This window comes from Stylophora pistillata, chromosome 1, assembly GCF_964205215.1.
Source record: "Stylophora pistillata chromosome 1, jaStyPist1.2, whole genome shotgun sequence".
Classification (NCBI taxonomy): domain Eukaryota; kingdom Metazoa; phylum Cnidaria; class Anthozoa; order Scleractinia; family Pocilloporidae; genus Stylophora; species Stylophora pistillata.
The window spans coordinates 4,249,573-4,393,395 of NC_142519.1; the positions used below are offsets into that span (position 1 = coordinate 4,249,573).

The 143,823-nt window shown below is 38.3% G+C and overlaps 6 protein-coding genes, 1 long non-coding RNA gene and 3 pseudogenes across 19 annotated transcripts in view; 6 read left to right on the forward strand and 4 right to left on the reverse strand.

Annotated features, from left to right (window-relative positions):
- The first annotated feature begins 6,023 nt into the window (after positions 1-6,023).
- LOC148740913 (protein amalgam-like) lies at positions 6,024-20,066 on the forward strand. Of its 6 annotated transcripts, none has more exons than XM_088754471.1 (9): positions 6,946-8,083; positions 12,658-12,787; positions 13,532-13,692; positions 15,123-15,446; positions 16,334-16,624; positions 16,824-17,120; positions 17,586-17,885; positions 18,220-18,296; positions 19,932-20,066. In XM_088754471.1, the coding sequence occupies exons 3-9, from the start codon at positions 13,572-13,574 to the stop codon at positions 19,968-19,970; spliced, it is 1,449 nt and encodes a 482-aa protein (XP_088610597.1). In that variant the 5' UTR covers positions 6,946-8,083; positions 12,658-12,787; positions 13,532-13,571; the 3' UTR covers positions 19,971-20,066. The 6 variants fall into 6 exon arrangements, with proteins under 6 accessions (XP_088610589.1, XP_088610597.1, XP_088610595.1 ...); XM_088754469.1 differs by lacking the exon at positions 19,932-20,066 and adding an exon at positions 18,979-19,596 and having other exon boundaries at positions 7,437-8,083; positions 15,204-15,446; positions 18,220-18,377; XM_088754460.1 differs by lacking the exon at positions 19,932-20,066 and adding an exon at positions 18,979-19,596 and having other exon boundaries at positions 7,438-8,083; positions 18,220-18,377.
- A 28-nt stretch (positions 20,067-20,094) lies between these two features.
- Positions 20,095-61,394, forward strand: LOC148740914 (tyrosine-protein kinase receptor Tie-1-like). 2 transcript variants are annotated; one of them, XM_088754849.1, is made up of 4 exons: positions 20,095-20,228; positions 20,870-20,969; positions 21,358-21,457; positions 61,303-61,394. In XM_088754849.1, the coding sequence occupies exons 1-4, from the start codon at positions 20,198-20,200 to the stop codon at positions 61,345-61,347; spliced, it is 276 nt and encodes a 91-aa protein (XP_088610975.1). In that variant the 5' UTR covers positions 20,095-20,197; the 3' UTR covers positions 61,348-61,394. The 2 variants fall into 2 exon arrangements, with proteins under 2 accessions (XP_088610975.1, XP_088610970.1); XM_088754844.1 differs by lacking the exon at positions 61,303-61,394 and adding an exon at positions 21,854-23,581.
- LOC148740915 (fibroblast growth factor receptor 4-like) lies at positions 32,676-60,948 on the forward strand. The gene is made up of 14 exons (XM_088731252.1): positions 32,676-32,859; positions 45,643-45,803; positions 47,397-47,729; positions 47,979-48,272; positions 48,620-48,810; positions 54,415-54,871; positions 55,131-55,238; positions 55,594-55,775; positions 56,000-56,122; positions 56,529-56,599; positions 57,089-57,129; positions 57,465-57,564; positions 58,285-58,990; positions 60,934-60,948. The coding sequence occupies exons 1-14, from the start codon at positions 32,855-32,857 to the stop codon at positions 60,946-60,948; spliced, it is 2,787 nt and encodes a 928-aa protein (XP_088587378.1). The 5' UTR covers positions 32,676-32,854.
- Positions 35,993-37,806, forward strand: LOC148740916 (uncharacterized; annotated as a pseudogene). The gene is made up of 3 exons (XR_015999233.1): positions 35,993-36,315; positions 36,613-36,711; positions 37,224-37,806. The product of XR_015999233.1 is annotated as an uncharacterized LOC148740916 (transcript).
- Positions 37,434-41,663, reverse strand: LOC148740917 (uncharacterized). 2 transcript variants are annotated; one of them, XM_088754336.1, is made up of 2 exons: positions 39,640-41,663; positions 37,434-39,100 (listed from the first exon to the last, which is right to left on the reverse strand). In XM_088754336.1, the coding sequence occupies exons 1-2, from the start codon at positions 41,523-41,525 to the stop codon at positions 38,455-38,457; spliced, it is 2,532 nt and encodes an 843-aa protein (XP_088610462.1). In that variant the 5' UTR covers positions 41,526-41,663; the 3' UTR covers positions 37,434-38,454. The 2 variants fall into 2 exon arrangements, with proteins under 2 accessions (XP_088610462.1, XP_088610467.1); XM_088754341.1 differs by having other exon boundaries at positions 38,694-38,840.
- Positions 61,395-69,763: 8,369 nt separating the features above from the next.
- On the forward strand, positions 69,764-84,894 carry LOC148740918 (fibroblast growth factor receptor 4-like; annotated as a pseudogene). Its single transcript, XR_015999213.1, has 15 exons — positions 69,764-69,920; positions 71,902-72,225; positions 73,104-73,400; positions 75,711-75,728; positions 77,339-77,635; positions 77,960-78,117; positions 78,699-79,155; positions 79,412-79,519; positions 80,799-80,980; positions 81,203-81,325; positions 81,732-81,802; positions 82,292-82,332; positions 82,647-82,746; positions 83,135-83,234; positions 83,628-84,894. The product of XR_015999213.1 is annotated as a fibroblast growth factor receptor 4-like (transcript).
- Positions 74,708-75,533, reverse strand: LOC148740919 (uncharacterized; annotated as a pseudogene).
- Positions 84,895-86,825: 1,931 nt separating the features above from the next.
- On the reverse strand, positions 86,826-100,492 carry LOC148740920 (uncharacterized). Its single transcript, XM_088759516.1, has 18 exons — positions 100,309-100,492; positions 99,661-99,688; positions 97,510-98,804; positions 97,052-97,100; positions 95,119-95,576; positions 94,792-94,845; positions 94,257-94,307; positions 94,047-94,140; positions 93,602-93,780; positions 93,254-93,295; positions 92,968-93,030; positions 92,531-92,584; positions 92,079-92,150; positions 90,594-90,635; positions 89,838-90,068; positions 88,695-88,814; positions 88,294-88,413; positions 86,826-87,701 (listed from the first exon to the last, which is right to left on the reverse strand). The coding sequence occupies exons 4-18, from the start codon at positions 97,077-97,079 to the stop codon at positions 87,642-87,644; spliced, it is 1,668 nt and encodes a 555-aa protein (XP_088615642.1). The 5' UTR covers positions 97,080-97,100; positions 97,510-98,804; positions 99,661-99,688; positions 100,309-100,492; the 3' UTR covers positions 86,826-87,641.
- A 26,778-nt stretch (positions 100,493-127,270) lies between these two features.
- LOC148740921 (fibroblast growth factor receptor 1-like) lies at positions 127,271-141,334 on the forward strand. 4 transcript variants are annotated; one of them, XM_088754080.1, is made up of 12 exons: positions 127,271-127,570; positions 128,176-128,472; positions 128,807-128,958; positions 129,507-129,966; positions 130,228-130,335; positions 130,711-130,892; positions 131,436-131,558; positions 131,962-132,032; positions 138,855-138,895; positions 139,284-139,383; positions 139,775-139,874; positions 140,513-141,334. In XM_088754080.1, exons 1-12 carry the CDS (start codon positions 127,489-127,491, stop codon positions 140,555-140,557), a joined length of 1,761 nt encoding a protein of 586 aa, XP_088610206.1. In that variant the 5' UTR covers positions 127,271-127,488; the 3' UTR covers positions 140,558-141,334. The 4 variants fall into 4 exon arrangements, 2 of the variants coding, with proteins under 2 accessions (XP_088610206.1, XP_088610201.1); XM_088754075.1 differs by having other exon boundaries at positions 127,276-127,570; positions 128,810-128,958; XR_015998944.1 differs by lacking the exons at positions 127,271-127,570; positions 128,176-128,472; positions 128,807-128,958; ... (5 more) ...; positions 139,775-139,874; positions 140,513-141,334 and adding an exon at positions 132,125-133,135 and having other exon boundaries at positions 133,182-138,895; positions 139,284-139,381.
- A 1,312-nt stretch (positions 141,335-142,646) lies between these two features.
- Positions 142,647-143,823, reverse strand: part of LOC148740922 (uncharacterized) — a 178,860-nt gene continuing 177,683 nt past the window's right edge. Inside the window, exon 2 of the long non-coding RNA XR_015999205.1 lies at positions 142,647-142,770. This is a non-coding gene — a long non-coding RNA (uncharacterized LOC148740922). The remainder of the gene's footprint in view (positions 142,771-143,823) is intronic.

Genomic DNA, 143,823 nt, shown 5'->3' on the forward strand with positions numbered 1-143,823 from the left:
CAAAGCTTCGTCGCACAGCCCAAACAAACATAGCGAGCGACTGAGCTTCTTATATATGTCCGTGCTAAAACACACGAAAGGACTCTCAAGCACACTTCACTGTAGGCTGATAGTTTCTAAAGAAACTTTTTGGGGCTGCGTCGGTGGGGGTAACGAAATAATTTGGACATATCAACAAAGTTGAAATGGTAAATTGGCCACCGTAACGATTACAAAAGCTGACGTTTCGAGCGTTAACCCTTCGTCGGAGCGAATAGAGGAATTGTGGGTCGTGTGTGCTTTTAAAGGCAGAAAATGGAGCTACGTTATTGGTGGGAACATGGCAACGAGAAAAACACGAATAAATTTGTGGAATGAAAAGCGTTCGTTGATCCCTGTGGGATTTAGACTGCCGGTTTGAAAGATGAGCTTTTGTTCAAGAGTTCACACTTGACTCTGATTAAGCAGAGAAACTCAAAGATTTTCTGGCACCAATCAGATGCCAAAACGACTGCAACCGTTTGGAACTACTCTTGTATGACAATGTCCCCGGGGCTCTTCCGCCCTAACTTGAAATCGACTCACACCCCCTGGGTCTCCGAGGATGTGGCACATGTTGCTTCTTCCTCTATGTCAGTACTCGCGATACAAGCAACACTGGAAAATGAGCTTTCGAAAACACTCAGTTTCTGCATTGTCTGCAAATGCCTGGCGGAACAAACAAAACAATTGTCACCTTTAAACCAAATTCGTCCCGAAACGTGAAAACCAATGTTTTATTCAAATTAAAATGGAAATCTGTGAAAAGAATAACAGAGTCGGGGGAAAATAATGATTAAATTAGATGACCCATATAAAACAAACGGTTCCTAGAAGGACCCAGAAAAAAGTGAAAATTCCAGAGTCTTGAGACAAGAAACGATATATCGTTGAAAAAAATCAAATGACCGCTTACTGAACTGTTGAGTAGAAGGGGAGGTGGAATTTGTGAGTTGAGGGATTTTTGTAGGATGGGGGCAGGGGTATAATCGGTTACCACCGTAATCCTTTAAAAACCTAATTTACAACTTTTTTTTTAAGCAACAATTCGGACTAGGGACGTCTTCTACAAAGAGTGAACAAAAATAACCTCTACATCAACCCGGGAATGTCTGGTCCTATTAAAGTTTCGTTTACAAGAAAGCTGGCCTCAATCTGCTTCAAGGTCACCAAAACCTGAAATTTTACAAGCCCTTATCTCCCTAAACTGTTTTTACTTACAAAAAAGCCAGGAAAACAAAGAAGTACGCATACTTGTGCAGAAATGTAAACCCGGGTTGGCACTTCGCCTCTTTTTATATGAAAATTGTCAACCTATCTATACTCGGGTCAACCCAGCTCTCAAAAAGGGTTACCCAGCAAAAATGGGTTGACCCGGGTTGAGGCCTTTCTGTATAACTAGTTGCTGTTATATATTGATACTATTTAACAGAAACCAAAAAATGAAGCGCAGCCAGGATGAGACATTAAAATACAGTGAAAACGTTCTCTGGCCAAAAGTTTTAGAAACATAAGCTTTCGGTTGTCGATCTACAGCTTTCCACTAATTTACATTTCGTGTCATTGGCAGAAATTTGGGTCAAAATACCGGACGCACGTGAGTATTGAGAAGTTAATGGTGACGAAATCGTGTAAGGAAATGTATGGGATTTCCACAAAAACCCAAACTACCACAAATACGAGTAAGATTGTTCCTTAGCTCTGACTCGAAACATGTTCACTAGAGATTAAGCTGTACTTCTAACATACAAATAATTCAAAAGCTGTTTGTCTACTTACTTCCAGCAAAGTCAGCAATGTTCGATATTCGAGGCTAGCCATTACCTCCAGTCTGTTTCAAATATAGCGTAATCCATGGCTAAAGATCGCCGATTTGAGGAGCAACCCTCCAGGGAGTCAACTAGCTCCGACTCGCATTAAATAAAGGGAAGTTCGAAGTAAGCATATCTTCCATAAAAAGAGACATTTCTTGACAATGAGATACTTCCAAAAGAGCTTGAAAATTGCTATTTTTGCTCTGTGGAGTCTGTAATCTGAGACCATCCTTGAAGACGCACCAGAAGGGAAAGCGTTAAAAGAAAAACCCTCCGCGAAACCTTCAAACTGTCGCCATATTTGTTTTTCTAATTCAGCAATGTTTGACTCAATCCAGACCCCCTCATACTAAAGTAGAGCCTTGAATAAAAATTTTCTCGCGCGAAAATTAAGAAGCAGATCAGAGAGATCTGTACTAATACGTTCCTTGAACTGTGTTTTCAACTGGGAGAAAAAGCCCTTTTCAAGAACGATTTGCCTAGATCTTCCCATTATTAATGCAAGTAGTTTAAGCTACAATTTCCAAAATGTCTGACGATTACAAAAAAAGCCAGTTTGAGGGGACATTGAAGCTTAGTACAGAGTGTCCCTTGCATTACATCAGACAGCAAATTGCTATAAGTCGCTCTGCCTTAAAAATACAATGGAATCAGTTCAAAGTTGTTTTTATTTTGCTTTTTTCTCCATAAAGAAGGTCCACAGAAATTAGATCGTTCAATTTATTACTTGGAATTTGTTTTAACCGCCATCTTTGTTTTCATCCGACTGCAATCCGCTGACCAATGAATGCGCGAGCGAAATTTCCTCGATTTCTGGCAAGGTTTATCCGTGGAAGGCTGTAGATCGACAGCCGAAAGCTTATGTTTCTAAAACTTTTTGCTAGAGAACGTTTTCACTGTATTTTAATAAACCAAGAAATAAGACGCATACTCAAGTCGAAATTTCTTTCCTCGAGAAATAAATGACCTGTCTGTCAAAGCCCTCGCCAACGTCCTTTGAAATAGACAACCAGTTTCAGTTCTAACATAATTTTAATTCACTTAGCGTGTTTTGCCGACTTGCGTGTTACCTTTTGCTTCTAGAATTTTCTCCAGCCCTCCTAAAACACTATTCAGTTCTGAACACGGTAATCTTTAATCTGAACATAGCTTACCGAATCCAACTGGGACAAACCTCCCCGTCGTCTTAAAGATGTGCTGCGATACCATTTCCGAAAATCCTCGATCCGCTTTTCTATTTGTTCCATGTTGGGCTAAGACTTGTGGCACGAAGCACTTGGAAGAGTTTCGCCGCCAGCCAAGTCCGAGTTCACGCCCGTGGTGTGGGCAGATTGTGTCTGAACCCTGCGTCTCGTCCTCGCGGAAAACACCCACTCTAGCAAGTATATAAGTTCACTTTCCATTTTCACTCCAGAAAATGACCAGTGAGAACAATGATTCGAAATATCCTCTGAGTAATTGCGTAAAGTAACAATTTGAAGCAACCATAACAACAACGAGAAATTGTTCATTTGAAGGTTTTAAACAAAACGTTGCATAGCCCCTAGTGATCATTGATGAAATCTTGATTCTTTTGACTATAGATTATTTCCAGTTGACGGCTGTTCTAAAAATAGAATTGGTATCAATTTATGAACTCTTGTACCGGTAAAACAGCATCATTCACCTGGAAAATACTGTAAATCTGATGCATAATTATGCACTGTTCACTTAAAAATATCATACAAATTAGTGATAAAACAAGCATTCCATTAGCCTCTGTATTTTCACCAAAAAAAACGAAAAAAACAAAAAAAACCAAACAAAACAAAACAAAACAAAACTCCGCAACAACAAGAAGATATATTTTAATTGAGTTTGGGACTTTGGGATGCAATTATAGAGCTGTCTGTCACGGTCGGTCACGTAATCTCTTGTTTGATTTCCTGAAAAATTGCAATTTTTGTGGACACGCGCTCTTATGAGCCACTGACCGTAAATATCGAGAATCCGCCGAGAGTTGCAAAAGTTCGTAATTCGTTTTATTTTTTTTAAAGGGCCCTTTTTTTCTAAAGGGCCCCAATAGAACTTTTTTCGAAAATTATATCAAAAAGTTCTATTGCGTTTTTTTTCTCCGAAAAATTCAAAATACGCCTAAATGGCTGTTCCAGGAGATAAAAGAACTATCTGCTGGTACACAAAATTTAAAAGCGGGATTGTATCGCGTTGTAACATACGATGTTTCCGAAGTTGCATAATTTTGCATGCTTTACGGGGGGGGGGGGGGGGGGGAAGGGGACAACGGCCATTCAGGTGTATTTTGAACTTTTCGATTTTTCAGAAAAAAAATCGAAATAGAACTTTTTGATATAATTTTCGAAAAAAGTACATTAAAAAGGTCCTTTATAAAAAAATAAAATGAAATACGAAATTTGGCAACTGTCGGCAGATTCTCGATATTTACAGTCAGTGGCTTTTAATTGGCTGTCAGGTGACTCGTTCCAGCGCCGCTGCTGACATGCCCTACGTGTGGTGAGACTGGGGTAAAGGTAGTAAGGATAAGTCGTCTGGGTCCAACTTGTATACTTGTGAAGGATCGAGGCGAAAGATATCCGGTCATCTCGCCACCATAACAAATTTGCCACCCCAAAATTAGCCACTAGTCAATGATCATATCGCCGCTGGTAGCGATCTGACTCAAACGTTATGAGTAGCCTCTCGTGTCAAACTTAAAGGGGAAGGGACTAAGAAGTTGTGTGTAGTGTCTCAACTATGAAATTTCAAACGAAATAAAACATGTTTTAGTCACGAAGGTTATGATCAGTTCGCGAGTAGCGAGACCAGAGTGATGGTCGCCGAGTGATTTTCTTCAAGTGATTTTTGCCAAAGGATTTTCGCCGTGATTTTCTCCAAGTGATTTCCGCTGATATTAATGAATCGTACGAAAGTTACATCAAATAAGCCACATCAAATGTCAACTGTGGCCAATGTTTAGCAAAACAGTAAGCCATTTAGCAAAATATTCCCTCCACTTGTGGGTTGGTATTTATTTCTGACTAATCATTCATATTGTGGGGCTACCTGTTGGGCCTGATTTTGCTAGTGTTCAGGCTGACCGCGTCGTAACGAACTTTTGACTGCACAGGTTTTGACGGACGCGCATTCTAACGGCGTTGAAATGGCGGTCAATTTGAGATTTTCGCTGGGCTGGTTGCTCGACAACCCAACTTCTATGGGATTTGTTTTGATGAACTTAAAGGGCAACTATTTGGCTTCCGTGCTGCCAAGTTTCGATTCTAGGGTAAGTATTTAGTGTGTTTTTCGAGCGATTTTGGCGAACGTGTGTGAGACAAAGGTTTCCTACCTTCTCTTTTACTTGGTAGTGTTAGGACGTTGCGCTGAAACACAGCAAAACGGCCTGAAATCGCGAAAAGAACAGCACAGACTACTCTGTATGAAGGTAAGACTTTATTTCTTTTATTATTTCACACAACTTTATATTTACGGAGCTCAAAAGCAGGTCCAACTAAACCACTATACAAACTCTATAGTAATTCACCGTGAAAGAGCTTGTGATAGAGCCTGTGACAGAGCCTGGGCCGCCTGTGATTAATGGTGAAGTAATGCTCAACCATCTGCACTCATATCGCATGAATTCATATGATCACATAACAAATGAATTATGGTTGTCCTGTTTGTATTGGGCGCTCACGAAAATCTCCTAACATTGAAAAAATATACTGTTTTTCTTTCAAATTCTGTGTTTTCTCTTAGAATGCGTGAGAGGTATCGACTTCAAACGAAAAAAGGCCTCAATCTCGTAAATTCTAGAGGACTTGTCTATCACAAAGGCGATAGACGGAGGAACGTGAGTGGGCTATGAACTCAATAACAAGTAAAAAAGGACTGTTTTTTTTTTTATCCCAGATATTGAATAAGATACTGAGAGAAACACAGATGGCCTAGTTGTTTACGATCATCCTACGCGCAGAGAGCTTTCCCCCGTACAAATCGTTCCTCGGCGTACGCGTGCATCTTCCTGTCTCTTTTTACTAGTCCACCAAACACTAATTTACAAATTGGACGATAGTGGCATTTTACAATTTGATGACAAACAGGCGCTGCGAACATAATCTTTGATCTAGTTAAACTGTTGGCTCACTGGGAGCTTTTCGCTCCAACTGTCATTTTCCTCATACAACATCTGCGTGCTGATTCATTTGCTATCAATAAAAAATGTGGTTTCGTATGACGGTTTATTTTTGACTCAGTAACGTGTGCATAATTTTATAGCAGACCTCGTTTTGTATGACAACCAATGATTAATTCCACTACCTTCCAATGAGTGGTAGGTTAAAAAGTCTCACAGTTAAACCGTAAGGTAAGTTTATGCATTTTTCACACAATTTCGTTTTCAAAAGACGATTTCTTTTGTAATTTTTCAGCCAAATAAAGTAACGTCTAAATAAATAAAGAAAAAAAAAATGAGAAGAACGTTTATTTCGATCGTAGTTTTGTGATCAGCGAAGGCAACAAAGTTAACTTTTCAAAAGGATTTGGGGGAACAGATTAAACAAAATCGTTTGATACAGTACCTTACAGTGTTGGATTTGATACTAGTATGTCATGCGTAATTGTGCAATTGCTTAGAGACAGCAACTGGTGAGATCGTCTCTTGTACGACCTTTGGTGACATGTGTTGGTGGCCATTTTTTTCCTTCAACACAATATTAAGACGTCTTGAATTTTCGCTGTTTATTCGTAATCGTTTCTTTAATCTACTAAGAACAGTCTTAAATGGAGCTAAAATTTAAGGCAATCCGTGGATCTGTATACCTTTATTACAAGCTAAATGTAAAATAGTTGTACGAAATATACACATGATGCAAAATGTGTCAATCAAATCTAAGGTTCCCAAATTACTTCATTCGTAAACAGGAAGATCAATCTCATCACTAGTTATGTCATGCGAAGTCCGCCAGAAGTGTGAATTTGAGCACGAACTTAAATATGATGCGTCTATTCTGTTCTCCTCCGGCTCATCATTAGGGTACATTTGATCGCTTGCATTGGGATGAATTATAGCTTAGTGACTAATGATTGAGGTTAAATGTTAAGACAGGACCTTTTTCAAAATAATTTGTCTCGAGGAGGAATAACACATATTTTCATGATATATCTTATTAATACAACTGAATAAAGGCTGATAGTTTCGAAAGAAACTGTTTGGGGCTGCGTCGGTGGGAGTAACGAAATAATTTGGATATATCAACAAAGTTGAAATGGTAAATTAGCCACCGTAACGATTAGAAAAGCTGACGTTTCGAGAGTTAGCCCTTCGTCGGAGCGAATAGAGGAATTGTGGGTCTTGTGTGCTTTTAAAGGCAGAAAATGGAGCTACGTTATTGGTGGGAACATGGCAACGAGAAAAATATGAATAAATTAGTGGAATGAAAAGCGTTCGTTGATCCCTGTGGGATTTAGACTGCCGGTTTGAAAGATGAGCTTTTTTTCAAGATTTTTATGGCTTTCCGTGCTACCAAACTGCAAGGAAAGACCGCAGATTGCCATATGTTGCTTAGAATGATTAGATAAATTGAAACGTCTAGCGACTGGTTTCGATGTGTCCTTGTCATTCCTTTCCACGCCTCGAAGGTGTTCTCGGAATCGGTCAGCTAGTCTTCGGTGATCGGTGATCTTAATGGATCGTTTAGGTCCCGATATTTTGTCAGTGTTGTAAATGAAAGGACACGTTTTGCATCGTGCACGAGCGCATTTAAAAGTGCCTGGTTGGTCATTAGTCTGAAAAGAACTTCCGACCAAAAAATTGCCTATGTTTTTGTCGCGTTTGAATGAAATGAGCGGAGGCTGCGAAAAGATAGTGCTTGTCTCTGTGTGACAGAGTCACTTAGGCTTATTTCCTACTTAAAACATGTTGTTCTGTTTATTTTATTTTCTGGAATTTTAGCGATTTGTCAGGAATGTTAGTAATGTGTTAATTGTGTTGGTAATGTGTTAACTGTATTAGAAATGTGTTAATTGTATTATTCCTTTATCTGCCGATTTCCCTTATGTAATTCCTGTTTAACTGCCCTTTCCCATTATGTAATTCCTGTTTAATTGACCACTCCTAGCCCAAATTTGGTTTTAAGTTATTTTTACCTTTTCCTGTATTTTACCATAAGTTACAACCGTTTGCTCGATGAGTTCAGTTGATTTGTTGCCTTCCTGAGAGTGTCTTTAAAGCGGATTCTAAGCTATACTAGCTTTTGGTATGTTTCAGTATTTTATGTTTGTTTGAGCCCTAAGCTTAGCATGTAGTTGTTTCCATTTGTATTTTTGTAGTGATTTTCTGGTTAGAATTTGCTTAGTTTAGCCACATACTCCTTTTATCTAAGTACTGTATCTTATTTATTTACTCTGACCTTTGTCACACAGCATGTAATTTCTCTGCTATATAAACTACAATTGTTTTCGTATTAGCAGCTGTAATATTTTGCTTACCTGCTTCCAGTTCATTGTTGCTATGATTCCTGTGTTTTCAGAACCAAATTATGGGTTCATTACACTAGTAATTTCATTTTCCCCTTTCACTGTTTTATACTGTATTAGCTCAAGTTGTAATTTTAAGCCTAGCTCGTAGTCTTTGTTGAATTCATGCCTGGTGTAGCAATCACTATTTTTGATAGTTTCTGTCACACAATTTCCTGTTTTCAAGTACTTTGTTTGTTTCCTTTCTTTTACTGAATTATTTCTGTCTTTAGGTTATCCTTTAGTGTTAAGTACTCTCTCCTAACTCATTTTAATCTTGTTACATCATTTAGCTAATTGGAGCTTTGTTTTCTTATTTATTGTTTAGTGTCACTCGTTCCCGTTTGCATTTATTTGCTGTGTAAATGCAACAGTATATTGTATATACCGTTGCATTTATTTGCTGTGTAATAAACTTGTAAATCTTCCCTCGGATCTTTTGTTCTTACGTCGACCGTTTTGGCCGTCTTATATCTGGATCGTTTTGGAGTAATTTAAAGTTTTTAAGAATGATGATTTAACTGAGTGGTTGTGAGGGTGAAACATGAGAGTGAATGGAATGCGGTCGGGATCTTCCTTATGCGACGTTTGTAGTGCTGAATGTCGATCAATAAGTTGAGCGCGGTGGTAACCCGCTTGAACGACAGAAACGGGGTAACCACGTTTATTGAAGAACTGGCGCATTGACTCTGATTTGTGGTGGAAGTCTGAGTCATCACTACATAAACGACGAAGTCTTAGAGAGTGAGAAAAAGGAATGGAATTCTTAACGTGAGATGGATGCGAAGACGAATATAACAAGTAATTATGCGAGTGATTTGTAATTATGCGAGTAATTATGCGAGTGATTTGTGATACATGCGCTAGGTTTGTGATACACACTAGTGCATAAACCGTTACCTTCAATTGAAAATTTGATGTCTAAAAAGGATAAAGAATTGTCAGAAATTTCCCAGGTATATTTTAGAGCCGGGTGAAAAGAATTGACTGCGGTTATGAATTGAGTGAGCTCCTCTCTTATAGAGGAGGTAGCGCCGATACAGTCGTCGATGTAGCGACCGTAGAGTTCAGGTTTGGACCCGTTGTATTGGCTGAAAAATTGATGTTCGACAAAACCTACAAAAACATTGGCATAGGTAGGTCCCATTTTGGTGCCCATGGCTACACCATTGGTTTGTTTGAAGAACTTGTTTCCGAATGAAAAACAATTGAGTGTGAGCACTAGTTCGGCTAAGCTTAGTAGTGTTTCAAATTTAGGTTCCTTAACAGTACGTTGATCAAAAAAATGTTTCAGGACCAGAAGGCCTTCGCCATTAGGAATGATAGTGTAAAGACAGTGTTAATACAACTACTGACTGGAGTCTTTCATGTTCACCGACCGAATTTGAAATGTCATATTTAGTTGCCGACATTCACATACCGAAAAAGAAAAAATATCAGAAGGGTAAATGAGGTAAGCTAGTGGCCTATTTCCAAGAAACAAATTCGATATTCTTGCTATCGATAAACTATTTGGAACATAGAACAATGACTGTATAGTCTCGCTGGAAGAACGCATATGGTGGATAGAAACTGGTGAGATCATGAAACATTTCGCTTTTAGAATAACAAACTCATAAACACTCTGAAGTTAACCGCCGTCGCTGCCGTCGTCTTAATCTCAATTTATTGACAGTGGAATCTTCGAGTTTCAGTGACTGGCGAGTATTCTTAATTTAACAAACATTTAAATGTTTTGTCTCACATTTATAAACGATAAGAGCTAAATCCTTTTTCGTAAAGTTCTTTGAATTTGAGGAGTTCAATATTCATTCGCCTCCAAATTAATGAATACGTGCAGTGAATCTTCCTCGAACCCCTTCTATGATGTATAAATTTCGGGAGGGTGTCAAAGAAAGCGGAAGACATTTAAACTATGATCGTTACTTTTGTCTCTCGGTAAATTTTAAACTAAAAATGGTCAGATAGAGGTTTCAAGTGAATCGTATCGCGATATAATTAATTCTACGTTAATTTGAAATTCTAAAGCTTGCCAAAAATAGCTAACCAGTACTTATTTCTGGTTCGATGGCCACTGAGGATAAAACTGCTGTCTCTAATGGTGAATGACACCTTGAAAACCGCAGACTAAGGCCCTGTTTACAAGCAGGTAGGGTAACCCTGGTGCTAGGGTTACCCTGGTAGGAGGGTTACCCTAACGCTCCCACATTTCTTCTTTTTTTGATCGACGTGTTTACAAGGCAGCAAGGGTTACCCTCGCACTAGGGTAACCCTAGCTTAGCGTTAGGGTAACCCTAGCTGCCTTGTAAACGCTCTGGTGGGGATAACTCGCCTACCCGGGACAACTTTTTACTTGTTTCCACACCCCTTGAACATTGATAACAATGCGTGCGGTTACCAGGCATAGGTAAGTTGTCCCGGGTGGTAGGGTAACCCTACCTGTGAAATTTTGTTTGTAAACCCGGGCTATCTTTTACCCGCCTGCTAGGGTAACCCTAGCACAAGGGTTACCCTCCTTGCTTGTAAACAGGGCCTAAGATAGAAGTCAAAACCCAGACGGAGCAGCTGGATTCACCCACTCGCATAATCTTGATTCTGCCGATACCTATTTGGACCTCATATTTAGCGATCTCGTTGGTTGAATGTTTGGATAAAAGCCGAAAAAAGAAGAAAAATTTAATATGAATACCGCCTTTATTCGATTAATCGCCAGCCCCGAAGAAACTCCGACCTCAAATAACCGGATTTTAGACCTGAAATAGGTAAACGCTTGATCTTGATGCGGCGTTTATTTATTCGAATTATAGACTCAAAAAGGTAAAAATGTCTTAAGATCATTGCATTCGAAGCTCAAAGGTATATAATCAAAACATCAGAAAAATATACGGTTCTTCAGTTTATTCAAGCTTTGCAAATTTGCCTTTATTGATCACAATGTTTTGCAGTTTGAAGTGAGGTATATATACTTCCGTGCTCTTTTACTACGCTCCCTCTCAAAAATTCTCCCAATGGACAGTTTAATTTCTTTGTGAAAGCGGAGTGCTTTACTAAGGGATTTCTCTTCCTCTCTGTGGTTCCTTGTGTTAGAAATTTATTTTCGGATCCGGAGTTTGCGTTCAGTAGGTTTTTAACAAGGGTGAGAGTTCTCTTAGCGCATGTTCCACAAGCCTTTTTTTTACTCTCAATTGTTTGTTTCCATCATTTTCCTTTTCCTCATCGCGCGTGTCATGCTAAACTGACTTGTACACATTATGTCCTCGAACGAAGGTATTAAAATTTACTTTGAAATAAATTTGTTTTAGCATACTACTTTTTGCAAGAAATAAATTTGATTTTAGACTAACGCCGATAGCCAAATTCGGAGTCTGAGCTAAAACTTGTAATAATACGCTGCTTAAAAACAATGCGCCTATACTTAATAAAACTAAAACGTAAACAATGTCTAAACTTGACCGATATTTGCATTTCCCATAGATAGACAGATAGATAGTTCATTGACTAAAAACATAGCAGCCATACGTCTAGCTTATATACGATCACTAATATAAGTAAATATATATACAAATAGGATAAGAAAACTATAAGAATCCTATAATAAAATATATCATTAAAAATATGAATACAATCAAATAAATGTCTAGAGTAAGGTATGATTCAGGAACGTTCAGTTGTACACTACTTTATCGTCAAACGAATCATTATCGCCCTCTCACCATCGACTATTGGTTGCCGTGATCTCGACGACAATCGAACGCATTAAGTTTCCATTTCATTTTTCAAAAAGGGACCTCGTATACACGCGACCACTTTCAGGGTCAGTTTTAGCGGCTGGATATCTATCCGTTAGCAAGGACATCTTTGCCAGTGAGGTGACATTTTTTCCATGAGCCGATTAACCCAACCTAAATGTCTCTTCCTTCAGATAAAGTCCTTGAGAGGCGCAAAAAATAAAAGAAAAATATGACCGAGTTCGTTTATCATAAGCATCTGCTAAATATAGGCAATAGGGACCTTAAGCGGTCAGCATGGCGACACTAAGGAAGACGTCGATTAAAAATTGAATTTCTACCTTTAATTAGCATTTCGAAAATGGCCGCAGGTGTTTACCATTTCTTACGGCGCCACACCTCAACCTCAGCATAACGTGTGGTAGCAGCGCTGCGTTCCAAATGGAAATTACAATAATTTGCCGTCGCTGTGTCCGTTCGCAGACGACGCGAACTTTAGGGACTTCACGTTGTTGTTTTGCAAAGGACGGCTAAAAAATGTACAAAGTTTTAAAACGCACGTTTTGAGCTATTGTTCTGCCCAATAGATCTTTTGTTTTGTCACGTCACCGTTGCTGACGCCGTCGTGGTTTGCTTAAAGTCCCTATTATTTGAATCGAGAGGGGGCGGATGGCAATGTCATTGTAAAATGTTGGAAGGGATTCACATTCCTTGACGGTAAGGACTCAGATGTGTAAATGTTAAACTGCAAAGAAATTTTGATTATTTCTAATTAACACTGGTGGGATGGTGCGTTGTTTTCATTTATTATAAGAGTACATCGTGTTTTTTGATAGGCTACCTAGCTTATTCAGGTTTACGACCCCGAAAAAGTACTTTTACGCGGACATGAAGAGTTCACTCGCCCGATAGAAAGTTCTTGTCAAGCCGAATAATCCCTTTTCTTTATGATAAGCACTGTTTGAAATAACTTTGCTTTCTTACTGCAGGAGGTCATTACAATACAAAAAATTAACTGTCTCTTCTTTTTTTTAAGTTCGTTGCATTTGCTTCCCACCGAAAAAGTAAATTATCAAAAGTTATATTAAATTTGCGAACAACCTCGTCGCTGTTCACTTTAGATTTTGTTTGTCTCTGTTGGCGATTTCGATAAAGGAGCTAAACAAAGGCTCAAGCTAATACGTTACTAAGTAATTGAGAGACGAAATTATAACCACATGTATTCGGTAGAATACAAGAGTTTGGAGATAAATGAAAGAACATTTTAATACAATTATACACCTTTTAGAAGGCTTTGCGCAAAATCGCCAGATTTGTGACTCACTTCCATTTTTCTTTTCGTAACTGCCTGAGTGAGTAAATTTAGATACATCAACTTTATGATGCCCTGGTTCGACTTATTGCCTTAGTAACCTTCTTCTTGGAAAAGAACGTATTTTAAATAAACAATTCCATCTACAGGTCATTCCAAACATCCACGCAACAAATTTGTCAAAGTGACATGATGAGGGGTTACTTTTGGCTTCAAGGAGCTTTGACGTGTTTAGTAATATTGACTGTTACCGGCGCTTTGTGGAATCTTCCATTTGTCAGAGGTGAAACGTGCGATCCCAGTATAGAAAGTAAGTAGTTAAACGTCCTTGTCAAAGAACAAGCAGATGCGAGTGCTTTTCTTGTGTGTATATGCATGAATGTGTAGATGTACAGGAAGAATAAAATGGGTACCATACAAACAGCTCTAAGAAAGAGGATGCAGAGGATGCAGGTATCTTCTTCAAAATGTTTTGCACGAGTAGAGAAGAAAAAAAGAAGATAAAGATTCAAATGATTCAGCGTTTGTACACAACGTTTCCTGCTTCGGCCTTTTTCAGGTGTAGAATTCAAAATAGAAATAAACAATAAAAATCTTCATTAAAACGGGGCCAAGAGTATATAAACTACGCTCACTTTGCATCATAAGATTGATTTATTATTCGCATCGCTAGATTGGGTAGAAAAAGATTGCGTATTATTAATTTTTCCATTATTATCATTTATTATCAATGTCTCTTGCCCATTAGAACCCGTTGTGGACATCTCTTCAAGTCCAAAAAGCAACCAAATTACCCCTTTTTGCCTCCACAAATCATAGGGGCAATTTTAAAAAGGAACGTAAAATAGCTGCTATCAAAATAACAAAAAGGTGTTGTTCCTTTGATGTGAAATATACAAGCATCATGCATTAACTTTTTTTAGTGAGAAAAGAAAAGGTACATTTTCTTAATACATGATTTGAAATTGAGACGTTTTTGTAAACGGGTGTGCATCTCTATATTATAGTAGGATACACGTATGTAGTACATCTATATATTAAACAAGTATTCCACGAGCACGCGTTGGATATGAGATGATAGATAGCTAACGAAGCGCGTAGCGCCGAGTTGGCTTTAATCATCTCATATCCAACAAGCGCGAGTGGAATAATTGTTTTATTAAAAACGCCCCCAAGATATAAGACAAATCTTACCACATCTTAAATATTTTAGCTCCCTTTCAATCTTAAGTTGACGCGTACGCATACCATGTTTGTAGATTATGGTATATTGGCTAATATACCATAATGGCTAAGCCAATAAGAAGTCTTGAATTGCATTATCCAATGATCCGGTTTTTAGTATATGTATATATATATATATATATATATATATATAGTTATATATATATATATATATAACTTATAGTTATATATATATATATATGCAGTTATATATATATATATATATATATATATATTGTGGGAGGAAAAAGACAAGTAAACTACAAGTAAACTACAAGTTTCCTGAAACAGGCTTGTAGGGATGAACTTGTAGTTTACTTGTCTTTTTCCTCCCACAATATATACTTCGCTCTACTTATATGTATTGAGCACTGTTCTACGAAAATCAAGTCACACTTAATATATATATATATATATAAGATAGATTTACTTATAATTTTTATCATGTCAGAGAGGCTAGAGAAAGAGAAAAATGTATTACCGGTTTTTTATTCATTATCAATCTCTCTAACACAGTTAGACCGGTTGTCAACATCTCTTCAAGTCCGCTAACAAAATGTTTACCCATTGGTGTTAACTTAACCCTAAATTGTACAGCGAAGCCCAGAGAAGCAGACTCAGTATATCTGGATAGATGGGTCGATTATATCGAGTGGCACGATCCACAGGGTAGACGCGTTAGAGCTAAATGCCGACAGCCTTCAGACGCCAATTCTCATAAACGGAAATTAAGCTGCCCATTGGTGCTTAAAAATTTGACTGTTGACAAACTTCGCAACTACACATGCCAAGCTGGTAATGGTTATAAAAAGCACTGCACAAGGAAATCAATATGGATAGGTAAGCAACCTCATCATACCTCTACATAAGAAATCTTGCGATCTATAATGCGAAGGTGGTCTTCGCGCTCCTGCACTTCCTCAGCCTTCTCGTCATCAAATTCCCTCTTTGAGATGATTTTTTCAGATGTCAAACAAGGCTTACCCCCCAACATCCAAAGGAACGGCCACAAAGGAGACAACTCATAGGGTCACATGCATCCAAATACCAAATTTTTGCATCAATTTGCAGATGCCTGAGGTCGTTGAAGGTCTAACGAACCAAAGCGTATTGATCGCTTCCGTTGCTACTTTTAGCTGCACTGCTAAAGGTCTTCAGCGACTAACCATCCATTGGATAAATGACATTATTATCCAACTGTACTCCATAGAGTACAAATAAAGCCCAAGACGAGTGTAAATATCACGCATTATATGCACTCCAGACTCCAGAGAACCGGTTAGACAGGTTTTCTCGCATCGCGCGAGCGACGAACTGGATTGAAGTTACAAAAAAAATTGTGAACAATTCAAATTTTTTTTCTGAAGACGAAGAGTCGGAATGGCTGGCAAATGCTGTTGATCTGTTGATTAGAGGAGTAGAGATGGAAGATGATGGAAAATATCAGTGCATTGCAAATAATATCTTCGAAAGAAACCAATCAGGGGTGGCTTTCTTAAACATAGGTTAGATTTTTTTTAATAAGAGGGAAAAAAACAAGGCTCTTTTAAAAACACGGTTACTGCAAGGAATTGACTTCTAGGAAAATTCGTGAGGACCTAGATTTGAAAATCCTGTTGCGTCTTCTTAACTTCTTCCTTCTTCTTCTGCTTCTTCGTCTTTTACTTTTTCACCCTGATTTTCATCATATTTCTATTATGAACTAATGTTTCGTTGTTATCTTGCAGAGGTCCAAAAACCTGAGATTATTGAAGGTCCGGAGAGCCAAAGTGTCTCGATCGGTTCCAATGCTACCTTTAGCTGCACTGCTAGGGGCTTCCTAACAATCCTTTGGATAAAGGACAATGCTTCATATCCCTTACAGTCCAACTCCAGAGCAAGTGTTATTCTAGACAACCGAACAAGTCGCAGTCAGCTTTTCATAACGAGAGTAGAGATGAAAGATAATGGCAAATATCAGTGCATTGCAACTAATAGCTGTGGAAGAAACCAATCAAGAGTGGCTTTCTTAAAGATAGGTTAGATACTTTTTGATAAAAGGAAAAAGTAAGGATCTTATAGGCGGTCGCTGCAAGGACTTGACTTCTAGAGAAAAATCGTAAGGGCTTTGATTTGAAAATCCTTTTGCATCTTCTCCTTGCTTCTTCTGCTTCTTTTTTTACACCTTAAATTCCATCATATTGCTATCATCAACTAGTATTCGTTGTTATCTTTTAGGGGTCCAAAAACCTGAGATTGTTGAAGGTCCAGAGAACCAAAGTGTCTCGATCGGTTCCAACGCTACCTTAAGCTGCACTGCTAGGGGCTCCCCGAGGCCAACGATCCTTTGGATAAAGGACAATGCTTCCTATCCTTTACGGCCCAATTCCAAAGCAAGTGTTGTTCAAGACAACCGGGAAATTCGCAGTCAGCTTTTCATAACGGGAGTAGAGAAGGAAGATTATGGAAAATATCAATGCATTGCATATAATACTCTTGGAAAAAGCCAACCCGGAGTGGCTTTCTTAAAGAAAGGTCAGATATTGCAGCTACGCTGCAACACGGTAAACGAAACACATGATTTCGGGTACGGTTTAGAGCGAAAAATTTCCCTTAACAACAACGGTTACACTACTTTTCTACTCGAACTAAAACCCTGCTTTGCTTTCAACCGCGTCTTCAGTCTTTTTTTTAAACTATCAAGGAAAAAACTAGACCCGAAGATTATGTAACAAGACTGAAATCTGAGGATTACGTAACGTACTGAATTGCGCGACTCGTGTCACTAGTCTTAAAAGGTCTCTTGTCCAGATATTTTTTGATAAAAGAAAAAAATTGAGGATTTTAAAGGCGGTTAATGCAAGAAATTGACCTCTACAAAAAAATCGCGAGGGCCGGGATTGGAAATCCTGTTTCATCTTCTGCTTCTTGGTCTTTTTTTTTTTATCTTAAGTTTCATATATTACTATTACCAACTAATGTTTCGTTGTTATCTTGCAGTGGCCCAAAAACCTGAGATCATTGAAGGTCCAGAGAACCAGAGTGTCTCGATCGGTTCCAACGCTACCTTTAGCTGCACTGCTAGGGGCTTCCCGAGGCCAACGATCCTTTGGATAAAGGACAATGCATCATATCCTTTACAGCGGTCCAACTCTAAAGCAAGTGCTATTCAAGACAACCAAACGAATCGCAGCCAGCTTTTCATAACGGGGGTAGAGATGGAAGATTATGGCAAATATCAGTGTATTGCAACTAACAGCGTTGGGAGAAGTCAATCAAGAGTAGCTGTATTAAGCAAAGGTGAGATTTTTTTGGAAAAAGAGGCAGAAAAAAGATCTTAACGAAGGCTAATGCAAGGAATTGACTTTTGGATCAAAATCTCAAAGGTTTAGAATTAAAATGCCTCTATCTCCTCTGCAATTCTTCCCTAGTCCTCTGCTTTGCCTTCATCTTTTTTTTTTTTCAGTCTTTCTGAATTCATAATTCTGATTTATTACACTATATCGCTACAGCTTTATTATTATTATCATTATTATATTGTTTTTTTTTTTGTTATTATTATCAGTACTCTTCTTATTTCACCGCTTAAATCTAAGACTATGGACTCGAGAGGAATTTATATTTTTTTTTATAGTTAATCCAGCACTTATTCCCACAACCTCCGAGAATGGAAAGCCAGAAAATTCAGCATCTCACATTACTACAATCGCTGTATCATGCACTTTGGTAGCTTTACTTATTTGTTTAGTCATTGGGTTTGTGTGGATTCGGCGTAGAAGTCGTGACAAAAAGGTAAATAATACGTTACATGACATCCCCGTCCATAATGAAAGGAAAAGAGTTCGATAACAATAATGCTAATAATAATAATAATAATAATAATAATAATAATAATGATAATAGTAATAATGAAAATAGTGATAATAACAATGATCAAAACTTTGCAAAGTTTTTCTAATCTCTATATCTCGCCTCACAAATTAACAAAGATCGATGACACGCGAAAAACGTACCTTCCGTGGAAACTGGTTCATGGCTGGTCAATCCTAACATTCCTTCGTGTGCCAGCATAAGTGAGGCTGTTTGTAATGATTGTCGTTAGTTCGGCTAAGGCTTAGAGTAAGGCTAAGTAAAACGCCCATTTCTGTCCCTACTTGTTCTTTCTCCTCCAAATTATCCTTTCCTCCACTTTGGTCTTATAAACAACTTATGCGGAAGGATTCAGGTGCCCGCGCTCGACCATGCATTTTCACTGAGTTTATGGAGCTGTTCAGCCTGAAAAAGGGCTGTATTTTTTACTTACATACCTTCAATTTGTCAAATTTGAGGGTCACCGTAATGAAAAATGCATTATCATAATTACCTTTTGTCTTCAATTATAATTCAATGACAGGACATAAAACGTGCAACAGAGGTGTATTTCGACAAAGGTAAGCGCTTGCCAAACGGGATAGAGGACCTTGAAAATGACTGGTCGCCCAATACCCAGACTATCAAGAACCTCGAGGAAAGGCGCTCTTTAGTGGGGGATGAAGTAAGGGAAAGAGGGTCTGTGACGCTTGCGACAAACGAGATCGAAGTCGAAGGGTGTCGCTAAAGCGTGTTAATGCTACGGGACTATCTTACAGGTCGTGTGCTTCAAGTACCAATAACCACGGAAAACCAAGGTTGACGGTTAACGGTGATTTAATGGTGATGAACAATTAGCGAACCACGATAGACAATCACGATCACGATCGTAAACTGAAATAACAGTGCAATTTAGTTAAAACGTTGCGTAACTCATGAATAAAACGCTTAGAGCAATTAACCTGCCTCCGTCGATAACGCGAGCAAAATTAACAACAATCAACAGGAATACTCGAAAATCATAATAAGCTACATCAAAATAGCTCGAGATCTAAATCGATTGTAAGATTAACGAAATGGGCGTTCTCAGCTTAGCGTCTCATTCTTTGATTCGCCCCCTTTAGATTGAGAACAATAAATTGTACTATTGTACGACTCTGAACGTTAGCGTGCTTCTACCCAAAACAAGAAAACTAATCAAAGGAGGAAACTAGCAAAATTACTCACATATCGGTCCCGCTTGTGCCAAAGGTTAAGAACCAAAAACGGCAAGTCGAACAGATAGAATGGACAAGGCGAAATACAATTATACACTGGCTAAAGGGACGCTAAACGAGGCTTTTATACGCGCGTGGGGACGCTAAAATATCTGATTACAAACCAATCGAGAATAGACAACAACGTAACCAGATCCATAACTAAAGTAATTGGTAACAAAAAATTCAAATTCTACTTAGACTGAATGAATCGTTTGAGTATCCTTAACAAGGTCTCCAGATGGAAGTGAGCAGGATGATACGGTGCAACAAGGTATAGAAGAAAGAGATCAAGAGAGATTAGATTCGGGTGAGAAGATTGGTACTGACATTTTCACAACTGATAAATGTGTTGACCTGGTTGTCGACGATCAGCGACAGATATCGTCTCCAGAGACCGAAGAAGGATGCGAAAACTTGGAAAATCTTGAAGTATTCGATGAAATACTCGGAGAAGACGAGTTTGGAATCGTCTGCAAAGGTCGCTATGGTGGGAAAGACGGAAACATGACAGATGTAGCTGTTAAAAAGCTAAAAGGTACGTATACGACATCAAAATGTCAAATTATTAATTCCTAAGTGCAGTGGTTTACCACTGAATTGATTTTTCGTCCTGGAAACTTTGCACCATCTTACTTTTTCGTCATTTTTCCCTTTGCAGAAAACACCCATTAATTCTGCTTCTGTTCTGAATGCCCTTGCCGCCTCGCTTTGTTTTCCATATCATTTGAATTACAATAGCCAAGAAATTTAAGAGGTCCCCTTGCTTTTTTCTCTATGCCACTGTAGACCTTAGTGCTATTGCCAAAGAAACCCTGCTTAATGAGATAAGGACCTTGAGACATGCTGGGAAACATCCTAATATTGTCACTTTGATTGGTAATATGTGTGACACCCTATGAACTGGAAGACACGTTCTCGCCTTCCAATCCATAAAGCAACCCAAAGTTAGGGAGGCTCCCCTGTTAAGCTAACTATATAGACACGAGCATCTTAATTTAGAAAAATGCGTATTGCCAGTCAGACGAAATGAAACTACATCTTTTTTGTCCCCGAGCTGCGCTTAAATTTGTATTTGTATTTTTTCCATAAAGTTTCTGCTGAAATACTCATTGTCTTAGATCCTTGTCTCTACAACCGAATTATTTAAATCATGATGATCTTCTTTCAACCAAAAAGGTGAGTTGCCATACCCTGACATCTCATCACCAATTGCCTTAGTGAGTCGATTGGCTACAGGATACCGGATGCCTCGTCCTGACCAATGCTCGGAAGAACTGTAAGCTTCAAAGTACTGCATAATGCCCATAGAAAATGAATTGAATGATTGATAATTCTGTAGTAGGCTTCAAACAATGAAACGTTAACTCACCCTATTTTAAAGAAAATTAAAAAGCGTTTTACTCTTCGAGGCAAGTCTTGCAAGATCCTTTGACACACACTTACTCTCGTTGAAAATCGAAACGATGCAGGGAATGAGTGGTCATGATTTAAAAATCGTTTGCATATCAAATGTCACACTCAGCAAATCAGTGATCTTTCCAATGATCATTGTCATGAGTTCAAAATCCCCCTTTCCAGCTCTTTCCACGTTTGATACGGTCGATCCAGATGTTGACAGTGTCAGCTTCACGAAAATGTTAACTAATACCGCATTAAATTTTTAGATATGAGCTAATGAGTTCTTGTTGGAAAGAAAATCCTATGATGAGACCAGCCTTTTCACAGATCGCCCAACAGCTGAAGAATTTTTTGCGAGAAGTGAAGGTAATTAATGGTTGCATTTACAGGATTTCCATTTCTTCCCTTCAGTATCGCCTTTCTTAAAACCTTATCTGTCCTCTTCTTCCTCCTTCAATTTTTTTTGATCGATGATTCAATATACCCTTTCATGAACTCCTCTGTCACCCTGTCAGTCCTTCAGGGAAATTTTCAACTCCCGCCATGAATACATTCATCCTTTTGGAAACACAGTCATCCATCCACTTGCTTGTCTGTCCGTCCTTCTGTCGACATCTGTAGGACTGTTCCTTCTCGTGCTTGTTCCTAACTTTATTCATTACTTCTGTTTGATTCATGTAAGGCCATTGTTTCTTTCCTTATTAATTTTTTTTGTGACGGAATTATCAATGGCTGACTCTTATTTCCAATGATTTATTTCAGAGGACATATACAAATATCACAGAGAAAAACGATGGAGAGGCTTGATGACGCCTTGATGCTAGAGCAAAACCCTCATTTTATTTGATTAGTAATAGGAAGAAAATCGCGATATATCGAATACGTGCATGCATATAGGTATAAGGCCTAACGTATAATAATAATAATAATAATAATAATAATAATAATAATAATAATGGTTTATTAACAGATCCATTAGATGGCTCTTCCCTGTTAAAATACATCAATTACAATTAAAATAAATCAAATTAAGTTATTCACAAATTACGCAGTATGCAATTAAAAGTAGAAGTAGAATTAACAGAATAGTAATTACAGTAAAACTAACTAATCACTCTGTACTCTATTACATAAAAAAATTCCTTGAAAGTCTTAAAAAGTTTCTGTAATCTTTACAGTTTCTAATAGATTCTGATAAATTGTTAAGTGCTGTTTTCGATTGGGACCACTAATCGTATTTGACCCAGGTGCCGACCAAAAAAGAATTAGATTCAATTTGTTTCCTTTTGAGAGAAGGTTCCACACGTTTTCTTCACAATAAGTAGTGGAAATCGCAGTAAAGAATAGACGGTCCACCCTGTTTTACTTTCGACGCTGAATTAGTAAAGAAAAAAAGTTGCTATCACGTAAATAGACTGGCTTAGCGTGGATTGGCTTTGCTAAGAAAAATCTAAGCACTCATCTAGCCTGGCTTTTTAGCAACTCCTCCTTAATAATTTTCTTCACTCGCACGAAAACTACACTTCTATCCTGCTCAAGCCGCTTCCTGCGTGCTTTATAACAGAAGAGAGTACAGTCCATGCTTCTTTATTTATTAAATAAAAGATAGAACTTTTGAAAGACCATGACTTGCAAATGAAACCTTGACTTCAAATCAGAGCTACAGAGAGTCAGAAGCGAGGAGACACAACCACTTACGAGAGAAGTGTGTGACGCTCGACAGAAGAAAGATATAATCTTCAGGATGTAACATCGTAACAAATATATTACTCTCAAAACTTTCCCAAGTGATGATTATCATATCAACACGTAAATGAAGCTAAGGGAAAAAAAAAAGAAAAACCATTTGATCATATTACAGCCAGAATAACAATAAAACTCAACTTTATTCGCGGTTGGCAAGTGTTTAAGTTTATTTACGTTATTCAAACGCCTATCTTCAAAATATTATTCATTAAATACAAGCTATTTACACGATCATAATTAGAGAATATCTGTCATATATTTATCATATGTGTATAAAAAAATAATGAAAGGACCCACAAAACGAGAGGATAAACGCAATAACTAACACTACAACTCAGGCATTTCTTTGGTCAACAGCCTGGGTGCCAGGCCCTCATGATTAGCGCTGTAGGAAGAGGTTTGCCGAGGGTCTGGCACTAATTGTGAGTGTGAGACCCTAGCAAACTTGTCACCGGCTCACGTTGCCCAGGTCTCCATATTTTCCCGAGGACGAAGAGACACTTGCACCGAAGCGCTTAGAATGAGGGCCAACTCACAAGTTAATTAGTCAAATCATTAACATGTCCCTGGGAAAGGCTTGCTGAGCCTCATCACTACGCAACAAAAGCATCAATCACTACGAAAATCATCAATCACTACAAGCTCGGATGGGCCATTATTGCGACAAACAAAAGAAACATAATTGTTTCATGTTGATGTTTTATGTCCTTTTCAATAAAATAGATAAAATGTTTTGTACGTGAATTGCACTGCCGTTTGTGACTTCCCAATTTTTTTCAATTCTTGTTGAATTTTGATCAAATACATAAGTTAAGTTAAATACCATAAGTTAAATTTTCTGAAACTGAACCCATCAACGTTTTTCTTTGGTGTCCAAATGCGATGAGTTTTGATTTTTTATCTTAGGAACACAACCTTCCGGCTTTGTTTGACCGGGTTCAAACAAAGCCGTCGCTGAAAGCTGTTGGGGCGCTCTACCGAGTCCTAAATATCTTTAAGAGGCTAGAAACCAAAGTTTCGGGCCAAGATTTGACGGTATGGGTTGATGGTTACCGAAATACTCCAAGTGGTCTTAGTGTCAAAAGCTGTTATTCAAGCTCATTACGGAATCGCGCCCATTGAGAATCGTCGCCCGGGAAAAGGGGGGGGGGGGGGTATCCATGCTTTGCAGGCGGAATGTCGTTGCAAAAGCTCACCGCCTGCTTCGGTCTCTTAAGATCTGAATTGACAAATTCCCTAAGGGGAGTTGTAAAATTTCGCTTTGCGTCCGTTCAGAGACAATGGAGATACAATTGAAGCAATTAGTATTGTTTGAAGGTGATGAAACGAAGTGTTGTTAAAGTGAAGCGGAGTTGGAACTGAGCGTGTACATACTTGGAGCAGAAATTTACAACGTATACTTAGGCTTTTCGAAAAGTAAATAGTCTTTCCCGAGGTGTTAAGTGAAACTGACAGCAATAACAGGCTAAAAAGGAATATTTCTGTAATGTTATTTTGCTTTGATGGCGAAATTGATGGTCGAACCTCGTAAATCTGCCGCATTTCCATCTTAACGTATTTATTCGTCTATGAGCCGAACTCAGCTGGAAGCCGAGACCCTAAAGATCAAGAGAACCTCTTTAATGGAGAGCTCAAGATGTCAGCGAAACGCACAACGATGGGCCGTTACACTCCGAAATATCCGCGATCCGCGGCTGGATGAGAGATTACTTGACTAGTTTACAGGGCAGGGAAGCTAAGGTAAGTTTTCTTGTTACCTGTCGCAGATTTCAACACCGCAATATACACACACTTTACACACACTTTATTTTTATTTTTCTTACAAAATAATTTAGATTATGTTGACCCGCAGATAGCAAATTTGCTATTCGAGGCGGGTCAATCATCAACAAACATTATTTACAATATATAAAGAAAATTAAAAACTAAATAATTAGATATTGTTAATTTATAAAAAGAAGCATAGCTGGCAAATACATCAATAGTTGTTCAATAAAGTATAGAAGCAAATACATTAGTACTATGTGACGAGTTTGTTTACCAATCGTTGGAACGGGCAATTCTGGTTGGTCCTTTTCGAAATTCTTAAAACACTTTCGCGAGATCTACACCTGCAGAATTTCTAACACTCTAGACGGCACTGGAGATGAAGCAATCTACTCGGAAGAAACAGCAGAACTAGCGGACGAGGAGGAGATGGACGACGAATTCGACGCCGACACCAAGGGCATATGGTATTTCGCGGACTGGACTGGACTGGACTGGACTGGACTGGACTGGACTGGACTGGACTGGACTGGACTGGCCTGGACTGGACTAGTAAAACGAGGACTAGTAAAGCGCGGACTAGTAAAGCGCGGACTAGAAAAGCGCGGACTAGTAAAGCGCGGACTAGTAAAGCGCGGACTAGTAAAAGGCGGACTAGTAAAACGCAGAGTAGTAAAGCGCGGACTAGTAAAACGCGGACTAGTAAAACGCGGACTAGTAAAACGCGAACTAGTAAAATACTGACTAGTAAAACGCGGACTAGTAAACGTAGACTAGTAAAACGCTGACTAGAAAAACGCGGACAAGTAAAACGCTGACTACTAAAACGCGGACTTAACAACAACAACAACAACAAAAAACAATTTCATACGAAGGCGATCACAAGACTTAATGGCGAGCCAATTCAGTGAGTGACAATCCCTGTTTGACCTTTAAGCTACAAATGGGTTTGACATGCGCCAGATGCAAACGATTTTATAAGTTTAGGCTAACAAAGAAAGAATTTTATTCAGCAGCAGTTCAAAATCTTAAAATACACTATCGTCGTAAATTTCTCATCTGGAAACTCGATTTTTCTCTTATATTAAAAATTGTTTATTTCGTCGTAAATTTCACGGCAGAAACGCAGGAATTCGATGAATAAAAGTCGCATTAAATCTCCTTGTGTCTAGGTAGAAAGAGTCTCATTGACTTCAGCTTTTTGGTGGAAGAAACACCAATTTACACACGCCCTTACAGAAAACAAACAAGCAGACTGACAACTCCAAAGCAGCTATTTGCATTCACCTACAATTTGACTTTCTGTGACATTTTAAAACGGAACAGAGGTAAATCTTCCAAGATTAATCGTTGTTGGAAATAAAAAAATACTTTCCGAAAGATCTCTTTTTTTCTCTTTACGAGAAAATCGTCGCATGATCAGTTAACTTGTGTGTATTTGTCACACCAGTACTGCTGTTTCTTCAAAAGCGTATGCTTCTTTCCTCTTTAATTGACAGGTGTCACATCGTGACAGTTACTTTTCAAAAAAATGTTTGAAAATTTGTTCGGAAGCCTTTTAACTACCTTTACAAATAAAAATGTTTCGGCGAAAGTTTTCTCTTTTTATGAAGAACCTGAATGATTTAGGGTTACAACTACGATTTTAATTACGGGAATATCCTCCTTGAACTTAACAACTTGATAGGGAGTGAGTTATAAAGAAAATAAATGTTGTTCAAATTAAAGAGAAAGCTTTCGCTGAAACATTTTTATTTGTAAAGGTAGTTAAAAGGCTTCCGAACAAATTTTCAAACATTTGACAGATATTCTCTAATTCTAACTATTTCCTGTACACAGCAGGAAATACTTACGCTTACGGACAAAGAAACTTGCATTTATTCATAGACAGTTGTTTCGGCGAGGCCCTTAGACTTGTGAGAACTAACTCCTCAGCTAAAATCCTTCAAAAGAGTTCTTCGAAAATTTCTATTTGATATATTAGAAAAGGAGGATGAGTATATTGAAATCCTCATGATTGTTAATAAAGTGGTTCATAAATATGTTACGTCTGTTTTTTTTTTTTCTCCTCCTTGCCTTTCTAGGAAATATCTCTGGGTACAGCTCTACAGTGTAGTTATTTTCACGGATATTGCGATCTTCAGGTAATTAGAGCAGACGTTGAAACATAAACTAAAGCTACACAACTACACCAACCGTGCTCAGTCAAGAGCGATCAAGCAATCCAGGTAGATTCTCGAAGCATTCTTGTTTTCTCTTTAATAACACCCTTGGGAATATAGCCGGCGACAAATTGAGGTGGAGTTATTAGTTATCAAGTGACAGATCGGTTTATTTTCAACAGGTTGTCGCCGGTTGAACCCGTCTGGTACAAAAGAGAATAAAGTCCCTCCTTTCGCTTGATTCGCTTCCGTGAAGGTAGGTAATTTAGGGTGGTCCATATGGGTAGTCCACCAAGGCAGTCCATATGGGTAGTCCATTTAGGTAGTCCATCGAGGGTAGTCCATGGACTGGCGGTCGGCGAAATGATACCCACCCGTTCTTAGGAGGCGTCGAGCTTCTCCTTTTACAAATCCCGTATTTACGCTCGGTGGAATAAGTTCGTCAATTACAAGGTCTCTGTCTCTCTAATATGCGTTTGCATGTCAAGGGTCAATTCACAGTTGAATAACTCGCGTCTACGAATATAATTACTGTCCCTCTTTTCGCTCGATTCGCTCCCGTGAAGGTAGGTAATTTAGGGTAATCCATATGGGTAGTCAATTTAGGTAGTCCATATGGGTAGTTCATCGAGGGTAGTCCATGGACTGGGGGTCAGCGAAATGTACCCACCCCCTAAGAACGAATGTCGCGCTCCACGTTTAGTAAAAGCGTGCATTGTTTCAAAATACCCTTCGAGAATAGTGGAAGCCTTTATGAGGGTTTTGAAAAACGTATCTCTGGAGTTATTACTGCAGGAGAGAAGTATACTCTGAAACAAAGAAAATAGCGCGCGTACAGAAGAAAATATTGCCTTTTCTAAACACAATCTCATCCGGCTTTGCCAAACCTCAAGAACATACAGATGGAGAATTATGACACCTCAAAACTGACCCGTATTACCACATCGCAAAGGAAAGTCATCAAAAGATATCCTAATAAGAGCTAAACTTTGAGGGTAGAAGATTTAAAAGCACTAGCGAATGGTAGGAGATGCACAGGGAGTGTTGCAAATCTGCGAGCCAGCGAGCCATGCGAGCCAAGGGGCGAGCCATGCGAGTCATGCGAGCCATGCGAGCCACAGTCAAAATGTTAAGAATTTTTATTTGTTACATTTATATTCGCATGAGAAGAAGAACAAGACCAACGGAACAAGATAACTCTGATTCACTAAAGAGCGAAGCTGTTAAAATTACGTGATTTACTCACCATTCTTGACGCCAATACACGGAGTTGTCCTGGAGGTACTGTTCTCTTTTCTCTTCAGTGATTTTCCACGTGGATATCAATGAATGACAGGAGTCAATGGATTACCAGTCAACGACCCATTCGAGTAGCGGAAGGGGATGGAGCCGTAAGTTTTCCTCAGAAAACTTTTTTACTTAAGTCTTGAACCTTAATCAATTTTTGTCGCATTGCTTTTATTTTTCGTGGATCCTGAGAGATTTGAATAGATAAAATTCTCTCTAAATAACAAAAATATGAAACGAAGAAAAAAATTCGTCCAACTCAGGACGGCCATTACTATGACGCAAGACTTGGCACGTCGCACAAATGTTCAGAGCATTTTTCATATTTGACGCACCAGCAATAGTTCTGGCAACCGAAGCGAGATTAGGATTTTTTCCGACGTGTTGCCTCACGCAAGGTAGAGGTTTTCATGGATCAAGTGACTCTTTTCATTGCTCTAATTAAACTGTCCTTCATTCGATGATCAAGATAGAAGATTTACCACAGAACACTGGCGATTATTTAATTTTCCTTCACTGAGGAAAGTAGGTTTACAACACGATTGATAAATGCCCTTGCACTAGTAACGCTATGTAACGCAACACATTAAACACATCAATGGGCCTTTTCGCTTCGTAAAAGGGTCTTAAACACTTTCACTTAAAATGCATAAAACATTAGTACCGTTAGAGTGCGTTTGAGCGCGTTTGGTCAGAGCTGTTGAAGAAGGATCAAAGTGGCCATACAAATCTTTGAAAGGCTTCAAACTACGACTTACAACGAATTTGACTTGCTCGAAAACCGGTCTCAAATTACATGCTAAAATACAATGCTTGCGTCTGTCCTTGAGAACGATATAATACTTGAGAAGTACGCACGAAAAATATTTCTACACGTTTAGAATATATCAAATTATATTTACCTATAGTGAGAGGAAAAAGAAATGGCCTAACTTTTACGGAATATTCAGTCAAACTCCACACATTTTTACCGCTTTTACCGCCATATTGAAAACAACGCTACCACAATGCAATGCAATCGGAGTGCGCACACCTCCTGGTAGTATACTGAGGAAAAGGGAAGGGACTCAGAAGTTGTGTAGCGTCTCAACTATGGAACTTCAAACGAAGTAAAACATGTTTATATCACGAAGATTATGATCAGTTCGCGAGTAGCGAAACCAGAGTGATATCGCCGACTGATTTCTTCAAGGGATTTTTGCCAAGTGTTTTCCACGGATATTAATGAAATCGTACGTACGGAACTTACCTCAAATAAAGCCACATCAAATAGCCGCCAAGCGTACTAATTAACGGTGAAGTAATGCTCGACAATCTCCACTCATATTGTATGAATTCAGATGATCACATAACAAATGAATTATGGTTGTCTTGGTTGTAATGGGCGCTCACGAAAATCTCCTAACATTTGTTTTTCTTTCAAATTCTGCGTTTTCTCTTCGAATGCCTGGGGGTATGGACTTTAAACCAATAAAGGCTCAATATCATAAATTCTAGAGGACTTGTCTATCACAAAGGCGATAGACAGAGGCACGTGAGTGGTCAATGCCTCAATATCATGTAAAAAAGGACTGTTTTTATCTTAGATATTGAATAAGATATTGAGAGAAACGCAGCTGGCCTAGTTGTTTACGATCATCTTACGCACAGAGAGCTTTCCCCCGCAAAAATCGCTCCTCGGCGTACACGCGCATCTTCCTGTCTAGTCCACCGGACACTAATTTACAAATTGGACGATAGCAGCACTATCTGCTTGAAAGCCATGATTGGCAGGAGGCTTTTTCTGTTACTGACTGTGATTTGAAATGTGATGGGTTAACCAATACCCTTTGGACCATGTTTAACGAGTGCTTCCCGCTGATTTCTGTTTGTATATCCTCAAGGGATCCTCCTTTCATTTCACCTTTGGTTAAACATTTTTTGAAATTTAGGAACAGGTTGCAAAAGAGATCTAAACCGCTCCCTGTTAGCCTTAAGGACAGAATTAACCATCTTATCAGGGAAAATCAACGACAAGCCGTCGAGCAGGATTCTCGTATGTCCGGTTGGGGTTCTCGTGCTTGGTGGTCCACTGTCAATACCTTTACTGGAAGAGACACTCAGCCACAGTTGATCAGCTCAGTTATTCATCCAGACATCATTAATAAATATTTTTGTAGCATAAACTCTGATCCTGAATATATAGCCCCTGCACCAATTGATATTCCTGACGATGCGAGGATACCTACAATACCTCTTCACGTTGTCCAACTCTTTCTTTATAAGCTTAAGAGGACTGCTTGTGGCCCGGATAAGCTCCCATAATGGCTTTTTAGAAAATTTGCCCATGATCTTGCCCCTGTTGTCACCGATGTGTTTAACAGCTCGCTGCAACAACATAAAGTACCATCCTCTTGGAAGATGGCAGACATCAAGCCTATACCTAAGGAGTTTCCATTGACTTGCGGCACCCAGCTTCGGCCAATTTCTATAACTGCTATTATCATGAGACTTTTTGAACGATTGGTCTATAGGTTTGAACTTTCCAGTATTTTCAATGATTATATTGATTTAGATCAGTTTGCCTATCGTGGTGGCCATAACTCTACTATGGCATTAATTAAATGTCAACACACGTGGTTAAAGTGGCTTGATGGTAACGCCGATTTTGTCAGAATTTTTTCCTTTGACTTTAGTAAGGCCAACGACTCTGTATCACACAATTCCCTCTGTAGTAAATTAAAGCAAGTTAACATTAACCCATATATTATTAATTGGCTTATTAGTTTTTTAAATCATAGAAAGCAGAGAGTTGTTGTCGATGGTCATAGTACTGAACATGTTTCTATAAATAGGGGTGTTCCTCAAGGTACAGTCCTGGGGCCGGTCTTATTTTCTATTTCTATTAACGATATCAAAGCTGTTAATACTAATAAGAATCTTCAAGTTAAATTTGCTGATGATATAACTATTAGTTTACCAATCGTGGCAAATGTAGGCTTAGATGAATCCGAAACGGAAGTCCTATCCTTTATTGAATGGTCCGAGAAGAACTGCATGAAAGTCAACTTGACGAAAACATGGGAACTTCTTTTACGAGGAAAGACTTCCAAGACGCCTCCTGAACCACTCGAGATCATAGTAAGGAAAGAAAAACTGAAACTATTGGGTGTTACCTTTGAGCAGGTGCCAGTTAATTGGGACACTCATATTGATTATCTACTTAGTAAGGCCAGCAATAGGTTGTATATTTTGAGAATATGTAAATATTATGGTTACCCTATTGAGAATTTGGACTTACTTTTTCAAAGTTTGATTCTTTCAGTTTTTACATATGCTATTGAGGTCTGGAGGTGTGCTTTTTATAGTGAATATTTAAGTAGAATTGATAAGCTCTTTGCCAGGTGTTATAAGCCGGGTTACTGCTTAAAGCAACACGGTATCTTGGATATCCGTTGTAATAGAGATAAGAAATTATGGCAAAGGATCTCTTCCACCAACACTGCGTTGAGCAATCTCTTACCCTCCCAGAGAACACGGCAGTTGAGAACTAGGTCGCATAATTATATTTTGCCTAAGGTTCAGACAAGCCGTTTTAAATCAGTTTTCATTAATAGATGTCTTTTCAATAGTAATTAATAACTTTTCTTTTTCCTTATTCATTCTATTCATGTTAATTGTTGCACGTCTGTATGCACAATAATTCTTCATAAAGACCTTTATTATTATTATTATTATTATTATTATTATTTTACAATTTGATAAGAAACAGGCATCGTGAACGTAATCTTTCATCTTGTTAAACTGTTGGCTCAACAGGAACTTTACATTCCAACCGTCATTTTCCTCATATTATATCTTTTGACTCATTTTCTATCAATAAAAAATGTGGTTTCGTATGACGTTTTATTTTTGGCCAAGTAAAGTGCGCATAATTTGCCATCGGAACTCGTTTTGTATGACAACCAATTAATGATTAATTCCACTACCTTCCAATGAGTGGTACGTTAACAAGTCTCACGGTTAAACCTAAGGTAAGTTTGAGCAGTTTTTACGCAATTTTGCTTTCAAAAGATGATTTCTTTTGCACTTTTTCAGCCAAACAAAGTGACGTTTAAATAAATAAAGGAAAAACAAATTAGAAAAATGTTTATTTCGATCGTGGTTTTGTGAGCAGCGAAGGCAACAAAGTTAATTTTTGAAAAGGATTTGGGGCAACAATTTATCATTAAACAAAATCGTTTAATACAATACCTTACAGTATTAGGACATGATTCTATCATGCGATGCGTAATATCACAATTGTTTTGAGACAACTGATGAGATCATCTTTTGCACTTGAATTTCGGTGACAAGTGTTAGGGGCTATTTTTTTCTTTTAACACATTTTTAAGACGTCTTGAATTTTGGCTGTTTATTCGTAATCGTTTCTTTAATCTACGATGAACAAAGTCTAAAATGGGGCTAAAATTTGAGTCAATCCATGGATTTGTATACCTTTATTACAAGCTAATGTAAAATAGTTGTATGAAATATACACATGATGTAAAACGTGTTCATTCAAATTTAAGGTTCCCAAATTACTCCATTCGTAAACAGGAAGATCGATCTCATTACTAGTTATGTCAAGCGAAGTCCGCAAGGATTGTGAATTTGAGCGTGAACTTAAATACGATGCGCCTATTCTGTTCTCCTCCGATCCGGCTCATCATTATTGTACATTTGATCGCTTGCATTAGGATGAATTTTAGTCTTTGAATTTATGTCAGTTTTAGTTGCCGTCATTCACATACCGAAAAAGAAAAAAAGATCAGAAGGGTAAATGAGGTAAGCCAGTGGCCTGTTCCCAATAAATAAATTGGCTTTTCTTTCTATCGATAAACTATTTGGAAAATGTAGAACAATGACTGTTTAATCTCGCTGGAAGAACGCATATGGTGTATAGAAACTGGTGAGGTCATGAAACATTTCACTTTTAGAATAAAAAACTCATAAACACTCTGAAATTAATCGCCATCGCTACCGCCGTCTTAATCTCAATTTATTGACAGTGGAATCTTCGAGTTTCAGTGACTGGCGGCTATTCTTAATTTAGAAAACATTTAAACGTTTTGTCTCACATTTATAAACGATAAGACCTAATTCCTTTTTCGTAAAGCTCTTTGAATTAGACGAGTTCAATATTCATTCGCCTCCAAATTAATGAATATTCATGCAGTGAATTTTCCTCGAACTCCTTCTATGATGCATAAATTTCGTAAAGGTGTCAAAGAAAGCGGAAGACATTTAGAAAATTATCGTGACTTTTGTCAATCGGTAAATTTTAAACTAAAATGGTCAGGTAGAGGTTTCAAGTGAATCGTATTGCGATATAATCAATTCTACATTAGATGCAATGAATATATGAAGTTCATATATTTTGAACTGCGGTATTAGATAAGTATGATGCACGATCCTCGCAGTAGATAGCGCTATTTATGCAATAGCGAAAATCAGACCTGAAAAAAATCAGGCCTGTACGGGACTCGAACCACTGACCTCTGCGATACTAGTGCAGTGCTCTACCAATTGAGCTAACGAGCCAACTGGGAGCAGGCTGTTAAGTTGATTCGTAATAAACCCATGAAAGTGATAAATGAGATACAATTAATATATGAAGTTCATATATTTTGAACTGCGGTATAAGATACGTATGATGCACGATCCTCGCAGTAGATAGCGCTATTTATGCAATAGCAAAAATCAGACCTGAAAAAAATCAGGCCTGTACGGGACTCGAACCACTGACCTCTGCGATACTAGTGCAGTGCTCTAGCAATTGAGCTAACAAGCCAGCTGGGAGCAGGCCGTTAAGTTGATTCTTAATAAACCCGTGAAAGTGATAATTGAGATACAATGAATATATGAAGTTCATATATTTTGAACTGCGGTATTAGATACGTATGATGCACGATCCTCGCAGTAGATAGCGCTATTTATGCAATAGCGACAATCAGACCTGAAAAAAATCAGGCCTGTACGGGACTCGAACCACTGACGTCTGCGATACTAGTGCAGCGCTCTACCAATTGAGCTAACAAGCCAACTGGGAGCAGGCCGTTAAGTTAATTCGTAATAAACCCGTGAAAGTGATAATTGAGATACAATGAATATATGAAGTTCATATATTTTGAACTGCGGTATTAGATACGTATGATGTACGATCCTCGCAGTAGATAGCGCTATCTACTGCGAGGATCGTACATCATACAATTCTACATTAATATGAAATTCTAAAGCTTGCCAAAAATATCTAAACGGCTTTTGAACTTAACAGTTATTTCTGATTCGATGGTCACTGAGAATAAAACTACTGTCTTTAATGGTGAATGACGCCTTGACAACCGCAGCCTAAGAGAGAAGTCAAAACTCAGACGGAGCAACTGAAATCACCCACTGGCGTAATCTTGATTCTGCCGATTCCTCTTTGGACCTCATATTTGGCGATTCCTTCGTTCAATGTTTGGATAAAAGCCGAAAAAAAAAATGAAAAAATTTATATTAATACCGTATTTATTCGATTGATCGCCAACCCCGAAGAAATTCCACCCTCAAATAACCGCTGTTTAGAGCTAAAATATGAATAAACGCTGCATTTATTCAAATTATAGATTAAAAGGGGTAAAATTGTTTTAAGATCATCGCATTCGAAGCTCAAGGGTATATAATCAGAACACGAGAATATACGGTAGTTCAGCTTATTCCAGCTTTGGAAATTTACCTTTTTTGATAACAATGTTTTTCAGTTTGAAGTATACTTCAGTGCTGTTTCACTATGCTCCCCTCTAAAATTCTCCCAATGCACAGTTTAATTTCTTTGTGAAAACGGAGTACTTCATTAGGGGGTCTCTCTTCCTCTTTCCAGTTCCCTGTGTTAACAATTTATTTTCGGAGTTTGCGTTCAGGAAGTTTTCAACACGGGTGAAAGTTCTCTTAGCCCATGTTCCACAAGCCTTTTTTTTTTGTCTTCCAATTGTTTGTTTACCAAGTATACTCCGATTGCGTTCCCATCAGTTTCCTTTGCCTCATCGCTTTGCCTCATCGCGCGTGTCATGTTAAACTGACTTGTGCGCATGATGTCCTCGGAGGAAAGTATTAAAATTTAATCTCAAATACATTTTTTTTTTTGCCGTACTACTTTTTGCGAGAAATGAATTTGATTTTAGATAATCGCTGATAGCCAAATTTGAAGTCTAAGCTCAAACTTGTAATAAAACGCTGCTTAGAAACGATGCGACCATACTTAATAAAACTAAAACGTAAACAATGTTTAAACTTTACCAATATTTGCATTTCCTATAGATAGATAGATAGTTTATTGACTAAAAACATAACAGCCATACTTCTAGCTTACGATCACTAATATACGTAAAATATATATATAAGTACAATACGAAAACTTATATAAAAATAAAATATATATATAAGTACAATACGTATAAGTACAATAAGTACAAAAATATATATATAAGTACAATACGAAAAAGGATCATATAATAAAATATAAATGAAAAATATGAATGCAATCGTTTAAATGTATAGATATAACATATGATTACCAGAAACGTTCAGTTGTACACTACTTTATTGTCAAATGAATTATTATCAACATCGACTTTTAGTTGCATCTCGACGACAGTCGAACGCATTAAGTTTCAATTTCATCTTCCAAAAAGGGAGTTCGTACGCACGCGACCACTTTCAGGGTCAGTTTAGCAGCTGGATATCTCTCCGTTAACAGGCACATTTTTGCCAGTGAATTGACATTTTTTTTCTATGAGCCGATTAACCCAACCTAAATGTGTCTTCATTCAGATGAAGTCCTGTTGAGGTGGAAAAATAAAAGAAAAATATGACTGAGTTCGTTTGACATAAGCATCTACTAAATATAAGCGATACCGACTTTAAGCAGTCAGGAGGGCGACGCAAATTTCCCTTTCGTAAACGGTCGTTGCCATTTGAAACGGTCGATGCCATTTCTCGGAACGGTCGTTGCCATTGAAAACGGTCGATGCCATTTCTCAAACTAGCCGAGCAGACGACAGCCCTCGTGAATAGCTCGTACGCTGTTGGCACGCTCGGACGTCACTTCCGGGCAGTGTTGCTTATAAGATGGCGGAGCAATCCACGTGCGCGAGAGTTGAGCCAGCTGAAACAGAACGAACCCATTCTTCTTGTGCAGAAACAAAAAAAAAATCAGTTAAGAAGCCAACGGGGTGGAACTCCTTTATGCAGTCAGTTGCGGTGAGTTTGTTTTGTATTTCCCGAAATATTCAATCATTTTCAGCCTGGATAAAGTGCTTGTTCAAATAGTCTAAAACATGTTGTTTCCCTTACATCCTTTACATCCGATTACAAGTGATTAAGATTAAGTGATCAGAAATATCAGTGAAAAATAAACCGCATCTAAAATTTTCGTTTATGTCATTAACAAATATCTTATCTGTAAGTGTTGCACTTGTATTCATTATTCTTGTAGGCCTTGAAATTACATTCGATATAAGCTGATATAGTTTCCTCGTACTTTGTATCATTCCACAGCCAGATGTCAAGGAACAACTTGGAAAGGGGGCGGGAATCGGGCAGGTTTCCAAAGTGGTTGGCAATATGTGGAAGAAATTGCCAACAGACAGATGAATGGTTAGTTATAAACTTCTAACATTGTGAATGTTTGTGTATTAACCCTGCCCCATTTCAGTGGACTGCTGTGTGGTTTACGTGGCTAACTTTGTAAGGACCGAGAGTGTAAATGTTCTCGTCAAACTTTCCAATTAAAAGTATTTTAGGTTATGAATGTTGATCTTGAATCAAGCTGGGACCTCAAGCTCAATGTCAATTTTGTAATATAATGTTCAGACTTGTTATTTTTCCAGACAGAACTCTTAAATATACCTTGGGGATAGCAAGGCCCATTATAATGTACCAATTAATTTAACCTAAATTTTAATTAGAAATAACCTACATGTGGCGGATCCAGGTTTTGAGGAAAGGGGGGGAGGCAAGGGGGTATTATCCTCAAAAAATTATGATAGAGGGTGAACAAAACTGTCTTTGCAATCTAGTTTATATAAAAAATAGGGGGGATCAAAAATACACGATTGTTCCCTAATATATTTCCCCCCTTTTAAAATATCATGCTATGATCTTCATAGGACTGGAAAGATAAAGCACAGAGCTTGAGGGAAGACCTTGATATGGGAATAGCAGAGATAAAAAAATGTCCAACCTGCAGCACCCAGTTCACAAGGGAGAAGGACTTCAAATACCACCAGAAAGGTTGTCATGAGTGCATTTGCGAGGAATGCAATGAATCGTTTGACCATGAGCAAAAGCTAAAGAGGCATAAAGACAAGAAACATAAAGACAGCAACAAGTGTGATCATTGTCAAAAGACTTTTGCAGAGAAACGAAATCTTATAAGACACCAAAAGTCACATGCTTAATTAACCTATCCTGCATTTAGTGATTTTAACTGGAGATGATTTGAAAGGAATATTGGATCAATCTATAATACATAATTGTTTTTGTTTTTAAATTATTATTATCGATTTTTGAAATTAATTGTGGTCATTGCAGCACATGTACATCATGTTACTGTTCAAACCAAATTTTAAATCATTACAATGTTGTGTTAGACTTTAACAAGAAAGAATGAATGAAAACTTATTTACAATTTCAAACCTTCAATCTTTTCAAAGTTTTACGTTTGTACAGCTTAATCTTCAGATAGACCACCCCCCCCCCCCCCCACTTTTTGGGTGAAATAACTGGAGGCCCAGGCCTTAATTTACCTGAGTATTAGTTAGCGCCCCATGTGAATCAATGGCTGAATTTTGCTTATAATTTTCCTCAATCAGGATATCAGCAAACAAACCTTCATACCCACAAGGTACTATACGGTTGTATGGCATTGTACCAATTATCTGAACCCATGGAAGAATCCATAAGTTCTGGCACATGTACATCATGTTACTGTTCAAACCAAATTTTAAATCATTACAAATGTTGTGTTAGACTTTAACAGGAAAGAATGAATTAAAACTTATTTACAATGTCAAAACCTCAATCTTTTTAATAACCTTGTTGTTCAGGGGCAGATCCAAGGAGAGAGGTTTTTAATCTAGGCAATTTGCCTTAAGTGAATTTCCCTCTATGTTAAACATTATGCAAACATTCCATTGTTTATTCACTAAGATTTCTCTGTTTTCCTATTTTTTCCTTTGCATGTGCTTTGTCTTGGATTTCATAGTATGGGACCCAGACTTCTTACTACTTTTAGTGTTTGTTTGTACTGCTTTAGCCAAGTCATAGGTGCGCTTCCTCTTGGAGGTTGGTTCTTGTAGTTGTACTGGTCGCCCTTTTGATACAACCTGATGGCTTCCACTACCACACTTTCGTTTTCTGTTGGGCTGGACTCGGATCTTTTTTCCATTTCCGGTTTTTTTTCACCTCACTGGACCCGAAAGAAAAAAGAGCGCTTGCCAAATTAGAATGCATAGATCTAGCAGCGGTTAAGGATGTTACCCTTTTTGCAAACCTGATTACACCTTTAGCCAAATTAAGGTCTCTTGGGCTTTGGAGCTTTTGAATTATTTTTTCACAAGAGTTTCTCAACAATTGTTCAGCATTTGCAATGGAATCATCCTCATCATCATCATTGCTCTGAGTTGGTTCAGTGGAATGTTCATCCTCATCATCATTGCTCTGAATTAGTTCAGCAGTTGAGCAGTTTGGCCCTTGTTGTGCTGTTTCCATACTAGTGGATGCCTCTGTTACAAAACCATTAGAACCATCAGTTTGTGATGTTTGTCCAGCATCACTAGAGCGTAATGGCTTATAGCAAGCAACAGGAAGTGTCTTTCCTATTGCTAGCCAGGCCAATTTCTGCCTCTCATGTGGGTTACTGACTGGAATAAAGTTTATGCAGTCTGCTAGATTTGCCACCCACAGGACATACTGGTGTTTGCATGGGCTCCCGTTTTTACCAACCGTGCAGGTACATATCCCAAGAGTCATGTCCACTGTATAACTGACAAAGAACCAATGAGACAATTCATAAATATCTCAATACAACTGGAATTTTTGTTTTTTCAATCTGTAATAGATACATTCTAGACCTTCAACTGGTTGATCCACTAAGATATTAATAGAAATATTCCTAACAGCAGAGTAAGGACTTGCTCTTACTCTGCTATAAAAAACTCAACACCCTGCCAAGAAGGGAAATTACTAAAGGTACCCCACCCCCTGGACAATATATTACTCATGTTTTGGTCTTCCTTATGCTAAATCAACATCCTTGGAATGCAGCATATGGATGAACTGCAGGAATTACATGTATCTCATATGTTATGCATGTTATGTCCCTATGTTTTATGTATTTTTGCTCCAAAGGGGAGGAGCCTAGAAACACTGCCCCCTCCCCCCCCCCCTGCACTGCTTCCCCTATCAAGATAATTTGAATCAGACAGTGGGGGAAAGATAGGAAAATAATGCCCACCCACACATGCCCTCTTGTACCATCAGAGCATTATGCTATTGTGACGGCTAAGAAAAAACACTACTGACCTGTGACTGCTATCTGAAGAGCTTCCAACTTTGAATACATTATTGCCAAAGTTCTCCACAGTTGAGAGGTAGGCATCAAGATCTTTTTTATCGGGGACTTTAAACCCTGTGCTTCCGTTTTTCCCTTTGCCAAAGAAACGATGTCTGTACACGCCATCAAAACTCCCATCAGCAATACTAAGGAGCTTATTCTTGTAGTGATCTTCTAAATCAATAGTCAGCTTGTCTAGAAGCCCAACAACATTGTACTCTTTAGTGCGCTGCAGAATTACATCCTTAAGAACCAAAAACTGAGCCTCAGCAAAATTGTTGGTGTGGTTACCTCTAACAAGCAGTTCAGTTCTAAAGCATAGAGCAAAAGATTCTTTGTCATTGTATAGATTTTGCAAATAGCTGACTAGATCTGGGTATTTCTTGCAACGGCCATCATTCAAAAGTTCACTGAAGCAGTTCTCAAAATCTTGTTTTGTCTCGGCATACAAGGACCTCTTGAAAAGGGTGAGAAAATAGGGTCTATCTGCTTGGCTGATACTGTTCTTGCTCTCGTGAAGCCATCTCCAAAGTTGTTGGAGCATGTGGAAGATGCAAAGAAGTAAAACAGATGTTGGCCAAACAGACTTCAGAGCATTTCTTTCCTCTTTACAGTTGTCTGTAAGGATGGCTTGGGGGCCTTGTTCCCGACCACGATCATTGAATGCATACTCTGGTAAACAGGACCGAAACATTTCAAAGCCCTGTTTAAGTGTACGCTCCTGCTCATCACTGGTGATCAAGATGCCAAGTGGAAGTGCTCCAGACACATTGTTTGTGCACATTAAAAACACTTTAAGATTGTGCTCTTCTGTATTAGAAGTAGCATCAACAAAAACCATCTCACCAGACTGCTGCACTTCCTTGTGTACACGGTTCATGAGAGGTGTTACAATAGCAATTATAAGAGGCGTATTATCACCTTCATATATCTGGTAACAAGTAGTAGCTTCAGGGTTGTCTTTCTTGTATTGTTCAAGCCTTTCGGCAAGTCTTTCAAACATCATAACGCCCTGTCCACCATACCTATCCTTACCAAATTGCGTGTAGAGGTAACTAAAGTCCCTTTTTCTTGGCATAACTGCCCGATTGGCCTTTTTCCTGTGAAATTCCAATTCATCCTGACATGATTCTTTGAGTTCTTTCAAGTACTGTTGCCTTGCGGTTGCTGGTGTATGCCCACTTTCAAACAGCTTCAAAACCCTTTCTGTGCACTCAGGAGAAAGGTCACGGAAATTAGAGGTCTCCAGAGTTTCAAGTGAATGGTTGTGGTCCCACTCTATGTCCACAGAACAACATCCCTCGCTGTCTATTTTGACTATCATCTGAGAGGGGCAATTGGTGTTCTTTACTCTGGCAGATGGATTCAAGTACAATTTCTGCTGTGGATCTTTACTTGGACTCCAGTTGCGAGTGTTGTGTTGGCATCTATAGTAGTTTTGCAACACATAGCCGCTTGTTGGTGCCTTCTTTGTCTTTAACTTCACTGAGATGCTGTTTATCACTTCATATTCGGATATCCATTGCTCCAGGTTTTCTTTCGTTATATCTTCGGTCAAAAAGTGCACTTTGAACTTTTCTCCATTTCCTGAAATTGCCTTCAGGTAGTAAAATGAATCATCTGGAAGCGAAGCCAGAAAACTCTCCTTTGTAATTTGGGTCGATTCAAAAGATTTTCTTTTCGATTCGACTTCTTTTATAGCTGAAGATATTAGATCTTTGAGAAAATTGTCGGGTTTGTCCGCCATTTTGATTTGATAAAAATCGCGATGGTTTGTGGGAAAGCTAGTCTGCATTGCTCTAATTGTCACGCATGTCGTCGGAGAGAGTCGGAAATATCGGTTCCTTCTTGGCATCGACCTTTACGATGGCATCGACCGTCATGAGAAATGGCATCGACCGTTTTCAATGGCAACGACCGTTCCGAGAAATGGCATCGACCGTTTCAAATGGCAACGACCGTTTACGAAAGGGAAATTTGCGACGGCGACACCAAGGAAGACGTCGATTAAAAATTAAATGTCTACTTTTAATTAGAATTTCGAAAATGGCTGCAGGTGTTTATCATTTCTTACGGCGCCACGCCTCAACCGCAGCATAACGTAGAGTAGCAGCGTTGAGTTCCAAATGGCAATGACAGGAATTTTGCCGTCGCGGTTTCCGTTCGCAGACGACGCGAACTTTGGTGATTTCACTTTGCTTTTTTGCAAAGGATGGCTAAGAAATGTATAAAGTTTTAAAACGCACGTGCTGAGCTATTGTTCTACCCACTAGATCTTTTGTTTTGCCACGTCCTCGTTGCCGTCGCCATCGAGGTTTGCTCATATTAAGGTCGCTATTATTATTTGAATCGAGAGGAGGCGGACGATGATGTCATTGCAAAATGTTGTGAGGGATTCACATCCCTTGACGTAAGGATTCAGACATAAATGTTAAACTGCACAAAAATTTGGATTATTTCTAATTAACACTGGTGGGATTGTGCGTTTTTTTCATTTTTCATAAGAGTACATCGTGTCCGTTGGTAGGCTACCTAGCTTATCCAAGTCTACGACCCCGAAAAGTAGTTTTACACAGACATGAAGATTTCACTCGCCCGATACAAAGTTCTTGTCAAGCCGAACAATCCCTTTTCTTTATGATAAGCACTATTTGAAATAACTTTGCTTTCTTACTGCAGGAGGTCATTACAACATAAAAGATTCACTGTTTTTTTTTTTATAAGTTCGTTGCATTTGCTTCCCACCGAAAAAGAGAGTTATCAAAAACTATATTAGGTTTGCGTACAACCTCGTCGATGTTTGCTTTAGATTTTGTTTGTCACTGTTGGCGATTTCAATAAAGGAGCTAAACAAAGGCTCAAGCTAATAAGTTACTGAGTAATTGAGAGACGAAATTATAACCACATGTATTCGGTAGAATACAAAAGTTTGGGGATAAATGAAAGAAACGGGGCAGTGACATGGCGATGTGTAAGTCGGCCCTCGGCCGCTCGGTAACACTTTGGCTTGTTTCAAGTTTAATTTTCAACTCCATTTATCGCCACCCATTGAACCTGGAAGATAAGCGTCTAGGGATATATATGCCTGGAAGGATTTGTTGTCGCAAAAGCTTTATGTGTGCCGTTTTTAAGTCTTCCTAGAGTTCAAATGCGAATCAAGTCATCCGCCATTGTTCCAGCTCCCGCTAGTCATTGGTTATTACTTGGTTTAAAACTCCTAAATGTCGCCTTATTCACCATTATTTTGGCCCTCTGCAATGATGTTGCCAGTAACCCTGGTCCAATTGATGATACGCAGTTGGATTTATCGACTTCGCCCGATTTCTGTGCTACCAGTGGTCTCAAAAGTAATCGAACGTCATATGCACAATTCTTTATATGCTTTTCTTATGGATAATAACTTGATGTATTCTAGACAGTCTGGGTTTCGTGGGATGTACAGTACCGAGACTGCTCTAATTAAGTTAGTTGACGAGCTTTTGTTCGGCTTAGATAACAATCATACATGCGGCATGGTCCTGGTCGATTATCGAAAGGCTTTCGACATGGTGTACTATAAGTTATTGTTGCGCAAGTTGGAGTGTCACTCTTATTTGTCGGATCGGAGGCAAATTGTCCGTGTAAATGGGAGTGAGTCAAGCGAAGCTTTGATGTTGCATGGAGTCCCTCAGGGCAGTATTCTAGGTTCTTTATTTTTCATTTTGTTTATTAACGATTTCCCCTTGTAGACAAGTGCTCAGTTGGACCTTTACGCAGACGATACGACTGTGAACGCTTTTGCGGATGTGAAAAACTTAGCCAACTTAAGTTCATCACTAAATAAGTCTGTCACTGAAATTCAATTATGGGCTTCAGCAAATAAGCTCCCATTAAATGAAGACAAGAATAAAGTGCTCACGATCACTGGGAAAAGATGTGTGGCTGACATAAATGGAAGTGGCATAGTTGTTACTACGTATGATGTACGATCCTCGCAGTAGATAGCGCTATTTAAGCAATAGCGAAAATCAGACCTGAAAAAAATCAGGCCTGTACGGGACTCGAACCACTGACCTCTGCGATACTAGTGCAGCGCTCTTACCAATTGAGCTAACAAGCCAACTGAGAGCAGGCCGTTAAGTTGATTCGTAATGAACCCGTGAAAGTGATAAATGAAATAGAATAAATATATGAAAATCATATATTTTGAACTGCGGTATTTGATACGTATGATGCACGATCCTCGCAGTAGATAGCGCTATTTAAGCAATAGCGAAAATCAGACCTGAAAAAAATCAGGCCTGTACGGGACTTGAACCACTGACCTCTGCGATACTAGTGCAGTGCTCTTACCAATTGAGTTAACAAGCCAACTGAGAGCAGGCTGTTAAGTTGATTCGTAATGAACCCGTGAAAGTGATAAATGAGATAGAATAAAGATATGAAAATCATATATTTTGAACTGCGGTATTTGATACGTATGATGCACGATCCTCGCAGTAGATAGCGCTATTTAAGCAATAGCGAAAATCAGACCTGAAAAAAATCAGGCCTGTACGGGACTCGAACCACTGACCTCATACCGCAGTTCAAAATATATGATTTTCATATATTTATTCTATCTCATTTATCACTATTATTCTATTTCATTTATCACTTTCACGGGTTCACTACGAATCAACTTAACGGCCTGCTCTCAGTTGGCTTGTTAGCTCAATTGGTAAGAGCGCTGCACTAGTATCGCAGAGGTCAGTGGTTCGAGTCCCGTACAGGCCTGATTTTTTTCAGGTCTGATTTTCGCTATTGCTTAAATAGCGCTATCTACTGCGAGGATCGTGCATCATACGTATCAAATACCGCAGTTCAAAATATATGATTTTCATATATTTATTATATCTCATAGTTGTTACTGTAAACGGAAAACAGCTCAATAATGTGGATTGTGCTACTTTAGTAGGAGTAGAAATTGACAGCAAATTGTCATTTAAAGAACATATTGAAAAAGTAGGTAAAAAGATGCCCTCTAGAATCGCCATACTGCGTAAGATTCGAGCCTGTTTACCTCTTAAACAGCGACTTCAGTTTTATAATAGCATTATTTGCCCTGTTATGTCTTACGCTAACGTGGTTTGGGAAAATTGCGACAATGAGTCGGTTTATAGGGTTTTAAGATTGCAAAAACGTGCGGCACGATTTATTTGTTATGCCGATCGCACGAAACCATCAGTTGCTTTGTTTAACAAGCTAGGTTGGATTCCGTTTTATGAGCAACATAAGATAGATAAATGCATAATAATGCATAAGCGAAACAATGGGCGTTTGCCGAATTATCTAAATGAACACCTAATTTTGAATAATAAGCGGCACTCCCGCAACACTAGATATTCAAGCATTAATGCTGTTTGTCCTAAATACAAAAGAGAATCAGATGGAGGACGCTCTTTCGCTGTTTCGGCTACAAGACTGTGGAATACTATACCTATTGAAATTAGGAAACTAGATTCTATAGCATGTTTTGAAAAGAACATGTTTGCCAAGATTTTTAAGGAATAACAATGTTCGCATCATTTTGCTATTTAATAATATCTTCTTAATTGAATCTTGTCTTATTTTATATGCTTATTTTAAATGTTTACATATTTTAGCTTACATATTTATCTGATTGTATATAGTTGTGTAATCTGTGAGGGCCACAAGTTTATTAGCCTCTGGCTATTAAGCGCTACCCTCTTTAAATAAAGGCTTTCATTCATCCATTCATTCATTCATTCATTCATTCAAAGAGAACATTTTTAATGAAAATATTTACCTTTTAGCAGGAATTTTGCGCAAAATCGCCAAATTTGTGACTCACTTTTCCATTTTTCCTTTCGTAACTGCCTGAGTGTGTAAATTTAGATACAGCAGCTTAATAATACCCTAATTTGACTTATTGCCTATACTACCTTCTTGTAAGAAAGGAACGTATTCTAAATAAACAATCCCATTTACAGGTCATTCCAAACATCCACGCAAAAAGTTTGTCAACATGTCATGATGATGGGTTACTTTTGGCCTCGAGGAGCTTTAGCATGTTTAGTACTATTGACTATTAACGGCGCTTTGTGGAATCTTCCATTTGTCAGAGGTGAAACGTGCGATCCCAACATAAAAAGTAAGTAGTTAAACGTCCTGGTCAAAGAACACGTATATGCGTAGATTTTTCTTGTATTTATATGCATGAATATGTATATACAGGAAGTGTAAAATGGCTGCCATACAAACAGTTCCCAGAATGCAGAGGATGCAGGTATCTTCTTCAAATTGTTTCGCAAGTGTAGAGAAGAAAAGAAGAAGATAAAGACTCAAATTATTCAGCGTTTGTACACAACGTTTCGGGCTTCGCCTTCTTCAAGTGGAGAAATCAAATTAGAAATAAACAATAAAAAGCTTCATTAGAACGCTGTCAAGAGTATATGAACTACGCTCACTTTACATGATAAGATAGATTAATCTTTCGCATCGTTAGATAGGCTAGAAAAAGATTGTGTATTATTAATTTTGCTATTATTATCATTTATTATCAATTTCTCTAGCCCAGTAAGACCCGTTGTGGACATCTTTTCAAGTCCAGAAGGCAACAAATTACCCGTTTTTGCCTCCACAAATTAAAGGGGTAATTTTAAAAAGGAAAAAAAAATAGCTGCTACCAAAATAACAAAGAGGTATTGTTCCTTTGATGTGAAACATACAAGCATCGTGCATCACCTTTTTGATGAGAAAAGAAAAAGTACATTTTCCTAATATATGTTTTCAAATTGCGACGTTTACATGTATATATCTATATAGCACACGCACACACACACTTAACAAATGGTAAACAACACAGCGTACACTATTGAGTTATGGATGCACTTGGGAGGTTTGCTAAGCACTCAAGAAGCGTAAGAGTCGCTCGAGGCGATAGCCTCGAGCGACTCTAGCTTCTTGAGTGCATAGCAAACCTCCCAAGTGCATCCATAACTCAATAGTGTACGCTGTGTTGTTTACCATTTGTTTTATAACATAACATTGATACATTGTAGCTAAAGAGTTCCCTTTAGTTAACAAATCTTACGCGACCAGAAAATACAAGCGCGCGCGTAAAAATAGTCTTTGCATTTGCTCACGTCAGCAGCGTACACCCATGGGCAAATGAGGGACGCTAAATTGACCAATCAGAGCGCGCGCTTTACTTTGGTCATGTTATAAACACATATATACATATATAGCATACCTATAAGATAGATTTATATGTAACTTTTATTTTCGTTAGATAAGCTAGAAAAAGAGAAAAACGTATCATCGGATTTTAATATTTAACAAATGGTAAACACCACAGCGTACATATTGAGTTATGGTGCACGCGGGAGGTTGCTAAGCACGAAAGAAGCGTAAGAGTCGCTCGAGGCGATAGCCGAGAGCGACTCTAGCTTCTTGAATGCTTAGCAAACCTCCCAAGTGCATCCATAACTCATTAGTGTACGCTGCGGTGTTTGCCATTTGTTTTATAACATAACATAGATACATTGTAGCTAAAGAGTTCCCTTTTATTTTACAAATCTTACACGACCAGAAAAAACAATCGCGCGCGGAAAAATAGTCTTTGCATTTGCTCACGTCAGCAGCGTACACCCATGGGCAAATGGGGGACGCTAAATTGACCAATCAGAGCGCGCGCTTTATTTTGGTTATGTTATAATATTTATTATCAATCTCTCTAACACAGCTAGACCCGTCGTCGACATCTTTTCAAGTTCAGAAAACAGCAGTTTACCGATTGGTGCCAACATAAACCTGACTTGTACAGCGCAGCCCAGAAAGGAAGACTCAACATATCTGGATAGATGGGTCGATTATATCGAGTGGTACGATCCACAGGGTAGAGAAGTTGGAGCGAAATGCCGGCAGCCCTCAAACATACATGCTCATAAACTTAAATTAAGCTGCCCATTAGAGCTTAAAAATTTGGCAGTTGACAAATTTGGCCGCTACACTTGCCAAGCTGGCAATGGTTACAGAAAACACTACACAAGGACATCATTTGAAATAACGATCCAAGGTAAGCAACCTTACCATACCTCTACAAAATAACAGACATCCTAAGTTTATAATGCAAAGGTGGGTGTCACGCTCCTGCACCTCCTCAGTCTTCTCGTCATCAAATTCCCCTTGAAGTGTAGTCCTCTTTGAGTCGGTTCTTACGGATGTCAAACGAGGCTTAGCCCCGACATCTTAAAGAATTGCCGCAAATTAGACAACTCATAACGTCACATGCATCCAATTAAATCATTTTTATATCAATTTGCAGGTGCCTTTTCACCTGAGATCGTTGAAGGTCCAGAGAAGCAAAGTGTCTCGATCGGTTCCAATGTTACCTTTAGCTGCACTGCTAAGGGCTTCCCGAGGCCTAAAATCCATTGGATTAAAAAAAATGCTTCATATCCTTTACAGTCTAACCCCAGAGCAAGTGTTATTCAAGACAGCGGAGCGAATCGCAACCAACTTTTCATAACGGGAGTAAAGATGGAAGATTATGGCAAATATCAGTGTATTGCCAATAACAGCATCGGAGCGGGAACAGAAGAAGCTGTATTAAGCAAAGGTGAGATATTTTTGGAATGAAAAGGAATAGATAAAGATCTTAACGACAGTCAAAAATTGCGATGGTTGGGAATAAAATGCCTTTTTATCCTTTGCGTTTCTTTCCCATTCTTCTACGTCGTCTTCGTATTTTTTTTTTTAATTCTTCGTCAATTCATAACTCTGACTTTTTACATTTAGTATTGTCATAATTACCATTATTGCCATTAATATTATTATGATTTGTGTTTTTGTAATCATTATCATTACTGTTATTGTCCCCCAGCTTGAAATCTATGACTCAAGACTCCAAATAAATATATATATATTTTTTTCATAATTCATCTCTAACAATACTTACTCTCACAGCCTCTGAGGATGAAAATTCAACATCTCAAACCTCTACAACACTCACTCCCGCGGCCTCCATGAATGGAAAGCCAGAAAATTCAGCATCTCAAACTACTACAATCGCTGTCTCTTGCACTTTGGTGGTGGCTGCACTTATTTGTGTAGTCATTGGGTTTGTGTGGATTCGGCGTAGAAATCGTGATAAAAAGGTAAATGATACGTTACCCGACATCCCCGTCCGTAATGAAAGAGAAAGATTTCATAATAATAATAACAATTTTTTAAAAAAAAAAAATCCTATATTCACCATAATCACAAAAAAATTATAACAAAAGTTATGATAAAATTCTTGAAAGTCGAAAAAAATGTGTTAAAATGTCTGATAAAAATGTAAGAAAAACTAGAGGTTACACACTATGATAACGATAATTCACTGTAATCATCAAAATATTTACAAACATATTAAGATAAATCCTTAAAATCGAAAAATACATGAAAATGTCGACTAACAAATTATCTAAAAAAAAGCTTGTTAACAAATGGCAGCTTCTGAGCTTTGAATATCTAGGTCTACATTAGTAAAATCCAATTTGGCCCTTCTAATTGTGCTGTATCCTCTTAGACAGATTAGGGCGGATCTTAATGATGCAAACGAAGTTTTTGCCCTGATCCAGGAAATTGTCTTTGAATAGTGTTCTCCTTTCTTGTCTGCAATGAGTTCTGCAAGGCGACTGTGATATCTCAAACGTTCTTGGCCCATTCCACCAGTCGAAGTAAACACAAGAGGCGTAAATGAACCATGATCGATGTCTCGAACACGTCTTGAGTAGGAACGTTTATTCTCATTCTCATGCATACGGTAAATCTGCTGCGATTCCAGATTTCTGTGCGATTCAGCGTTTGGGTGACAGACTCGAATATCGAAAAATGCAGATCGATTGTGTTCCCAGAAACCACGAGCATGAATGTCTAGCCTTGCATCTTGCGCCATGTTGGAACCACTGTTCAAGAGCGAATGTTACCTACGGTCAAACATTTGGTGGCAAAAGCCAAAAAATCGATTCGGCTCATATTCTCAAGTTAGGTAGGCCTTATGGTGAAACAAAGCATTGCATACTTCCTTTGGCTGAATATCGATTTATTTTCGAGAAAATCAATAATAACTGAATTTCGACCAAATGCCGTTTTTGAAGCTCAAAATTTCAGACAAATCTCGGAGCGTCCCGCCACAAATTGAAAACACTTGGACCAATAAAAACTACTAAATCTTGAAAAACAACATCAATACATTATCTGACAGCAATTTGAGCAATTCTTGATGGTTTATTTACACAATCTAGTTGAATTTAACCGGCCTTCTTCTAAAAAGATTAAAAATAGGTCAAAAGTAACCCGTTATTTCACTAAGTGGTATACAAAATAATCGACTGAAAATCTGGCTTTTGGAAGGCAAAATGTGGTTCTCTTCGATCTTCAAAGGATTTTTTGGGGAAATGATTCAGTGTGATTTAATCAAATTTTAAAGTTGGACAAAATGAGCTGATTTGACGATGCCGTAAGTTGTTCGAAAATGTTCACATTCACATACAAACTGAATTGTTTCGCATTTTACATCCAATCTGCAGCTTATTTAACATAATATCATCTTACCTTCCATATTGCTGTATCACAAAAGAGGATTGCAGTCCTAAAATTGTTGCGTTGCTTCCTCAATGGCAATAGAACTTGGTAGGATAGTCAACACATCCTGATAATAATTGTTTACAAAGCGTATCTCGCGGTTTCTCTATTCCCATTTCGTTGAAATACTTCGCGTAAGAGATCTTTGTTTAAAATATGTCTACAACCGAACCGTGAACCAAATGTAAGCGGAATGTTGCTAGTTCAGAAACATGCTTCTCGCGCGGAGAATAACGTTAATTAATTCAAAATGAGGTCCACTGAAATAAAACGCAAAATTAAAACATTGGACCATGAAGCACGTGGCTACAGGAATTAAGGTTGTGTGTTACGTATACGAAACAGGAGCAAACAATTATCTAACTCCGATCATAATTTAATGCATCATAATTGAATGTTTCATGGTACTTCGGGGGATAAAGCTCATTTTAGGACAAAAAAAGAGCTCACATTTTTTGCATTTTCAAATTTTTCACACCCACCTTTTCCCGGCAGCGGTCCCAAAAAAGCTCACATCTGGAAATAAAACCATTTTTGCGTATCTCGGAAGTCAAGAAACGCTTCGAGTAATCACTGCACCAGCTGACACAGCAGACTCGAGTGCGAGTCGGTATACCTACATGAGATACTTGCATTTTGGAAACAGTGGCTTTGAAAAATCAACTCAACTAGTTAGTTATTTAGTATTCTTGCCCAAGAAGGTAGCCAAGTAGTGATACATCCCCTTCAAATATGGTCGGGCTCAAAGCCATCAATGCATTATATGGGGAAGGAAATATTACAGAGCGCGGCTGATGCGTAATGAAAAATTTAACATAAGCCAGTTGTCTGGTCAGACCAGAATGTTCACGCCCATCAGGAAAAGATTGACACCTAGATTTAACCAGAAAAAAGAAAGTAAACAAACCCATGTTGTGCCTATCTCTTTAAATCTTTCCTTCCTAGATAATGAATTTAAGAAGTGAATGACTACTTCTTATAGAAGTCCAAAGCCAAATAAATGCATCATATGGCGATATATTATTGAGCATGGCTTGATGTATCAGAAGGAACTCTGCGCCTCGATCTAGAGCCTCTCGTTCACCCCTGAACCAAGCTTTGCACTAAGCGAGGAACAAATTGTCATGGGATGTATGTCAGCAGGAGGAGAGAACACTGCTGCTCGGCTAAGAACTAGGTCAACCTCGTCTACTGGCCCGGAAAAACTGAGACTTGCGAAATTGCTCTCAATCCGCCTCGAACACGCAAGAAGAGGTATAATTACTGTTTCCCGTTTTCTGGATGGTCTGTCGAAGTCACAGTGTACTCTTACTATAGTTTTGAACGAGCAGCAGATATCCTTATGAGGAGAACGACACGCAATGCTGTTGCAGAGTTCACATCTTTTCTCTTTAATTCATCTTATTAGGAAACGAAAATGCCAGTTTCAAGGTAATTTCTGTAATTAATCAAACAATTAATAGAGATTAAAATAGTAAGGAAGAGGACACAAATACGATTCAATTTTTTAGCGTCTTAAAAAATACTTGTAAATTATTTAAAGTCCTTACCTCTACTCGAGGCAATTGTCATCTCGACCGGTTCCTTCTTACACAAAGTAAGCATCAAGTGTTTCTATAGATACTCAGTGTGGTTTCAGCGATCAACGATAAAAGCACCCCTCTGAATTTCATTTGGTAGGTTTAACTGTAACTCATTTTAAATATTACATACCGTCAACAGAAGAAAATTTAGTAAGAGTGCAGGAAAGTTGAAAACTTATCAACAGTAAAATATAGTAGTATTGTAGCAAGCAGAGGTTTTAATCACCGAACTAGGTTCATCTGTCCTTCTTTTTGTCCTAAAATGAGCTTTATCAACCTAAACAATAATTTACAAAATAAAAATATGAACTTAATAAGGATCGGAGTTAAATAATTGTTTGCTCCTTTTTCTTTTATGTAACACTCGACCTTAGTTCCTGTAGCCACGTGCTTCACAGTCCGAAGTTGTATTTTTGTGGAGTTGTCGATTTCCGTGGACCCTAATTTTGAACAATTAGCGTTTTTCCGCACACGAGAAACATGTTTCTGAACTAGCAACATTTCGCCAACATTTGGTTCGCGGTTTAGTCAAAGACTTATATTTAAACAAAGATCTCTTACGTTTTCAACGAAATGGAAAGAGGGAAACCCTGAGATACGCTTTGTAAACAATCATTATCAGGAGGTGTTGACTATCCTGCCAAGCTATATCGCTATTATGGGAGCAATGCAACAATTTCAGGACTGCAATCCCCTTTTGTAGTACAGCAATATGGACGGTAAGATGATATTATAATAAATAAGTTTTAGATTGGATGTAAACTGCGAAACAATCGAGTTTGCGTGTGAATGTCTACATTTTCGAATAACTGACGGCATCGTCAAATCAGCTCATTTCATCCAACTTTAAAATCTGATTCAATCGCACTGAATCATTTCCCCAAAACATCCTTTGGAGATAAAAAAGAACCACACTTCGCCTTCCAAAAGCCAGATTTTCAGTCGATTATTTTGTATAGCACATAGTTAAATAACAGGTTACTTTTGACTTATTTTTGATCTTGTTAGAAGAAGGTCGGATAAATTCAATTAGATTGTGTAAATAAATGCTCAAGAATTGCTCAAATTGCTGTCAAATTATGTATTGATGTTGTTTTTCAAGATTTGGTAGTTTTTATCGGTCCAAGTGTTTTCAATTTGTGGCGCGATGCTCCGAGATTCGTCTGAAATTTTTAGCTTCAAAAGCGGCATTTGGGCGAAATTCAGCTTTTGTCGATTTTCTCGAAAATAAATCGATATTCAGCCAAACGAAGTATGCAATGCTTTGTTTCACGATAAGGCCTACCTAACTTAAGAATATGCGCCGAATCGATTTTTCGGCTGACGCCACCATATTTTGAAAATGCTCGATTTTTGGCCACATATCCATTTAATTGCTCTCCTGTCGTGTCTTGGAGTTGGGGTACGATTTCCACATCTTTGCAGACAATTCCTTAAAGCTCAGCTTTTAAGTCTCTAAGTTCGCTGTGGCGCTGTGTAATAAAGCCACCCTTTCTGCAGACCATTGCATGGTCCACTGTGTACACGTCCCCACAAGCACATTTGGAAGGAATATCTTCGAATTGCCAGTCGTATCGCAATTGAATGGCGTCTCGGAATTCTCTTTTGTTGAGATTATATCCTTGTTAATGTAAGGGAAGGACGGTTAACCATACCGATGAACCCTTTTCGGTAGCCAGATCTAGTGCTCGCTTGGTTGTGATATGTATTTTTATAGGCTGATGAATTGATCGTGTATAAATAAAGATTAAATAGATAAATAAATAAATAAATAAAATAAATGGTCTTAAGTGGTGCCCTCTCATAAACACTCTTCACTCTTTCTTTGACGTCTTCGTCCCTCTTATGCTGGGAAGTCTGTTTTGATGACTTTACTGCCGAGTCTTCTGGTAAGTGATGTTGTTGGGCTTTAACTTGTTCGACGAGCGGTGCAGTTGTTGCAACGGATGTCTTGTACTCCCGCGTGCTTCTATCAGGCTTCACAACGATGCGACATTTCCTAGCATTTTGGGAAGTAGCCATAATAATCATCATAATGTTAAAAATAATAATAATAATTATAATAATAATAATAATAATAATAATAATAACAATAATAATAGTGATAATAACAATAATTAAAATTTGCAAAGTTTTTCTAGACTCTGCATCTCGCCTTACATAGTAACAAGATCGATGACACGCGAAAAACGTACCTTTCATGGCTGATCAATCCTAACATCCCTTCGTATGCCAGCATAAGCAAGATTGCATATAATGATTGTCGTTAGTTCGGCTGAGGCTTAGAGTACGGCTAAGGAAAACGTCCATTTCTGTCCCCACTTCTTCTTTTCTCCTCCAAATTCTCCTTTCTTTCACTTTCGTCTTATAAACAACTTCTTTAGAAGAATTCAGGGGCTTGCTCGCCCCATTTTCACTGAGTTTATAGAGCAGTTCAATCCGAAAAAGGGCCATATTTCTTACTTACATACCTTCAAATTATCAAATTTGCCTGTCATCGTAATGAAAGATGTATATGGTACTTGCCTTTTGCCTTCAATTAAATTACAGGGCACAAGACGTGCGACAAAGGTGTATTTAGAAAAAGACAAGCACTTGCCAAACGGGATACAAGACCTTGAAAACGACTGGTCGCCCAATAACCAAACCAAAAACCCCCAAGAAAGGCATCTGTTAATGGGGTACGGAGTAGGGGAAAGAGGGCTTCCAGACGGAAGAGAGAAGGATGATGCAGTGCAAGAGATAGAAGAAACAAGTCAAGTGAGATTAGATTCGGGTGAGAAGATTGTTGGCGCTGACATTTTGACGGCTGATAAATGTGTTGACCTGGGTGTCCACGAACAGCGAAAGATATCGTCTCAAGAGACCGAAGAAGGATGGGAAAACTTGGAAAATCTTGAAGTATTCGATGAAGTACTCGGAGAAGGCGAATTTGGGATGGTCTACATAGGTCGCTATGGTGGAAAAGACGGAAACATGACAGATGTAGCTGTTAAGAAGCTAAAAAGTATGTACGCGACGTCAAAATGTCACATTATTAATTCCGAAGTACAGTGGTATACCGCAGAATTGATTTTTCTCTCTGGAGAATATGCACCATCTCACTTTTTCGTCATTTTTCCCTTGCGGGAAAACACACATAAAGTCTGCTTCTGTCTCGTCTGAACGTTCTCTGTAGCCTCGCCAATTTTTTCCATACACCATTTTCTTTACCATAGCCAACCAATTTGAGAAGTCCCCTTGCTTACTTTTCTATCTCAATGTAGACCTTAGTGCCATTACCAAAGAAACCCTGCTTAATGAGATAAGGACCTTGAAGCATGCTGGGAAACATCCTAATATTGTCACTTTGATTGGTATGCGGATAGAGGGAGGTAAGTCAGTTTTCGACGATGTAACGTCTTAGAGATAAGCAGGATTACCAATAAGGTAACGTTTCATCCGACTGTAAGATCAGTTCGAACAGTGCATGTGCTGATGTTATGATTAGAGAAAAATTAGTAGACTTAGTACGTGTTATGCAAAAAATCTGTGCCTCTTGATCGAAAACCATTTGATGTTAGGCTAAATGCTCGGGGATTCACATGGAATTTGTTTCTTGGTTTTTTTGGCACCAACTTAACTTATTTTTACCGACGAAATCATCTTTCGATCAACTGCAGGAGCAAATAATGTCCAAATACTTTCTCTTGTTAACTTTTCTGTCGGTGTTTGCTCTTCTTTCACTAGGAAACCTTCTTGTAGTCACTGAGTTGATTCATGGTGGCAGTCTGGAAAATCTTTTGAAGTCCAAGAGGGCTCCAGGGGAAAACAACAAGTATCATAACGTCTGCTGTAAGCTTAATGACCGGCAGCTGGTTACAATTGCGTTTCAGATTGCCGCGGGAATGCAGCACTTAGAGGAGAGAAAGGTAAGACCCACTGACAATGTGTAGAAATGTTGAGGTAACTTTGTTTACCTTCCATGACAGATGACCACTCTCTATATAGATTATAAACAGCTCAAAATATAACGCTGGAAGCTCGAGGTTGTGAAGGACACATTGGGGATCTTTTGCTCTTTGGTATAAGCCACCACTCAATCATTCGTGAGTGTCTGCTAAGCTAAAGATTTAGAAATTGTCTTCTCTCACAGTTCGTCCATCGCGATCTGGCAACGAGGAACATTTTAGTTGACGCCAACTTGGTTGCTAAAGTTGGAGACTTTGGATTGGCCAGAGACATATCCGATGCTGGTATATACACGATGACCTCCAACGTAAGTACGCTTTGCAATCAGTTTCAACGACTAAACAAAAAAATCAACAAACTAAAATGCATTTTAATTGATGCTCTTCCATAGTATAATCGAACACACTGAATTAATTCCCTCCCAGCGAACTGTGTATCGTGTTTACTTAATTATGGTTAATGTTTTTACTGATAATAAAGACAAAAACAATGATGATGATAACAATAAAAGCGGCCAAGATAACTACCCCCTTGGAATTTACTGGTGATCAACAATAATTAGAAAATGTTATATATCTTAACGTTGAAAAAGAAATCGTATACACGCACTCGATGCATCCTTCTTTTTCATGAGGCAGCCTCTTCCCAGTCTCAAGGGGTATTGACTCTACAACAAACAGGACCTTGCTCACATGAATCTGTCTCTTCAACAGGGCAAGGTTCCGTGGAGATGGTCGTCTTTAGAATCTCTGCGAGATCTGCATTTTACATCCATGAGTGATGTGTAAGTTCAATTTGTATTTTAATACTGTCAGATAGCTTTCTCTTGACTTACAGCCGGATGTATTGCTTAGCACAAAGGATTTCCAAAAACGTCATACGCCTGCCGCTCTGCTATTTTCCCTGGAGCATTACCATGGTTACATCAGGGCTTCATTTTACGTTGTTTGCTCGTCTCCATGTGCATGAATGGTGTATGTTTATCTATCTGCATTTATGGACACACCATGAAAACTTAGCATGACTTTAGTAATTTCCTCTTTCAAATAGACAATCTTATGCTCATATTAGTTGATTGAAATTTATATCAGAGGTGAGATCCGACAGGAAAGACACAACGAAGTCTTAAGCGATGCAAATATTCATTAAACACTCAAAGAATACGACGTGACTTCATCTTTAATTAAGTCAGTGCTAATTCTCCTTACCAGAAGGTCATCAGCTTCTTTTCCTAACTCATTAAAGTTATTAAAGCATTGATGCATATTTGCAGGTGGTCATTTGGTATTGTCTTATGGGAAATTGCCACGTACGGTAAGTGTCGAGTGATATTATGTGCGACACTCTATGAACTAGCAGTCATGTTCTCGTCCTGAGATTCCAATCCATAGAGCAGCCCAAAGTTAGGAAGGCTCCTTTGTTAAGCTAACTATACAGGGATCTTCATTCAGAAAAATGCGTATTGCCAGTCAGACGACAGTTAAAGAAGATCAGAGGCCCGCCATACGGCTACTGAACATTTTATTCGTCCCACATCTTTTTTGTCCCCGAGCTGCGCTTAATTTTTTATCTGTAAATGAGCCATATAAAGATCCTTGTCTCTAGAACTGAATTATTTATATCATGATGATCTTTTTTCTACCAGACAGGTGAGTTGCCATACCCTGACATCTCATCACCAATTGCCTTAGTGAGTCGACTGGCTACAGGATACCGAATGCCTCGTCCCGATCAGTGCTCGGAAGAACTGTAAGCTTCAAAGTCTTGTATAGTGGCGATAGAAAATGAATTGAACGAATTATAATCTTGTAGAGGGCTTCAAATAATGAAAATTTAACTTGCCTTACTTTAGAAATAACTGAAAAGCGTTTTACTCTTCGAGGCAAGTCTTTATTTAGATTCTGTCTGCATTGCTGATCTTTCTCGTCATGGCTATTTATTCAAGAGTTTTCCACGGCAATCAAATCGATCTGGCGGTGGTACAGGCATTTTATTCCGCGACTCTTTTGATACCACACTTCTGGACGGGAAGGAACATAATTCTTTTGAATTTTCCGAATGGATTTTGAAGACAACAAATCGCTCTATCCGTATTGTTGCTGTTTACCGCCCTCCCAACTCTTCTGCGTCGGTATTTCTTGATGAGTTTTCGTCGTATCTTGAAAACATTGTCATGTGTCCTGAACCTCTTATTATCGCTGGGGATTTCAACTTTCACATGGATTTGGTGCATAGCAATTGTGCTATAAGATTTAAAGAGTTGCTGGAAACCTTCAGCCTCTCACAACACGTAACGATGTCCACGCATATTTCTGGGCATATTTTGGACCTTATCATCACTCGATCCACCAGTGACTTAATTTTGGGTCCCATTAACGTCACCTTACCCATCTCGGATCATTTTTTTGTTGAGTGTTTTATTCGCTTCCCAAGTTCATCAATCTCTACCAAGTCTGTGTCATATCGCAGGTTAAAGAACATCGACATTGATGCATTTAAATCGGACATCACCTCGTCTGTACTTTGCAGTGACACACACTGGAGCAACCTTGGCGATTTATCCAAGCAGTACTCCTCGACTTTAACAGAAATCCTGGATAAACATGCTCCCATAAAGACAAAAACTCTTGTTACTCGTGCAAAGATCCCTTGGTTTAACGCTGATGTTCTCCAGTTTAAACGTATTCGTCGCAAGGCTGAGCGGAAAGCTCTTAAAAGTGGTCTTTCTTCAGATTGGCTTGCTTATCGTAAAATCTGTAATAGATATTATGCTCTTCTCAAGTCTACTCGAGCTTCTTATTACTCAGATTTAATTGGTCAGTGCGCTGGTGACTCCGGGAAGTTGTTCAAATTGGTTTCATTCCTTTGTAAGGGTCCTAATGTTAATGATCTACCACCTCATGATGACCCAGTTCTACTTGCGAATAAATTTGGGGAATTCTTTGTTAAAAAAATTGAACTCATCAAAGATTCCATCAGTGATATTGAAGTTAATCCTCCTTATTCTGATACTGCTGCTCCAGCTGTAGAACTTGACAGTTTTTCGCCGTTATCAGTGGAAGATGTTTGCAATATAATCAGTACATCGTCTAATGCCTCATGCTCCCTGGATCCAATCCCTACATGGCTTGTGAAGTCTTGTCTTGACGTCCTTGCGCCCTCCATTACTCGCATGGTAAATTTGTCTATTCGCCACGCCTATGTTCCCGATGATTGGAAAACTGTAATTGTGAAACCTCTATTAAAGAAACCCGGTCTAGAGTTAACTTATAAAAACTTCCGTCCGGTAAGCAATCTAACATTCATCTCCAAGATCGTCGAAAAGGCGGTTCTTTCTCAATTGTTTAAGCACTGTGAATACAATGCTCCTCTGCCGAAGTTACAATCAGGGTTTAGAAGATTTCACTCTACCGAAACTGCCTTGCTTAAGGTTCAAAGTGATATTCTTATGTCAATGGACCATCAGGAAATTACGCTTCTTGTGCTACTGGATCTAAGCGCTGCTTTTGATACAATCGATCATCAGATTCTCCTTAATGTTCTTGAAAGCGATTTTGGAATCATTGGCTCTGCCCATAAATGGTTTGCGTCTTATCTGTCTGGCCGAAAACAACGTGTTCTCATAAACGATCGAACATCAGATGATTTTCATTTGAACTGCGGTGTCCCACAAGGCAGCTGTATGGGTCCTATTTTATTCATAATATACATATCTCGACTATATCACGTGATCGCTAACCATCTCCCCTCTGCTCACGGATATGCCGATGATACACAACTTTATCTGTCGTTTAGACCCAATGACATATCTTCGCAAGACCACGCCATAGCTGCTCTTGAAGCCTGCATTTCGGATGTCCGCTCATGGTTGATTTATAATCGCCTGTTAATTAACGATTCTAAAACCGAATTCTTAGTTGTTGGTTCCCGCCATCAATTATCAAAAATCGCCATTGATTCCATCACAGTCGGTAATTCTACCATTCAGCCTCTCAACAGTGTTCGAAACCTGGGTTCCTGGTTTGACTCCAATATGTCCATGTCCATTCACATTGGTAAGATCTGCAGCAAAGCTTTTCATGGATTGTATAAAATTCGCCAAATTAGGAAATTCCTCAGTCCTGAGTCCACGAAGACTCTTGTTCACGCATTTGTGACTTCGCATTTAGACTATTGCAACTCCCTTTTATTTGGCGTACCCAAGTACCAGACAGAGCGTCTTCAGAAGGTGCTTAACGCCGCTGCTCGACTAATTTTTAGGATTCCCAAGTTTCACCACATCTCGTCCGCCTTATATAATCTTCACTGGCTTCCTGTGGCTTATGGCGTCCATTTTAAGTTGTTACTTTTAATTTATAAAGCTTTAAATAACCAAGGCCCACTATACATAAAAGAATATCTGCAGCCACACAGTGTCAAGGGTCATCAGCTACGTTCCTGCGATCAGGGTCTCCTTAAGGTCTTAAGAACTAACTTTAAGACCTTTGGTGATCGTGCCTTTGCCCGTTCTGCACCTTTTTTGTGGAACGAACTGCCGCTTGAAATTCGAAACAGTCCAAGTGTAACGATTTTTAAGTCAAAGCTTAAGACACATCTATTCAAGCTGGCTTACAGTTTGTTTTGATATTTTGTCGTTTATCATTTTAGTATTTGTAGTTAATAATGTTGTAAAGCGCTTTAGAATATTTTATAATTTTAGCGCTTTAGAAATGTAAATTATTATTATTATTATTGTAAGATCCTCTGACATTCACTTCTTCTCGTTGAAATTTGAAACGATGCATGGAAAGAGTCGTTATGATTTAAAAACGATTTGCATATCAAATCAAATGTCACACTCGGCAAATCAGTGATCTTTCCAATAATCACGGTGATCCCCCTTTGTACCCCTTTCCACGTTTGATACGGTCAATCTAGATGCTGATAGTGTCAGCTTCAAGAAAACGTTAACTCGTACTGCATTGAATTTTTAGATATGAGCTGATGAGTTCTTGTTGGAAAGAAAATCCTATGATGAGACCAGCCTTTTCAAAGATCGCCCAACGGCTGAATAATTTTTTGCGAGAAGTCAAGGTAATTAATGTTTGTATTTACAAGATTTCCATTTCTTCTCCTCAGCATGGTCTTTCTTAAACCTTATCTGTCCTCTTCTTCCTCCTTCAATATTTTTTTAATCGATGATTCAATACACCCTTTCATGAACTCCTCTGTCACCTTGTCGGTCTTTCTGGTAAACCTTTTATTTCCAACTCCCGCCATGAATACGCTCATCTTTTCTTAAACATAGTCATCCATCCACTTGCTTGTCTGTCCTTCCGTCTGTCAACTGGTCGACATCCGTAAGAGTGTCTGTTCTTTCTTGTGCTTGTTCCTAACTTCATTCATTACTTTTGTTTAATTCAAGTAAAGCCATTTTTTGTTTCCTTATTCATTTTTTTGTGGCGGAATTATCAATGGCTGACTCTTAATTCCAATGATTTATTTCAGAGGACATATACAAATATTACAGAGGAAAACGATGGAGAGGCTTGATGACGCCCTGATGCTAAAGTAAAAGCCTTATTTTATTTGATTAGTAATAAGAAGAAAATCGCGATATCTCAATTACGTGCATAAACGTATAAGGCCTAACGTAAAATGTAATAATAATAATAATGATAATAGTAATAATAATGATAATAATAATAATAATAATAATAATAATAGTTTATTAACAGATCCACTAGGTGACTCTTCCCTGTTGAAATTCATCAATTACAATTAAAATAAATCAAATCAAGGTTTTCACAAATTACGCAATATGCAATTAAAACTAAAAGTAGGATTAACAGAATAGAAATTATAGTAAAACTAACTAATCACTCTGTGCTGTACTACATAAAAGAATTCCTTGAAAGTCTTAAAAAGGTTCTGTAATCTTTACAGTTTCCGAGATTCAGGTGCCGACCACGCTCAAAAAGTTTAGATTTAATTTGTTTCCTTGTAAGAGAAGGTTTGGCGCGTTTTCTTCACAATAGGTAGTGCAAATCACAGTAAAGAATAGACGGTCCACCCTGTCTTACTTTCGACGCTGAATTGGTTAAGAAAAAAAAGTTGCTTTCTCGTAAATAGACTGACTTAGCGTGGATTGGCTTTGCTAAGAGAAATCTAAGCACGCATCTATCCTACCTTTTGAGCAGCTCCTCCTTTATAATATTCTTCGCTCGCAGGAAATCTACAGTTCTTTCGCGCTCAAGTCGCTTCCTGCGTGCTTTACAACAGAAGAGGGCACAGTCAATACTTCTTTATTTGTTTAATTAAAGATGGAATTTTTGAAAGATCATGACTTGCAAATGAAACCTTAACTTCAAATCAGAGCTACAGAGATCCAGAAGCGATAAAACACACCCACTTGCGAGAGAAGTGTGTGACACTCGACAAAAGGGAGAAATAATCTTCAGCATGTAACATCGTAACAAATATATTACTCTCAACAACTTTCTCAAGTAATGATAATTATATCAACACGTAAATGAAGCTAAGGCATGAAAAAAAAAATAAAAACATTTGATCATATCACTTTATTTGAATTTTCGCGGTCTTCTGCCATGACAAACGTGTAAACAATAAGACGACTCAGGATGAGCCTCAATTCCATGTTTTCGCGTGACTGCGATAATTAGAGTCAGCGGCGATTCCAAATAACTCCCAACTGGACTATTGAGAATTATAATTAAATGCAAGCAATGTTATTAAGCTGACGCTCATACCTAACAGCTAAGAAAGTAAAAAGAGAATACTAGCGAATTAAGACAATCAACAGAAATGAGCTTTATATTCAAGAACCCTTGAGGAGACTGATCGGGAAAATAAACAACTGATAACACGCGTACATGTTGTAGTTCAATTTTATACTTGGTTCAAATTTTATTTTCCTTTGTTCTCGGTCATGTTAATGTTGATAATGAGTTTGAAACAAAGGAAAATAAAATTTGAACCAAGGATAAAATTGAACTACAACGTATACATCAGTTCTTTACATAACAACAACAACATAAAGAAAATGGAAACAAAAGGAATGCCATTCTAAGGGCCTCTACAGGCCACATACGTTACAGGAAGGGTGGATGAAACTCGGAAACGGCGGTTATTAGTTGATAAGCAGAAATGGGTCGAATGTGAAAAAAAAAATTAAAATGTTTAAGACAAGAAAAAGGCGTTAAGAAATTGGTGAGGAGAGAAAACAAATTTCTATTCCCTGATATAAGTTTTGTATAAGTCGTTTTTTTTTCTTTGTATTAGAAAAGCGGACGGGTGATGTTTCTGGATAAAGACCCGAAATAAAGAGTAATTACAAGGTTACGACTAATAAAAGAACAAAACGTTTCTGATGGTCGATGGGTGTAACTCATGGACGGGCGGAGGAAGTCAGGTTGGGCGATGTTACTCAAAAGCGTAAACTCTGACATTTTGTAATATTTTGAAGAGTCAATTGTAGATATGTGTATTTTGACGCAAACAACTTTTCAAATCTACTTCCATTTTTACGTCACCAAATGGCTACCAAACAATAACTTACAAGTTATAAACTACCTCGATGAAATCAAAGAATTTTTTGTAGGGGAAGTTAATTAAGCCATTCGTTTCCATGCGCTGTCTTCATTTTTGTTCACACAATTTCGGACCAGTGAGCGCGCGCGTTGGGTGTGATATGCGCATGAATGAACGAGGTGTAACTGATCCACCATATGCTTGCGGCATTTAACTCAATTACTTGCTGGCATTGAAAACCCTTCACGGGAGAGCAAAGAAAGACTAATTTGTCTGCTATTCGAAAAACATAAAATATCTCATAGTCTGCATAATGATTAGGCCCCATCGAGGATTTTAATGGTTTAACGTGTCATTGTCATAGAAAACCGTTATTGGCGTTTCTGTAGGATGCAAGATTTTTACGGGGTGGGGTTGCCCCACACCCAACCCTCCTCCTTTCTCATCTGAGCTTGGAACCGGCCATGGCGGAGACCACCATTAGGAAAGTGAATACCTTCATCAACAGCTGCCTGAGAAGGATCTTCCAGATACGCTGGTCCGACATCATCAGCAATGCAGACCTGTGGCAGCATGCCAACTAGCTGCCAGCTGAGGAGGAGATCTGGTGCAGAAGATGGGGATGGATCAGGCACACCCTGAGGAAGCCAGCTAACAACATCACAAGGCAGGCGCTGAAGTGGAATCCCCAAGGGAAACGAAAGAGAGGAAGGCCAAGAAACACCTGGCGCCGTGACCTCGACGCCAACATCAAGAACATGAGAAAGACCTGGAGACAACTTGCAGGAACAGCTCAGGACAGAGCACTTTGGCGGACTGTTGTCGGCGGCCTATGCTCCAGGAGGAGCGATGGGCTGAAGTAAGTAAGTAAGTAGTCAGAGAAAACCGGGCAGGAGCAAAGCTTCGAGGTTGGCGTTTCACCTCGATCCTTTTACCATACCAAAGGTACCTAAAAAGATTATCAATGGTGGTATTTTCATTAGTTGGTGGGTTTTTTATTTCAAGATAAAGTCTTTTCTATAATCAGGGCCCTCCACGGGCATAAAATAGCTTGATTTTGGGCCAACTTTTGTTGAACCTATATGAAAGAACGTTAAGTGAAAAAAAATTGCTATAGTTTTTTTCACACCTTCTACTCACGTTGCAAGGAACTGATTGACGTTTAAAAATCTTTCTTGTGCTGAACACCATCTTTTTAATGTAATTTGGTAATATCAACTAAGTTGAAATTGTAAATTTGGCCACGGTAACGAGTAAAAAAGCTGACGTTTCGAGCGTTAGGCCTTCGTCAGAGCCCTTCGCTCTGACGAAGGCCTAACGCTCGAAACGTCAGCTTTTTTACTCGTCACGGTGGCCAATTTACAATTTCAACTTAGTTGATATTACCAAATTACCTTGTTACCCCCATCGACGCAGCACCACAGTTTCTTTAGAAACTTTCAGCCTTTATTCATTCGCTATCTTTTCAATGTCACACTTAATATTAGCACTTGATAATTGAATTGATAACTTGAATTGATAACGAGTGTGAGCCAAATTCAGTGTGCCATTTACGCAGTGCTGTTTGTCAAACGTGCGTGGTTTACTTTTAAAGAAAATTATTGTATGAATAGCCTGTTGTATCTTTAATGAAATAAAGCAAACTTTAAATTGGTATCTCTAAATCGCTAAGGCCGACGTCGAAAGTTACACGAAAATGCCATTCGGCAAAATTGTTTCCCGCCAAATTTTGAAAGAAGAAATAATATAGAAAATCTTTTTCCTGGACGGTAGGTCGAAAATTTATCAGACAGTGTTCAGCAAAGGTAATTAGGTTGTTTAGTTACCTGTGGATGAGTGTTTATTTCTAAACATTGACATAAGTAAGCGTTTAAACGCTTGAAAGATGAAACACCCCCTATACAAAGCTGATTTTTTTTTTCCCGCCTAAGAATAGTTCATGTGGCACGCAGCAGTGAATCCCCGCAGATTCATTCTCCGCAGAGTTCGACCATCACAAGCTTAAAAACATTCAAAGCTGATATACCCTGCTGGCAGAGGCGTTTATTTGTTAACTTCCCCTACGGTCCACGTAAAAATAAAGTCCTTTGCGCTCGGCCTGTTAAATCTTCTTCGAGCATGCGCCTGGGAATTATCCAAGTTTGTGGATAGTCTAATTTGGAAAACCGGTCAGAAACTGTTTTAAACATGTTTTTATGCGCACACATCCTATTTAGCAATATAGCAAGACCAAATGTGAGCCCACAATCACGGTTATGGCGAGTGCTATCGGGAACTAATTTGTTTCTAAGCAACAGGCCGCGCATGCTCGAAAAAGATTTAACAGGCCGAGCGCAGAGGATTTTATTTTTACGTGGACCCTAGGGGAGGTGAACAAATAAACGCCTCTGCCAGCAGGGTAAGGCTGATAATAAGAGGGTGATCTGAAAAATTATGTCAATTCAGTAAGGTAAAAATATAAATATATCAGAGCGACCGTCGTTTACATCTGTAGTGGTCCCAACTGTTATGAATTATTTTTAATTAGTGCCGTTTTTTTCACTTTTTTTTGCCTCATAATATATGTAATGCCCAAATGTACACTGAAAAAAGATTGTTTTTCTTTCAAATTCTGTGTTTTCTCTTAGACTGCGTGAGAGGTATCGTCTTCAAACCAAAAAGGCCTCAATCTTGTAAATTCTAGAGGACTTGTCTATCACAAAGGCGATAGACAGAGGGACGTGAGTGGGCTATGAACTCAATAACAAGTAAAAAAGGACTGTTTTTTTATCCTAGATATTGAATAAGATATTGTGAGCAACACAGCTGGCCTTGTTGTTTACGATCATCCTACGTGTAGAGAGCTTTCCCCCGCACAAATCGTTCCTCGGCGTACACGTGCATCTTTCCGTCTCTTTTTTCTAGTCCACCAGACACTAATTTACAAATTGGACATTAGGAGCATTTTACAATTTGATGACAAACAGGCGCTGCGAACATAATCTTTGATCTTGTTAAACTGTTGGCTCACTAGGAGCTTTTCACTCCAACTGTCATTTTCCACATAAAACATCTGTATGCTGAGTCATTTGCTATCAATAAAAAATGTGGTTTCTTACGACGGTTTATTTTTGACTCAGTAACGTGTGCACAATTTTATAGTGGACGTCGTTTTGTATGACAACCAATGATTAATTCCACTACCTTCCAATGAGTGGTACGTTAACAAGTCTCGCAGTTAAACCGTAAGGTAAGTTTATGCATTTTTCACACAATTTCGTTTTCAAGAGACGATTTCTTCAGTAATTTTTCAGCCAAATAAAGTAACGTCTTAATAAATAAAGGAAAAAAAAATGAGAAGAAAGTTTATTTCGATCGTGGTTTTGTGATCAGCGAAGGTAAAAAAGTTAACTTTTCAAAAGGATTTGGGGGAACAGAATAAACAAAATCGTTTGATACAGTACCTTACAGTGTTCGATTTGATACTAGTATGTGATGCATAATTGTGCAATTGTTTAGAGACAGCAACTGGTGAGATCGTCTGTTATACGACTTTTGGTGACATGTGTTGGTGGCCATTTTATTCCTTCAACACAACATTAAGACGTCTTGAATTTTCGCTGTTTATTCGTAATCGTTCCTTAAATCTACAATGAACAGAATCTTAAGTGGAGCTAAAATTTAAGGCAATCCATGGATCTGTATACTTTATTACAAGCTAAATGTAAACTAGTTCTACGAAATATACACATGATGCAAAATGTGTTAATTCAAATTCAAGGTTCCCAAATTACTTCATTCGTAAACAGGAAGGTCGATCTCATTACTAGTTATGTCAAACGACGTCCGCCAGGAGTGTGAATTTGAGCACGAACTTAAATATGCTGCGCCTATTCTATTCTCCTCCGACTTATCATTAGGGTAGATTTGATCGCTTGCATTGGGATGAATTTTAGTTTAATGACTAATCATTGACGTTAAATTTTAAGACAGGACCTTTCTCAAAATAATTTGTCTCGAGGAGGAATAACACATATTTTCATAACATATCTTATTAATACAACTAGTGACTGAAGTCTTTCATGTTCGCCGACCGAATTCGAAATGTCATATTTAGTTACCGACATTCACATACCGAAAAAGAAAAAAGATCAGAAATAAGGTAAGCCAGTGGCCTATTTCCAAGAGAAAAATTTGATTTCCTTGCTATCGATAAACTATTTGGAAAATATAGAACAATGACTGTTTAATCTCGCTGGGAGAACGCATATGGTGGATAGAAACTGGTGAGGTCATGAAACATTTCGCTTTTAGAATAACAAACTCATAAACACTCTGAAGTTAACCGCCATCGCTGCCGTCGTCTTAATCTCAATTTATTGACAGTGGAATCTTCGAGTTTCAAAGACTGGCGGGTATTCTTAATTTAACAAATATTTAAAGGTTTTAACCGCAGTTCATATATATGTATTTCATACGTTTGTTGTTTGATTTATCATCTACGGGTTTATGTCGAATTAATTTGATGGCCTGCTCCCAGTTGGCTTGTTAGCTCAATTGGTAGAGCGCTGCACTAGTATCGCAGAGGTCAGTGGTTCGAATCCCGTACAGGCCTGAATTTTTTTCAGGTCTGATTTTCACTATTGCTTAAATAGTGCTTTACTGCGAAGGATCGTGCACATATACGTTTCATAACCGCAGTTCATATATATGTATTTCATATGTTTGTTGTTTGATTTATCATCTACGCGTTTATGTCGAATTAATTTGATGGCCTGCTCCCAGTTGGCTTGTTAGCTCAATTGGTAGAGCGCTGTACTAGTATCGCAGAGGTCAGTGGTTCGAATCCCGTACAGGCCTGAATTTTTTTTAGGTCTGATTTTCACTATGCAAAGACTAGCAAAAACTAACGATAAAAACCGACGTTTCGGTGTCATCATGACGCCATTGTCAAGGAGAAATAAAAAATGAAGTTTGTGCAAGGTGTAACACTAAATTAGCATAAATATGTTACGAGCTAATTAAACAAATACTTTTGCGCGAATTGAATCGCTTTGCACGTTCAGAGTGGGTTTTAAGTCTCTGATGAAAAGCATTTCGTTCACCAAACAATCGAACTTGTTACTACACTTTTTCAGAGTGCTAAAACGTTTCAGTAGGTCTTTCGGGACTTCGCTGTGCCGTTCGTGGTAGTGTTTATATATTGAAGATGCCTTTTGTTTATGTCCATCCACGCGTGTGTGTAAGTGTCCGCGTGTATAGCCCACATAACCCGCATCACACAGGTCACATTGAAATTGATAAACGACGCGTTGTTGGTTGACAATCTGTGGCTTGATTTCTCGTACTTTAAGATCTTGGCCAACTTTGCGGCTAACAAATACTGGCTGGACAGTTGTCTGCACCTTCATGCTAAGATTCTTGAGCTCTTTCTTAACATAATTTGCTGATTCCTGATCTTTGAAAGGTATGACCACACGAACAATGGATATTGGTTCTTTGGGCGTCTGTGTGGGCTGCGTACCAACAATTCTTGATACGAACAATGGATATTGATTCGATTCGATTCGCGCAAAAGTACTTGTTTAATTAGCTCGTAACATATTTATGCTAATTTAGTGTTACACCTTGCCACAAACTTCATTTTTTATTTCTCCTTGACAATGGCGTCATGATGACACCGAAACGTCGGTTTTTATCGTTAGTTTTTGCTAGTCTTTGCATTTCTAAATCTTTATTGATAAGATTTTCACTATTGCTTAAATAGTGCTTTACTGCGAAGGATCGTGCATATATACGTTTCATAACCGCAGTTCATATATATGTATTTCATATGTTTGTTGTTTGATTTAAAGGTTTTGTTTCACATTTATAAACGATAAGAACTAAATCCTTTTTCGTAAAGTTCTTTGAATTAGACGAGTTCAATATTCATTCGCCTCCAAATTAATGAATATGCATGCAGTGAATCTTCCTCGAACTCCTTCTATAATGTATAAATTTCACCGAAAAAGTAAATTATCAAAAATTATATTAAGGTTGCGAACAACCTCGTCGCTGTTCACTTTAGATTTTGTTTGTCTTTGTTGGCGATTTCAATAAAGGAGCTAAACAAAGGCTCAAGCTAATAAGTTACTGAGTAATTGAGAGACGAAATTATAACCACATGTATTCGGTAGAATACAAAAGTTTGGAGATAAATGAAAGAGAACATTTTTAATGAGATTAAATGCAATTAAATGCTAAATGCAACCTTTTAGAAGGCTTTACGCAAAATCGCCAGATTTGTGACTCACTTTTCCATTTTTCTTTTCGTAACTGCCTGAGTGTGTAAATTTAGATACAACAACTTCATAATGCCCTAATTCGACTTATTGCTTTAGTAACCTTCTTCTTGGAAAAGAACGTATTTTAAATAAACAATCCCATCTACAGGTCATTCCAAACATCCACGCAACAAATTTGTCAAAGTGACATGATGTTGGGTTACTTTTGCCTTCAAGGAGCTTTGACGTGTTTAGTACTATTGACTGTTACCGGCGCTTTGTGGAATCTTCCATTTGTCAGAGGTGAAACGTGCAATCCCAGTTTAGAAAGTAAGTAGTTAAATGTCCTTGTCAAAGAAGAAGCAGATGCGAATGCTTTTCTTGTATGTATATGCATGAATATGTATATGTACAGTAAGAATAAAATGGCTATCATACAAACAGCTCTAAGAAAGAGGATGCAGTGGATGCAGGTATCTTCTTCAAAATGTTTCGCAAGAGTAGAGAAGAAACGAAGAAGATACAGTTTCAAATGATTCAGCGTTTGTACACAACGTTTCCGGCTTCGCCCTTGTTCAGGTGTAGAATTCAAATTAGAAATAAACAATAAAAAGCTTCATCAAAACGGGGCCAAGAGTATATAAACTACGCTGACTTTGCATCATAAGATAGATTTATCTCTGGGATCGCTAGATTGGGTAGAAAAAGATTGCGTATTATTAATTTTTCTATTATAATCATTTATTATCAATTTCTCTTGCCCTGTAAGACCCGTTGTGCACATCTCTTCCAGTCCAGAAAGCAACAAATTACCCCTTTTTTTGCCTCCACAAATTATAGGGGAAATTTTAAAAAGGAAAGTAAAATAGCTGCTATCAAAATAACAAAAAGGTGTTGTTCCTTTGATGTGAAATATACAAGCATCTTGCATCACTTTTTTTAGTGAGAAAAGAAAAGGTACATTTTCTTAATACATGTTTTCAAATTGAGAAGTCTTTTAGAACGGGTGTGTATCTATTTATTATAGTAGGATACATGTATGTAGTACATACATATATATATTGTCGGAGGAAAAAGACAAGTAAACTACAAGTTCATCCCTACAAGCCTGTTTCGAGGTCGCCCACTCATCAGGGGATTTAATGAGAATAAACTTTACCATTGCTTATATATAATATAATTTGCATGATCTAACTAGTCTAATTTATGCAGCGCGAAATTGACAGTTTAGTTGTTGCATAGGAGGGCTTTGCTTCAGTGGCGGCACGAAGACACGAGTTCATTACGTTTGTTTAGTGTTAATAGTATGAATGAACTCGTGTCTTCATGCCGCCACAGAAGCAAAGCCCTCCTACGCAACAACTAAACTGTCAATTTCGCGCTGCATAAATTAGACTAGTTAGATCATGCAAATTATATTGTATATAAGCGATGGTAAAGTTTATTCTCATTAAATCCCCTGATGAGTGGGCGACCACGAAACAGGCTTGTAGGGATGAACTTGTAGTTTACTTGTCTTTTTCCTCCCACAATATATACTTCGCTCTACTTCTATGTATTGAGCACTGTTCTACGAAAATCAAGTCACACTTTAGTATATATATATATATATATATATATATATATATATTCTGTATATATATTCTGTATACGAGGGAAAACCTGACCCTGTACACCCCAAGTAATCATACTTAAATAGAATAAATGTTTGAAAAGAAAATTTGCCCTGTGCGGGAATTAAATCCACGTCCCCCTGTTACTAGTCGGCTATACAGAATTTGTTTAATTGAAATTAGCCTGTATCCGTAATTGGATCCTCCTTTGCCATCCACTAAGTTGACTTCGTCGTGTATCTTTAATAGATCCTTAGTTGGGTTTCATATGAGGTTATAGGCTTCCCCTACCCTGTCAGCTTGAAAATTAAGTTTCCCGAGACACTACATCTCCGATCTCTTAAATCACACCTTCGATTGCCGTGTTGCCAGCATGGTTGTCCTGGTAATGTAGTGGTCATCACACCTGACAAAAAAGGTATTTTTTCTTTGATGTGAAATATACAAGTATAGTGCATCATCTTTTTGATGAGAAAAAAATAGGTACACTTTCTTAATATACGTTTTCAAATTGAGACGTTTTTGAAAATGGCTGTGTATCTATTTATTATAATAGTATACATGTGTATAGTATACACACATACGTGGATATAGGATAGATTTATTTATAATTTTTATCTCTGTTAGATAGGCTAGAGGGAGAGAGAAATGTATTATGGCTTTTTTATTATTATATAATATCAATCTCTCTAACACAGTTAGACCCGTTGTCAACATCTCTTCAAGTTCAGGAAACATCTGCTTACCCATTGGTGCCAACATAACCCTGACTTGTACAGCACAGCCCAGAAAGACAGACGAAGATTATCTGGATAGATGGGTCGATTATATCGAGTGGTACGATCCAGAGAATAGACGCGTTGGAGCTAAATGCAAACAGCACTCAAACGTACATGCTCATAAACCTAAATTAAGCTGCCCATATTTGCTTAAAAATTTGACTGTTGACGAATTTGGCATCTACATATGCCAAGCTGGCAATGGTTACTTAAAACACTGCACAAGGAAATCAATAACGATAGGTAAGCAACCTTATCATACCTCACATAATATAAGAATAAGGCGAAGGTGGTTGTCGCGCGGCTGCGCTTCCTCAGCCTTCTCGTCATCAAATTCCCCTTAAAGTGTAGTCCTCTTTCAGGCGATTCTTTCGGATGTCAAACAAGGCTTAGCCCCCGACATCCAAAGGAACGGCCGCAAATGAGACAACTCATAGGGTCACATGCATCCAAATATATCATTTTTATATCTATTTGCAGATGCCTAGATACCTGAGATCGTTGAAGGTCTAACGAACCAAAGCGTATTGATCGCTTCCGTTGCTACTTTTAGCTGCACTGCTAAAGGTCTTCGGGGAGCAACCATCCATTGGATAAAGGACATTATTATCCAACTACACTCCGTAGAGTACAAATTACGCCCAAGACGAGTGCAAATATCACGCGGTATTTGCACTCCAGACTTCAGAGAACCGGTTAGACAGGTTTTCTCGCATCGCGTGAGCGACGAACTGGATTGAAGTTATAAAAAAAATTGTGAACAATTTAAATCATTTTTCTTAAGACGAAGAGTCCGAATGGCTGGCAAATGCTGTTGATTATAGGAGTAGAGATGGAAAATGAGGGAAAATATCAGTGCATTGCAAATAATATCTTCGAAAGAAAGCAATCAGGAGTGGCTTTCTTAAACATAGGTTAGATTTTTTTTGATAAAAGGGAAAATATAAGGATCTTTTAAAAAGACGGTTACTGCAAGGAATTATCATGAGAACCTTGATTTGAAAATCCTGTTGCGTCTTCTTAACTTCTTCCTTCTTCTTCTGCTTCTTCGTCTTTTACTTTTTTACCTTGATGTTCATCATAGTTCTATTATGAACTAAACTTTCGTTGTTATCTTGCAGTGGCCCAAAAACCTGAGATTATTGAAGGTCCTGAGAACCAAAGTGTCTCGATCGGTTCCAATGCTACCTTTAGCTGCACTGCTAGGGGCTTCCCGAGGCCAACGATCCTTTGGATAAAGGACAATGCTTCATATCCTTTACAGTCCAACTCCAGAGCAAGTGTTATTCAAGACAACCGAACAAATCGCAGACAGGTTTTCATAACGAGAGTAGAGATGAAAGATAATGGCAAATATCAGTGTATTGCAAATAATAGCTGTGGAAGAAACCAATCAGGAGTGGCTTTCTTAAAAATAGGTTAGATATTTTCTGATAAAAGGAAAAAATTAAGAATTTTAAAGGCGACTGCTGCAATGACTTGACTTCTAGAGAAAAATCGTATGGGCTTTGATTTGAATATCCTGTTGCATCTTCTTCTTGCTTCTTCTGCTTCCTTTTTTTTACCTTAATTTCCATCATATTGCTATCATCAACTAGTAAAGGCTGATAGTTTCGAAAGAAACTGTTCATTCGCTCCGACGAAGGGCTAACGCTCGAAACGTCAGCTTTTGTAATCATTACGGTGGCCAATTTACCATTTCAATTTTGTTGATATATCCAAATTATATCATCAACTAGTATACGTTGTTATCTTGCAGGGGTCCAATTGAGCTAACAAGCCAACTGGGAGCAGGCCGTTAAGTTGATTCGTAATAAACCCGTGAAAGTGATAAATGAGATAGAATAAATATATGAAGTTCATATATTTTGAATCGAGGTATTAGCATAAATAGCGCTATCTACTGTGAGGATCGTGCATCATACGTATCTAATATCGTAGTTCAAAATATATGAACTTCATATATTTATTCTATCTCATTTATCACTTTCACGGGTTTATTACGAATCAACTTAACGGCCTACTCCCAGTTGGCTTGTTAGCTCAATTGGTAGAGCGCTGCACTAGTATCGCAGTGGTCAGTGGTTCGAGTCCCGTACAGGCCTGATTTTTTTCAGGTCTGATTTTCGCTATTGCATAGATAGCGCTATCTACTGCGAGGATCGTGCATCATACGTATCTAATACCGCAGTTCAAAATATATGAACTTCAAATATTTATTCTATCTCATTTATCACTTTCACGGGTTTATTACGAATCAACTTAACGGCCTACTCCCAGTTGGCTTGTTAGCTCAATTGGTAGAGCGCTGCACTAGTATCGCAGTGGTCAGTGGTTCGAGTCCCGTACAGGCCTGATTTTTTTCAGGTCTGATTTTCGCTATTGCATAGATAGTGCTATCTACTGCGAGGATCGTGCATCATACGTATCTAATACCGCAGTTCAAAATATATGAACTTCATATATTTATTCTATCTCATCAATATCTGAAGCTTTGGCCCAGCAGGAATGACATCGTTTAAAGAGAGTTCATTGAACCTTGCAGAACAATCAAAGACAATCCTCACTTTGGTTGTGGACTTGCTCATCTTGACAATCGGGAAGTGCAGTAGGTACCAAATTTCAGGGGGTCGAGTTTCGGTTTCTGGGACTTTACGAAGGTACCCTTTCTTCAAATACGTTTCAATAGTCTTCTGTTACTCCTTTCCAACAAAATCTTTCTTCTTCAGATTTTTCTCGGTGCTCAGAAGACGGGATTCTGTTATTTGGTGATTGTTGGGCAGCTGAGGGCCTCTGTTTTTTCCATGGCACGGCAACATTGTATCTTCCATTGTTATAGCAGACAGAGCGGCTGACTTTCTCTAAGGCCACTTTCTCTTCTTCGGAGCACACCATTCGATCACGTAGTTCAGTCCCATAACTCTCAATCTCCCAGAACCGCTTAAGGGATTGATCCGATTCACAACAGCCTCTGGTTACACTAGTCAGCCCAACGTCCCGGGTAAACAGTGTTCGGATGGCGTGTGTTCTTGTTCCAGACTTCACTCTACCATCCGGAGGTCCAATGCAAGTCCACCCAAGTGGACCCAAACGAGCCACCGGTTCACCCACCTTTCCACGGATATCAACGAAAGAATAATGTAAATCGGCGTTATCAACACCTGTCAGCAAGTCCACCAAGCCATCCTTCGCTGGTGACGCAAAATCACACTGGGCAAGGTGAGGTCACTTGTTTCTGCTTGCTCCCCAATTTTCAACTTGGTAGTTTCCGGTCACACTGCAGGGGAAAGTCTTCGCTTCGATCTCCCTTTTAAACTGGCCATTAACACTTTCGATCTCTATCCTCAACGGCATGGTTTGGAATATCTCTTAGGAGTTGTTCAACACATGGACTTTCACGGTTTGATAGGACTCCATAAGCCCAAGAGCTCCAGCCACTCTTTCATTCAAAAACGAATCATTTGAGGCATCGTCTAGGATTGCATTTACTTTAATCTTTCTACCTTGTGCCTTAACCCATACTGGAATAGTACGCTAAGAGTAAGCTTCATTTAAGCGTCTTGAGTTTTGAGTTGTCATAGCTCGCGAGATGGGACTGTCCTCTCCCTCGGGCAATGGTGCAAAATTGGCTGTCCCTTCCCCTGAAGCAAGTGAGGGATAACTGTTACTTTCTGCGACTGGCTGTACACTCTCCGCTGGTTGTCTACGACGGGCAAGCTTTGGTGTAGAAGACGGTGATGATTTCCGCGGCAACCATCAATTTGGCATGTTTGCGACTTCCTACAGGTTTTTCCCTGGTGATCACCAGACAAGCACCGGAAACATAATCGTTTGTCCCTCGCCAGCTGCAATCGATCTTCGTAACTCTTTTGAAGGAATACTGTGCATGCCCATACCCCATGATGCAGGGAGTCGCAACACATACAAGGTGGCTTGCGATAAAATTTGCCTGAGCCAGGCGGTCTCCGGGTTCGGTTTAACCATTCTGATCCTACTTGAAAGTTTCGGGACTTGTGTCTTTTGGAATTTCTGTTTGAAGGTTGCCATTCGTCTGCTCTCTCTGTTACAGCCAAGCCATGAGCCATCTCCATTGCTTCGACTCGAATTTGCACCTCGTCTTTGAGCCAATCCTTTAAGCTTATAACAGATCGCTCCTGGCCCTTTTCCGCTAGCCAACGGCGGTATCCTTGCATCTGAGCTTCTGCGAGTTTCTTCACCAATAAACTATGCAACGTTCCTTCTCCTAGTTCTCCATTGCGCCCCTCGGCCTTAAGTTTAACCACAGTTATTCTGAACAAGTCTGAAAATTTTTCAAATCCTTGAACGTCATTATTTCTCAGTTACGACATTTTCTCCAGCTGATCCATGTAGGCCTGCAGTTGCCGCCGCTGTCCGCCGAACTGTCCGCGCCGCTGTCCGCTCACATCTTCGTATTCTGGCTCTGAAACTCCAAGCCCTCGGATGGCTTCAAGTATGCTGCCGAGCAAGCTGCCTTAATCTCGCCATTTTTAGATTTTACTGGCTCTTTGGATTGGTCCACAATCCAAATAAACAATACACAGCGCGTCCAGAATATCTAGCGTGTCTTCCAGAGGCGACCAAAGCTGCTCAATATCTTTCTCCACGGGAAATGCATCCTTTGGTGTGATGCAACGCTTCTCCAGTGTGGTGGCGAATTTTGGTCATCTCGGATTTTCGTAAGCGCCTTTGTCGTTTCAGCTTGATAAATGCTTTCTCTTCATCCAGTTTTGGCTCATCGTCCTGTTTGTTTGTCTGTTTGATTCCCAGAGCATTATCGGTGTCAGGATTTTGCGCCTCGTACATTTGGAGCGGCAAGATGATCTATCACAACGCAGCAAACATTTAGCTTTTTAGATTGCTCCCATCGTGGTCGCCAAAAAATGTAGCTACGATGAAATACGGTAAACAAATCACACGATTTGAGCTCCGCTTTAAAGTGAAAATTTCCCCTTAACAACAACGGTTACACTACTTCTCCACTCGAACTAAGAACCTGCTTTACTTTCAACCGTGTGCTTACTCTTTTTTTTAAACTGTCAAGAAACCCGAAGATTATGTAACAAGACTGAAATCTGATGATTACTTAACATACTGAATTGCGTGACGCGTGTCACTAGTCTTAAAAAAGTCTCTTGTCCAGATATTTTTTGATAAAAGAAAAAAAATCGAGGAATTTAGAGGCAGTTAATGCAAGGAATTGACTTCTAGAGAAAAACTGCGAGGGCCGTGATTAAAAATCCTATTTCATCTTCTATCTTCTGCTTCTTAGTCTTTTTTTTTTCATCTTAAATTTCATATTACTATTATCAACTAATGTTTCGTTGTTATCTTGCAGTGGCCGAAAAACCTGAGATTATTAAAGGTCCAGAGAACCAAAGCGTCTCGATCGGTTCCAACGCTACCTTAAGCTGCACTGCTAGGGGCTTCCCGAGGCCAACAATCCTTTGGAGAAAGGACAATGCTTCATATCCTTTACAGTCCAACTCCAAAGCAAGTGTTATTCAAGACAACCGAACGAATCGCAGCCAGCTTTTTATAACGGGAGTAGAGATGGAAGATTATGGCAAGTATCAGTGTATTGCAAATAACAGCTTTGGGAGAAGTCAATCAGGAGTAGCTGTATTAAGCAAAGGTGAGATGTTTTTGGAAAAAGAGGCAAAAGTAAAGATCTTAACGAAGGTTAATGCAAGGAATTGACTTTTGGACCAAAATCTCAAAGGTTTAGAATCAAAATGCCTCTATCTCCTCTGCATTTCTTCCCTAGTCCTCTGCTTTGTCTTCATTTAATTTCAGTCTTTCTAAAGTCATAATTCTGACTTATTACACTATACCGCTACAACTTTACCTTTATTATCATTCTTATATTGTTTTTTTGTTATTGTTATCAGTACTGTTCTTATTTCACCGCTTAAATCTAAGACTATGGACTCGAGAGGAACTTCTATTTTTTTCATAGTTAGTCCAGCACTTACTCCCGCAGCCTCCGAGAATGGAAAGCCAGAAAATTCAGCATCTCACACTACTACAATCGCTGTATCATGCACTTTGGTAGCTTTACTTATTTGTTTAGTCATTGGGTTTGTGTGGATTCGGCGTAGAAATCGTGATAAAAAGGTAAATAATACTTCACACGACATTCCCGTCCATAAAGAAAGGAAAAGAGTTTGATAACAGTAATGCTAATAATAATAATAATAATAATAGTAATAATAAAAATAGTGATAATAACAATGATCAAAACTTTGCAAAGTTTTTCTAATCTCTGTATCTCGCCTCACAAATTAACAAAGATAGATGACACGCGAAAAACGTACCTTCCGTGGAAACTGGTTCATGGCTGGTCAATCCTAACATTCCTTCGTGTGCCAGCATAAGTGAGGTTGTTTACAATGATTGTCGTTAGTTCGGCTAAGGCTTAGAGTAAGGCTAAGTAAAACGCCCATTTCTGTCCCTACTTGTTCTTTTCTCCTCCAAATTATCCTTTCCTCCACTTTGGTCTTAAAAACAACTTATAAAGAAGGATTCAGGGACCCGTGCTCGACCATGCATTTTCACTGAGTTTATGGAGCTGTTCAGCCTGAAAAAGGGCTGTATTTCTTACTTACATACCTTCAATTTGTCAAATTTGAGGGTCATCGTAAGGAAAAATGCATTATCATAATTACCTTTTGTCTTCAATTATAATTCAATGACAGGACAGAAAACGTGCGACAGAGGTGTATTTAGACAAAGGCAAGCACTTGCCAAACGGGATAGAGGACCTTGAAAATGACTGGTCGCCCAATACCCAGACCATCAAGAACCCTGAGGAAAGGCGCCCGTTAATGGGGGATGGAGTAAGGGAAAGAGGGCTTCCAGACGGAAGCGAGCAGGATGATTCGATGCAAGGTATAGAAGAAAGAGATCAAGATAAGTTAGTTTCGGGTGAGAGGTTTGGTACTGACATTTTCACAACTGATAAATGTGTTGACCTGGTTGTCGACGATCAGCGACCGATATCGTCTCAAGAGACCGAAGAAGGATGCGAAAACTTGGAAAATCTTGAAGTATTCGATGAAATACTCGGAGAAGGCGAGTTTGGAATCGTCTACAAAGGTCGCTATGGTGGGAAAGACGGAAACATGACAGATGTAGCTGTTAAAAAGCTAAAAGGTATGTACACGACATCAAAATGTCAAATTATTAATTCCTAAGTGCAGTGGTTTACCACTGAATTGATTTTTCGTCCTGGAAACTTTGCGCCATCTTACTTTTTCGTCATTTTTCCCTTTGCCGAAAACACCCATTAAGTCTGCTTCTCTCTCTTCTGAACGCTCTTTGCCGCCTCGCTTTGTTTTCCATATCATTTATTTTACAATAGCCAAGCAATTTAGGAGGTCTCCTTGCTTTTTTCTCTGTGCCACTGTAGACCTTAGTGCCATTGCCAAAGAAACCCTGCTTAATGAGATAAGGACCTTGAAGCTTGCTGGGAAACATCCTAATATTGTCACTTTGATTGGTACGCGGATAGAGGAAGGTAAGTCACTTTTCGACCATGTAACGTATTAGAGATAGGCAGGTTCACCAATAAGGTAACGTTTTATCCAAGTGTAAGATCAGTTTGAACGGTGCTTGTGTTGATATTAAGATTAAAGAAAAACTAGTAGACTTAGTGCTCTATCCATTCTAAACTTAGTGTTTTATCCACTCTATCTTAGTGCTCCATTAGTACCTCCCGCAAAACAGTCCTATGCTCTATCCCTTGAGGGTTAGCTCAATGGATAGAGCACTGGACTGCTGTGCGGGAGGTCGAGGGTTCGAGCCCCGGCCGGACCAACACTTAAGGTCTCAAAATAATTGAGAAGAATATGCTACCTATGCCACCTTTCTATCACGAAATGCTTAGATATTCTAGTCTTATCGGATAGGGACGAATAAATGGCGGTCTCGTCTCCCGCAGGGTTAGGGGTAGGAGACATTAATTTCCCAAGCACGAGTTTACTGTGTGATGGATGTCCTCCCCTGGGGTGGGATGGGTGGGTTATAAGGTGAGATCGTTACATGGACTGAAGCGGCTGCCAGAGGCGCCTGATACTGCTGACTTCCAATCTCAACCTTGTTAGGAATGGGTGGGAATTGGCCCTGAAAAGCCACCATGGGGAGTGGTCAACTAATGTATGTATGTACGTATGTATGTATGTATGTATGTATGTATGTCAAACAACAACAAACATATGAAAACATATGTGTGAACTGCGGTTATGAGACGTATATGAGAACGATCCTTCGCAGTAAAGCACTATAGTGCTTTACTGCGAAGGATCGTTCTCATATACGTCTCATAACCGCAGTTCACACATATGTTTTCATATGTTTGTTGTTGTTTGATTTATCATCTACGGGTTTATATCGAATTAATTTGATGGCCTGCTCCCAGTTGGCTTGTTAGCTCAATTGGTAGAGCGCTGCACTAGTATCGCAGAGGTCAGTGGTTCGAATCCCGTACAGGCCTGAAATTTTTTTCAGGTCTGATTTTCACTATTGCTCAAATAGTGCTTTACTGCGAAGGATCGTTCTCATATACGTATGTATGTATGTGTGTGTTATGCCAAAAATCTGTGCTTCTTGATCGGAAACCATTTGATGCTAGGCTAAGTTCTGGGGGATTCATATGGAATTTGTTTCTTCGTTTTTTTGGCACTAACTTAACTTATTTTTACCGACGAAATCACCTTTTGATCAACTCCAGGGGTAAATATTGTTCAATTACTTTCTCTTCTTAACTTTTATGCTGGTGTTTGCTCTTCTTTCACTAGGAAACGTTCTTGTGGTCACTGAATTGATTCATGGTGGCAGTCTGGAAAATATTTTAAAGGCCAAGAGGGCTCCAGGGGAAAACAACAATTATCATAACGTCTGCTGTAAGCTTAATGACCGGCAGCTGGTTACAATTGCATTCCAGATTGCCGCTGGAATGCAGCACTTAGAGGAGAGAAAGGTAAAACCCGTTGACAGTGCGTAGAAATGTTAAGGTAACTTTGTTTACCTGCCATAACAGATGACTGCTCTCAAGTGATTATAAACAGCTCTAAATATAACGCTGGCAGCTCGAGGTTATGAAGGACACGTTGGGGTTCTTTTGCACTTTGGCATAAGCCACTACTTAGTCATTCGTGAGTGTCTGCTAAGCTAAAGATTTATAAATTGTCTTCTCTCACAGTTCGTTCATCGCGATCTGGCAGCGAGGAATATTTTAGTTGATGCCAACTTGGTGACTAAAGTTGGAGATTTTGGATTGGCCAGAGACATATCTGATGCTGGTATATACACCATAACCTCCAACGTAAGTACGCTTTGCAATCAGTTTCAACGACCTAGCAAAAAATCAACAAACTGAAATGCATTTTAATTGATGATCTTCCATAGTATTATCGAACACATTGAATTAATTCCCTCCCAAAGAGCTGGGTATTACGTTTACTTAATTAATTATGGTTAATATTTGTGCTGATAATAATGACAACAATAATGATGATAACTATAATAACGGTCAGGATAACCACCCCCTTGGATTTTACTGGTAATGAAAAATAATTAGAAAATGTTACATATCTTAACGTTGAAAAAGAAATCGCATAAACGTACTGAATGCATCATTCCGTTGCATGAGTCAGCCTCTTCCCATTCTGAAAGGGCCTTGACTCTACTACAAACAGGACCTTGCTCACATGAATCTGTCTTTTCAACAGGGCAAGGTTCCGTGGAGATGGTCGTCTTTAGAATCTCTGCGAGATCTGCATTTTACATCCATGAGTGATGTGTAAGTTCATTTTGTATTTTAATACTGTCAGATAGCCGTCTCTTGACTTACAGCCGCAGGTGTTGGTCAGCAGAAAGGATCTACAAAAACGTCATCTGCCCGCCGGCTCTGCTATATTCCTCAAAGCATTACTATGGTTACATCTGGGCTTCATTTTACGTTATTCACTCGTCTCCATGTACATGCATGGTGTATGTTTACCTATTTGAATTTATGGACACACTATGAAAAACTAGCATGACTTAAGTAATTTCTTCTTTTAAATGGACAATCTTATGTTCATATGGGTGGATTGAAATTTACATCAGAGGCCAGGTCCGACAGGAAAGACTCAGCGAAGTCTTAAGCGATGCAAATATTCATTGAACCTTAAAGAATACTACGAGACTTGATCTTTAATCAAGTCAGTGCTAATCCTCCTTACCAGAAGATCATCAGCTTCTTCTCCTAACTCATTAAAGTTATTAAAGCATTGATGCTTATTTGCAGGTGGTCATTTGGTATTATCTTATGGGAAATTGCCACTTACGGTAAGTGTCGTGTGATATTATGTGCCACACCCTATGAACTGGAAGTCATGTACTCGCCTTCCAATCCATAAAGCAGCCCAAAGTTAGGAAGGCTCCCCTGTTAAGCAAACTATATAGACACGAGCATCTTCATTTAAAAAAATGCGTATTACCAGTCAGACGAAATGAAACTACATTATTTTTGTCCCCGAGCTGCGCTTAATTTTGTATTTGTATTGTTTCCTTAAAGTTTCTGCTGAGATACTCATTGTCTTAGATCCTTGTCTCTACAATCGAATTATTTAAATCATGATGATCTTCTTTCAACCAAACAGGTGAGTTGCCATACCCTGACATCTCATCACCAATTGCCTTGGCGAGTCGACTGGCTACAGGATACCGGATGCCTCGTCCCGATCAGTGCTCGGAAGAACTGTAAGCTTTAAAGTATTGCATAATGCCGATAGAAAATGAATTGAATGATTGATAATTTTGTAGAAGACTTCAAACAATGAAAAGTTAACTTGCCGTATTTTAAAAATAATTGAAAAGCGTTTTACTCTTCGAGGCAAGTCTTGCAAGATCCTCTAACACACACTTCCTCTCGTTGAAAATCGAAACGATGCATGGAATGAGTCGTCATGATTTAAAAATTGTTTGCATATCAAATGTCACACTCAGCAAATCAGTGATCTTTCCAATGATCATTGTCATGAGTTCAAAATCCCCCTTTGTACCTCTTTCCACGTTTGATACGGTCGATCCAGATGTTGACATTGTCAGCTTCAAGAAAACGTTAACTAATACTGCATTAAATTTTTAGATATGAGCTAATGAGTTCTTGTTGGAAAGAAAATCCTATGATGAGACCAGCCTTTTCACAGATCGCCCAACAGCTGAAGAACTTTTTGCGAGAAGTGAAGGTAATTAATGGTTGTATTTACAAGATTTCCATTTCTTCCCTTCAGTATCGCCTTTCTTAAAACCTTATCTGTCCTCTTCTTCCTTCAATTTTTTTTGATCGATGATTCAATATACCCTTTCGTGAACGCCTCTGTCACCCTGTCAGTCCTTCTGGTAAATTTCCATCTCCCGCCATGAATACACTCATCCTTTCGGAAACACAGTCATCCATCCGCTTGTTTGTCTTTCCGTCCTTCTGTCGACATCTGTAGAACTCTTCCTTCTTGTGCTTGTTCCTAACTTCATTCATTACTTTTGTTTGATTCATGTAAGGCCATTGTTTCTCTCCTTATTAATTTTTTTTGTGACGGAATTATTAATGGCTGACTCTTAATTCCAACGATTTATTTCAGAGGACATATATGAATATCACAGAGGAAACGATGGAGAGGCTTGATGACGCCCTGATGCTAGAGCAAAACCCTCATTTTATTTGATTAGTAATAGGAAGAAAATCGCGATATATTGAATACGTGCATGCATATAGCTATAAGGCCTAACGTATAATAATAATAATAACAATAACAATAATGGTTTATTAACAGATTTATTAGATGGCTCTTCCCTGTTAAAATACATCAATTACAATTAAAATAAATCAAATTAAGTTATTCACAAATTACGCAATATGCAATTAAAAGTAGAAGTAGAATTAACAGAATAGTAATTACAGTAAAACTAACTAATCACACTGTACTCTATTACATAAAAAAACTCCTTGAAGGTCTTACAAAGTTTCTGTAATCTTTACAGTTTCTGACAGATTCTGATAAATTGTTAAGTGCTGTTTGCGATTGGGACCACTAATCGTATTTGACCAAGGTGCCGACCACGCTCAAAAGAATTAGATTCAATTTGTTTCCTTTTAAGTGAAAGTTTCACACGTTTTCTTCACAATAGATAGTGCAAATCGCAGTAAAGGATAGACGGTCCCTCCTGTCTTACTTTCGATGCTGAATTGGTTAAGAAAAAAAATTGCTATCACGTAAATAGACTGGCTTAGAGTGGATTGGCTTTGCTAAGAAAAATCTAAGCACTCATCTAGCCTGGCTTTTTAGCAACTCCTCCTTAATAATTTTCTTCGCTCGCACGAAAACTACACTTCTATCCTGCTCAAGCCGCTTCCTGCGTGCTTTATAACAGAAGAGAGTACAGTCCATGCTTCTTTATTTATTAAATAAAAAATAGAACTTTTGAAAGACCATGACTTGCAAATGAAACCTTGTCTTCAAATCAGAGCTACAGAGAGTCAGAAGCGAGGAAACACAACCACTTACGAGAGAAGTGTGTGAAGCTTGACAGAAGAAAGAAATAATCTTCAGCATGTAACATGGTAACAAATATATTACTCTCAAAACTTTCCCAAGTAATGGTTATTATATCAACACGTAGATGAAGCTAAGGGGAAAAAAAAAATGAAAAACCATTTGATCATATCACAGCCAGAATAACAATAAAACTCGACTTTATTTGCGGTTGGCAAGTGTTTAAGTTTATTTACAGGAAGAGGTTTGCCGAGGGTCTGGCACTAATTGTGAGTGCGAGACCCCAGCAAACTAGTCACCGGCTCACGTTGCCAAGGTCCCCATACTTTCCCGAGGACGAAGAGACACTTGCACCGAAGCGCTTATAATGAGAGGCAACTCACAAGTTAATTAGTCAAATCATTAACATGTCCTCTGGGAAAGGCTTGCTCAGCCTCATCACTACGCAAGAAAAAGCATCAATCACTACGAAAATCATCAATCACTACAAGAGGATGGGCCATTATTGCGACAAACAAAAGAAACATAATTGTTTCATGTTGATGTTTTATGTCCTTTTCAATAAAATAGATAAAATGTTTTGTACGTGAATTGCACTGCCGTTTGTGACTTCTCAATTTTTTTCAATTCTTGTTGAATTTTGATCAAATACATAAGTTAAGTTAAATACCATAAGTTAAATTTTCTGAAACTGAACCCATCAACGTTTTCTTTGGTGTCCAAATGCAATGAGTTTTGATCTTTTATCTTAGTAACACAACCTTTTCGGCTTAGTTTGAACGGGTTCAAACTAAGCCGTCGCTGAAAGCTGTTGAGGCGCTCTACCGAGTCCTAAATATCTTTAAGAGTCTAGAAACCAAAGTTTCGGTCCAAGATTTGACGGTATGGGTTGATGGTTACCGAAATACTGGTTCTGTCCTCGTGTACCGGTTCACAAGAGCCGACACAAAAGACCGAACAATACACAACAGCTAACCGTTTTGTTTTCATCCCGAGTGCATCTGTTAAAGCCAGCAGAAAGAAAAATTTGGAACGGAAATCAGAATTATTTTAACGTCTGCATGGTTGTTTTCAGAAAAGGTCTCCTAAAAAGGAGTGACCTTGATTCGAAACATTTGAGGGATGGTAAACACATTGGCTGTTTCTCGAAGCTTAATTTTTTTCTCGAAGCTCTGAGTTTTCCTCCTTACATTTTTTTTCATGTGAAATGGAGGCGATTGTTCATATATAATATGAAGTAAGAGAGCTTCAGCTGGTGGAGTTTTTTTGGAAAATTTTTCATATTAGGCTGTGGATAAAAAACATATAAAGACTGAAAATGATACAAATCGAGAACTCAATTATTGTAGTGTACCCTAGCTTTTCATTTCCCGGGAATTAAAGTAGAGATTGCAAAGTGAAAAGCACGCCACCTATGATAAATTAAACGCCTTGGATAGCCGGAAGTCACAATACTTTCTTTTCGCCAAACTTGTTATTGGACCTTATAATCTTTAACTCTCGCACAAGTTCTTAAAACCAATATTAATGCAGGAGCAAGTTGCGACGAAGGTCAAAGAGTAAAGAATTAAAAATAATTGAAAAAAGGATTGAGTGTAAATAATCAAGAAAGTCATTCCACCCTTTGTCTGATCTCTTATTCAGAGAATTTGTAACAGTGAGGTCTGATCCACAAAGCCAATGCGATCCTCCTTAAGTCCAGTCTTGCCTGTTCCCCTACCCCCCTCACCCGCCCCCCCACCCGCTCCCCCCACCACCCGCCCCCTAGCAAACCAAGATTTTGGTCCAAGAGGGATGGTGAAGACCTCATTGTCTCCCAACCCTACTCTGCTTCTCAAAAAAAAAAAAAAAGGGAACGAAGAAGGCAAAGTGTGTGGGGTTAAGTCTTAATAAAAAGAAGTTCTGAAAACCTGACCTCTGCATCAAAGTCCTCAAATGAATAAGAAAAACTCGCAAAATTTTCTAGCTCAAGCATAACATTTCTCTCGAAGCGTTTATAATTGGTGTGTACATGCTTAAAAAAAGACTTTCGCGACTCCCTTCTGGTTCAGCAAAAGCTTGTTCGAGAAAACTAAATCAAAGCCATTTCATGGAGAGATAACTTAGCAAAGAGTAAATAGTGGCTCGGAAAAGGTCGCCCCTAGTATTTTTATTCCAAAGTCGGGGCAGTTGAGGCCAAGAGAGAACGAGAATACGACTACAACAAGAAAGTAACAAGATATGATTGATTTATCATCAAGATAAATTCAGCACGGAAATAAATTAAATGAAGTTTGACAAGAGAAGCCGTCTTTTACCTTCAATCTTTAATACAAATTGCAAATTAATCTCATTGAACAAGTCAATTGAATCAACTTGGGAACAGCTTAAAAAAGACTACAAGATTTCTTAGAATAAGCTGCCTTGATGATCTGCCTAGTTAAAAAATTAGTGTTAAAAAATACTCGAAACTTGGAAAAGGATAAGATATATGATAAAAAATTGGCACTGAAGAAATAACATAAAATAAATTAAGCAATTTGTGGCGATAAAAAATAAGAGACTAAACTTATCAGAAAAAAAAATTAAATAATTTCTCCCGAAAGCAACGCTCGTGATACTAATGATCCGTAAAACTAAAAAACTTTATGAGATCAGCACAAAGAAAACGATTAGCAATTTTAACGTCTAGCCAGGACAATTCTGATGAAATGCTAATGAAATCCTAATTATCTTAATGAAAAATTCAAGCACGGATAATTAAGGGTAGTCTCCTTTCAATCGTGAAAGATTAATTCTTCACGACGAGAGTCTCATCATTCACATATTCAATGATTCCTTTCAGGTGATTAGTCAACCAATTTACTATATCAATATTCTTCTAATGCATAACGTTTCAATTGTCCATGTAATTTTTTATAAAGAAAAATGTACTGCATTTTCTCGGACAAGCGCCTGGGAGCTTATTTAGCATTTCGGCTACAAAGGAGGGACGTTTATTAGAGGAAGGCGCTTATTCGAGAGAGGTTCTTATCAAGAAGCTAGAAACCTTTACTGAATCCACTCTTGTTGTCGCTCAAAATAGTTTAAAGTTTAGGGAAACAGAATAGAAGCTGTTGCTCCCTAAATACCCGATGGTCGTCTCTCAGGCTGGTGTCCGACGGTTTCCTCTTCATCTGAGTCCTTAAGAAGCAGAAAAAAAAAAAAAAGAAAAAACTATGAAAAACAATTCAGGCATTTGAATAGTTAGGGCGATGGTTAGAGTTAAACCCCCCAGTTAATTCAATCCCTGGATGTACGCAAAGCTTAGACTCTCCTCTGTGCTGCACCACAAAAAGCAGGGACTTGAAACTTTCATTACAGAACGTTTGAACATTTTAGTATCCTGTTACAAGGACTACTATACTTTATAGAATAATTGAGATACAACGAGTGCAAGGATTGGTCAAAAACCTGTCGTTTGTCGCTACGGTAAACCGATAGAAAATTGAGACTGTTAAATTTCGAAAAGCTTCGAAAATTCGGTAAACCCAAAGAAAATCGAAACATTTTAAGTTAACTCGAGATGGTGTTGAATAAAACCCTTAAGTGTTCTCCAAACATCCCAAGTGGGTTATCACACTGATAAAGAAATAGAACGGGTACGGTCCATTGGTAAAATTGGTACATTTTGGACTCTCCTATCACTGAGAGGGTAATCTAACAAAGTAACCGCGCACAGCAAGTTGTAACACAAAGGCCATCCAAAATGAAACTCTACGATATGTCTACTTACACTGCTCCATGACTGTTGGTCATCACTTGCCTCACAACACATGACAGTACCAGCAGACGTAGAGTTTATCCCATCCTTCATCTTCAACTTCTTGACACGAGCCCAAAGCTGACGATTTCTCTGAAACGTTGTTTTCGTATCAACATGTTAATTACTGCCAAGCTCAAGTTTTGATTCAACTTACATTCAGTGAGATGTACGTGATTTGAAAGCTTTCCTCGTGTTCTCCCAACATCCCAAGTGGGTTATAATGTCACAAACAGATAGAATGTGTAGCATATTGCTTAATATTAATGCAGTTTGGGGTATCATATCAAAAGGTGGTCTAACAAAGTAAACGCGTACAGCAAATCATAACACAAAGGCCATCCGACATGAAATTCTATGATATGTAAACTTACAGTGCTCCATGACTGTTCATCATTTCTTGCCTGACAACATCTTGATGTCCCAACAGACGAAAAGTCTCTCAAATCCTTTGGACTCAAGTTATTGACACGAGCCCGTAGCTGACGGTTTCTCTGAAACGTTGTTTTCAATTAAACATGTAAATACTTCCAATTCTAAGCTCAGGATTTGATTCAACTCAAATTCAGCGTCTGTTCCCACCTCCAGCAAAACAGTATTAATCATCACGACAGTGTGATTTCTCAAAGGAGAGGTAAGATCTAGAAAACAACTCATTTTTATCTCCTTCGTTAACACGTATACACTAAAATCTATTTCTAACCGCTGTTTCAGACTCTGAAAAGTAAACTTAAAAAAAAAAGAAAGAAAAAGCCTAGTAACCTGGCCGTGCACAAAAAAGGCGTGGTGCACGAAGGTACTGCTCATTTGAGGTAAAAAAAAGTTCTTTTGTGAAGTGCCTTATAATCTTTGAACATATCACTCTTAACAACTAAGAGTGACTTGCATCTTGTTTCTCCCTTCAGTATCACCTTTGAATCAAAGATGAACGTCAAAAGAAACAGAGGAAATGATCACCAACAAAACAAGTTCCTGATTAGATAGAATGAAATATATGAAGTTCGTATATTTTGAACTGCGGTATTAGATACGTATGATGCGCGATCCTCGCAGTAGATAGCGCTATTTAAGCAATAGCGAAAATCAGACCTGAAAAAAATCAGGCCTGTACGGGATTCGAACCACTGACCTCAGCGATACTAGTACAGCGCTTTACCAATTGAACTAACAAGCCAACTGGGAGCAGGCTGTTAAGTTGATTCGTAATAAACCTATGAAAGTGAGCGCTGCACTAGTATCGCAGAGGTCAGTGGTTCGAATCCCGTACAGGCTTGATTTTTTTCAGGTCTGATTTTCGCTATTGCTTAAATAGCGCTATCTACTGCGAGGATCGCGCATCATACGCAAGTTCCTGATTGTAAACAAATTCTCCTTGTCAGCGCCTTATTAAGAAATATAAGAAGGACAGTTTGGAGGATATGTATACCAACGCTAGGGCACGAAGTTAACATAACACCAATATAATTTGTAAGAGATGCGAGTCTAAGAACACATGTTATACAACTGTGACACCTCACCTTGCACAGATTTTTATTTCTTTCTTTAATTCTCCTTTCTCTATTGGTTTTTTCCACTGCGATTGAACGTTTCAAACTTTTTACTCTCTGCTTTTCTTTTGCCAACATACGTTTCAATTTCTTCACTGTATTGGTCTCAGCTTGCGAAAATGCTTGTAACGCTTCCTCTTGCATTCTTTTTTGGTACTCATCTCGACGTCTATTCAGCTCAACCGTTACAAATTGTATTACCTTTATTAAAAAAAAATTAAATATCACATCAGTTTCCTCTCTAAAATTCCCTCCCTTACTTCCTCTCTTAAAAACGTTGTTTACTTGTTTGATGATTGCGTGCCGATTCAGTGCAGCATTCCAGCCCCAACAACAACAAAAAAGAATGAGACAGACTCCATGTCTGAGTTGGTGTGTGGTGTGTGTTCACCACAGTTGTTTTCGTTCAGCCTGAATTCTTTTTAACAAAAAAGATATTAGGGGCATGACATTAAACAGTTTCATATTTTTGAATGAAATAAGGATTATGTGTGCTAAAGTGACGAGCAACTGCAGATTCTAACAAATTAAGTGTAGATAACATTTATTTCACTTAAAAGGTTGTTATAAATAAACCTAAGTAGCTCATGAGACGGACTTTGAATGAACATTTCAACCCCCTGATCCCCCCCCCAAAAAAACAGATAAACAAACAAAAAATAAATTAACACAGAAGCGCAGCTACATGTTTAACTTAACAAATCACATTTTCTTAACACATTTTACCTCACCACCATCTAGAGTTTTCTGATCTTGTTCTTCAATGTGCTGCAGACAGGTACAGGGTGTGATGATAAAATTTAAACATTTTCATTAAAAAACACATACAGGACTATGAACCTGTTTAACATACACATGTGTACAACAGAGATGTTTAGTCCGATGAAGTACAAAATATATGAATAGATAAATATCAATCTTGATATTTAAGAGTTGAGAAGAGCATTAATTACCAAAGTTACAGTTGTACAAGCACCACATGCAGAAAACCCCTGAGGGGCTGGTCATTTCAAGAAAGTTTAGCCAAAACTGTATTCTAAGCCATCTTCAATTTTTCCAATGATCCTTTTATCTTAACTTTTATTTTTTTGAACTGAGGCAATAAATGGGGCTAAAGCTAATAGTGGAAGGATATTTCTTTAATGAGATCAACCTCCTCAAAGAGAATCCCTGAGACCCAGCGCTTGTGTAAAACGGCTGTTTTGGGTCAGACAATGTCTAAATAACAAGCCCTTAAAAGTTTAGAACTGTTTCCCAATGAATCGCATAATATCAAGTGTTAAAAACAGTAAAGGGTGCTAGTTCTTAGGAATCTGCAGTGCTGATTTAGAGAGGGACAAGTTAATTTGAATTTATCAAGTGAGTTGATAATGTAAACTGGCCACCACAAAGGGTTTCCAAACCACTAGCCCTTGTCAGAGAAAAGGGCTAACACCACGTTAATGCTTGAAATTTCGGCATCTTATTTCTCAGTCATTCAAACAGCTATGCAAGAAAGTTAAGGAGAAGGAGAGGGAAGAGGAAATGGAAGAAAATGAGAGAAGCAAAGGGGAAAAGAGAAGAGAATAAGGAAGAAGGAAACAAATGGGAGGGAGAAGATGAAGGGGAAAAATAGCTCATTCCAAGCACTCAGTGAGAGGAGATGAACAAAATGGTCATGCAAAATATAGCATTTGCTGATTAATTAAGCTGGAACACAAAAGTATAAAAAGTTACACAGCTATTTCTCTGACAACTACAACCATCACATCTACTAACTTGTCATTTTTAGTGCTTCCACCCTTTTTGCTTGGTTTCCACTTATTGAGAAAAATATTGAAGGGAAAAGAAGTGGGGAGAGGGAAGAAGGCATTATGGAGAACAAAATGATGGAAGAAAAGGAGGTGGAGCTGTGAGAGATGTAAAATGTGAGGAATGGAAAGAACAACAATAAAGAGATTATAAGGAAGAGGAGAAAAGACAAAAGAAGTTGAAATGATCTTCTCATATCTTGTATTTCACCACAATGAAATGCTGTAGCTTAATAATCTTCATGACAATACCTGGATATTGGCCTGAAGTGGCTATATCCTGTTGGCATTACATCACAGTAAATAATGAATGGTTGCTGTCCACATGCTATCTATTGAGTAGCATTGCTCCCTTGGGACTTAGAAATGAATAACTCACCTCAACCCACTCAAAAAAAATCAATCAATAAATGAATCAAACCTCTAGTAATTTCCGAATCGACTCATTCTTCTCTAATTCTCTGGTACCACTTTCTTCCAAAAGTTGCTTAAACTGTTAAAAAAACAGTCACAAATTAAGCCAATGATAGAACATTCGGTACTTCTAACGAAACACAAAGTAATACATGAACACCTTTCATGACTGGTCATAGGGGAGGGACACACATTTAATGAAAATGTATCCTGTTCCAAAACCTATTAAGATTGGAGTTATATTTATCACATCAAGGCTTAGAACTCTAATTTGGCCACACGGGCCACACCAAGGACCCAGCATGAAAACCTTAGCACTATCCTTCTTCATAAAGGTAATATGATCTATAAACAGCCAATCATATTCAGAGAAAGGTAAACCATGGCTGAGGTTTATGATCAGCAGGGTTCAACTGATGTGAATTTAAATTAATAAAATCCAGATTTAATGATAAATACCTGGTCACGTGATGTCTGTGCATCTCGAAGGTTGTCAAGGACTTTGCTAAATTGCTGTTTGGAAATAAATATAAGTATAAGTAATTTTGTTCTGAACAATGCAGACGTAAAATGAAACTTGACATCTTGAAAAAGTGTGACTTAATGATTGAACAAAACATTGCAATATGTACTCTTTGTTCTTTTCCACTTTTTTCAGTATGTAGCTATTTTTCAAGTTACATTTAACTGTCTCTACATTGAATCTGGCGAAAAAAAACCAAGGCAGCACTTATTTTAAATATTACAGATACAATTAGGCATCAAAACAGGACTCTGTAGAAAGATCAAATGTATTTTTCTACTACAGATGGTAAAAACCATATCACCACCCTTAACTCAATGTATGCTGCAAGCATACATAAAGGTGAGACAACTAATAGACTCAAAAGTACTACCTGCTGAACCTGTTCATATTGACGAGAAAGCCAGTCAAATGCTTCAGTCTTTTTTCTTAATTCCTGAAACCAGAAATGAATGTTGAATTCAGATTTATATATGCCCCAAGGCCCAACTTCATTAAAATTTACCCTTTGGAAACCTATTATATTCATTTCTTGTACTTAGATTTGTACTTTAATTACTCAGGTTGAAAAGCATTTCCCATCCTGTACTTGTTTCCCATTGTCCAGAGTAAAATTGCATTAGATGCAAAATATTTTCAGGACATTAACATCTACATACCTCAGTAAGAAAAGAAGCATTTTGAAGTAAGGTACTGTTTTCCTGAGGAAAAAACAGTTACAGAGAATATTATTTTAAATGTTACATTACCCATTAGATTGTTATCAAGCAGTTTACACAAGAAATTCATTCCACAGTGATTATAGGTATCATTGATAGTCCTTAACCCAAGAAAAGAAGATTTATAGACTACCAGACATGAAGTGTCAGTACAGTGAAATTTGTTTTTATTTTTTATGATACAAACATCCAAAAGTTTGCAGCTTAAAGGCTTGACCTCATATCAATTTAAACTATAACATATATTTAACATATTGTAAAGTGAGAAATACATCTGTAAATAATTACCTTGTGTACTTCATTTTTCCTTTTTTCAATCTCACTTCCTTCTTTTACTTTCTGAGCCAGTTTTCCTTTTACTTCTTTATACTTGATTTTCCTGAGATTTAACTGTTGTTTCAACTTTATGACTTTCTTGCTTTCCTCCACATTCCTCTTCTCAAATTCTTCCTTATGCTTCTCTAGAACTGGGTCAACAAGATTGATAAGACAACAACACTTAAGTCATCCCCAATAAACACTACTTTTTTAACCAAATAATGTAAAATGGATATTAATATTTATACCAAAATAGCTGCATTTATTATTCCACTACTTTGTCATTTTACCAAATTCAATGCATGGGGAAAAAAAAAATGTGCCATTAACATTACTGTAGAACAAGGAAAAAATATCCCAAAAATGGCCCAGCTGAATGACAAATCAAATTTCTGTATCAACACTTGTACTATACTGACACACCAATTTTTCATAAAATAATGTTTCAAGATAAATACCTCAATCTTCGTTTCCAGAGCTTGCAACTTCGTTGCTTTCTTATTTAATTCCTGTGGAGAGGTGATATGACAATTAACATATATTCACAAAATGAGTCAGATCGAGAGACAGTAAGAAATTAACAATTATTATCTCACAAGAACATGTAATTCAAAACAATCAAAACAGACACCTTATTAAGCTCCTTGTTCTTCTTCTCTAAATTCTCACAATAAACCTATTTGTAAAAATAAAACAATACACTAACCTGCAAAATTCATGTTTACATCAGGTTTACAAAGAATTTACATTTTGATATCTGTATCATATTTTAGTATAATTTCAGAACTGAGCAAATAGTTTCCAGCAATCTGATTGGTCGAGCTGTTCCTTATATGATGCTATATAAACCGCTCCATGCAGTTTATATAAAATGTTAAAATAAAATGTTAATAAATGTTACTAAAATGTTATTAAATCTTTTAGAAATTTCTCTGTTGTTCAGTTCTGAAATTATACTAAAACAATTATTCGCCTCAGGTTCGGTGAATATTGTCAAATAATCCCCTTGACTTCATCTCGGGGATTATTCTATGATAATCACCTTGCCTTCGGCAAATAATAGTTAAATATTATTGCCTAAAACTTCCCTGAACAATGGACAATGTTAGAAAAGAGACTGTTTCATAAATTTAGTTTTAGCAGATCATTTAATAACAAACCTCTCTTGCCTTTGTAATTTCCTCACTTTCTGGGTTTACTGCTGTTTGCTGTCCCTAAAGGAAGAGGATACATACATGACAACAGTAACAACTACAAAGAATACTACTCCACATTGGATTTATAACCAAAAAAGAAGCTATTCAGCTTCAATTCCGGATCAAAAATTCCAATTTTGACCCCTCTTGAATAAATGCATGTACATACAGGGTTGGTGACTGTCAAAGGGTTTTCTCATGATATAGAGAAAAACTAGAGAACATACATGTAAATAGAGACTGGCAAACTGTTTAGAATTTTATCAAAACACACCCAAAATTTACACTCACCCCAAATCCTACAGGAAAGCTAGGATCCTGATATTCAGTGTTTTCGGCAGGTTTTCCATTTTCTTGCTGCATTGCAATTACCCTGTTACCTTGACACACGACACGAACAGCAGGGTGGTTTGGGGGATCCATGGAATGAGATATTGGAATCTTCATTGAGCTTGCTCCTTTGGGGGAAACTGGTCTTGGATCCTCTCTGAACATTCCCTCAGGTGGCAGGCCTCCAGAACTGATGGGCCTACTTGATGCATGCTCATTTTCACTTGTTTCTGCTTCTAATTCTCCCACAGTCAGTTGATGAGAAAAATTTTCAGTCAACCCTGCCAACTGGTCACTGGCATACCCTGCATCAATACAGTCACTTGCAATTACAGACCAATAATTAGGGTCAGTTTTGGTGGAAGTTTCATGGCCTTGTTCATCTGTGGAATTCTCCCCAACTTGTTTTCCTGAAGAAGCTAAGAAACAATAAGGATATACTGATAAATAATTCATAATATTATCAAACTAGTAAGCCTTTTTAACAACTTTCATTTCAGTGTCTATAAGTATTAGAAGTTCAGCAGACATTTTATAACCATTCTGATTTATTCACATAAATTACCTTAATTATACTTTTTAAGACACATTCTAGAATATTGTCAAAAATTAATCATATTCATCTTCCCTTTCTCTTTCTAAAAACCTCTTTGAACTCATTGAGATCAGAGCTGCACTTTGGTTATTTTGAAACTTAAAATGCGGGGGGGCTTATCTGATATTAGTAAGGTAATAAGTCAATTAAAACCTTTTTGAATGAACTGGATGATTTCAAAGCACTACTTTCAGGAAACTTTCTCCCTACAAATCTGAGAATTCTGAGTTCTATCATCAATTCAGATAACGTGAGGTAGTTTTAATTTGTAATTTGAGAATTTTCTCCCGTTGCTTAACATTTATCTCCCCTAAGTGAATCTCTTTGAATCAAACTTAGATGAGGTCTAGTCGTCATGGACAGTGAAAATCTGACCTACTACAGTGAAAACTTACCCTTACGAAAAAAGTGCCTATTTTATATCTATTTTATATCTATTTTTCAAACTATTTTCTACCCATTTTTTGTGTATTTTTTCTCTATTTTAAAGACTATTTGAAAGCTGTTTTTTAACTATTTGAAAGCTATTATTTTGAAACAAAAAATAGAAAAAAAATAGTCTGGTTGGCAAGTCATAACTGCTGTAAAAATAGCTTTAAAATAGAAAAATGCACATGCAATTCACTGATAAAATAGTATTAAAATAGCATTAATGAAATATTAGTTATAAGATAAAATAGACATAAAACAGGGATAAAATAGACAAAAACAAGGATAAAATAGACATAAAACAGGGATAAAATAGACAAAATAAGGATAAAATAGGCATAAAAACAGGGATAAAATAGGGAAAAAATCTAGTAAAATAGGATACAAATACATTTAAAATAGGTCCTAATGTATATGTCATGCAGGGTAAAAGGGTTTAAAATAGCGGTTCGAGTGTATGGATCCAGAATAAGGTGGCTATAAAATAGGTTGAAAGTAGGTGAAGATCAAAAAAGTATATCCCAATCCTCAGCCTAGGATTATCACTTTAGTGTGTTAAGTTGTAGCAACTTTCCCATTGCAAATGATTTAATGATCAATACTTCATATGTTTATGCAACAACCTCTCTCTAGACTAGATTGCATGCATTACAGGAAATTAAAAAAACATTGTCACTCAGAAAAGACTAAGTTTTAAACAATGCCATTAATTTACTCCAGTCTTCAATCTGTATCCAAAGGAAGTGACAACAAGTACTTTCAGTTTACATAGAAATGATAGAATACAAATTTTTCATAAAAATAGAAAACAGACTTAAAGTAGAATTAAATTTTAAAAAGCAAAGTTTGTCCTTGCATTTAGATAGCTACAGTGGCTTCCTCTTTGTGGTTTCCCCATGTTTCACTGTTTTCCTGTACTCTGAAATAAAAAAAAAACAACAGAAATGATCAATAACTGATATTTCATCCACCAGTAGGTAATTTACTTGTTAGAAAGATTAATTTGCTAAATAATTCCCTTATGACTATGGTTGCCTTGATGCAAAATGATGTAATTCACTAAATTGAACCGGTTTTGATAACTTTTCTGTACTGCTTCAGTAAAACTTATGGCTTAAATTCATACTTCTAGGGCAAAAATTAGTCAAGTTGATATAGTTCTATTATAAAGGCTTATAAAGCCAGCCAGTTACAAACATTACACCTTAACCTCTTAAGCAGAGATCCTTTCTCAGAGAGTCTGCTTTCGGGAAGCTCTACCATACAAAATTGTGCTATCTTACCACAATCCCAGTCATGCAAAGGCAGCTGCATAAAATTAATCTTACCTACAGAAAATCCTGGAATGGATCATTGAATTGACTTCAGTTCTCACGGTTAATTGTCTTAGCTCTGAATTCTTTGTGCTTTTTACTTTCAAGTCCAAGTTTTGCAACCATAGCAAAAGTCACATATACACATAAGAACAATTTCTATCGCAAGCACTCAGTATTGACTTAATAAAGACTCTTATTGCATCAGACACAAAAAGATGCACTTCTAATGTGGACTAAAATTGAGATTTTATGGGACAACCCTGACTGAGTAAATGTATGAGCGAATGCATCTTGGGACATAATCACCAACTTGGCAAAGTAGAGAGATGGAGAGAGTTTGGGATCAACATCACTAAGCATGCTCCCTCATCTTTGATTCTTACTTCAATTAATAGAAAAACAAACAATTCTTGTATGCCAGGTTTAAAAATCCAATTACAGTGATCTCGAATTTTAGAACAATTAAGAAAGAGCATGATGCAGGTATGGCGCGTTTTCAAATTAACGATCGAAGGTATAATTCTGTTGCCCCTCTTTCTATTTGAGAGGTGTTTAGGTTTCTCTTCTAGTGCATTAGTACAAGGGAGTCTGCAAACTCAAATTAAGTAAATGTTTACTTAGTTTATGGAAACAGATCACTCTATAAGCTTATATTTATAGCCATTGAAATGCAACAAACTTTGGGGCTTATTCTGACCACGAATCAAAAGCACCTTCACGTTTGAAATAAACTTGGAACTTTGTATAAATAAAAAACAGTTTCACTTACCTCTTTCACCATCTTGAATCAGTTGGTGTTGTTTGCCTTCTATTGTTGTTCTTTGTGTTGCTCATTGTGTCTAAGAGAGGCAAGAACTAAATAGAAAAGCCAAAATACCAACGGAACTCCACGCTTCTCCAATCGAGAGACAAGGTTCATTTCGCCCGCCAAAACTAAATTCCGTGTCCCGTATGTCACCATATAAAGAAAATTACAAGATCCCGTATATACGCCGACAGTACTAGATGTCAGCGGAGCGTGACAAAAAAAATGGCGGAAAAGAGTGAGGATCGTTCTTCGTCAAAAAAGCTAGAGAAGAAGAAACTTGCGTGGACCTTACAACCAGTATCTTTCTCAAACGGGACTAAAGATACCTCGAACAACCTTGCGACGTTGACCTCAGAACTTTCCGACGTCTACTGCTTTGCCTCGGACGGCCTCAGCACAGGGTCAATAATTTACTAATATGACGCTTCGCAACCGAACGACTTCACACATATGGAAACTGGTGAACCATCACTCAGTTTGTTAAGCCAGACCGCTGTTCCTTTTAAAAAAGGATTACTGTAAGACTTATTTCAGTCAATACAAAGATTATGATCATGAGCAGGGCGACAAATGCGACCCTTGGATAGACCTCTTAAGCCTTCAGAACATATTTTAATTTAGTGGTTTCAGTGTTAAAGAATCTGTGTAGAGAATTTTATGACCACAAAACTTGAAAACTTCCACCCAATGTTTTCAAATTTGAACCCATCTTTACTTTGTCAACACAGAAACTGTGACTTTAGAGTGCTGTATGTTAGTCAAGCTTGAATTCATGAATGAAATAGGTATAAAATAGGACAGGTTATTACACTTCACACCTAGTTGCTGTTTCAAATATTGTGGGTCTGAGATACTTTGAAGAAAATAAAATTAAAATAGACTATTTAATACCTATTTTGCAATGGATTAGAATCCACCTCAAAAAATAGAAATGAAACAGTCTATTCTATATCTATTTTGCAATTAGTCAACAATTTCTTTGATCAAATAGGATTGTGATAGCCTATTTTTTTCATATTTTTCAAAGGAAATGGCTTTAGCATGTCCTATCAGCAGAAAACAGAAATAAAACAGACTATTTGATCACTATTTTAGTGATGTAGAAAATAAAATATGATTAAAATAGTCTGTTTAGCTGGTTATTTTTCCACTCATTTTGAGAAAATAGAAATAAATACACCACCTTGTTCAACCTTGCCTTAAAATATGGTTAAAATAGTGGCTCTATTTTCCCTTTCAGCTAAAATAGGAATAAAATATAAGTCTGAGTAAATAAAATAGCACAAAAATAGAGGTGATAGCATTAAAATAGACATTAAATAGAAATAGAATAGGTTTGTTTTCGTAAGGGTTACCTTCCATCTCAATGACCACTGTAACAACCTTGAAAAAAACATTATAAGCGTATTAAAATCTTCATCCTCTATGAATACCCCTACAATAGACTGAATAGTGAGTGCACCAAAAGGCATTGCTGTCGATCTATCATAGTAAATCGTGTAGGTTGAAAGGAGGTCCAGATTGAAATGTAATCAAACTGCGTATTTCGATTTGACTTTTCTTCGTATTAGAATCACGATAAAAACAAACCTGTTTAAAATAATTTTCACCAAGATTCGCTGCAAACTGAAACATAGTTCGACGACTGAAACTGCAGACAAACTATTCTCTAGACAGGGGTACAATGAAGGGTCGACGGGGGAACTTGGATGGGTCCAACTTGTGAAGTATCGACGCGAAACCCTCGTGAAATTTAACATTCAGAAAGCGAGATTTTCCCATTTTCGTCACTCATTCACTTCTATATAAACAGTGTCCCCTGCTGGCAGTATTAGCAGTAGCATTTAACGTAAAGACCTTAAAAATTCAATTATAATTCTTTCAGAGTGAAAGTCGTGGAAAACAGAAGTCTAAGACAAAGCGAAAGTGCATGAGTTCCAACTTCGGATCACTTTAACGTAAAGATCACTGAAACTCATAGATAAGAGGAGCTTTACACATACCTGAATCAAGAATAAAAGGGTTTTCCTTGTTCAAAGAGAATTGCGCAAGAAGTTTGAAAACTTTCACCTGATAAAGAAGTGATAGCGACAAAGTACGTTCAACCAAAGCAAACGCAGTCCCTTGTTCTGTTTCGTTCTGTTTTGGTTCTAATTAATCGGCTGTCAGGTGACTCGTTCCCGCGCCGCCGCTGACACAATGTGATATGTAATGTGATACAATGGGCAATCATATCCTGTGATTTATAGAGCGACACCCGGCTTGGGACTGGTTAAGAGACTCCGTTGCAATTATAAGTGCTCATTCAAGGAGTCAGGATAAGTAGAAAATTTGACTAGTATGAGCAACTTCCAACTGATCTCAGGAAAACATGCTATTCGCAATCATTGCGAACCGGATTATTGGCCTCTCACATTACTTTCCTTGAAGTTCTATCGTTCCTTCGTGTGATCGCATCGTTCTTCTAACTAAACGAGGAAGAGCAACTTGCTACATAAATATGAAAGCGACTTTCGGCCAAAGGATGCGTTATTGTTCCCGCTTTATTTGCAGTCTTGCCTTACTTTTTTCGTCATTTTTCGACTTGCGACTTTAATGACAACATTTTGCCCACATCACAACTGCTTTATTCTCTTTAATAGCTGAAGATCATTGATTATGGTTCGTCGGCATATAATTATATATTTTTGACGCTTCGCTGATCTGCCGGAGGTGAGATCGACTGAGAGGTTAAGAGCAAATGTTATCAACGGTCAAACATAGTGGCAACAGCCAAAAAAATCGATTCGGCTCATATTCTCAAGTTAGGTAGGCCTTATGGTGAAACAAAGCACTGCTTACTTCGTTTTGGCTGAATATCGATTTATTTTCGAGAAAATCGATAATAACTGAATTTCGACCAAATGCCGCTCTTGGAGCTCAAAATTTCAGACAAATCTCGGAGCGTCGCGCCACGCCACGAATTGAAAACGCTTGGACCGATAAACACTACCAAATGTTGAAAAACAACATCAATACATTTGTTCACAGCAATTTGATCAATTCTTGATAGTTTTTTTTACACAACGTAATTGACTTTAACCGACCTTCTTCTAGCAAGATTAAAAATAGGTCAAAAGTAGCCCGTTGTTTAACTATGTGCTATACAAAATAATCGACTGAAAATCTGGCTTTTGGAAGGCGAAGTGTGGGTCTTTTCGACCTCCAAAGGATTTTTTGGGGAAATGATTCAGTGCGATTTAATCAAATTTTGAAGTTGGATAAATTGGGCTGATTTGACGGTGCCGTCAGTTGTTCGAAAATGTTCACATTCACACGCGAGCTCAATTGTTTCGCATTTTACATCCAATCTACAGCTTGTTTAACATAGAATCCAATGGAAACCCAATAATTTTTAAAAAGTGAAATAAATAAATAAATTAATTTTTTAAAAGTGGTTTTCATTCTAAAAATATCTTGTTCGCTCCATTCGCTAGATATTGACACCTGACTTTGAAAGGGTTTCCATCGTTTGCGCACTGGCGTGGCGCACAAAAATACAAAACATCTGGTTTCGCCCAGTGATTTAGTGGCTTTAGCTATGTGATTCAAGAAAAATTCATGAGGTACAATTAAAATTGTCGACGGTTCAAACGTGAGCGACTTACCTTGCTTTCCATTCCCCGCTTAACAATGACAGTTCTGACAGTTGACTTTAAAATGGCTTTCTTAAGGGCGCGCGTACGGAATAAAAACAAACAATAACATTGCCGTTTTAATTTCTTGTTTTCTCATTTTTATTCAGTCATGCGATTCAAGAAAAATTCACTTCCTGACGAGTGAATTCCACGTTAAATTTCACGCGAAAAAAGCAATGAGTGCGATATCGGTTTTTCGCGTGAAATTTAACGTGGAATTCACTCGTCAGGCAGTGAATTTTTCTATAATATCATCTTACCGTCCATACGAGGGGATTGCAGTCCTAAAATTGTTGCATTGCTCTCTTAATTGCAATAGCAATAGAACTTGGCAGGATAGTCAACACATCCTGATAATGATTGTTTACAAAGCATATCTCGGGGTTTCTCTATTCCCATTTCGTTGAAATACTTCGCGTAAGAGATCTTTGTTTAAATATAAGTCTACAACCGAACCGTGAACCAAATGTAAGCGGAATATTGCTAGTTCAGAAACATGTTTCTCGCCTGCAGAATAACGCTATTTAATTCAAAATGAGGTTCACTGAAATAAAACGCAAAAATAAAACATTGGACAATGAAGCACGTGGCTACAGGAACTAAGGTCGTTTGTTATATATACGAAACAGGAGCAAACAATTATCTAACTCCGATCATAATTTAATGTATCATAATTGAAAGTTTCATGGTACTTCGGGGGATAAAGCTCATTTTAGGACAAAAAAAGAGCGAAAGATCTGCAAAGGGCATAGCCCATCATACATCACTGCAGATGTGCGGCAAAGAAAAGTGTAGTGTTTGAATATTTGTTTATTTAAAGGAAGTTTTATAAGGGTCAAACCTGGAAAACCACAACTTTCGCTAAAATGTTTGTACAATCCAACGTTCAACAACTTTATATTTCTACTACTTTTTCTCCAGAGACTACTGTGCATTGTTAAGTTACTCGTGCCGGTGGAAAGACTACACGTTCACATTTTTCACACCCACCTTTTCCCGGCAGCGGTCCCAAAAAAGCTCACATCTGGAAATAAAACCATTTCTCTGTATCTCGGAACTCAAGAAACGCTTCGAGTAATCATTGCACCAGCTGACACAGCAGACTCGAGTGCGAGTCGGTATACCTACATCAAATACTTGCCGGCATTTTGGAGACAGTGGCTTTTAAAAATCAACTCAACTAGTTAGTTATTTAGTATTCTTGCCCAAGAAGGTAGCCAAGTAGTGATCTATCCCCCTCAAATATGGTCGGGCCCAAAGCCATCAATGCATTATATGACGAAATATTATAGAGCGTGGCTGATGCGTAATGAAAAGAAAAACATAAGCCTGTTGTCTGGTCAGACCAGAATGTTCACGCCTATCGGGAAAAGATTAACATCTAGATTTAACCAGAAAAAAGAAAGTAAACAAACCCATGTTGTGCCTATCTCCTTAAATCTTTTTTTCCAAGATAATAGATTTAACAAGTGAATGACTACTTCTTATAGAAGTCCAAAGCCATACAATGCATCATATGGCGATATATTATTGAGTGTGGTTTGATATAAAACAAATGAACGTTATGCCAACCAGTCACGTTCTCTTGCGCTCCGTCTTATTTTCCTGTTTTCTACTCAAATTAAGACCTCCTAGGGAAATTGACGATGTACAGAGGTGTGTAAGCACCCAGAGCTTCGTCTTGGACTACCTGAAGGAAGAAAGTCTCTACCATGGCTCTGCGAATGAATGTTTCTTGCCGTGCTTTCTTTCAAGTTGGGATCATCAAAACTCCTGCACATGGGATATTTGCATATGTTTGAGCGTGTACGATACTCCCAGAGAAACAAACAACAAAGCTCCTTCCGTCCCTGAGGAACACAACAACAACAAAGCCTGTCTCATTATCTACGCCAAGCGAAGCAAACGATCTCGCCGCCCTTGCTTATATTATATAAATTGTTGTGCATGCTTTTGTCCTTCTCTTATACGCTGTGGAGACATAGAAGCAAACCCAGGCCCAAAGAAGTCGCAATAATGTCAAGAATGTGAGCAGACCTTACGGAAAAATCAGAAGCATACAAAATGCAAATTGACTTGCCTTACCGTAAATTGTCAAAGCATCAAGAACAAAGTCGCCGATATTGCTGCAATCGTCGATCAATACAAACCAGATATAATTCTCGGCAATGAGTCCTGGCTATACCCAGATATTGAGAACAGCAAAATCTTCCCAGATAATTATAACATCTATCGAAAAGACCGCATATCTGACAACCATGGTGGCGTTTTCCAAGCAGTGAAGAAAGACATTATCGTTACTCATCGTGATGATTTGAATACGGACTGTGAGATTATTTGGACCCAATGTCAGATCCAAAATAAAAGATCAAAATCTCTATTCTTCGCTTCCTTCTACCGCCCAAATAAGACCGATATAAACAGTCTACATGAATTTGACTCATCTTTATTCAAATTAGGCGATAGATTAAATACTAGCAATGTAATCGTGGGGGGAGATTTCAACGCCCCGGACCTTAAATGGAACGACCTTAAACTGACAAATTGCTCCTTCAATTCTGAACAGTTACTTGAAATCATCGATGAACATGGACATACCCAACTAGTAAACGAACCTACTAGAGATGATAACATTCTCGATCTTGTGTTGACAAATAATGTCAATATCAAACAACAAGTATATATGAAATACATATATATGAACTGCGGTTATGAAACGTATATGTGCACGATCCTTCACAGTAAAGCACTATTTAAGCAATAGTGAAAATCAGACCTGAAAAAAAATTCAGGCCTGTACGGGATTCGAACCACTGACCTCTGCGATACTAGTGCAGCGCTCTACCAATTGAGCTAACAAGCCAACTGGGAGCAGGCCATCAAATTAATTCGATATAAACCCGTAGATGATAAATCAAACAAGTATATATGAAATACATATATATGAACTGCGGTCATTAACAATGTTATATGAACTGCGGTCATTAACAATGTTAGGGTAATCCTGGGAATAAGCGATCACAATATGGTTCTTTTTGAAGTGAACCTGGCATGTAGAAAGAAAAAGCCAGTAAGACGCAAGCTTTATATGAGGAAAAGGGCAGATACCACCCGTATAAAGAAAGAATTACAAGACTTTGCGAACGACTTTGTAGAAGTGAAGAACGAATCCGTAGACACAAAGTGGAATATATTTCAACAAAGACTCACAGGAATTATGGATTCCTGTATACCACACAAGTTTACTACCTCACGCTATAACCTACCGTAGTTTAATCGTAGCTTGAGAAGACAGACAAGGAAAAAGCAAAGGCTATACAACAGAGTGAAGAAATCTGGAAGCCAATCCGATTGGAATAAATTTAAATTATTCAGGAAACAACTACATAAGAACTTGAATGAGTCCAGGAACAATTATCTTTCTGACTCTCTGGGTGATTCCATTAAACAAAACCCAAATGCTTTATGGTCACACATCAAAAAACTAGGAAGAGAGGGTACAGATACCCAGGACCTCAAAGTTAGAAATGAAGTGTTTATCGAACCGAGAGCTAAGGCCGAAGTGCTAAATAGCCAGTTCTCTAGTGTTTTCAACAATGAAGAATCAGAGAATATCCCAGACCTTGGCGAAAGCCCTATCCCGACTATTGGAACAATAAAAATCACAACCCGTGGAGTTGAAAAGCAACTTAGTGAGTTGAAGGTAAATAAAGCGTATGGCCCGGATGGAATTCCACCCTGGTTTTTAAAGGAAAATGCCTATGAAATATCACAGGTCCTTACTGACATATATCAAGTTTGTATTCATACCGGAACTGTGCCTATCCAATGGAAACACGCCAACGTATGCGCTATTCAAAAGAAAGGAAAGAAATCGGATCCTTCAAATTATAGGCCCGTGTCACTTACCTGCATTGCATCAAAGGTACTTGAGCATGTTGTACATAGCCATGTTATGAAGCATCTTTCACGATATAGGGTGCTCACTGATTGTCAACATGGCTTTAGAGCGAAACGATCAACAGAAACACAGCTCATATGTACCACTCATGACATAGCAAGTGCTATCCAGTCTAACAAATCAATTCACGCCGCAATCCTTGATTTTTCAAAAGCATTCCACAAAGTTCCCCATCGCCGACTCTTGAAGAAACTTGATTATTACGGAATTCGTGGCCCACTACTTAACTGGTTTGAATCGTTCCTAACACAGCGTACCCAATCAGTGGCAATTGAGGGGGCATCATCTGCCCCTGTAGTTACGACATCTGGTGTTCCCCAAGGAACAGTCTTAGGACCGCTACTGTTCTTAATGTATATAAATGACTTACCTGATACTCTTAAATCTACTGTTAGACTTTTTGCTGATGATGCATTGTTATATGGGACAATTTGTTGTGATAAAGACACAGCCGATCTCCAAGAGGACCTGTTTAGATTACAAGACTGGCAACAAACGTGGAAGATGGAATTTAATCCTTCAAAGTGTAAGATCATGTGTTTTACAACCAAGAGAGATCCAACAAAGCGAGAATACGTATTCTGTGGACAAATCCTAGAAGAAGTGGAAACTCACCCTTATCTGGGGGTAATGCTCGATAACAAAATGAGGTGGTCACCACACATTGAAACAATCACATCTGGAGCAAATAAGGTCCTGGGACTTATCAAGCGAAACCTGTGGAATTGTCCAAAGTCAGTGAAAGAAACCGTGTATATGACACTTGTGAGGCCAAAACTCCAGTATGCCTGTAGCGCATGGGACCCACATTACCAGAAAGATAGAGTCGCTCTAGAAAGGGTACAGCGGAAAGCAGCTCGCTTTGTCACTGGAAATTACGATCGAACAACGAGCGTGACGGAAATGCTGCAAGACCTACAGTGGGACACACTTGAAACAATGAGAAGACATGCAAGGCTCTCCACTATGTACAAGATGTGCCAAGGCCTCCTAGATGGGGATTGGGGGGATTATTTGATATCAAACAAAGAAAAGAGAACCCGAGGAAGCCATGATTTTACATTTATTGTACCGAAAGGACATAAAGATATTTTTAGATTTTCCTTTTTCCCCAGGACAATAACTGAATGGAACAAACTCCCAAAAGAAACTGTTTCCAGTCAATCCCTCCGTATTTTTAAAAGCAAACTAACTTAAATTTATTCATCGGTAGTTTTAAATAGTTTTTAATAATTTCCAATAGTTTTTAATAGTGTTGTATATTTAGTATAGCTTCACTTATTATTATCTTAGAGTTGGCGTGATGTCCTAAACGATTTTGCCGACATAACGATATTTAGATTTAGATTTAGATATATCAGAAGGAACTCTGCGCCTCGAACTAGAGCCTCTCGTTCACCCCAAGCCAAGCTTTGCATTAAGTGAGGGACAAATTGTCATGGAATGTTTGTCAGCAGGAGAAGAAAATATGGCTGCTCGGCTAAGAACTAGGTCAACTTCGTCTTCTGGCCCGTAAAAACCAAGACTAGCGGAATGGCTCTCAGTCCGCCTTGAACAGGTAAGAAGAGGTATAATTACTGTTTCCTGTCTTCTGGATCGTCTGTCGAAGTCACAGTGTACTCTTGCTATAGTTTTGAACGAGCAGCAGATATCCTTATGAGGAGAACGACATGCAATGCTGTTGCAGAGTTCACATCTTTTCTCTGCAATTCATTTTATTAGTGAACGAAAATGCCAGTTTCAAGGTAATTTCTGTAATTAATTAATCAAACAATCAACAGAGATTAAAATAGTAGGGAAGAGGAAACAAATACGATTCAATTTTTCAGCGTCTTGAAAAATGCTTGTAAATTATTCAAAATCCTTACCTCTACTCGAGGCAATTGTCATCTCGACCGGTTCCTTCTTACACAAAGTAAGCACCAAGTGTTTCTATGGATATCCAGTGTGGCTTTAGCGATTAACGATAGAAACACCCCTCTGAGTTTCATTTGGTAGGTTTGACTGTAATTCATTTTGAATATTACATACCGTCAACAGAAGAAAATTTAGTAAGAGTGCAGGCAAGTTGAAAACTTATCAACAGTAAAATACAGTAGTATTGTAGCAAGCAGAGGTTTTAATCACCGAACTAGGTTTATCTTTTGTTCTTTTTGTCCTAAAATGAGCTTTATCAACCTAAATATAATTTACAAAATAAAAATATGAACTTAATAAGGATCGGAGTTAAATAATTGTTTGCTCCTGTTTCCTTTATGTAACACTCGACCTTAGTTCCTGTAGCCACGTGCTTCACAGTCCAAAGTTGTATTTTTGCGGAGTTGTCGATTTCTGTGGACCATAATTTTGAATTAATTAGCGTTATTGCGCACACGAGAAACATAATTCTGAACTAGCAACATTTCGCCAACATTTGGTTCGAGGTTTAGTCAAAAACTTATATTTAAACAAAGATCTCTTACGTGAAGTAATTACAGTCTCGTTTTCAACAAAAGGGAAAGAGAGAAACCCTGACATACGCTTTGTAAACAATCATTATCAAGAGGTGTTGACTATCCTGCCAAGATATATCGCTATTATGGGAGCAATGAAACAAGGTCAGGACTGCAATCCCCTTTTGTGGTACAGCAATATGGACGGTAAGATGATATTATGTTAAATAAGCTGTAGCTTGGATGTAAAATGCGAAACAATGGAGTTTGCGTGGGAATGTGTACATTTTCGAATAACTGACTGCATCGTCAAAGCAGCTCATTTTATTCAACTTTAAAATTTAATTAAATCGCACTGAATCATTTCCCCAAAACATCCTTTGGAGCTCGAAAAGAACCACACTTTGCCTTCTAAAAGACAGATTTTCATTCGATTATTTTATATAGCACATAGTTAAATTACAGGTTACTTTTGACCTACTTTTAATCTTCTTAGAAGAAGGTCGGATAAATTCAATTAGGTCGTGTAAATAAATGATCAAGAATTTATCAACTTGCTGTCGATTCATGGCGCGACACTCCGAGTTCGTCTGAAACTTTGAGCTTCAAAAGCGGCATTTGAGTGAAATACAGTTATTAATCGATTTTCTCGAAAATAAATCGATATTCAGCCAAACGAAGTATGCAGTGCTTTGTTTCACCATAAGGCCTACCTAACTTGAGAATATGAGCCGAATCGATTTTTCGGCTGTTGCCAGCATATTTTGAAAATGTTTGATTTTTGGCCACATTTGCTCTTAAGAGCCAGGAGAAAAGTGAGCCAGGAGAAAAGTCAAATACTCACAAATTGGATTCTCTACAGATGACACTGTTAATTACCTTGTCATCTATGAGCGACCTAGAACCTCTCATCAGTTAACAATCAAGCTAAGTTCATTACTACAAAATATTATTTTTAGTTTCGTGTCCGTAATGACACTCAACCAAACTTCAAATGTGTATGTATACCTGTACCTACTGTACAAATTCCACTTATCCTACTAACCCTTTAAACTGGCTATGCTATGATCGTATGAGTGGAGTGTTTCCATTTAATCAACCACTTGATAAATTATTTCATCTCATAATTTCCGAAAATGAGTTTGGCACCGTTAATATCGACACAGATCGCTTAGAAAACATCTGCTTCAATCCTATGGAATACATGCGACATTCTACAAATTCACTGACCTTGACCCTGAATCTAATTTCTCTTTACGTTCCGGTTCATGTGATTACTTTCTTAGAGTTTCGACCGCTCGTTAGTGAAGAACTTAAAGAATTAGTCCAGACCTTCGCAATTGGTAAAGCCCCTGAATTTGATAACCTTCCCACGTGAATTAAAAAAACTCACGATTGACATTATTGTTGAGCTCTTAACAAAGATTATTAACCTCTCTTTAGAGAGTGTGTGTTTTCCAAACATCCTTAAAATAGCGAAAGTTCTTCCCATATTCAAAGCTGGTGATCCAGAAAGAAAAGAAAATTACAGGCCAATCTCCACTCTTTTGTACAATAACCAGTTTGGTCTTCGTAGACATCACTCCACCTCTTTAGCCTTAATTCAATGGGTAAATAACATCGCTTCTTCTATAGACAACAAAGAAACAACTGTTGGAGTTTTTCTTGATCTGTGTAGAGCCGTTGATCCTATTGATCACCATCTACTGCTCAAAAGGCTTCATCACTATGCAATAAGACGACAAACCCTCGACTGGATCTACAGCTATTTTTTGAAAAAACAGGCAACAGTTTGTGCAATTTGGTTCAACTCGTTCACGACTGGAACGTTTTACATATGGAGTCCCGCAAGGTTCATTCTTGGGCCTCTTGTTGTTTATAACCTATATTAATAACCTCCCAAATGCTCTGATCAGATTTAGTAAAAACTCTTTTATTTGCTGATGATACTAGTCCTTTTCACTCTCATAAAGATCCCAACCAGACCATATCCGTCATGAATTGTGGAATACGGAAGATAATATGCTGGCCTAATGCTAATAAATTATCACTTAATATTGCAAAAACTAATTACATTCTTTTTCGCCCAAAGCAAAAACGCACTGTTGTTAATGATAGCATTACTCTTGACATCAAGCAGGTTGAGGTAACAAAGTTTCTTGGAGTTCTTGTTGATCAGCATCTCTCGTGGAAGCAACCTATATCCCAAATCACTAAAAAGATGTCGAAAACCATTAGAGTAATAAGTAAATCTCGTTTTTTTCTTTCTTCAAATCTTTACTAACATTATACCATACTCTAGTGTATCCTTATCTCTGCTATTGTATTACCGTATGGTCCTCAATTTGTCCTTCTAATTTAAACAGGATTTTCCTCTTGCAGAAATGTATAGTCAGAATTATAAGTGGAGCCGAATACCTAGCTCATGTTGCGCCCTTATTCTACAATCTTGATATCCTTGATATTTATAACATTAATGCTTTCCTTGTAGCTTGTTTTTGTATTTTGTATTCATTAATGCTTTCCTTGTAGCTTGTTTTCTGTATTCCCATCATAATAACCTCCTTCCTAATGCTTTTCACACTCTCTTTTCTACTCATCATCAAATTCATACGTACAATACACGGAGTACTGAATATAAATTACCGTACACACTATTGGAGAACTAATATCAAGCAGTTTACGATCATGGACCAAGGTCCAAAGGTTTGGGAATTCCTTGTCTTTCTCCTTGTGTCTTATTGAATTAGCTTCGATAATGTTCGCTTTCTTCTCGTCGAGATCATATCCCTGTTTTTGTTTTCTTACTCGGCAAAAGAAGATAATGTTGACCATGATTGACAGCAAAAAGCAGGCCTTTAAAGGAATCATGATTGTCAAATTGAGCTCTGAAACTGAAAAAATATAACATGGTGGAGACTAAACAAGGTGCGCTTCATGTGGAAAAAGTTGGTCACTTTGTCAAGAACTCAGTTAATAATTCGTGTACGGTTGAGCCGCAAATCACCGCCGAGGCTTCAAAGCGCGTAAACCAGTGCGCGTTTTTCACAATTAAAAAATCATGTGGAAACACTGTGTGAAAGGAATGAAGTTTCCCTTTTTGTTACATGGAGACTAATTTGCATGCGGAATAGGTGTGGAAATCGTATAAAGAGAAAGCAGATACGCCTCTAGTTGGTCGAGCTTACTAAGGAAAAACTTGGAACCATCTGAACTTAACGGAAAGTGACCCTTTCGACCAGTTTCAATTTTTGGGAGGTGACTGTTCTAAGGCAACGGTCTGAAGTGAGCCTAGAAGACCACGTCTTTTACTTGGTTTGATGGGGTTGCTCAGTTCTGCATTCGCAGGAAGACCAACTACAGCTGAGTCTGTAGTTATAACTGGTTCTTCAGCAGCTTTTGTAGGCCACGTCATTCTTCTTGTGGAGGATTCGTTGGTGCTCGTTGTTCTTGTTGATAAAGTAATTTCCTCAGTAAGCGCATTCGTTGTAGTCGAATTAGTGGGTTGAAAAGTGGAAGTGAAGCTGGTAGTCGTAGATGGGATGTTAGATTGTAAAGTTGTAGTAGGTAAAGTTGCTGTAGCTTTCGTAGCGGTTGTTGTAGGTTTTCAGTTGCACCGGGAATCTTAAGAAGGAAAAAAAAATAAAATAAAACCAATTAGTAACGTGTTACTGGTGCAATGGACACTAACAAAATTGGTAAACTACCGGTAAAAGCAAGTTCTAGAAATGTCGACTAATCTGTTTAATCCTGCCATACGTCTCACTTACGACAGGTTTTTACCTCTGCTGCTTGTACACACAAATATCCGAAGTTTCATTTTGTTGTGTTTACAATTTCCTTCAACTCCGACTGTCTATTGAGCCTTGCGTGCCATCTGAAGTCGCTGAAATGTGAACAACAATAACATTGAATATGCTTTCAAGGATGATTTGAAGTTAAATAAAAACAAGAAAAGCATTTGAGAAGTTCTTTTAAGATATTAAGAGTTTTCCGGTGCCGGAAGTTTAATTCTGCAAAGAAAAAGTAAATCTTGCTCGTTGATAAGACCACGTGTGAGAAGCTACAGTCCAAAAAACATGTGACCAAACTCTACCTCGTGTATATGTACCGAAACGTAACGCAACAAAAAAATAAAACAAGAACAAAGGAAAAAGGTCCGGGACTAGGTTTAACCAAACACCATGTTTATGGAAGCTTGGCGGGGAGCGTTATGACCATGCCATGAATGCCTGGTTACCATGCCTCCGGGAGTCACGTGAGATTATCGAATGAAAATTTACTTTTTAATTATCGAATGAAAATATTTTTACCGAATGAATATATTCCACTGAATGGAAACATGTTTTATAATTATTTTTAATCGAATAAAAATATTTTTACCGATTGAAAATATTACACTCAATGGAAATATGTTTTATCGAATGCAAATTTTTTTTTCATCGAATGAGAGTATTTTTCTTTATCAAATAAAAATATATTTTATCGAATGCAAATATACATTTTATCGCCTAAAAATATTTTATCGAGTAAAAATATATTTTTATCGAATGAAAATACTTTTATCGAATGCAAATATATTTTTATTGAGTGAAAATAATTCTTATTGAATTTTTCTACATTTCGGCAACCATACTCTGCTTTGGTTTGTCAAATCTTAACCTTAATCAGCTGTCATGTGACTCGTTCCAGCGCCGCCGCTGACACGTAACGAGGTGTGGTGAGACTGGAGTAAAGGTAGTCGGGATAACTTGTCTGGGTCCAACTTGTAAATTTGTAAAGGATCGAAGCGAAAGATATCCAGTCATTTCGCCACCATAACAAATTTCCCACCCCAAAATTAGCTACTACTCAATGTCATATCGCCTCTGGTAGCGACATGACTCAAACGTCATGAGTAGTCTCTCGTGTGAAACTTACATCAAATGAAAGCAAAGATGCAGTAGTATATTGCGGAAAGGGGAAGGGACTCAGAAGTTGTGTGTAGCGTCTCAACTATGGAATTTGAAACGAAATAAAACATGTTTAAATTAAATCCCGAAGACTATGATCAGTTCGCGAGTAGCGGAACCAGAGAGATATCGCCGAGTGATTTTCTTCAAGTGATTTTCGCCAAGTGATTTTCGCGGATATTAATGAAATCGTACGGAACTTACATCAAATAGAGCCACATAAAATAGCCGCCAAGCGTGCGTGCTAATTAGCGGTGAAGTAATCCTCAACCATCTGCACGCATATTGCATGAATTCAGATGATCACATAACAACTGAGTTATGGTTGGCCGCTCACGAAAATCTCCTAACATCGACAAAATAAAAAACTGTTTTTCTATCAAATTCTGTGTTTTCTCTTGGCTTTAAGGAATGCGTGACAGGTATCGACTTTAAACCGAAAAAAGCTCAATCTCGTAGATTCTAGAGGACTCTTCTATCACAAAAGCGACAGAGAGAGGAACGTGAGTGGGCTATGAATTCGATAACAAGTAAAAAAGGATTGTTTTTTTAACTTAGATATTGAATAAGATCTTGAGAGAAACACAGCTGGCCTTGTTGTTTACGATCATCCTACGCGTAGAGAGCTTTCCCCTGCACAAATCGTTCCTCGGCGCACACGCGCATCCTCCCGTCTCTTTTCTATGTCCACCAGACACTAATTTACAAATAGGACGATGGTAACATTTTACAGTTTGATTAGAAACAGGCATTGCGAACATAATCTTTGATCTTGTTAAACTGTTGGCTTACCAGGAGATCTCCAACTGCCATTTTCCTCCTACAACATCTGCATGCTGATTCATTTTCTATCAATAAAAAATGTGGTTCCGTATCACGGTTTTTTTTTTGACTCAGTAAAGTACGCATAATTAATATTTTCTATCGGACCTCGTTTTGTATGACGACCACTGGTTAATTCCACTACCTTCAAATGAATGGTACGCTAACAAGTCTTACCGTTAAATCTTAAGGTAAGTTTATGCATTTTTTACACAATTTCGTTTTCAAAAGACGATTTCTTTTGCACCTTTTTCAGCCAAATGAAGTAACATTTAAATAAATAAAGGAAAATAAAAAATAAGAAAAAAGTTTATTTCGATCGCGGTTTTGTGAACAGCGAAGGCAATAAGGTTATTTTTTCAAAAGGATTTGGGGGAACAATTAATTAAGCAAAATCGTTTGATGCAGTACCTTACAGTGTTAGGATTTGATATTGATATGTGATGCGTAATTGTGCAATTGTTGTGAGACAACTAGTGAGATCGTCCCTTCTATGAATTTTTATGACAAGTGTTAGTGGCCACTTTTTTACTTGAACATTAAGACGTAAATTCAGAAGGTTTGAATTTTGGCTGTTCATTCGTAATCATTTCTTTAATCTACAATAAAGAGAGTCTAAAATGGGGCTAAAATTTGAGGCAATCCATGGATTTGCATACCTTTATTGCGAGCTAATGTAAAATAGTTGTATGAAATATACACATGATGCAAAACGTGTTAATTCAAATTTAAGGTTCCCAAATTACTCCATTCGTAAACTGGAAGATCGATCTCATTAACAGTTATGTCAAGCGAAGTCCGCCAGGAGTGTGAATTTGAGCACGAACTTAAATATGATGCGCCTATTCTGTTCTTCCGGTCTCTGGCTCATCATTAGTGTACATTTGATCGCTTTCAATGGGATGAATTTTAGTCCAGTGACTAATTATTAACCCTAAAAGTTAAGACAGGACCTTTTTCACAATAATTTATCTCGAGGAGGAATAATACATATTTTAACGAGAGATCTTATTTTAGTAATACAAATACTGACTGAAGTCTGACATGTTGTCAGACCGAATTCGAAATGTCATTTTTAGTTGCCGTCATTCACATACCGAAAAAGAAAAAAGATCATAGGGTTAAATGAGGTAAGCCAGTGGCCTATTTCCAAGAAAAAAATTGGCTTTTCTTTCTATCGATAAAATATTTGGAAAATGTAGAACAATGACTGTTTAGTCTCGCGGGAAGAACGCATATGGTGAATAAAAACTGGTGACGTCAACATTTCGCTTTTAGAATAACATAAACCCTCGAAGTTAACCGCCGTCGTTTTAACCTCAATTTATTGACAGTGGAATCTTCGAGTTTCAATGACTGGCGGGTAGTCTTAATTTAACAAACATTTATACGATTTGTCTCGCATTTATAAACGATAAGGGCTAGATCCTGTTTCGTAAAGCTCTTTGAACGAGTTCAATATTCATTCGCCTCCAAATTAATGAATATACATGCAGTGATTCTTCCTCGAACTCCTTCTATAATGCATAAATTTCGTGAAGGTGTCAAAGAAAGCGGAAGACATTTAAACTATATATGATCGTCACTTTTGTCTATCGTTGAATTTTAAACTAAAAATGGCCAGATAGAGGTTTCAAGCGAATCTTATCGCGATATAATTAATTATACTTTAATTTGAAATTCTGAAGCTTGCCAAAAATATCTAACCAGTACCGACTTTTGAGCTTGGCATTTATTTCTGGTTCGATAGTCATTGAGGATAAAACTGCTCAGTCCCTAAAGGTGAATGACGCCTTGACAACTGCAGCGTAAGAGAGAAGTCAAAAATCAGACGGAGCAACTGGAATCACCCATTCGCATAATCTTGATTCTATCGATTCCTATTTGGACCTCATATTTGGCGCTTTCTTTCACTGAATGTTTCGATAAAAGCCGAAAAAAGAAGAAAAATTTTGTATAAATACCGTATTTATTCGAATAATCACAAATCCCGAATATATTCTGCCCTGAAATAACTGAATTTAAAGATGAAATATTAACAAACGCTGCATCATGATGTGGCGTTTATCTATTTGAATTATAGTCTCAAAAAGGTAAATATGTTTAAGATCATCGCATTCGAAGCTCAAAGGTATATAATCAAAACCGCCTTCCGGTTAGCTCAATGGATAGCACTGGACTGTTGTGCGGGAGGTCGAGGGTTCAAGTCCCGCCGGACCAACACAGAAGGTCTTAAAATAATCGAGAAGAATATGCTACCTTTCTATAACAATAAGTAAAGGTTAGATATTCTAAGTCTTCTCGGATAGGGACGAATAAATGGAGGTCCCGTCTCCTACAGGGCTAGGGGTAGGAGACGTTAATTTCCCACGCACGAGATTACTGTGTGATGGATGTCCTCCCCTGGGGTGGGATAGGTGGGATTTAATGGGTGGACTACTCGCATGGATCGCATATGTTCCGTTCTAGTCCTGCCCTACTGCGGTAATGCAGTGAAATATGGTAAGAAACGCGAGAACAATATACGGTTCTTCAGCTTATTCAAGCTTTGGAAATTTGCCTATCTCGATGACAATGTTTTTCATTTGGAAGTTAGTATACTTTCGTGCTCTTTCACTATGCTTCCCTCTAACATTATCCCAATGCGCAGTTAAATTTCTTTGTGAAAGCGGAGTGCTTAACTGCTTCACTAGGGTGTCTGTCTTCCTCTTTCCAGTTCCTTGTATTAACAATTTATTTTCGGAGTTTGCGTTCAGGAAGTTTTTCAGCAAGGTTGAAAGTTCTCTTAGCCCATGTTCCACACGGCTTTTTGTTTTGTCTTCCATTTGTTTGTTTATCAAGTATACTCCAATTGCGTTTAGATCATTTTCCTTTGCCTCATCGCGCGTGTCATGCTAAACTGACTAGTACGCATGATGTCCTCGGACGACGCTATTAAAATCTTCTTTGAAATACATTTTACCATACCATTTTTTGCAAGAAATAAATTTGATTTTAGATAAACGCCGATAGCCAGATTCGGAGTCTTAGCTGAAACTTGTAATAAAACACTGGTTAGGAACAATGTGACCATACTTAATAAAACTAAAACGTAGACAATGTCTAAACTTTACCAAACTTTTCATTTCCTATAGAGACATAGATAGATAGATAGATAGATAGATAGATAGATAGATAGGTAGTTTATTGACTAAAATCTTAGCAGCCATAGGCTGAGTCATGTCTAGCTTACAATCACTAATATACGTAAATATGTATATATATACAATAAGAAAACTATAAGGACCCTATAGTATAATATATAATTAAAAATATAAATGCAATCAATTAAAAATCTAGATATAAGATATGATTACCAGGAACGTTCAGTTGAACATTACTTTATCGTCAAACGAATCATTATCGTCCTCTCATCGTGGACTATTGGTTGCATCTCGACGACAATCGAACGCATTAACTTTCAATTTTATCTTCGAAAAAGGGACTTCGTATACAAGCGACCAATTTCAGAGTCAGTTTAGCGGCTGGATATCTCTCCGTTAGCAAGTACATCTTTTCCAGTAAAGTGACATTTTTCCCATGAGCCGATTAACCCAACCTAACTGTCTCTTCCTTCTGATAAAGTCCCTCTGAGGCGGAAAAAATATATGGCCGAGTTCGTTTATCATAAGCATCTGCTAAGTATAAGAAATAGAAACCATTAGCAGTCAGGAGGGCGACACAAAGGAAGAAGTCGATTAGTTCCCAGACTACGCAAATTTTGCTAATTTTACGTTGTTGTTTTGCAAAGGACGGAAAAGAAATGTACAAAGTTTTAAAACAAAAGTGCTGAGCTACTGTTCTGCCCCGAGATCTTTTGTTTTACCACGTCCTCGTTGCCGTCGTCGTCGTGGTTTGCTTAAACACGAAGGCGCGCTATATAAGGAAGTCTTCCCTGGGAAGACCAGGGCTCATCTTTCATTCATCGTTGACGTGTGCGGGTCAAATTCAAATGCTGGTAGACGAACGAAAGGAGCTAATGAGATATCTATTGTTTACTTCCACCATCATGGTGGCATGAGGTAACGTGCGAACCACCTACTTCGATCTTAGATTTACCGCCACTAATAAAGACAGTTTCCATTAGAGAAAGGAAAGACAAATCTCAAAATTTCTTGTATTGTGATGAAGACATAAAACAATTTTGAGGAATGCGCCCGCTGTTCACTGCTTTGGAGTAGCTGTAGCTCAAGCTGAATTGACTCTAAGAGTTCTACATCACACGACGGTTGATTGACAAATGGTCCAGTGGGACATAAGGCTCCTTTTATAGGGCGCCTTCGTGTTTAAGGTCTCTATTTTCTGAATCTAGAGGAGGCGGATGGTGATGTCACTGTTATATGTTGCGAAGGATTTATATCCCTTGACGTTAGGATTAGCAGAGATCAGATGTGTAAATGTTAAACTACAAGAGATTTTGATCATTTTCAATTAATACTAGTGGGATTATGCGTTATTTTTTATTGTAAGAGTACATCGTGTCCGTTGGTAGGCTACCTAGCTTATTCAAGTTTACGACCACAAAAAAGTAGTTTTACACGGACATGAAGAGTTCACTCACTCAATACAAAGTTCTTGTCAAGCCAAACAATCCCTTTTCTTTATGATCAGCACTGTTTGAAATAACTTTGCTTCCTTACTGCAGGTCATTACAACATAAAGAAATTCACTGTTTTTTTTTTTTAAGTTCGTTGCATTTGCTTGCCATCGAAAAAGTGAGTTATCAAAAATTATATTAAGTTTGCGTACAACCTCGTCGCTGTTCACTTTAGATTTTGTTTGTCACTGTTGGCGATTTCGATAAAGGGGCAAAACAAAAGCTCAAGTAAATAAGTTACTGAGTAATCCAGAGACGAAACTATAACCACATGTATATGGTAGGATACAAACGTTTGGGGATAAATGAAAGAGAACAGTTTTAATGAAATTATATACCTTTTAGCGGGAATTTTGCGCAAAATCGCCAAATTTGAGACTCCCTTTTTCATTTTTCCTTTTGTAACTGCCTGAGTGTGTAAATTTAGATACAATAGCTTAGTAATACCCTGGTTCGACCTATTACCTAAGTATATTACCTTCTTCTAAGAAAAGAACTTATTTTAAATAAACAATCCCATCTACAGGTCATTCCAAACATCCACGTAGCAAATTTGTCAACATGTCATGATGATGGGTTACTTTTGGCTTCAAGGAGCTTTAACCTGTTTAGTACTATTGACTGTTACCGGCGCTTTGTGGAATCTTCCAATTGTCAGAGCTGAAACGTGCAATCCCAGTATAAAAAGTAAGTAGTTAAACGTCTTTGTCAAAGAACAAGTAGATGCGAATGCTTTTCTTGTATGTATATGTATGAGTATGTATGTGTACAGGAAGTGTAAAATGGCTACCACACAAACAGCTCTTAGAAAGGGGACGCGGAGGTTGCTGGTATCTTCTTCAAAATGTTTCGCATGTATTGAGAAGAAAGGAAGAAGATAAAGACTCAAATGATTCAGTGTTTGTATACAACGTTTCGGGCTTCGGCCTTCTTCAGGTGGAGAATTCAAATTAGAAATAAACGATAAAAAGCTTAATTAAAACGGGATCTAGAGTATATGAACTGCACTCACTTTACATCATAAGATAGATTTATCTTTCGCATCGCTAGATCGGCTAGAAAAAGATTGCGTATTATCAATCTTTCTATTATTATCATTTATTATCAATTTCTCTAGCCCAGCAGGACCCGTTGTGGACATCTCGTCAAGTCGAGAAAGTAACAAAAGACCCGTTTTTGCTTCCACAAATTATAGGGGTAATTTTTAAAAGGAAAGTAAAATAGCTGCTACATAATTAACAAAAAAGGTATTGTTCCTTTAATGTGAAATAAACAAGCATCGCGCATCACCTTCTTGATGAGAAAAGAAAAGGTACATTTTCTTAATACATGTATTCAAATTGAGACGTTTTTGAAAATGGGTGTGTATCTATTTATTATAGTAGAATACATGTGTATAGGATACACAGACATGTCTATAAGATAGATTTATTTATAATTTTTATCTTCGTTAGATAGGCTAGAGGGAGAGAAAAATATATTATGGTTTTTTTTATTATTATTATTTATCATTAATCTCTCTAACACAGTTAGACCCAATGTCAGCATCTCTTCAAGTTCAGGAAACAGCTGCTACCCATTGGTGCCGACATAACCCTGACTTGTACAGCACAGCCCAGAAAGACAGACGAAGTATATCTGGATAGATGAGTCGATTATATCGAGTGGTACGATCCACAGGGTAGACGCGTTGGAGCTAAATGCAAACAGCCCTCAAACGTACATGCTCATAAACGTAAATTAAGCTGTCCATTGTTGCTTAAAAATTTGACAGTTGACCAATTTGACAGCTACACATGCCAAGCTGGAAATGGTTACGCAAAACACTGCACAAGGGAATCAATACCGATAGGTAAGCAGCCTTATCATACCTCTACATAATATAAGACATCCTGCGATCTATAAGGCAAAGGTGGTTGTCGCGCTCCTGAACTTCCTCAGCTTTCTCGTCATGAAATTCCCCTTAAAGTGTAGTCCTCTTTAATACGATTCTTTCGGATGTCAAAAAAACTTAGCCCCAGACATCCAAAGGAACGGCCGCAAACGAGACTACTCATAGCGTCAAATGCATCCAAATATATCATTTTTACATCAATTTGCAGATGCCTATATACCTGAGATCGTTGAAGGTCTAACGAACCAAAGTGTAACGATCGGTTCTGTTGCCACTTTTAGCTGCACTGCACTCCGTAGAGTACAAATAACGCCTAAGACGAATGCAAATATCACGCGGTATTTGTACTCCAGAGAACCGGTTGGACAGGTTTTCACGCATCACGCAAGTGACTAATATGCGACTTTGCTAATACTGGGGTCAGAATGAATGCCAGGACTGGCCGAGCCAGTACCAGGTCGCTCAAGGGGCATGTTGCTTCGCGCGGACTATGTCTTAGTTGCTGCTGTATAAGATGTAGAGTCCAAAAGCGTCGCAAATTCCTTTAGATTTGTCTGTTTGCAAACCTTTTGACATTTTATGATAGGTCGAGGTGATCATTTATCTATGTGGAAATGTGAAAATGACCGTAGACATCCTGAAAGGGACAAAATTTTGACCAAAACCTTTTGCTAGTAACGAGTGGGCTCATGCTGTCCGTAATAACTTCTTACACCTTCCCTTCCATTTCGTTTCACACAGTCTCAATCCTTGTTGCACTCTGATGGGCCTAGGAGAACATGCTAAACGAAGATATTTTGTAAGTTACGTAAATTGAAGAAGATCTGGTTCTTACATTTCGCGGCAACGTTTCGTTCAAGACATCTTCAGTTTCTATTACAGTTGCGGTATATAATCCCGTCTATTCTTTTTCTTTTGTCCGATTTTTAATGGAAATCAATTGATATCTTTACTCCCAAGATTTTCCCCAGGAGAAAACATTTTAGAGCAAATCCGTGCAAAAATCAAACATTACATGGCAAACTTAAAAAACTAAAATTCGCTGTTCTTTTGCATACTGGTAGCCTTTTGAAAGTATACAAATGCTGTGCAGTTTTTTTCCATGAAAAAAATTATTTGCTTTCGAAAAATCGAAAACGTTTCGTTTTCAGTCCTGAGATCGATTTCGCGACACCGAACAGGTTTAAAATAGGTCACGATTCACTCGAATTGCGTATCAAAAAAACTGCGTTAGTAAAAGCTGTCATAGTTCCAAGTTGTTGTACAACTTGTCATAGTCTAAACACCGTGATTTCATAAAGATTAGATTAATTCCAGTACTCAAGAGAAGTCTAAAGCTTATGAATCTCCCGTGTTGCTTAAAACGGTAGGTGAAAAACAACGATCATTTTGAGCAGGTGCCTTTCCTCAGAATTTGCTAAGATTGCGTATGATTATACTAGAGTTGATGATCTTTCAGAATGTGCAAAGTTTAGCGTGGGGAAATGAATTTGGATTTTTTTTAACAATTTTTTGAAAATTAATCGCGAAGAAAGCCATAAAATCACGCAATCCTGTTGGGTACATGTGACCATCAAGAAATTGATATAATAAAAATTGACACAACTCCCATGCATATAGCAAGGCAAAAATAATAACCCTAACTCAAATATTATATTCTTAGCTGTTCATATGAGTCCAGAGTTTTTCTGTTTTGCCGTTTTCTCCATTCGGCGGTCTCCGTAAGTTTGACATCTGTACCGTCTCTTTCTGTCGCGGCTCGATCAAAACGGCTGCTCCTGAAAACGTCTAAACTTTGCAATTTGTGTTCCTTGTGTGCTTGATGCGACGTGTTAGTATTCTTTGGGACAAAATTGATTAAAACACTGATCGAGCCGACTATTCAAAACTTTTGTTCAGAGTTTTGTGCCATCGATCCTTCTTATCAGCTATCATGTCTGACAGATTTGCATAGAGGCCGAACGAGCTTGCCTGACAGTTGAATTTGTTCATGGAGTGGTGGGGGTGGGGGGAAGAGGAAGTATACGGTCTCTCTCTAAAATGCGTTACTTTGGGGTAGCAGATTTCTCTTTACATCGCTAATAAATTATTTTACCAATAATTTATCTTCCTTGTTCCCCTCAATTTTATGTAATTAAATTAACCTCATTAGTATATGTTTCTTTCTCACTTGAACTAAATAAAAATTCAAAATTTAAGAAAAAACATACTTTGCGTGTTCCTCGTCTTGGGGAAATGATGGACGTTTTTGCTCTGTCGGGAGTATAGTTCTTGTTCGCAAATTTAGCATATCTTATTGTCGCGCTATGCAAATAACGTAGGGTAGTTCAGTCAATTGAAAACCATCGAGACCTCTTTCCTGTTTTGAACTGATTTGATTGAAAAATTCCCAACAACGATCGCCAAAAACAAAAGAAGAGAAACATATGACAAAAAGAACCACTCCTGGCCACTGAGAATACCTTATCCACCCTATGTACCAATTACTGTCACGAACTCTTGCTCAGCCTGATAGTTTTGTGTTGCTTTGCAAGCAAGGCGTAAAGTCTCAAAACGGTTCACGGTAAACTGCATGGGAACACATGCTTGAACTAGTTGGCTTTATTGTCAGCCCTTTTATGCCTTCCTTCAGAATTTTAAGAAAGATTTCTATTTACAGTTGTTACGAGGGTCGAATTATTTTTACTGAATCTGTCACGCAATCCCAGACTTTTCTAGAATTATCTATAATCTGTAATATTCCAGAAACTTCTATCATGTGACTCAGCAGTTTCCCAAAATAGTACAACTTGTAATACGCTATAAGTAGTAATAGAACATTCTAGATAACTAAAGTAAATGTATAAAAGCTGGCTTGTGAGAAGTACAAAAGAGATTTGCCCGAGGGCTTACCCTCGTGGCTTGCTGACTGAACTTGTGGAAGCTATGATGTGACAAGGCTATGACCTTTGGACCTTGCGATATCCGGAGCGAAGAAAGAGAAGAAAAAGACGATAGCTAGAAGGGAAGAAGATATAGAATACAGAGTTCACTATGGAGTCCTCCGGAAGAGTTTGTGTACGCGGAAAGAAAGCGATAAATCAAGAAAGCCAAGCGCTGTGGTCTTCAGTCGGCGGATGTTGGAATTGGAAGTTGACCAAAACGACGAACATTTACACGGCATGAAGGATTGTAAGCCTGCTTTATGAACTGCATAACTTAATCTTTTACCTAAGTAAATTAGACAATGTAAAACCAATTAAATAATAGTTAAAATGGGTAATTGCTTGTTGTTACATTTTTGTTGCGTGCCATATATCGTACTCGGGAGTCTATTTTCATATATGCTTTGTTAGCGGACATTTGTTGGTCATTCGTGCACGTAACACAGTATAAAGAGTACAAATGTGAAAAGTGAGCTACGAAGAATTCGTTGAAAACTAAACCGGTTTTGATCGTAGCTGTAGCGGCGGGCTTTTCTGTTCATGATAAATCTCACGAATGAAATTAACCAAACGGTAAAATGAAGACCTAGGAAAATTCGAGAATATCACATCCAAGTTGGCGTCAGTATATTTGCATTGTTCTTTACGCTTTTTGAGTTGCCCATGATTTCTAAAACAAAAACAATATTGTTTTTGTTAATGGTCACGCATACACAACATGGCGTGATTTAAGGTGTTTCGTTGACGATTTTCAACAAATTCTTAAAAATCCCACATTCATTTCCCCAAAGTAAACCTTACATATTTTGAAAGATCGTTAACTCGGGTATTTTCATTCGTAATCTTACGAAATTCTAAACAAGGGCACAAGCTCAAAATTATCGTTATTTCTCGCCTACCGTTTTCCGAAGCACTAGAGAGCCATAACTTATTTACTTCTCTTAAATACTCACATAAATCTAATGCTTATGAAATCGTGGTGTTTAGACCAAGGTAAGTTATACAACAAATTGGAACTATGACAGCTTTTTCTGGCGAAGTAGTTTTGACAAGCGAGTTAAGTGAATCATGACTAGTACTAATTTCACCCCTGTTTGCACGTGTTGGGATCGCCAAATTCTGCCTAAGTTGAAAACGCCTTCCATCGTTTTTCGCAGGAATTAACAGATAATTCAAGGAACAAAACTGCATGGAATTCATATACTTACAAAAGGGTATCTGCATGCAAAAGACGAGTGAATTTGATTTTTTTCAGCTTTGCCGAAGATTTGCGATTTTATTTGAGTCTTGCAGGATCTGCTCCTAAGATGTCAATATGCCGATTTATCGGGATCACCAAACAATCGATCGGGTACTACCAAAGCGAAGGAACATGAACTCATGAGAATACAAACCGTATAACATATCCAAATGAATAAAGGCTGATAGTTTCGAAAGAAACTGTTTGGGGCTGCGTCGGTGGGAGTAACGAAATAATTTGGATATATCAACAAAGTTGAAATGGTAAATTGGCCACCGTAAAGATTACAAAAGCTGACGTTTCGAGCGTTAGCCCTTCGTCGGAGCGAATATTCGCTCCGACGAAGGGCTAACGCTCGAAACGTTAGCTTTTGTAATCATTAAGGTGGCCAATTTACCATTTCAACTTTGTTGATATATCCAAATTATTATGTATAACATATCCTCTCGGCCAAAATTATTAATAAATTTCAGGGAAAATTACCAAGAAATATCCCTTTGTTTGAAAAAGTGCTAAAACAGACTGATAAGAAGCGGAAACGAAAGCATTTCTTACATTTACGAGACCCGGACGACAATTTCACCGTCATTGTTTATATAACTTAATGGCCTTGAAGTCGCATAACGTCGTATCTAAAGAAAAATCTTCGAACGAACAATACCTTAAGAAGATATGAAGAAAAAAAAAATTACCAGTCCAAATAATAGCTAAAATGTCGCAAAGCTTCACTTGAAGTCAGCAAGATCTGTTTACATTTTCCGGCCGTAGTAGTCCTTGCACTCTCGAGAATTGCATTTTTCGTTATTCCAGCGCTAATTCCTTCACTGTTAATCTTTAATTTCAATTATTCGTGGAATATGTAGTTTTCATCTAAGCTCCAAAAGGTCTACCTTAATCGGGATGGAACAGAATTTTGAACACAATGCTACGCGATTTTATGGTCAAGAAGTGATGCAAACCGTGACGGTGGCGCCCGGGTCTGATAAATGCAAGAAATGCGTTCGCTTTCGCTTTTGATCGGTATGTTTTAGCAACTTTTTTAGTAAGGGTTATTTCTTGGTTATATTTCCTTGCATTTTATATTTCTGGTCTAAGGATATGTTGTACAGTTTCTATTCTCATGAGTTTATATTCCCTCGCTTTGATAGCACCCGATTGTCTGGTGATCCCGACAAATTGGCATATTGACATCTTAAATGTTAATTGCTGGGGAAAACCCCGGCAGTGAAGCTATCAATTGACTTCCATTAAAAATCGGACAAAGGAAAAAGAAAAGGCGGGATTATATATCGGAACTGTAATGGAAATTGAAGATGTCAAGAACGAAACGTTGCTGCGAAATGTAATAAATAACAGATCATTTTCTTCCATTTACGTAACTTCAGCATATCTTCGGTTAGCATATTCTCCTCGGCCCATCATAGAGCGAGAGAAGGTTGCAAACATAAAATTTTTTAACATTTTCGAAGCTTTGTGAGACTTTGCAACAAAAAGTATCGAGGCTATGTGATAAGAAATGGAACGCAAGGGGTAAGAATTTATTATGGACTTTATCATGAACCCAAGCATCGGAAGCAAAAGGTTTTCGTTAAAATTTTTTACCTTTCGGGATGTCCACGCTTATTTTCATGTTCCCCCAGATAAACGACCACCTCGACCCGTCATGAAAAGCAAAAAGAAGTACAAACAGACAAGTCTGAAGGAATTTGCGAAGCTTTTGAACTCTGCATCTCATGCAACAACAACAAACATATGGAGGGGCGAAGCAACATGACATGCCCTTTGAGCGACCTGGTACTACGTACAACTCGCAAAAATACTCCGCGATACTACACTACAAAATATGATAAGATACATGTACTTTATATATTTTACACACAAACCACAGAGCAAGAGTCATTCCAGACAGATCAACGAATCGCAACCAGTTTTTGATTACAGGAGTAGAAATGGAAGATAATGGAAAATATCAGTACAATGCAAATAATAGCTTCTAAAGAAGGAGTGATTTTTTAAACATAGGTTAGATATTGACTTCCATTAAAAATCGGACAAAGGAAAAAGAAAAGGCGGGATTATATATCGGAACTGTAATGGAAATTGAAGATGTCAAGAACGAAACGTTGCTGCGAAATGTAATAAATAACAGATCATTTTCTTCCATTTACGTAACTTCAGCATATCTTCGGTTAGCATATTCTCCTCGGCCCATCAGGAGTGGCTTTTTTAAACATAGGTTAGATATTTTTTATAAAAAGGAAAAAAGTAAGGATCTTAAAGACGGTTACTGCAAGGACTTGACTTCTAGAGACAAATCGCGAGGGTCTCATCTTCTTTCTTCTGCTCCTTCGTCCTTTTCTTCTTCACCTTAATTATTATCATTAGGGTATTACTATTATCAACTAATGCTTCGTTGTTATCTTGCAGTGCCCCAAAACCCTGAGATTATTGAAGATCCAGAGAACCAAAGTGTCTCGATCGGTTCCAACGCTACCTTTAGCTGCACTGCTAGGGGCTTCCCGAGGCCAACGATTCTTTGGATAAAGGACAATGCTTCATATCCTTTACAGTCCAATTTCAGACGAAGTGTTATTGAAGACAACCGACCACATTGCAGCAGCCAGCTTTTCATAACAGGAGTAAAGATGGAAGATTATGGAAAGTATCAGTGCATTGCAAATAATAGCTTTGGAAAAAGTCAACAGGGAGTGGCTTTCTTAAAGAAAGGTCAGGTATTTTTTAATACCTCCTCCGCCTCCGCCTCCGCCTCCGCCTCCCGGTTAGCTCAATGGATAGAGCGCTGGACTGTTGTGCGGGAGGTCGAGGGTTCGAGCCCCGGCCGGACCAACACTCAGGGTCTTAAAATAATTGAGAAGAATTTGCTACCTTTCTATAACATCAAGAAATGGTTAGATATTCTAGTCTTCTCGGATAGGGACGAATAAATGGAGGTCCCGTCTCCTGCAGGGTTGGGGTAGGAGACGTTAATTTCCCACACACGAGATTACTGTGTGATGGATGTCCTCCCCTGGGGTGGGATGGGTGGGATATAGGGCGCACTTAATTTGGAGCCTCGCTCTGTTGTGCGACCCTCACCACACTCTGGTGAAAGTGATTAAATAAATTAAATAAATAAATAAAAGAAAAAAAGTAAGGATCTTAAAGACGGTTAATGCAAGGACTTGACTTATAGAGAAAAATCGCGAGGGCCTCGGATTTAAAAATCCTTTTTCATCTTCTTTCTTCTGCTTCTTCGTCTTTTACTTTTTCACCTTAATTTTTTTCATTAGGGTATTACTATTATCAACTAATGCTTCGTTGTTATCTTGCAGTGCCCCAAAAACCTGAGATTATTGAAGGTCCAGAGAACCAAAGTGTCTCGATCGGTTCCAACGCTACCTTTAGCTGCACTGCTAGGGGCTTCCCGAGGCCAACGATTCTTTGGATAAAGGACAATGCTTCATATCCTTTACAGTCCAACTCCAGAGCAAGTGTTATTCAAGACAACCGAAGAAGTCGCAGCCAGCTTTTCATAACGGGAGTAGAGAGGGAAGATTATGGCAAATATCAGTGTATTGCAACTAACAGCGTTGGGAGAAGTCAATCAGGAGTAGTTGTATTAAGCAAAGGTGAGATATTATCGGAACAAGAGGCAAAAGTAAAGAGCTTAACGACGGTTAAATCAAGGAATTGACTTTTAGACCAAAATCTCAAAGGTTTAGAATTAAAATTCCTCTATATCCTCTGCACTTCTTCCCTATTCTTCTGCTTTGTCTTTTTTTTTCAGTCTTTCCCAATTCATAATTCTGACTTATTACACTATACCGTTACCACTTTGCCATTATTATCATTATTACATTATTTTTGTTGTTGTTATTATCAGTACTGTTCTTATTTCCCAGCTTAAAATCTAAGACTATAGACTCGAAGGGAATTTATATTTTTTTCATACTTCATCCACAGCAGCACTTATTCCTCCAGCCTCCAAGAATGGAAAGGCAGAAAATTCAGCATCTCAAACTACCACAATCGCCGTACCATGCGCTTTGGTAGCTGCACTTATTTGCGTGGTCATTGGGTTTGTGTGGATTCGGCGTAGAAATCGTGATAAAAAGGTAAATAATACGTTACGCGACATCCCCGCCTATATCATAATGAAAGGAAAAGAGTTCGATAATAATAATAATAATAATGTAAAGATGAAATAAACAATTTTTAAAATCGAGTTTCCAGATGGGACCCACGACCCTCCGGAGGGTCGTGGGTTCAAATCCCATCTGGAAACTCGATTTTAATAATAATTACAATAATAATAATAATGATAATAATAATAATAGTGAATAATAAAAATAATTAAAATTTGCAAAGTTTTTCTAGACTCTTTATCTTGCCTTACAAAATAACAAAGAGCGATGACAAACGAAAAACGTAGCCTCAGCAGAAACTGGTTCATAGCTGGTTAATCCTAACATTCCCTCGTATAACTTATGCAGAAGGATTCGGGGGCTTGCTCGTCCCATTTTTACTGAGTTTACGGTGCAGTTCAATCCGAAAAAGGACTCAGTATATTTCTTACTCACATACCTTCAAATTGTCAAATTTTAGGGTCATCGCAATGGAAGATGTATATCATAATTGCCTTTTGCCTTCAATTACATGACAGGGCAGAAAACGTGGGACAAAGGCGTATTTAGAAAAAGACAAGCACTCGCTAAACGGGATACAGGACCTTGAAAACGACTGGTCGCCTAATAACCAAACCATCAAAAACCCCGAAGAGAGGCACCCGTTAGTGGGGAATGGAGTAGGGGAAAGAGGGCTTCCAGACGGAGGCGAGCAGGATGATATGATACAAGATATAGAAGAAACTAGTCAGGAGACATTAGATTCGGGTGAGAAGATTGTTAGCGCTGACATTTTGACAGCTGATAAATGTGCTGACCTGGGTGTCGACGAACACAGAAAGATATCGTCTCAAGAGACCGAAGAAGGATACGAAAACTTGGAAAATCTTGAAGTATTCGATGAAATACTCGGAGAAGGCGAATTTGGAATTGTCTACAAAGGTCGCTATGGTGGGAAAGATGGACACATGACAGATGTAGCTGTTAAAAAGCTGAAAGGTACGTACCCGACGTCAAAATGTCAAATTGTTAATTCCTAAGTGCAGTGGTATACCGCTGAATTGATTTTTCTTTCTGGAATCTATGCACCATCCTGCTTTTTCGTCACTTTTCCCTTTGCCAGAAACACCCATAAAGTCTGCTTCTGTCTCTTCTGAGCGCTCTCTCCAGCCTCGCTACTTTTCAGTCTATTCATCATTCTTTTTACCAGAGCCAAGCAATTTAATAAGTCCCATTGGTTTTCTCTCTATGCCACCGTAGACCCTAGTGCCATTGCCAAAGAAACCCTGCTTAATGAGATAAGGACCTTGAAGCATGCTGGGAAACATCCCAATATTGTTACTTTGATTGGTGCGCGGATAGAGGGAGGTAAGTCAGTTTTCGACGATGTAACCTTTTAGAGATAGGCATCTTGACTTGGCAATTGACGGCCCAATAAGGTAACGTTTCATCCGCGTGTAAGATTAGTTTGAACGGTGCATATGCTGATGTTATGATTAAAGGAAAATTAATAGAGCTAATACGTGTTATGCCAATGCAAAATTCTGTGCTTCTTGATCGGAAACCATTTGATGCTAGGCTAAGTGTTGGGAGATTCATATGGAGTTTGTTTCTTGGTTTTTTGGCACCAACTTGACTTATTTTTATCGACGAAATCACCTTTTGATGAACTCCAGGGGCAAATAATGTCCAATTACTTTCTCTTGTTAACTTTTCTGCCGGTATTTTCTCTTCTCTCTCAAGGAAATGTTCTTGTGGTCACTGAATTGATTCATGGTGGCAGTCTGGAAAATATTTTAAAGGCCAAGAGGGCTCCAGGGAAAAACAACAATTATCATAACGTCTTCTGTAAGCTAAATGACCGGCAGCTGGTTACAATTGCATTTCAGATCGCCACGGGAATGCAGCACTTAGAGGAGAGAAAGGTAACACCTGTTGACAGTGTGTAGAAATGTTGAGGTAACTTTGTTTACCTTCCACATTAGATGACATTAGATGGGGAGCAGGGTTGGCGTAGTGGTGAGAGCGCTCGCCTTCCACCAATGTGTCCCGGTTTCGATTCCCGGACCCAGCGTCATAAGTGGAGTGAGATTGTTGTTTCTCTACTTTGCTCCGAGAGGTTTTTCTCTGAGTACTCCGGTTTTCCCTCTCCTCAAAAACCATCATCATTTGAATTTAATTAATTTAGAGTTTATTTGGATTAACACACGACCCCACGAGCTGTTCAGCTTTAAACATTATCGTGTCTAAATAAAGCTGTTATTATTATTATTATTATTATTATTATTATTATTATTATTATTATTGTGACCGCTCTCAAGTGATTAGAAACAGCTCTAAATATAACGCTGGTAGTTCGGGGTCGAGAAGGACACATTGGGGATCTTTTGCACTTTGGTATAAGTCACCACTCAATCATTCGTGAGTGTGTGCTAAGCTAAAGGTTTATAAATTGTGTTCTTTCACAGTTCGTTCACCGCGATCTGGCAGCGAGGAATATTTTAGTTGATACCAACTTGGTGGCTAAAATAGGAGACTTTGGATTGGCCAGGGACATATCCGATACTGGCATATACACCATAACCTCCAACGTAAGTACGCTTTACAATCAGTTTCAAAGACTAAACAAAACAAATCAACAAACTAAAATGCATTTTAATTGATGCTCTTCCATAGTGTGATCGAACACACTGAATTCATTCCCTCCCAACGAACTGTGTATTGCCTTTACTTAATTAATTATGGTTAATGTTGGTTCTGATGATAATGACAATAACAATTATGATAACAATAATGGCAGCCATGATAACTACCCACTTGGATTTTACTGGTAATCAGCAATAATTAGAAAACGTTATATATCTTAAAGTTGAAAAAGAAATCGCATGCACGTACTCAAGGCATCCTTCTGTTTCATGAGTCAGCCTCTTCCGAGTCTCAAAGGGCATTGACTACAAATAGGACCTTGCTCACAAGAATCTGTCTTTTCAACAGGGCAAGGTTCCATGGAGATGGTTGTCTTTAGAATCTCTGCGAGATCTGCACTTTACATCCATGAGTGATGTGTAAGTTTCATTTTGTATTTTAATACTGTCAGGTAGCTGTTTCCCGACTTAGAGCCGGAGGTATTGCTTAGCACAAAGGATTTCCAAAAACGTAATTTGCCTGCCGCTCTACTATTTTCCCTGGAACATTACCACGGGTACATCTGGGCTTCATTTTACATTGTTTGCTCGTCTCCATGTACATGCATGGTGTATGTCTACCTATTTGCATTTATGGACACACCATGAAAACTTAACATGACTTAAGTAACTTCTTCTTTCAAATGGACAATTTTATGCTCATATTAGCTGATTGAAATTTATAACAGAGGCGAGATCTGACAGGAAAGACACAGCGAAGTCTTAAGCGATGCAAATATTCATTGAACACTCAAAGAATAAGACGTGACTTGATCTTTAATCAAGTCAGTGTGTTATGGAGAGCGCCCATATTTTTCTAGAGTGCGTTGCGTTACGTAATTATTAAAAATAGAACGAAGAAGTTTCTAGAACATTTAGTCATGATGACTAAGCGAGAACTTTAAGGAGAACCTTCTAGAACCGTGACGCAGCATATTTTTGTTATGATGTAATCATAGTGTAATGTTTCTAAAAATAGCAATATTACAGATCTCTAGAACATTCTAGAACTTTTCTGAAAGATATATAAGGAGTCACGCTAGCTTAAAGAAGGAGGCCTTTTAGTGAGCTATAACTGCTGTTGCGAAGAGCCCAGAGGAGCGAGAGCCGGACAGAGTTGTTTACTGGAATTGAAAGCCGTGTGGAAGGCTACGTGAGAGAAAGAATTACGGACGTCGACAATTTGTTAAAGATTTTCAAGAGAACTGTGAGTTGTGCGGTAGTACACTGAGATTTAAGTGATATTATTTGTAAAGGGCTCTAAGTTATAAGGATACTGATTGTATTAGTATTTATATCGCTCCGTAGCTAAGGAAAAAGATAGTTATTGTACTGGTTGTCGATATCGCTTCGTAGTTATTACGTCAGTCAATAAAGCAGTTGAGTTGTACGAGTTATATCTTTCTGGCGGTTTGGAAAATACCGTAACAGAAATTGGGGGCCTGTCCGGGAACGAATTTTGTGGAAGTGTATTTAGAGCAGAGGTAATTGTCCGGGAGCGAATTTTGTGGAAGTGTATTTAGAGCAGAGGTAATTGTCCGGGAGCGAATTTTACAGAAGTATTTGGCATATAAGTTATTGTCGACTTAAGTAGTCATAGAGTATATCAAGATGTCAAAGTTTAATCCAGAAGACTTTATGTCGAGTCCCGACAAAGAAGTATTTAATGCGTTAAGGAAAGACGAACTTATATTATTAGCAAAACACTTAGAGTTAGAGTCTAAGCAAGCAATGAGAAAGGATGAGATACGACAGATTATAGTAAACCACTTAGTGGATACTGAGGTTTTTGAAGGGACAATGTTAGAAACATCGTCAAAAACAATGTTAGAAATAAGAAAGTTGGAGATGCAAGAAAGGAAAGAGGAAAGAGAAATGGAGATGAAGAGAGAAGAAATAGAAAGACAAGAGAAGCTGAAGAGAGACGAAATGGAGATGGAGAGAGAAGAAATGGAAAGACAAGAAAGACGAGAAGAAATGGAGAGAAAGGAAAGACTGGAGAGAGAGGAAAGACAAGAGAGGCTAGAGAGAGAGAAATTGGCATTTCAGCATGAAATGGAAATAAAAAAGTTAGAGGTACAAATGCAATTAGGATTAGTCTCGGGTAGTGAAAAGCATAGTGAAAATTTTGATGTTACAAAGAACATTAGGTTAGTGCCTCCATTCCAAGAAAAAGATGCTGATAAGTACTTTTTGCACTTCGAGAAAGTAGCTAGTAGTCTTAAGTGGCCTAAAGAGTACTGGGTTATGTTATTACAAAGTGTATTGGTTGGTAAAGCTAGGGAAATATATACACAGTTAAGTGTAGAACAAGCTGCAAGTTACGACGAAGTTAAGGATCTTATTTTAAAGGGTTACGAGTTAGTTCCTGAAGCGTATCGTCAAAAGTTTAGAAACTATGAGAAAGTTAGTAGTCAAACCTACGTAGAATTTGCTAGGAGTAAGGAACAGTTATTTGATCGTTGGTGTCATTCACAGAAAGTAGATAAGAGTCACGATAAGTTAAGACAGTTGGTATTAGTGGAAGAATTCAAGAGGTGCATTCACAGTGATGTCCGAACGTTCATTAACGAGCAAAGAGCAGAAACGTTGGAAGACGCTGCACGGTTAGCAGATGAATTTTCGCTGAGTCACAAAGTGAACTTCATGGAAAAGCCCCGTCAGCCTAACAGTAGATTTCAGCCTCCCTCCGTATCACGATGGGTTGGAAGCCAGCGGAGTAAACAGAATGACGGAGCACCTCCCAAACAGAACCCTGGTAACCATTTTACAAATCGTTCCAGCTCCACCTCGCCAAGACAAAACAGGTTTGTTCCAAATAAGCCCATCAAGCCACCAACCTGCTATTATTGCAGAAAAGAAGGTCATCTGATTTCCAGTTGCCCAGAAAAGTGGAGACCTGCGCAAAAATATGGTGTGGAGTCGAAGCCCAACGGATTTGTTGCCAAGCCGTCGCCTTCATTTTCTGAAAGTGAATGTACACCTCCGCGATTTTCTCGAGAGAAGACCCAGACAATCTCTACAAATGACGTCAGTGGTTCGTCTAAATCTGTCATGGATATGTTCCAGCCCTTTATCCACGATGGCTCAGTATCATTATCCCGTGATATGACAGATTCAGTACCGATCAAGATTCTAAGAGACACTGGAGCCTCACAGTCTTTGCTATTAAGTGACACGTTGTTGTTTTCTGAGAAATCGTCCACTGGTGCAAGTGTTCTAATCAGAGGAATCAGTTCCGAGTATACCCCAGTGCCGCTTCATACAGTTTTTCTGTCGTCAGATCTTGTGTCTGGTCCTGTGAAAGTTGGAATACAATCAACATTGCCGTTCGATGGAGTACATCTTATCCTTGGAAATGACCTTGCAGGAGACAAAGTGGTCATTAATGCTGTCGTTACAGAGAAGCCTAGTTCAGAAAAGTCTCCAGACCCCGTCGAGAAGATAATTCCTGGTCTTTATCCTGCATGTGTAGTAACGCGAGCCATGAGCAAGAAGAGGAAAACCAGCGATGAAGAAATTGCCTTAGCGGACACCCTTATCGGTCGAGTTTTTGAGGATGAGCAGCCAAGTCCCTCCCCTTCTGAGCCAACAGAAATCCTACCTGAGAAGAATTTAACAGATCAGTCTGAGAAGATGTCGACCTCTCAGCTCATCGCTGGACAACGTGAAGACCCAGAAATTTCGCCGTTGTTTTCAAGAAGCGTCGGTGAAAACGAAGTATCACAGAACCCCACCTGTTATTTTACAAAGAATGGAGTGTTAATGAGAAAGTGGAGACCGCTCGATGTTCCAGCTGAGGACGAATGGGCTGTTAAGTACCAGGTTGTTGTCCCGAAAACTTACAGGCAAGACATTTTAAGTATGGCACACGAGACTCCCCTGGCTGGCCATTTAGGTGTGAACAAAACTCACAGGAAGATCTTGAATAATTTCTATTGGCCCAACCTGAGAAAAGATGTAGCTGAGTACTGTAGGTCATGTCACGCCTGTCAGATGGTTGGGAAACCAAACCAAACCATTCCAAAAGCGCCACTGCAGCCTCTGCCAGCCGTTCAAGAACCATTCAGCCGTGTAATTGTTGATTGCGTCGGACCGCTACCAAGAACGAAGTCTGGAAATCAGTTCTTGTTAACCATCATGTGTGCGTCCACCAGATTTCCTGAAGCCGTGCCCCTGAGAAACATCAAGGCCAAGACTATCGTCAAAGCTTTAACGAAGTTTTTTACGCTGGTCGGTCTTCCTAGCGCTATCCAGTCTGACCAAGGTTCTAATTTCATGTCTGGTATTTTTCAACAAGTAATGCACGAGCTTGGAATCGCACAGTATAGATCATCCGCGTACCATCCTCAAAGTCAAGGAGCTCTTGAAAGATGGCACCAGACTTTAAAGAACATGATGAGAGTCTACTGTTTCCAAACAGAGAAAGATTGGGACGAGGGAATCCACCTATTGCTGTTTGCGGCACGCGAGTCCGTCCAGGAGTCCCTAGGATTTAGTCCGTTTGAGCTCGTATTTGGGCACACTGTGAGAGGGCCTCTTAAACTGCTTAAGGAGAAATTATTGTCAAGCAGTAGTGAGTCTATTAATCTTTTACAATATGTTTCAGACTTTCGTACTAAGTTATTTAGAGCTTGTGAACTAGCTAGAGACAATCTTAGTTCTTCTCAGAAGTTAATGAAGAAGAAGTATGATGTAGACGCTGTAGAACGTAGTTTTCAGCCAGGTCAAAAGGTTCTTGCATTGTTGCCAGTGCCCGGTAACACATTGTATTCTAGATTTTTTGGTCCTTATGTTATTGAGAAGAAGTTAAATAACCTTAATTACATAGTAGTTACTCCAGATAGGCGTAAACAGACGCAATTATGTCATATTAACATGTTAAAGCCTTACGTAGAGAGAGATAATAATGTAGTTAAAGAGCCCCTAAACGTTAATGTAGTTATTTCTGAGCCCGAAGACTTAAGTAGTGAGTTTAGTAGTAGTCATCTCAGTCCTACTGACGCATCAAAACTCACCAACTCCGATGTGCTAAAGAATTTGGACTCCAAGCTGTCACACCTTGAAGAGAGTCAACGTCAAGACCTACAGAAGCTACTTGAAAAGTATAGTGACTTGTTCCCTGATGTACCATCTAGGACAAATCAGATTTACCATGACGTGGATGTCGGTGATGCTGCTCCTGTTAAACAACACCCATACAGGCTGAATCCGAGAAAACAACAGTATCTCAAAGAAGAGGTAAAATATTTGTTGGAGAACGATTTTATCGAACCAAGCAGCAGTAGTTGGAGTTCTCCATGTATACTCGTGCCTAAACCGGATGGGAGCTATCGGATGTGTACCGATTACAGGAAAGTTAATAGTGTGACTAAGACAGACACCTTTCCAATCCCAAGAATGGATGATTGTATCGATAAGCTGGGAAAGGCAAAGTTTGTAACGAAATTTGACCTTCTCAAAGGATTCTGGCAAGTACCGTTAACGGATCGCGCTAAGGAGATATCAGCATTTGTAACTCCAGAAGGACTCTACCAATACAAGGTCATGCCCTTTGGTATGAAAAATTCTCCTGCTACCTTCCAACGTCTCATTAACAAAGTCATCGCCAACCTTGAGGATTGTGAAGCCTATATTGATGATGTAATCATCTATAGTGAAACTTGGGAGAAACATCTAGAAACTATCCGTGAGTTCTTCAGGAAGTTGAGCGAGGCCAAATTAACAATCAATCTCTCCAAAACCGAGTTTGGCCAAGCACAAGTGACGTATTTGGGACATGTCGTCGGACGAGGACAAGTACAGCCAGTTAACGCCAAGGTCGAAGCCATAATCAAGTTTCCACGACCAGAAAACAAAAAGCAACTGATGCGTTTCCTTGGTATGGCTGGTTATTATCGAAGGTTTTGCTCTAACTTTGCAACCGTCACAGAGCCATTGACAAAACTGCTCAGCAAGAAGGAGAAATTTAATTGGAGTGACCAGTGTGAAAAGGCTTTTGAGGAGCTGAAAGCCATGTTACAGAGTGCCCCTGTTTTAACAGCGCCTGATTTCTCTTCACCGTTCAAGCTGGCTGTTGATGCAAGCGATGTTGCCGCTGGTGCTGTGTTGTTACAAGAGGATGATGAAGGTGTAGAACACCCGGTTTGTTATTTTTCAAAGAAGTTTAACAAAAGTCAAAGGAACTATTCCACCATCGAAAAGGAATGTTTAGCACTGCTGTTAGCTCTTCAACATTTTGAAGTTTATGTTAGTTCCTCAAGTTTGCCCGTTGTTGTGTATAGCGATCACAACCCCCTCGTATTTCTTCACAAATTAAAGAGCAAGAATCAGCGATTGTTGAGGTGGAGTTTAATGCTGCAGGAGTATGTCTTGGACATCCGACATATAAAAGGAAAGGATAATGTTATTGCAGACTGCCTCTCGAGACCTTGAGCTTTGCAAGAAAGTTTTGCAAACTTTCTTTTCTCGAAGGGGGAGGGTGTTATGGAGAGCGCCCATATTTTTCTAGAGTGCGTTGCGTTACGTAATTATTAAAAATAGAACGAAGAAGTTTCTAGAACATTTAGTCATGATGACTAAGCGAGAACTTTAAGGAGAACCTTCTAGAACCGTGACGCAGCATATTTTTGTTATGATGTAATCATAGTGTAATGTTTCTAAAAATAGCAATATTACAGATCTCTAGAACATTCTAGAACTTTTCTGAAAGATATATAAGGAGTCACGCTAGCTTAAAGAAGGAGGCCTTTTAGTGAGCTATAACTGCTGTTGCGAAGAGCCCAGAGGAGCGAGAGCCGGACAGAGTTGTTTACTGGAATTGAAAGCCGTGTGGAAGGCTACGTGAGAGAAAGAATTACGGACGTCGACAATTTGTTAAAGATTTTCAAGAGAACTGTGAGTTGTGCGGTAGTACACTGAGATTTAAGTGATATTATTTGTAAAGGGCTCTAAGTTATAAGGATACTGATTGTATTAGTATTTATATCGCTCCGTAGCTAAGGAAAAAGATAGTTATTGTACTGGTTGTCGATATCGCTTCGTAGTTATTACGTCAGTCAATAAAGCAGTTGAGTTGTACGAGTTATATCTTTCTGGCGGTTTGGAAAATACCGTAACAAGTGCTAATCTTCCTTACCAGAGGGTCATCAGCTTCTTTTCCTAACTCATTGAAGTTATTACGGCATTGATACATATTTGCAGGTGGTCATTTGGTATTGTCTTATGGGAAATTGCCACTTACGGTAAGTGTCGTGTCATATTATGTGCGAAACCCTATGAACTATAAATCATGTTCTCTTCATGAGATTCTAATCCATAAAGCAGCCCAAAGTTGGGAAGGCTCCTCTGTTAAGGTAACTATATAGAAACAAGCATCTTCATTTAGAAAAATGCGTATTGCCAGTCAGTCGAAATTAGACAAGATTAGGGGCCAGCCATACTAAACAATTTATTCGTCCTACATTTTTTTTTCTCCAAGCTGCGCTTAATGTTGTATTTGTAAATGAGCAAATTAAGTCTTTACGAGTCTTTTTTTTTCCTAAAAGTTACTTCTGAAATACTTATTGTCTCAGATCCTTGTCTCTACAACCGAATTATTTAAATCATAATGATCTTCTTTCTACCAAACAGGTGAGTTGCCATACCCTGACATCTCATCACCAATTGCCTTAGTAAGTCGACTGGCTACAGGATACCGAATGCCTCGTCCCGACCAATGCTCAGAAGAGCTGTAAGCTTCGAAGTCTTGTATAATGCCGATAGAAAATGAATTGAATAATTGATAATTTTATAGAAGGCTTCAAATAATGGAAAGTTTACTTGCCATATTTTAGAAATGATTGAAAAGCGTTTTACTCTTCGAGGATAGTCTTGCAAGATTCTCTGACACACTTTTTCTCGTTGAAAATCGAGACGATGGATGGAATGAGTCGTTATGATTTAAAAAAGATTTGCATATCAAATCAAATGTCACACTCGGCAAATCAGTGATCTTTCCAATGCTCATTGTCATGAGTTTAAAGTCCCCCTTTACACCCCTTTTCAGGTTTGATACGGTCAATCTAGATGCTGATAGTGTCAGCTTCAGGAAAACGTTAACTAATACTGCATTCAATTTTTAGATATGAGCTAATGAGTTCTTGTTGGAAAGAAAATCCTATGATGAGACCAGCCTTTTCAGAGATCGCCCACCAGCTAAAGACTTTTTTGCGAGAAGTGAAGGTAATTAATGGTTGAAGGCTGATAGTTTCTAAAGAAACTGTTTGGGGCTGCGTCGGTGGGGATAACGAAATAATTTGGATATATTAACAAAGTTGAAATGGTAAATTAGCCTCCGCAACGATTACAAAAGCTGACGTTTCGAGGGTTAGCCCTTCATCGAAGGGCTCCGACGAAGGGCTAACGCTCGAAACGTCAGCTTTTGTAATCGTTACGGTGGCCAATTTACCATTTCAACTTTGTTAATTAATGGTTGCATTTACAAGATTCCATTTCTTCCCTTGAGTATCGCCTTTCTTAAAACCTGATCTGTCCTCTTCTTCCTCCTTCAATTTTTTTTGATCGATGATTCAATATACCCTTTCATGGACTCCTCTGTCACCCTGTCAGTCCCTCTGGTAAACCTTTTATTTTCAACCCCTGCCATGAATACATTCATCCATTCGCAACCATAGTCATCCATCCGCTTCCTTGTCTGTCTGTCCATCTGTCGACATCTGTATGACTGTCCGTTCATTCTTATGCTTGTTCCTAACGTCATTCACTACTTTTGTTTAATTCATATAAGGCAATTGTTTATTACCTTATTCACTTTTGTAAATTATCAATGGTTGACTGTTTATTCCAATGATTTATTTCAGAGGACATATGCAAATATCACAGAAGAAAACAATGGAGAGGCTTGATGACGTCCTGATGCTAAAGAAAAACCCTCATTTTATTTAATTAGTAGTAGGAAGAGAATCGCGATATCTCAAATAAGTGCATAGATGAATAAGGCCTAACGTATTTGACCCAGGTACCTACCACGCTCAAAAAAATTTGATTCAATTTGTTTCCTTGTAAGAGAAGGTTCCGCACGTTTTCTTCACAAAAGGTAGTGTAAATCGCAGTAAAGAATATACGGTGCACCCATCTAAGCACGCATCTATCCTAGCTTGTGAGCAGCTCCTCCTTAATAATTTTCTTCGCTCGCAGGAAAACCACACTTCTTTTGCGCTCAAGCCGCTTTCTACGTGCTTTACAGCAGAAGAGAGCACAGCCAATGCTTCTTAAATTGTTAAATAAAAGATGGAACTTTTCAGAGATCATGACTCGCAAATGAAACCATAATTTCAAATCAGAGCTACAGAGAGCCAGAAGCGAGAAAACACACCCACTTACGAGAGATGTGTGTGACACTCGAGAGAAGAGAGATATAAAATTCAGCATGTAACATCGTAACAAATATATTACTCTCAACAACTTTCCCAACTAAAGATATTATATTAACACGTAAACGAAGCTCAGGCATGAATAAAAAAAAAAGGAAAGGAAAAACTATTTTATCATATTACAGCCAAAATAACGATAAAACTCGACTTTATTTGCGGTTGGCAAGTGCTTAAGTTTAATTACATGTTATTCAAGTGCCTATCTTCAAAATATTCTTCATTAAATACAAACTATTTACACCATCATAATTGGAGAATATCTGTCATATATTTATCATATGTGTATAAAAGTAATAAAACGACCCACAAAACGAGGAGATAAACGCAATAACCGACACTATAATTCAGGCAATAGTCTGGGTGCCAGGCCCTCATGATTAGCGCTGCAGGAAGAGGTTTGCCGAGGGTCTGGCAAGTGAGAGACCCCAGCAAACTTGTCACCGGCTCACGTTGCCCAGGGCCCCATACTTTCCCGCGGACGAAGAGACACTTGCGCCGAAGCGTTTATAATGAGGGTTAACTCACAAGCTAATTAGTCAAATCATTAACATGTCTACTGGGAAAGGCTTGCTCAGCCTCATTACTATGCAACAAAAGATGCACCTCGACAATCATCAATCACTACATGAGGGCAGGCCATTATTGCGACAAACAAAATACACATAAATGTTTCGTGTTGATGTTTTCTGTCTTTTTCGAGTGTTGAAAATGTTTTGTACGTGAATTGCACTGCCGTTTGTTACTTCTCAATCTTTTTTTAATTTTTTTTTAATTTTGATCAAATACACCATAAGTTAAATTTGCTGAAACTGAACCTATCAGGGTTTTCTTTGGCGTTCAAATACGATAAATTTTGATCTTTTATCTTAGTAACACAACCTTTGTTCAAACAAAGACATCGCTGAAAGCTGCCGAGGCGCTTTACCGAGTCCTAAATATCTTTAAGAGGCTAAAATCCAAAGTTTCGGGACAAGATTTGACGGTATAGGTTGATGGTTACCGAAATACTCCAAGAAGTCTTAGTGTTAAAAGCTGTTATTCAAGCCTTATTACCGAGGATTCTAGAGACTGGCGACAAAGCTATCACAGAGAACACAAGAGAGCTATGGAAAGGAGGCTTTCGAAAGCAATGTTAAGACAAATTAAAAACTCCACCAAGATATCCCATCGAACCTTTTTCTATTTAGCGAGGAATAGCCAAACAAGAATGTAACCGAGGTAAAAGCCAAATACCAACGAACAGAAGTACTAAACTGAACAAGTAAACACAACAGCCGTTTAGTTTTTGGCCTTTTTTACAGCCTGGGAGTTGCCACGCAGTGACTGGTTAAAGACTCGACCCGTCTTGGTTGTCATCTTTGAACTGGACAACATCTGATCATATCCTCACCAGTTACAGCTGAATTGCTCATTTCACTTCTTTTAAATTCTTCAACAAAACATCTCACACGTCCATGACGTCTGCTGACCGTCTGCATAATAATCGAGTTCTCTCCACCCATGGTTCTATTCTGTTTTTCTTCTGGTGTTTTACTGAATTATCTTTAACAATTTCGCATTCTTTTCGTCGAAATCATGTCCCCGCTTTCGTTTCCTTAGTCGGCAAAAGAAGATAATGTTCACCATGATTGACAACAGAAGGCAGGCCATTAAAGTAATCATGATTGTCCAATTGAGCTCTGAAACTGAAGAAATATAACATGGGTGAGACTAAGCAATGCGCACTTCATATGGAAAAGTTGGTCACTTAGTCGAAGCCTCATGATCAGTAAAAACTTACTGTACGGTTGAGCCGCAAATCATCGCTAAGGCTCTAAAGCGCGTACACCAACGCATGTTTTACACAATTAAAAAATCATGTGGAAACACTGGGTGAAAGGAATGACATTTTCCTTTTTTTACATTTATACGAATTTACATGCGGAATAGGTGTGGAAATCGAATAAAGAGAAAGTAGATACGCCTCTAGTTGGGTCGAGCTTATTAATGAAAAATTAAAACCCATTTGAAGTTAACAGAATATGTGATCCTTTCGACCAGTTTCAATTTTTTGGAGGTGACTGTTCTAAGGCAACGGTCCGAATAAAGCTTAGAAGATCATGTCTTTTACCTGGTTTGATGGGGATGCACAGTTCAGCAGTCAATAGAAGACCAACTACATCTGAGTCTGTAGTCATAACTGGTTCTTTAGCAGCTTTTTTTTACCACGTGCTCCTTCTTGTGGACGATTCGTTGGTGCTTGTTGTTCTTGTTGATAAAGTGATTTCCTCAGTAAACACATTCGCTGTAGTCGAATTAGTGGTTTGAAAAGTGGAAGTGCAGCTGGTAGTCGTAGATTGTAAAGTTGTAGTTGGTGAAGTTGTTGGAGCTTTCGTATCGGTGGTTGTAGGTTTTCGGTTGCACCGGGGATCTTAAGAAGGAAAAAAAATAAAAGATAACCAATATTAGTAACGTGTCGCTGGTGCGATGGACACCATACAAAGTTGGTAAATTACCGGTAAAAGCAAGTCCTGGAAATGTCGACTAATCAATCTGATTCTGCCATACTTCTCACTAACTACAGATTTTTACCTTAAAATGATTAGGTAAAACAACAACATTAGCAACATATGACAATCTGCGGTCTTTCCTTACACTTAGGTACCACGGAAAGCCGTAAAATTCTTGAACAAAAGCTCATCTTTCAAACCAGCAGTCTAAATCCCACAGGTATCAACGAACGCTTTTCATTCTCATTC

Coding starts and splice junctions, on each gene's coding strand:
- LOC148740917 (XM_088754336.1), bottom strand. CDS start 41,525: ATGCCAAGAAGGAACCGATATTTCCGACTCTCTCCGACGACATGCGTG. Junction 39,101..39,639: donor TCTTCAGATAGCAGTCACAG/GTCAGTAGTGTT, acceptor GTTCTTTGTCAG/TTATACAGTGGACATGACTC.
- LOC148740914 (XM_088754849.1), top strand. CDS start 20,198: ATGACAGATGTAGCTGTTAAAAAGCTAAAAG. Junction 20,229..20,869: donor AGCTGTTAAAAAGCTAAAAG/GTACGTATACGA, acceptor TCAACCAAAAAG/GTGAGTTGCCATACCCTGAC. Junction 21,458..61,302: donor ATTTTTTGCGAGAAGTGAAG/GTAATTAATGGT, acceptor GATTTATTTCAG/AGGACATATACAAATATTAC.
- LOC148740920 (XM_088759516.1), bottom strand. CDS start 97,079: ATGGGGAAACCACAAAGAGGAAGCCACT. Junction 92,151..92,530: donor CACAGACATCACGTGACCAG/GTATTTATCATT, acceptor TTTTTTTAACAG/TTTAAGCAACTTTTGGAAGA. Junction 90,636..92,078: donor CGATTCGGAAATTACTAGAG/GTTTGATTCATT, acceptor ACCTGTCTGCAG/CACATTGAAGAACAAGATCA.
- LOC148740913 (XM_088754463.1), top strand. CDS start 13,572: ATGATGAGGGGTTACTTTTGGCTTCAAGGAGCTTTGACGTGTTTAGTA. Junction 15,447..16,333: donor AAGGAAATCAATATGGATAG/GTAAGCAACCTC, acceptor GTTATCTTGCAG/AGGTCCAAAAACCTGAGATT. Junction 17,886..18,219: donor AGTAGCTGTATTAAGCAAAG/GTGAGATTTTTT, acceptor TTTTTTTTATAG/TTAATCCAGCACTTATTCCC.
- LOC148740921 (XM_088754080.1), top strand. CDS start 127,489: ATGGAAGATTATGGAAAGTATCAGTGCATTGCAAATAATAGCTTTGGA. Junction 130,893..131,435: donor AGCACTTAGAGGAGAGAAAG/GTAACACCTGTT, acceptor GTTCTTTCACAG/TTCGTTCACCGCGATCTGGC. Junction 138,896..139,283: donor ATGGGAAATTGCCACTTACG/GTAAGTGTCGTG, acceptor TCTACCAAACAG/GTGAGTTGCCATACCCTGAC.
- LOC148740915 (XM_088731252.1), top strand. Junction 47,730..47,978: donor ATTTGAAATAACGATCCAAG/GTAAGCAACCTT, acceptor ATCAATTTGCAG/GTGCCTTTTCACCTGAGATC. Junction 48,273..48,619: donor AGAAGCTGTATTAAGCAAAG/GTGAGATATTTT, acceptor TTACTCTCACAG/CCTCTGAGGATGAAAATTCA.